The 109,995-nt window shown below is 51.9% G+C and overlaps 34 protein-coding genes across 34 annotated transcripts; 11 read left to right on the forward strand and 23 right to left on the reverse strand.

Moving 5' to 3' along the window:
* Positions 1 to 846: 846 nt before the first annotated feature.
* Positions 847 to 1,026, reverse strand: MYCGRDRAFT_19700 (uncharacterized protein; the record flags this gene model as incomplete). The annotated part of the gene is made up of 1 exon (XM_003855553.2): positions 847 to 1,026. A coding segment is annotated over one exon (180 nt), but the record flags the coding sequence as incomplete, so codon positions are not given.
* A 560-nt stretch (positions 1,027 to 1,586) lies between these two features.
* On the reverse strand, positions 1,587 to 5,129 carry MYCGRDRAFT_90681 (uncharacterized protein; the record flags this gene model as incomplete). The annotated part of the gene is made up of 6 exons (XM_003855552.1): positions 1,587 to 1,737; positions 2,026 to 2,783; positions 2,853 to 3,677; positions 3,906 to 4,296; positions 4,357 to 4,525; positions 4,691 to 5,129. 6 exons carry the CDS (start codon positions 5,127 to 5,129, stop codon positions 1,587 to 1,589), a joined length of 2,733 nt encoding a protein of 910 aa, XP_003855600.1.
* Positions 5,130 to 6,541: 1,412 nt separating this feature from the next.
* On the reverse strand, positions 6,542 to 7,747 carry MYCGRDRAFT_90682 (uncharacterized protein; the record flags this gene model as incomplete). Its single annotated transcript, XM_003855551.1, has 3 exons — positions 6,542 to 6,846; positions 6,913 to 7,046; positions 7,317 to 7,747. 3 exons carry the CDS (start codon positions 7,745 to 7,747, stop codon positions 6,542 to 6,544), a joined length of 870 nt encoding a protein of 289 aa, XP_003855599.1.
* Positions 7,748 to 12,383: 4,636 nt separating this feature from the next.
* MYCGRDRAFT_103208 (uncharacterized protein) lies at positions 12,384 to 12,801 on the reverse strand (the record flags this gene model as incomplete). Its single annotated transcript, XM_003855550.1, has 1 exon — positions 12,384 to 12,801. One exon carries the CDS (start codon positions 12,718 to 12,720, stop codon positions 12,502 to 12,504), a length of 219 nt encoding a protein of 72 aa, XP_003855598.1.
* A 9,832-nt stretch (positions 12,802 to 22,633) lies between these two features.
* On the forward strand, positions 22,634 to 24,646 carry MYCGRDRAFT_68240 (uncharacterized protein; the record flags this gene model as incomplete). Its single annotated transcript, XM_003854857.1, has 6 exons — positions 22,634 to 22,924; positions 22,995 to 23,102; positions 23,161 to 23,377; positions 23,419 to 23,429; positions 23,497 to 24,288; positions 24,338 to 24,646. 6 exons carry the CDS (start codon positions 22,634 to 22,636, stop codon positions 24,644 to 24,646), a joined length of 1,728 nt encoding a protein of 575 aa, XP_003854905.1.
* A 128-nt stretch (positions 24,647 to 24,774) lies between these two features.
* MYCGRDRAFT_68243 (uncharacterized protein) lies at positions 24,775 to 26,893 on the reverse strand (the record flags this gene model as incomplete). Its single annotated transcript, XM_003855549.1, has 3 exons — positions 24,775 to 24,960; positions 25,014 to 26,748; positions 26,806 to 26,893. 3 exons carry the CDS (start codon positions 26,811 to 26,813, stop codon positions 24,775 to 24,777), a joined length of 1,929 nt encoding a protein of 642 aa, XP_003855597.1.
* Positions 26,894 to 27,286: 393 nt separating this feature from the next.
* Positions 27,287 to 28,515, reverse strand: MYCGRDRAFT_68247 (uncharacterized protein; the record flags this gene model as incomplete). Its single annotated transcript, XM_003855548.1, has 2 exons — positions 27,287 to 27,754; positions 27,815 to 28,515. The coding sequence occupies 2 exons, from the start codon at positions 28,445 to 28,447 to the stop codon at positions 27,287 to 27,289; spliced, it is 1,101 nt and encodes a 366-aa protein (XP_003855596.1).
* A 330-nt stretch (positions 28,516 to 28,845) lies between these two features.
* MYCGRDRAFT_37396 (uncharacterized protein) lies at positions 28,846 to 30,157 on the reverse strand (the record flags this gene model as incomplete). The annotated part of the gene is made up of 2 exons (XM_003855547.1): positions 28,846 to 29,989; positions 30,051 to 30,157. 2 exons carry the CDS (start codon positions 30,155 to 30,157, stop codon positions 28,846 to 28,848), a joined length of 1,251 nt encoding a protein of 416 aa, XP_003855595.1.
* Positions 30,158 to 30,670: 513 nt separating this feature from the next.
* On the reverse strand, positions 30,671 to 32,411 carry MYCGRDRAFT_68253 (uncharacterized protein; the record flags this gene model as incomplete). Its single annotated transcript, XM_003855546.1, has 2 exons — positions 30,671 to 31,778; positions 31,842 to 32,411. The coding sequence occupies 2 exons, from the start codon at positions 32,409 to 32,411 to the stop codon at positions 31,182 to 31,184; spliced, it is 1,167 nt and encodes a 388-aa protein (XP_003855594.1).
* A 2,050-nt stretch (positions 32,412 to 34,461) lies between these two features.
* On the forward strand, positions 34,462 to 36,139 carry MYCGRDRAFT_99090 (uncharacterized protein; the record flags this gene model as incomplete). The annotated part of the gene is made up of 4 exons (XM_003854858.1): positions 34,462 to 34,709; positions 34,763 to 35,515; positions 35,565 to 35,875; positions 35,931 to 36,139. The coding sequence occupies 4 exons, from the start codon at positions 34,462 to 34,464 to the stop codon at positions 36,137 to 36,139; spliced, it is 1,521 nt and encodes a 506-aa protein (XP_003854906.1).
* A 354-nt stretch (positions 36,140 to 36,493) lies between these two features.
* On the reverse strand, positions 36,494 to 37,668 carry MYCGRDRAFT_55177 (uncharacterized protein; the record flags this gene model as incomplete). Its single annotated transcript, XM_003855545.1, has 3 exons — positions 36,494 to 37,062; positions 37,122 to 37,390; positions 37,499 to 37,668. The coding sequence occupies 3 exons, from the start codon at positions 37,666 to 37,668 to the stop codon at positions 36,734 to 36,736; spliced, it is 768 nt and encodes a 255-aa protein (XP_003855593.1).
* A 431-nt stretch (positions 37,669 to 38,099) lies between these two features.
* On the reverse strand, positions 38,100 to 40,237 carry LKH1 (serine/threonine protein kinase; the record flags this gene model as incomplete). Its single annotated transcript, XM_003855544.1, has 5 exons — positions 38,100 to 38,593; positions 38,645 to 38,757; positions 38,818 to 39,319; positions 39,373 to 39,561; positions 39,623 to 40,237. The coding sequence occupies 5 exons, from the start codon at positions 40,235 to 40,237 to the stop codon at positions 38,195 to 38,197; spliced, it is 1,818 nt and encodes a 605-aa protein (XP_003855592.1).
* Positions 40,238 to 42,206: 1,969 nt separating this feature from the next.
* Positions 42,207 to 43,742, reverse strand: MYCGRDRAFT_55182 (uncharacterized protein; the record flags this gene model as incomplete). The annotated part of the gene is made up of 1 exon (XM_003855543.1): positions 42,207 to 43,742. A coding segment is annotated over one exon (1,536 nt), but the record flags the coding sequence as incomplete, so codon positions are not given.
* Positions 43,743 to 45,520: 1,778 nt separating this feature from the next.
* MYCGRDRAFT_37506 (uncharacterized protein) lies at positions 45,521 to 47,008 on the forward strand (the record flags this gene model as incomplete). Its single annotated transcript, XM_003854859.1, has 2 exons — positions 45,521 to 46,453; positions 46,493 to 47,008. Coding segments are annotated over 2 exons (1,449 nt in total), but the record flags the coding sequence as incomplete, so codon positions are not given.
* A 591-nt stretch (positions 47,009 to 47,599) lies between these two features.
* MYCGRDRAFT_103215 (uncharacterized protein) lies at positions 47,600 to 49,634 on the forward strand (the record flags this gene model as incomplete). Its single annotated transcript, XM_003854860.1, has 1 exon — positions 47,600 to 49,634. A coding segment is annotated over one exon (1,926 nt), but the record flags the coding sequence as incomplete, so codon positions are not given.
* A 247-nt stretch (positions 49,635 to 49,881) lies between these two features.
* Positions 49,882 to 50,593, forward strand: MYCGRDRAFT_103218 (uncharacterized protein; the record flags this gene model as incomplete). Its single annotated transcript, XM_003854861.1, has 1 exon — positions 49,882 to 50,593. The coding sequence occupies one exon, from the start codon at positions 49,894 to 49,896 to the stop codon at positions 50,506 to 50,508; it is 615 nt and encodes a 204-aa protein (XP_003854909.1).
* A 722-nt stretch (positions 50,594 to 51,315) lies between these two features.
* MYCGRDRAFT_90692 (uncharacterized protein) lies at positions 51,316 to 52,720 on the forward strand (the record flags this gene model as incomplete). Its single annotated transcript, XM_003854862.1, has 3 exons — positions 51,316 to 51,742; positions 51,800 to 52,091; positions 52,141 to 52,720. 3 exons carry the CDS (start codon positions 51,316 to 51,318, stop codon positions 52,718 to 52,720), a joined length of 1,299 nt encoding a protein of 432 aa, XP_003854910.1.
* A 3,542-nt stretch (positions 52,721 to 56,262) lies between these two features.
* Positions 56,263 to 57,970, reverse strand: MYCGRDRAFT_68275 (uncharacterized protein; the record flags this gene model as incomplete). The annotated part of the gene is made up of 2 exons (XM_003855542.1): positions 56,263 to 57,834; positions 57,899 to 57,970. 2 exons carry the CDS (start codon positions 57,899 to 57,901, stop codon positions 56,263 to 56,265), a joined length of 1,575 nt encoding a protein of 524 aa, XP_003855590.1.
* A 139-nt stretch (positions 57,971 to 58,109) lies between these two features.
* Positions 58,110 to 61,041, forward strand: MYCGRDRAFT_108024 (uncharacterized protein; the record flags this gene model as incomplete). Its single annotated transcript, XM_003854863.1, has 1 exon — positions 58,110 to 61,041. The coding sequence occupies one exon, from the start codon at positions 58,418 to 58,420 to the stop codon at positions 60,881 to 60,883; it is 2,466 nt and encodes an 821-aa protein (XP_003854911.1).
* Positions 61,042 to 61,571: 530 nt separating this feature from the next.
* On the reverse strand, positions 61,572 to 64,139 carry MYCGRDRAFT_36240 (uncharacterized protein; the record flags this gene model as incomplete). The annotated part of the gene is made up of 4 exons (XM_003855541.1): positions 61,572 to 62,122; positions 62,447 to 63,190; positions 63,374 to 63,764; positions 63,882 to 64,139. 4 exons carry the CDS (start codon positions 64,137 to 64,139, stop codon positions 61,572 to 61,574), a joined length of 1,944 nt encoding a protein of 647 aa, XP_003855589.1.
* Positions 64,140 to 67,103: 2,964 nt separating this feature from the next.
* Positions 67,104 to 67,835, reverse strand: MYCGRDRAFT_90696 (uncharacterized protein; the record flags this gene model as incomplete). The annotated part of the gene is made up of 1 exon (XM_003855540.1): positions 67,104 to 67,835. One exon carries the CDS (start codon positions 67,833 to 67,835, stop codon positions 67,104 to 67,106), a length of 732 nt encoding a protein of 243 aa, XP_003855588.1.
* A 2,615-nt stretch (positions 67,836 to 70,450) lies between these two features.
* Positions 70,451 to 71,572, reverse strand: MYCGRDRAFT_37456 (uncharacterized protein; the record flags this gene model as incomplete). Its single annotated transcript, XM_003855539.1, has 1 exon — positions 70,451 to 71,572. A coding segment is annotated over one exon (1,122 nt), but the record flags the coding sequence as incomplete, so codon positions are not given.
* Positions 71,573 to 76,627: 5,055 nt separating this feature from the next.
* On the reverse strand, positions 76,628 to 77,448 carry MYCGRDRAFT_84586 (uncharacterized protein; the record flags this gene model as incomplete). Its single annotated transcript, XM_003855538.1, has 6 exons — positions 76,628 to 76,759; positions 76,825 to 76,905; positions 76,958 to 77,103; positions 77,154 to 77,170; positions 77,224 to 77,334; positions 77,390 to 77,448. 6 exons carry the CDS (start codon positions 77,446 to 77,448, stop codon positions 76,628 to 76,630), a joined length of 546 nt encoding a protein of 181 aa, XP_003855586.1.
* A 240-nt stretch (positions 77,449 to 77,688) lies between these two features.
* On the forward strand, positions 77,689 to 80,099 carry MYCGRDRAFT_108025 (uncharacterized protein; the record flags this gene model as incomplete). The annotated part of the gene is made up of 2 exons (XM_003854864.1): positions 77,689 to 79,952; positions 80,006 to 80,099. 2 exons carry the CDS (start codon positions 77,689 to 77,691, stop codon positions 80,097 to 80,099), a joined length of 2,358 nt encoding a protein of 785 aa, XP_003854912.1.
* Positions 80,100 to 80,523: 424 nt separating this feature from the next.
* On the reverse strand, positions 80,524 to 81,105 carry MYCGRDRAFT_90699 (uncharacterized protein; the record flags this gene model as incomplete). Its single annotated transcript, XM_003855537.1, has 3 exons — positions 80,524 to 80,716; positions 80,781 to 80,837; positions 80,894 to 81,105. 3 exons carry the CDS (start codon positions 81,103 to 81,105, stop codon positions 80,524 to 80,526), a joined length of 462 nt encoding a protein of 153 aa, XP_003855585.1.
* A 527-nt stretch (positions 81,106 to 81,632) lies between these two features.
* On the reverse strand, positions 81,633 to 83,495 carry MYCGRDRAFT_108026 (uncharacterized protein; the record flags this gene model as incomplete). The annotated part of the gene is made up of 1 exon (XM_003855536.1): positions 81,633 to 83,495. One exon carries the CDS (start codon positions 83,493 to 83,495, stop codon positions 81,633 to 81,635), a length of 1,863 nt encoding a protein of 620 aa, XP_003855584.1.
* Positions 83,496 to 84,054: 559 nt separating this feature from the next.
* Positions 84,055 to 86,897, forward strand: MYCGRDRAFT_55193 (uncharacterized protein; the record flags this gene model as incomplete). The annotated part of the gene is made up of 2 exons (XM_003854865.1): positions 84,055 to 84,308; positions 84,587 to 86,897. Coding segments are annotated over 2 exons (2,565 nt in total), but the record flags the coding sequence as incomplete, so codon positions are not given.
* Positions 86,898 to 87,055: 158 nt separating this feature from the next.
* On the reverse strand, positions 87,056 to 88,557 carry MYCGRDRAFT_103221 (uncharacterized protein; the record flags this gene model as incomplete). The annotated part of the gene is made up of 6 exons (XM_003855535.1): positions 87,056 to 87,410; positions 87,463 to 88,186; positions 88,238 to 88,306; positions 88,363 to 88,383; positions 88,440 to 88,459; positions 88,510 to 88,557. The coding sequence occupies 6 exons, from the start codon at positions 88,538 to 88,540 to the stop codon at positions 87,178 to 87,180; spliced, it is 1,098 nt and encodes a 365-aa protein (XP_003855583.1).
* Positions 88,558 to 90,021: 1,464 nt separating this feature from the next.
* Positions 90,022 to 91,446, reverse strand: MYCGRDRAFT_68282 (uncharacterized protein; the record flags this gene model as incomplete). The annotated part of the gene is made up of 3 exons (XM_003855534.1): positions 90,022 to 90,425; positions 90,478 to 90,574; positions 90,623 to 91,446. The coding sequence occupies 3 exons, from the start codon at positions 91,436 to 91,438 to the stop codon at positions 90,295 to 90,297; spliced, it is 1,044 nt and encodes a 347-aa protein (XP_003855582.1).
* Positions 91,447 to 91,937: 491 nt separating this feature from the next.
* On the reverse strand, positions 91,938 to 92,828 carry MYCGRDRAFT_36430 (uncharacterized protein; the record flags this gene model as incomplete). Its single annotated transcript, XM_003855533.1, has 1 exon — positions 91,938 to 92,828. One exon carries the CDS (start codon positions 92,826 to 92,828, stop codon positions 91,938 to 91,940), a length of 891 nt encoding a protein of 296 aa, XP_003855581.1.
* A 4,844-nt stretch (positions 92,829 to 97,672) lies between these two features.
* MYCGRDRAFT_68285 (uncharacterized protein) lies at positions 97,673 to 99,642 on the forward strand (the record flags this gene model as incomplete). The annotated part of the gene is made up of 4 exons (XM_003854866.1): positions 97,673 to 97,956; positions 98,019 to 98,303; positions 98,366 to 98,743; positions 98,795 to 99,642. The coding sequence occupies 4 exons, from the start codon at positions 97,863 to 97,865 to the stop codon at positions 99,640 to 99,642; spliced, it is 1,605 nt and encodes a 534-aa protein (XP_003854914.1).
* A 65-nt stretch (positions 99,643 to 99,707) lies between these two features.
* Positions 99,708 to 101,501, reverse strand: MYCGRDRAFT_68287 (uncharacterized protein; the record flags this gene model as incomplete). Its single annotated transcript, XM_003855532.1, has 4 exons — positions 99,708 to 99,841; positions 99,892 to 100,715; positions 100,763 to 101,024; positions 101,078 to 101,501. 4 exons carry the CDS (start codon positions 101,499 to 101,501, stop codon positions 99,708 to 99,710), a joined length of 1,644 nt encoding a protein of 547 aa, XP_003855580.1.
* A 1,507-nt stretch (positions 101,502 to 103,008) lies between these two features.
* Positions 103,009 to 105,405, reverse strand: MYCGRDRAFT_36564 (uncharacterized protein; the record flags this gene model as incomplete). Its single annotated transcript, XM_003855531.1, has 4 exons — positions 103,009 to 103,255; positions 103,328 to 104,702; positions 104,814 to 105,256; positions 105,311 to 105,405. Coding segments are annotated over 4 exons (2,160 nt in total), but the record flags the coding sequence as incomplete, so codon positions are not given.
* A 1,080-nt stretch (positions 105,406 to 106,485) lies between these two features.
* On the forward strand, positions 106,486 to 107,592 carry MYCGRDRAFT_99098 (uncharacterized protein; the record flags this gene model as incomplete). The annotated part of the gene is made up of 1 exon (XM_003854867.1): positions 106,486 to 107,592. The coding sequence occupies one exon, from the start codon at positions 106,486 to 106,488 to the stop codon at positions 107,590 to 107,592; it is 1,107 nt and encodes a 368-aa protein (XP_003854915.1).
* Positions 107,593 to 109,995: the final 2,403 nt, after the last annotated feature.

Below are 109,995 nucleotides of genomic sequence, written 5' to 3' on the forward strand. Positions count from 1 at the left end.
AAAAATCTAACTACGGAGAGGTAATTGCTTTATATATAATATATATACCGTAGGTATTTAAATATATAGCTATATAATAGTATTTACTATAGTAATCGTCTAGAATTAATTTAACTATATCTAAATTATTACTTTAATCTACTATACGCTATATATATAAGGACTTATTTATATATATATAGACCGAGTAGACTTATAAAATTAGTATATATATTTAGTACAATTTTTATATATATAGTTACTTCTAATAAAGAAACGTTTTACTACTCTTTATATTAAAGTACTACTATAGATAAAAGTAAGGGTTAAATATATATCTAATATATTTTAAATATAATAGATAAAGAATTATAAGCGTAGTATATATAATAAAAGCTAATATATAGTTAAGATATCTATAGACTATCTTCTTGCTCTAAAGTTAACTAAATACGTAATATTTTTATATACCTATTAGTATTAATAGGTAGTCTATTTAAGTAATACTATAGTCTTTAATATATAGCTATATACTTATTATATATCGTCTTCTTCTGTTAGATCTTTATTATCGTAGTCTTCTTCGCTAGAGTTACTAGTAGAATTCTCTTCGGCTTCGAGAGCTTCTTTAGCTAATTCGTCTAAAGTAGAGTTTATATTATCGTTATTAGGGTCGTTTAAGTAGGCCCAAGCATTATTAAACATATCCTCGGGTTCTAATAGACTTATATCGCCGTCTAGATCGATAGCCCGCTCTTTTCCTTTAGTAGTAGTATTTATAATAGTAGTATTACTAGTATCTAGTATAGGGTCGTTTATATCTTCTATATTATCGTTTATAATATCTTCCTCGTCTCTAATCTTGCCCTAACTCTTAAGTAATATCGTTTGCTTAATAGTCCCCGGTAATAATCTATTACGTTTCTTAGTAACAATATCGGCTCCTTTAGAAAATTCTGTTTCGGATGCGGCCGAACCGGGAGGTAGCCCTAGATAGTCTCGGGCAATTAGAAATAGTATAGGAAACCTATCTTTATTTCCTTTATAATAATCTATAATACTTGTTTTTTTACTAGCTCGTTGTTCTTTAAGATAGACTTCTACTTCGTCTATAGCTACTTTATTATTTCCGAGTCCGTCGTCGGAAGTATAGATGATGGATGAGTACATTGTTGTTCTGTCTAAGCTGGTGGAGGCCAGACTGCTAAGGTAAGGTCGGAGGCATGACGTAGCCACTGCCGTATCAAAATCCCCCCCAGCAAAAGCGTTCACGACCTCGTGAAGTCAACAAAACAAACGCCTTTCCATCGATCCCTCGGCGCCCTCGTGAAGCAAACAAAAGTCAGGCCTTCCCCAAGCACTATATCCATCGCGCTGGCTCCAACTATAGACGTAGCCTTGAATCTTCCGTCGCTCCGCTGCCTCCAATGTCATCGATCTCGCCTTTCACCATGGGCCGTAGACCCAGCCTCGTTTGATCCATCAAAACAAGCATGAAAAGTCAATTGCAAGAACGCGCCCTTGGTCAACCGCGATTCCTCCCTTCGTGGCATAGACCTAGCCTCATCGGTGTCGTCTTTCCGAAGGACTCGGTGTCGTCTTTCGCCTCAAGTCGGTCTCAGCGGCTCCTTGTAGGCTTGGAAGTTGTCGTCAACGTACAGGTGCCACTGCAGGATGGTGTTCACGTTGTGTTTGCGCAATGTGAGGTGCTCAGCTAGTAGAATGGCGGCTTCTGCGATGTTGCGTGCCTGCGCTGGGCTGCAGAGTTTTGTTTTCTAGTGATCGAGGATGATGGACAAGATGTGCCTTATCTGGTTCTTCAGCTCCTCGGGATCGGTACCGATAAGGTAGACTTGGCTGCTTTGTTGTCTCGTGCGAGATTCCAAATCGGAGTGGTTTGGCACGGCGTTTCGCTAGAGTTGTCCGCTTGCACTCTTCCTTGATTTGCTGCTGGAGTGCGTAGACCTAGGGCCTAAAAGTCGCTGGGATGCAGGGTCCGTAGGATCCCACATGTCTTTCTCCGGTGGCCTTAAATACGAGGCAGACCAAGAAGTTGCCAGCATCGGCCATCCATTGTCGACGTCTCGAACCTGGTCGGCCGTGGCTGTAGTAATGCCGAGCTTGCGCAGCAGGCCGACGGCTTCGATTGCGCGCGCCGCCCTGTTCGCACTATGCAAGTCGTGCTGCATTTCGCTCAGAATGTGGTAAGCTTCTTTCCGAGCTGGCTTCCACAGTTCGGAGTAGGTACCCAGGATGTCGGCGATAGACGTAGGGCTAATATCGGAAGTTTCCCAGCTCCAAGTCGTAGGGCCTGATCGGTGTACCCACTCATTCATGTAGAATGTTAACCAGGGATCCGAAGATGGAGTGTAGACGACGATCGGGTCTTTCTTACTGCCTCCCTTCTGGACGAGGTAACAGAGGATCTCAATCTTCTTCTTTGGGGCAACCCTGGACCACAAGCATCGATAGACCTGGGGTCCAATTTCGGTCAACACGAAGGGCTTCGAGTCAGGCTCCTGTGAGAGTTGGTAGAGTCCCTCGAATTTCTTATCTTCCTCAAATGGTCCCACTGGCATCTCTGGTTTCTGCATGCCCTCGTTCGCGGGTGCCAGTGGTTCTGTATGCATGCCGAAAAGTTTGTCCCAGGTGGCGAGTGCGAATCTGTCAATCTTGTATTTGCTGGCCATGAGCTGCGCGTTTTTCCGAATGACGTTTCGGTCCGTTTGTGTCTTACACAGCCAGCGCGCTGGGCAGACGTTGGACTTGCGCGCTGTAGTGGTGATCGATGCGATCATGTCTTTCTGTTGCTGCGGAGCTTCACCTTTGCCGTGCGTGAAGGTCGTCGACTATTTTGGTGCTGGTGTGCTCACTGCGCCGAAGGTGAAGGGTAGTGGCTGAGGCTGCTCTCCTGGGCGGAACATGTCGTCGCCGAATTTGGCATCGCTCGTATCCTTAGCCAGCGGGTGCCTGTCAGCAAGCTTGGGTTGGCGCATCTTCCTCTTTTGCTTGTCCGGAGCGGGTGGGTTTGCTGCCGTAGGCTCCTCGTCGGTATCAGACTGCATGAACTTGCTGGCGATTTTTGGTTGGCGCGCAGTCGTTGGCTTCTTTCCTGCAGCCTTCGACGTTGCGGCGATAGACGTAGGGTGGTCCTTAGTAGCTGCCTTCTTCCCATTGTTTGCTTTCGGCGCCGCTGTCTTCTTTGCAGCCGGTGCCTTCTTTGCTGGTGCTTTCTTCGTCTCGGCGAGCTTCTGCTTCTTCTTCGCCGGAGCTATAGACTTAGGGTCGTCTGAGTCGTTCGTGCTGCCAGCGGCTTTTGGCTGATCAGGCTGGCGTGGTATTTGCTGCACGCTTATGGCGGCGAGTTTCTTATCGTAGAAAGTTTCATCGATGTCCCACTGCAGGAGCCCGGGTCTATCGGGTGCTAAGGTTAGAAGCAGGTCTATCATAGGGTACTTCAATTCGGTTGGAAACTGTCCCAGCTGCATCAGGGCTGCGGAGTAGAAGGGGTAAATCTCTTCGAGGATTTCGCCCTTGTCGTCTTGCCACAGGTTGGTCATAGATGCTGCTATAACAAGCTGAGCGACTGTTGTCCCGGCTTGATTGCGGAGTTCGAAGGATGTCTTTGGCATAGTTCCTCGTCCTGCCTTGTCGAACTGCTGTCGTAGCTCGTCCAGACGTTCCGCGATATCGATGTCCTTCTTCGTGAGGTCTATGAGGTTGCCGAACGTGTCCATAAACCAGGTGGCGGGGATCTAGCGCATCACGACCGCTCCCTCGGACAGGTAGTACGCCAGAATACATTCAGCCAGAAGTGCTTGGTCGCCCTTGTTCCATTTCTCCTTGTGAAGAAAGTAGACGTTCTAGCAGGTGGTGACGCCCTGGGTTCGAAAGTACTCGGTGTTTTCCGTTGGCATAGACTTGACCTTAGAATCGTTAAGGTCCAAGAGTGCGGATTTGGAAGAATTGAAGCACTGGTTCTGAAACTCTGGTAGCAACAGCTGCGCGGTGCCGTCCTTAGCCTTGCGTTTGCGCGAGAAGGCCTTCGGAGGCATAGACGTAGCCTCTCTAATTCCAAGCATTTTGGGTGTTGGGTAGATCTCGCCTGTGGGGATGTAGTAAGTAGTCGGTGGCTGAACTGTTGGACGGCCTCGAAGCCCTCCATAGATTTTGGAGCGGTCTGCGTATTCCTTGCCGAAGTTGAAGAGGTACGGGTAGTCTGCGATGAGCTTGTCGCGGTCGCCTGGCTTCGCAATCTTGTTCAGTAGGTCCCGAGCGTGGAGGTTACTACGCATCTGCATAACGAAGTCCTTGCGACTCTAAGGGTCGTTAGCGGTGAAGGCCTTCACGGCTTTCTTGTCAGTATCTTTGGGATACTGCGTAGCTTTGTTGGCTGCTGTAATAGTCTCCTCCTTGTCTTTCCAAGCCGTGAGAGCTGCCCCCTTCAGATCGGACTTGGCTGGAGGGATGGCCTTGCCGTCGATGTCGTAGATCTCAAACCACTCCTTGATCAGCTCTGGGTTGTTACTGCGAGCCTTCTTCCAGTCTGTAATAAGATTGACTTGCAGTGGAATTATCAAGTCTGCGGCCAACTTTCCGCATTTGAAGCAGGGGTTTGGCGTGCCGATGATAGTGTATTCCTGGCCCTTCTTGGTAGGCCTAGGGATCAAGGGCGCTAGCGGGTAGTCTTGGTTTAATGCGATAGACGTACGGATCTCGACCTCGCGTGCCATAATGTCGTTGAACTGCCGGCGTAGCGCCTGGCGGAGGTTATTGATCGCATTGCTCTTGTAGCTTCGATCGTCAATGTTATCGTAGTCATCGGTTGCGAGCTGTGCGTTAAGTTCGTCCGGGTGGGGGACTCGTTCGATTTCACCGTGCTTCAGCGGTGGAAGGGCGTCCTTGGGGAACTCAATCTTCACTTTGATTTTGTTCAGTTTCGCGATGGCTTTGCTGCCTGACGCTGCAGCTTCATGTCTCTCGCGGTCAGCAGCTTCTCCGGCTGCCTTCTTTGCGCGCTTCCTCTTAGGCTTTAGAGAGACTCCACTGCGCTGGCCGGCTGATGCCTTCGATTTCTTGGGAGCGGCGACTTCAGATCCAGCGGAAGATCCAGCAGCTGATCGTCGATCCTCGGAGTCGTCGGAGGCCATGCTTGCGATAGACTTGGGGTATGGCGTGGCTCACGGTGGAAACTGCCGTGACGCTGTGATGTTGTTGGAAGTTGTGTGGTGCGCAATTCGAGGTCGATGATGTTATTGATAAGAAGAAGATCGAAGAAGGTAAAAGAATAAGTAATGTGATCGCATGCCAATGCGCACGGTCGTGCGCGTGAATATGGCGCTGTCACATGCGCTGAAAATCAACTTCTGATAATTTGAAATAAGGGGTCCTAGACACGACTCTGGAAACCCGAAGGGGTGGCCAGGTCTGTGACTCGGTATTGAGGATTGCGAGGTATCGGAATTCTTGTAACTCCGGTTGCGGTGATAAGGAAGTTTGCGGAATTTGGCGATGGCTCGAGAGTGGAAGGAGCAGCAGTAGAGAAAAAGGTTCCAGGCTGAATGTCTCGATCAGGCAGCGCTTGAGTATCAATTCGAGCGATGCGCGCACTTCTCCGCGGAAGCTGAACCTGTGGGTGCTAAAGACGTAGCTTGGAAGCCACTTCTGCAGGAGGGTGAGAAAGTTGGGACATGTCCTCCATAGCGTTCAGCGATAGACCTAGCCCTGTCAAATGGTCTGGCTGCTGGCGCTGGTATGCGGGAAGCTGAACGTATGCTTTCCGAGCGTTTTGGGGGAGCGTCTCCTATGTGCGGAACCATAGACCTGGGGTCTGATTTTGGGTTTCCGGTGCAGCTGCTGGTTGGGATTCATGACAGTCGCTTTCTCTGGTCTCTAGCCATTCTTCGCCCGAATTCAGAGGCATAGACCTAGGGTCAGCCTGACGGCCGTTCGCCTCAGGAAGCGGGTCCTTTTGCCTTGTTGGATTTCGTCGTGGCGCCCGGCTGTCTGCCGGATTGAATTCCGGATCTGCCATAGACTCAGGCTCAAAATCACCATCGCTGGAGTCGTCATCTTCGGCTGATTCATTTGCCACCTCGCGCGCGCGTGGAGTGTGGGACTTCGGATCATGGACTGTCATAGTCGGCCGCAGCTGATCCTCGTTGTCTTGTACATTCACGGCTTCCTCGTACTGACGAATCTGCTCCGCGCAGTGAAGGAGGTTTTCTTCGTTGAGCCACTCGTTGTAGATCGGGCCGAGATCCTTCCACTTCACGCAATACTGAATCTTCCTGCCGGACTTGCGCTTGGCAATGATGTGCTCGACGTATTCGGTGGGGCGTAGGCCGTTAACCACGTCTATGTCTTCCGGGTGATTCGTGTTCGGTCTCTGGTATGGATCTGGTCCGTGAGGAGCTGGCTCGAGTTGAGCGACGGACACCACAGGGTGGAACTTCAGTCCGGCTCCGTGAGGTAGATGAAGTTCATATGCGAGTTTGCCCACTTTCTTCTTGATCTTGAATAGGCCGGAGCGTTGCTGGCTGTATTTCCGAGAGTTTTCTCCCTAGATGCGGTAGCTATGGTGGAGTCTAAGGTAGACGTAGTCTCCAGCGTCGAAGGATATACGCTTGTGAGTCTTGTCGTATCGGTATTTCATGTCCACTGCTGCGAATGCGAGGGCCTCATCAGCTGCGTCGCGATATTGCTGGCGGAGTTTAGTATAGTCTGCAGGTGGGAGTTCGCGCAGGCCGATGAAGGCGTCAGTGTTGAGGTTGAAGCCGAACAGCATCTGATCGGGTAAGACTCCGGTGCTCGCGTTCTTCGAGCTGCCGATGTAGGAAGTTAAGGATGGCAAGACGTCTGTCCAAGCTGCTTGAGGGTTAGCAGTTACGAAGTATCGAATTGCGATCTCAACGGTCTGGTTGGTTCTCTCACTCTGGCCGTCTGTCTGAGGGTGGTAAGCTGTTAATGCGAGCAGTCGTGCTCCTAACGCCTTTAGCAATCCGGTGAAGAAGTCCGAAAGCCATTTCGGATTACGATCTGAGATCAGCGCTCGCATAACCGACCAGCTGCGTTCTTAAATTGCTGTCAAGTAAGCATTCGCCCAGTCTCGAGCTGACCAGGTGCCCTTGCCGGGGATAAGCAGCACGCGCTTGGATTTCTTGCATGTAATAGTTAAGAGTAAGTCAAAGCCTTCATTTGTTGGGGGAAGCTTGACAATCCAGTCCGCGCATTAAACGTCTATAGGCAAGGTAGGTACGTCTATCGGGTGGAGAAAGCCGTGTGGGAGATGCCTCAAGGTTTGATTTGGTTTGCACGCGGTGCAATGGTCGATGTACTCTTGAAGGTTCTTCTTGCAGTGGCGGATGTAAAAGGTGGCGCCAATGCGGTCTAGGCACCTCTCAATGCCGGCATGGTGACGATGATCGTGTACGGCTTCGAAGATCTCGTGCTGGAGTGAGGGTGGTATGCACAAGCGAGGCGCGCGATTGACCGGATCGACGTAGTAAATAAGGCCATCCTCGGTGAAGAAGCGCAAACCCTCTCTCAGCCCTGAGTCTACGGCTGGGTCGGTGCCGTCGTCCAACATTCGCCATAGCTGCCGAGTGCTGACGGTGTCCGACTTCCTGCTTGTAGTGTGCGGTAAGATGAGGATCGGCGGCTTGCCTTCTCGGGTGTAAGGACCGTGAACAAGCGGTGGTGGTTCGTTTGCGGCCTGTGTGATCGCGATGTCTGCTTCAGCGGCTACGGTTTCCAAGACACTCAGCATGCGACGCCATGGTTGGCTTTGGGAGTATCCGGATTTCACTTAAGCGATGAAGTCTGGTGAGAGGCTCAATATGGTATTGACATAGTTGCTCGAGCTGCGGACCGCGGAAAAGAGAGCAGGTATGTCGTCCATCCATCCGAAACGGATGTCGTCCTCAGAACAGAAGGCTTGCTGGTAAAGTGCAGGAATCTCATCGAGGCCACTTGCATTCAGGTCTCTCGCTCGCTTTTCATCTCGCAGCCCTTGCAAACGCGACAGAGCATCCGGCGCCACATGATTGCGTCCAGGTCTGTACAAGATTTCAAGCTCAGGATACTGCGAAAGAAACACCGCTGCGCTGATTAATCTGCGGTTGAGTCTATCCGTGCTAACGGTAGTCGCGATCTGCGACTTCTTCGCAATCGCGGTAACGGCTGAGTGGTCAGTAAAGATCACCGTCTTCCTGGCTGAGTCTATGAGCTGTCGAGCCCGTCTCACAGCCCAAACGACTCCAAACAGCTCCAGCTCGGTTGGCCAGTATCTTGATTCTGCACCTGTAAGGGCGTGACTCGCGAAGCCAATAATCCGAATTTTGTGGAATGGAAAGTTCTTCGCGCGGCGTAGCCAGCTTGTCGAGTCCACGAAGTCCACGAGCGTGTCATCTTTGCGAGGCAGAGCTTCAGCCTCTTCCCATTCTGGTTTCATATCTCCTTCCACTTGGTAGTACATCACTCCCACCCCGAACTCCGCTGAGCTGTCCACGTCTATGTACAGCGTCCAATCCGGGTCGAGGTGGTGCAGAAAGGTCGGCTTTTCCCAGAGTCGCTGCATTTCTTGCCATGCAATGTCCATTGCCGGTGTCCACAGCAGCTTCTGCGATGCTATGTAGGATTTGCGTTTGTGCCCTTTTGGAGGCGCTCGCGCCTAAGCGTCGACTTTTGCAGCGTGAAGGGGCTCGGTAATTGTGCCGTAGTATAGGATCTTGGACCTGAGGTAACTAGTGAGGCCGAGATACCGTTCGAGACCGGCTGCGTCTGTGGGCTTCTTAATATTCTTCAAGGCTGCAATGCGCTCGGCGTCGGTAGTGAATCCTACGCCGTCGACCATCTGTCCCAACAGACGGACGCATGGGAAGCCCACAAACGCCTTGTCTGGGGCGAGACTCACGCGCTTCTTATCCAGGCGCTTGAACATCGCTCGCAGATGGGTCTCATGTTCCTCGAGCGTGCGAGATCCGACCACCATGTTATCGATGTAGGCGTGTGCGAAATCCATGTCGCGCAGGAATTCGTCCATAATGCGCTAAGCGTGCTAAACGCTGTTGCAAAAGCCCATAGGCGCGACCTTCAAGAATTCTTGCCTGCGGTGAGAGTTGACAGTCAGTTTCCAGCGATCCTCCTTCTTAACCAGAAACTGGTAGAACATTGCCCTCGCGTCTATAACACTTATGTATTTGCATCCTCGAAGCTTCGCAATTAGCGATTCCTGGAGTGGAAGCGGGTAGGTGTCTTTCAGAACGAGCTTGTTCAATCCTCGAATGTCGACCACAACGCGAGGTTTCTGTTCGGAGTCGCCTTCCTTGTTATAAATCGTGCGCCAGACGACGAACACTAGTGACGTGAGAGGTGTTGGGTCCTCAGTCCAGCCCATCTTGGTTTGATCGTGCAGCTTGTCGAACTGTTTGTTAACTTGTGTCTCATCTCGCTTTGAGAGCGGGTAGACTTTGCTGCTTAGCTTTTCTTTCTCCCAGCCTTCGATCAGGGTGATTGGCATATAACGGTGCTCTGGCACATCGATTGTGCTGTCTTCCCGCTCAGTCCAAAGATTCGGAAACTCCTTTACGACCTTAGCAAGGCGACGAGCTGCCTCGAGGTCAGCGTTGGTAGTGCAGATGCGCACACCCTCGGTCGTGACAAGGTTGTCGTCATCATCGAGCTCGCCTGAGATCGGGGAGGTCAGGTCTGCGACTTGAGCTGCGAGACTGTAAGGAACGCAGCCGTCGATGTCGAGTTCTTGCACGGTTCCTAAGCGTTGCTTTCCCGGCAGTAAGATCGCCTAAGCGGTCAGGTTGGAGACTTCGACGCAATAGAACCCTGAGTCTACGATGTGCCCGGAAACTTTCGCACCCTGGCGAAGAAAGGCGATGTCGGCTGAAGGTAGGGTTAGTACGAACTCGTAGTCTCGAGATAATTCGAGTGGCTGCTTAACTAATATTGGCACATAGCTCTTTAAGAAAGGTGGGAGCCAGACCGGATGCATAGACCTGACTATCTGAATGGTCTTGTTCTTCGCACGAGGCGTGACTAAGATGGGCATGCGAGTATTGCTGTTCTCTCTTATCAAGACTTCGCGCTTCTTCAGGTCGATGCAGAAACCGGCCGGTGTCATAACATCCATGCCAAGCAGGATGTTGTGCGGACAGTCTTCCACGATTTGAACCGGCCACTCAATCAGGCTAAGGACGGGCTCGTTGTCGCGGTAGGAGGGGAAATACATCGGCAAGTATCTCCATGTGTCGTTAAGTTTCTCGCCGCCCAAGGTTGTAAAGATGAGAGGTTTCTTCAGCCGGTGGAAGTCGTCTTCGCCGAGAGCGTCAAGCAACTAGGACTTGTTGACCATGGAAACCATGTTTCCTGTGTCGAGACAGATGCGACGCATTTCACCATGCAGGGACAGTTTGCAGACAGCCTTAACGACATTGTATTTCCTGAAATTGTATAGAGCCTCATCCCCCACAGGGATATCGGCGCTGTATGGTATGATATCTAGACCTAAGTCTATCCCCTGGCTCTTGCTGAGTTCCTCCGATGGCGTGGACGAAAAGATCGCATCCCTGACCCGAGCTGCTAGTACCCGTATCGGTTCGTGTCCATCCGCAAGGAAGCTCTCTGCAGAGTCGCGAAAAGGGACCTGAGTCTTAAGGCTGGGGATAAATAGCTTCTTTAGCGTAGATGAAATCTTCGGCGTGAAAGCTGTTAAGGTATTAGGGTGCTCAGGTAACGGCTCATCTGGATCTGTAGTAGGTAGAATAGTAGGTACGAAGGCTGGTTTGGTATTCGTATGCTGAGCTGATAAAGTGCGCTGTATCGCTGGTGAAGTGCGACGTGTCGCTAATGCCTTCGCAGGCTGAAGCGGAACGCTCAAAATATCCGAATGCTAGATAGGTAAACTGTCGATGATACTTTAATGCTGAAGTGAAGCTCGGTTTTTAGCGTAGTTGGCGATTAAAGGCTTCAATCGCTTGTCCTTTGTGTCGTGCCCGTGCTCTTGCGAGTTAGTGGAGACCGAGTCCTCCGCCAACTCTATGCTTTTCCCGGTTTGTCACCCCCGTTCAGCGTGCGGTTGATGCGACGGCCGTCCTCATCCTTCGGGTGAACATCCTCGATGTGTGTAAACATCTGGTTCTTGGATGCGAAGAGTCCTCCACACATGTTGCACTTGGCTAACGGTGCGCCTGGCTTCACAGGCTTAGAAGCTTGTCCCTGATTTCTACGCTCTTGCTAGGCGTTCGCGACGTAGTAGGTAACTGGCTCTTCGGGGTAGGAGCCGGGCATAGAGGGATTGTGAGTATCGTGGTCAGCGGACCCCAGGTCTATGAGTGGGTTCTGCTCCGTTTGATCTTGGTAGTAAGCTGGCGATTCAGCACCGCTGGCAGGCCCAAGACCTATTATGCTTGCCCACTCGGTTTCGGCGGTTACTGCATTCACTTCTGCGAAGTTGACGGGGAGTCTTGAAGGGCCTGTGATCGTCAACTGCGGTGGCTGAGCTGGCAGCGCTTGAGGGTGAGCGTTTGCGTTTCCGTATCGGTTCTGCGGGAAAGGGTTATTATTGCGATAGTTGTTGGAGTTGTTGCCGTAGCCTCCTCGGCCCCCTCGTCCTCGCGCAAAACCTCCTCCTCTCGAATATCCATTCGTGAATGAGGTTGGGTCTGGCATGCGGTTCTAAGTGAAGCCAGAAGTGTCGGTATTCTGGAGTTTACCTGCGAACTGCTGTCGGAAGATTCCCTCCCAAGAGACAAACAGTGATTCCATCTTGTCGGTAAAAGACGTCTGATCGGTGATGTGCTGGATAGGTTTAGGGACCAGCAAACGGAGGGTGTTATCGAGGTGGTTCCAAGCTATCATCAGAATCAGGTAGGGATCGGTGTGGCCGGCTTGGTGGGCCTTGCGGAAGAGTTCAAGCACGAACTCGCTTGGTCGCTTGCCGCGACCGATGTCGAAGATAGTGTATTTGGTGTGCTCGAGGTTAGACATTGCTCGCGAGATTGGCATCTTGAAAGTGGATTGCAGCTTCGCTTTCCAATGCTCAACTCCGGGACCCTTACGCAGCATAGCACGAGCTAGTGCAGTAAGGCTGTAATTGAACCAGTCCTGCGCTCTTCCCATAAGGCACTGATTGATCGATAGACGTAGGGTGTCTGCGGAGTATTGCTGAGTCTTAAGAGCGATGTCAAGACGATTGGTGAACGTGAAAATGTCTCGGAAGTACGCAGCGCCCTTGTAATAAACCGTAGCGCCGCTGCTATAGGTTCTGACATCAAGGTTGGGATCGAAGTACCCGATCGATTCAGGTTTGAAGGTGATAGAGCGGCTACCGCCATAGTAGTCACGAGTGACCATGGCATTTTCGTACCCTGGGTCTATGCCTCTGCCATAGCCTTGGTCGTGGGCGCCGGCTCCGGGATCAGCAACACTATTCGGCTGGCAGGGCTGGTGCTGGGTCTGTGAGGAATTGAGGCCAGGTCTACCGTCATTCTGACCAGCTGGCTTCGGCGGCTACAGTTGGGCAGCTCGCTCCTCGGCTGTGAGGCCAGGTCTGTCCAAATTAGTAGGATTTTGCTGGTTGGGCTGATTGACGGTGGCGGACGCGGCACTCTGTACGGTGTTCGTGCGGTGATGAGGGCCAGGTCTTGAGGAAGCCGGGGCTGCTGGTGCGTTCTGCGGTGCTGCGTTCTGGGCCATCATGTTCAGCATAGCTTGTTGCGTTCTTACCATCTTGTGAATTGCTTCGGTCAGGTCTAGCCCGAGGGCACCAGATCCTTCAGGTTGTGGTTCCTCGCGTGGAACCTTGGCCTTGCCGCTGCGGAGTTCAGCTAAAAGTGCAGCTCTGTGACGATCGGACTCTTCCTTCTCATCGAGGTATTTGTTCTTCCAGTACGTGGCTTCTGGGTCGACATCGTCCTCGCGAGGGCTGTCAATCTGATCTTCCTCTTCTTCTTCATAAAGGCGAGCTGACTGCTGACGGCGGTGGGTCGATTGCTGCCGGTGGGAGGATTGCTCGGTGCGGCGAGCACGGCCGCTGCGGCTGGGGTCGCGGGAAGAGCTATAGACCTGGCTATCGTTTCGGTGCATGTTACCGGCTTGGTTGCTCATGGTTGCTCCGCGGTGTTGAGGAGGCTAACGAAGGTGCGCAGGGACAATTCTCCGTGGAAGTCTAGACGCTGGCTGCGAAGCCGATGGAGTGGGTGTGTGGAAGTCCGATTGAAGCTCTCGATGGAAGTCTTGAAGAGCGTTCCTCGCGTAAGCGTTCGAGATTCGATTCAGGCTCTGAGTGCGAAGGGGCGGTGAAGTGGCAGCAGCGGCAGGTGAAGTAGCAGCAGCTAGTGTCTCGTTTGAGAGTGCGTTCACGAGTGACTGGTCACCAGCGGGCACAGATGAGAGGCTCGAAGAAAGAGGGCTCGGAGAGAACTCAATCGAGGTTGCTGGCGAGCTCTGTTCAGTGAGCAGGTTGACAGCGGCTTGGTAGTCTGGATGTCCAATCCAAGCTGCTGTGCGATCGAGGAGCTGATCGAGGGCCTCACGCGGCAACTCTGGCAAAGCTGACCACACTGACGGGAAACCGAGGGTGGTATCCGGCGCAACTGATTAGGAACGACCGCGGCGGTTCTGTTGTGGCGAGAGCTCAGGATTGTACCAGAGACGGATCGCTCGAATGCGGAAGAGATTCTTAATCGGAAAGTTGAGGACGCGAGCTTGATTCTGCGGGAATCTCTTCTGATGCTTAATGAAGTTCTCAAGGTATACGGCGTTCTTGCAGACTGTATGTTTGACTTCCTTGGATCCTTTAATCTTGCAAGCACGCATGAGTGCCTCTTTTCGGATGCAGCAGCGGGCTTGCAATTGCGAAGGCTTGAGAATCGTGGCTCGAATTCTGCGATAGACCTGGGTCCTTCGATTGGTGTGACAGCGATGCCGGCAGATTTGATCGTGCGGGCGATTGAGGCTGTGCAGCGTGTACGGTCGAAGGTGGATGTCGCAGGGGAGAATGAGGAAGCCAGAAAGGTAGGTGGTGCTCGCTCTTTCCTCAAAAGTGCGGAAGGTGCGAAAGTCGAGACGGAAGTTGTGACGTAGCTGTTTACCTCTACTAATGGTAGGAGGCAGTGAAGCCGGTAGTGATGGTAGTGATTCCAGCTGTGGAGGTGTGCGGAAAACGGCCGAGACGTCGATAGACCTGGGTCTGAACGGCGCTGTCGTGGTGAATTCAGAGGTGCTGGATGCCGCCGAGTTCTGGTGACCGGTGGTTTGCGAATCGGCGTGGAGGGCGGACGTCGATTTGCTAGTGTAAGTGGATGCGCCGTGGAGAGTCAGGTCCAGGCTGTGAGTGCTCCCGTGGATCGCGATGGAACCGTCGTATTCAGGAGGTGGTGCCGAAGTGATTCAGCGATCGAACAGCATTCTCAGCTACCATTTTGATGGATGAGTACATTGTTGTTCTGTCTAAGCTGGTGGAGGCCAGACTGCTAAGGTAAGGTCGGAGGCATGACGTAGCCACTGCCGTATCAATAGAACTCTTCGTCGCTATCTTTCTCGTATGTAGTATTTTGAAAGCTAGTAGTAACAGTAATTTGCGACTCGTTAGCTATAATAGGATTACTCTTCTCCTTATACCTTTTATAAAGCTCCTTAAAATATATAGTTACTTCGTCTAATAGTCGAGTACTAAATCCTATCTTATTTAAGATCTCTAGTTTATATTTAGGGTTTAGAATAGTCGTTATAAGTAAGTCTTTTAGTCTATTAAACGTTATAGTATTATGTCTTAAGTAGGTATTATTATTATCTTTATCTAATATTAATGTATCTTTAACGGGATAGTAGTCTAATAGTTTAATAATACCCTGTTCTATAGCAAATAGAAAGAACGGATTTGCTTTAATATACTCGTCGTTCTTAAAAGCTTCGAGTTGCTTATAGATTCGTTCTATATATAATATAGTTTTAGATATAGTCTCGTAATCCGTAGCTTAAAATGTAAGCGTAGGTTTCTTAAATATAGCTAGAACTTCTATAATCTTTCTAATATAAACAAAATTCTCTTTAGTTAAAGTAAACGTCGAAAGATTCTTATTAGCCTTCTTATTATTAGGTAGATTAGCAACTTGTTCGGCAAGTACTTCTAATTCGGGCTCGAAATACTCGATACGAGTAAGCATTTTATCGGTAGAAAGCCACCTCGTAGCGTTATCTCCTAATAATACCTCGGGTTTAGGTTTATTATTAGGAATACTTTTATTTTTATTAATTACTAGCTTAGTAAAATTGTTCTTAAGGAAGTAGTTATTTCTAACACTATTAATAAGCTCTCTTAGACTACCCGGAAAGTCTTTAAGTATACGGTAAAGAGCCTCGGTTTGTTCGCCGTAAGTAGATATAATATCCTTAATATGCTTCTTAAATTTATCGGTAGACTTCCCCTCTTTAACAAAGAATAGATAGCGTAATATTACGTTAGTTATAATATTAATAATATGATCTACGCATCTTATATCTATTATATCCAAGCCAAAATTAAGCTTATAATTCTTTTTAAGCTCGGCTACTAAATTAGTACAAGGACTAGCATTATCTCTAGCTACTCCTAGAATTCTATTACGTATACGGAAGTTTGCTAATAGTTTATCGAGTGCTTTATATAATACGGGTCCCGTATAAGATACCTCGTTATTTAGAGGTTCGAATCCTATTAAATAGTGCTCTATATTAAAGTTACTATTAATAAAATGAATAGTAATAGCTAGAAAGTCTTTATTATTACCCGACTTCCACTCGTCAAAAGTAAGCGAAAACATACTAGAGTTCTTATTAAGTCTAATAGTTAAAGCTTCTAAAGCTTCTAAATATATAGTATTGAACTTACGTTTAATAATCTGCCGACTAGGGTGCGGGAGATCGTCTCGTAAGTAGTCTAAAAGAGCTCGAAACGAACTACTATTTACTATACTAAACGGTAGATTATTAGCTATTATTAGATTTAGAATAAGATCGTTAAATCTATCTTTATTAAAAAAACCGCGTATATTCTCCGAGCTTTTACGTTTCTTAATACTAGTATCGGCAGTAACATTTAGATAACTTTGTATAGTATTAGAGCTACTAGTAGCTAAGTTATTATTAGGCTCGCTAGAGTTATCGAGTAGTAATTCCCGGTGTTTACTAAGAAGATGATTTCTTAAGTTTCCGCTATTAATAGGCCAAGTTACGTTAGTACTATATTTACATTTAGGCTGCTCGCAATCTAGTTTAATAATATGCTCGCCTTTATCCTTATTAAACGGCAATAAAGACCAGCTAAAAAAACGGTCTTTAATAAGACCCGGGGCATTTTCCCGAGTAGGTAAAAGAGCTTTAGGGTTTGTTTTATCAAACTTTATAAATCTAGGCGTGTTAGACATATTAATAGTCTAATATATTTATAATACGAACTAGGTATTAATAGATATATACTATTAAGATATTTTATTAGATTTTAGATATATAGATTTTATGTACTAGTAATAGTAGCTATAAGAGTAGTAGAGTAGTAGAGTAGTAGTAGTAGTAGTAGTAGTAGTAGTAGTAGTAGTAGTAGTAGTAGTAGTAGTAGTAGTAGTAGTAGTAGTTGTTGTTGTTATTATAAAAAAAAAGATAGTAAAGAGGAGAAAGAGCCGTCTATATATCTCTAAGATAATTAAGGTTTAGATAGTAATCTATTAATATATTAATATACTAATACATTAATATACTAATATACTAATATACTATATACTAATATATTAATATATTAGTATCTAAACCTTAATTATTTACTAAATATATAGATAGTCCTTTTCTCTCTTAAGAAAAATCTTTTTACTTTAATTATTTACTACTTCCTTATATTCTATACTAACTATACGCTTAGTAAGTACGTGTCTATTACGAATACTACTAATACTATTATAGGTTAGTCTAATAAAAGCTCTAATACTTTAATTATATTCTTCTAAGAAGTTAAGAATTCGACGATTAGTCTAGTACATTTTTTATATATTAATATATTAATATCTTAATATATTAGTATATAGTATATATATATATAAGCATATTAGTATATATATATATTAATATATTAATATATATTAGGTTAAACCTTAACTATAACGTCTTTAATAATAGAGGAAATTCCCCCTCTTTAGAAATTTTAATAATTACTACTACTTCCTCTTACGTACTATCTATACTTTACTCTTACTACTACCTACTAGTACGGACGTTATTACTATATCTATATAGTACTTACTCTAGTAAGTAACTCTACTATTTAAATATAGTAGTATTTTACTAATAAAATTTTAGTTTACTATGTCTTCTACTCTTTCTAAGAGTTCTACTACGGACCTACCTCTTATTAAAGAGAAGACAATTGTTCTTTCGGACGGGAGTAAGTATATCTATATACTAGTAATATACCTTACTAATATATATTAACTAGAAGAGATAAAAAGGCTCGGTTTCGGATGCCGCGATCTTCCGTCTTATAAAGGCGCCTCGACCTTTTTTAAGAAGCGCAAACGCGAGGTTTCGATCTTTATACCTCGGAAGAAGATAGTAAAGCGCTATTTTACTACTCCTACTATAAAGAAACCGGTCTGGAAGGAATCGACTTTTAAGTAAGTTATTATTAGTAAACTTTAATTTTATACTAATTAGAATCTAGGCTTCCGTCTTCCGGGTCTTTTATAGACTATACGACAAAGGATACGTTCCGGATAACTCGTAAATAAAAGGATACTATTATATAGCTATCCGGTCTATAGCTATATATAAATCTTTTCGGACTCTTCTTAGTAAAATCTTCTTATCTGTTTTTATTATTATTTAAGGTTTGTATACTAATATATTAATATATTAATATATAGTATATTAGTATATTAGTATATTAGTATATTAATGTATTAGTATATTAATATATTAATAGATTACTATCTAAACCTTAATTATCTTAGAGATATATAGACGGCTCTTTCTCCTCTTTACTATCTTTTTTTTTATAATAACAACAACAACTACTACTATTACTACTACTATTACTACTACTACTACTACCACTACTACTACTACTACTACTACTACTACTACTACTACTACTACTACTACTATTCTTTTAAGAGTAAGTACTAGCTCTATAAGAAAAAAGCTAAACTAACTTTTATTTACTAGAGAATGTCTACTACTACAACGACCCTTAGCTCTATTACTTTTATTAATAAGTTTATTAATAATAGTTCTTTTGTTAAGTCTACTAAAATAGACAAAACAATTAAGGCTATTATTAATACTTATAGAAGTAATAGAGCTAACGATACTACTCCGATTATAGTAGAGTATCTTACTAAAGTACGAATTATCTACTTTATTAAGAGACTTAAGTACTATAATTTCGGGAAATATAAGGAATATATTAGTATATTATTAAACTAAACTAATAAGGATATTACTAATATATTATAGAGCTTCTTTATTCCGGAGAGAATACTACCTATCGGAATACTATCGACCTCGATATAAAGAGCTATATTACCTTTTATACCGGACGTAATACGACAAGAGATCGGCTATTTAGGAGTATTAACTCCTACTTAGTAAGATACTCTTTATACTTCCGAGACCTAAGTAAGTTTTACTATACTTAAATATTAAAGTACTACTAATAATAGTATAGCTCTTATTAAGACGTTCCTAAATAAGGAGATCCTTACGAATACGGACTATAAGACCTATAAGGCTTATCTCTTCCGAGATAAGTTTACTTATTACTTCCGGGATATTACGGACGACCTCTTCTACTTAAGGAAGCTTAATATGTTTAACCGGGCTTATAACGAGGACGATAAAAGGATCCTTAATCGGTATATTAGTTCGGCAACGATAGCCGAGCTATCTTCTATTACTACTAGTATAGTAGAGGATATTCTATCCTCTCCTTATACTAGTAGTATAAGAGAGATTAAGGACTCTACGAGAGGATTAGAGCTAGACCGAGATCTAGATCTTAATCGAGACGAAGACCTAGACCGGGACCGGAACCGGGATCTAGATCTAGATCTAGATCTAGATCGGGACTTAGATTTAGATTTAGATCGGAATAGGGATATAGATCTAGATAGAGAGGTTCCGCTCGACTATCGTAGCTTAAGCTACCTAGATCTAGCTAGTACTTAGTACTATCTAGTAGTCTATTAGTTAAGAGAATTAACCTAGATATAGGATCTAGGTTAATTAATAATATCTATTATAAACTATTATTAGTCTAATAAGGAATAATTATATAAGGGCTTTAATACTATAAAGCTACTTTAGTATAGTAGCTTAGTATAATTTACGAGCCTTAGTAAAGTCTCTATTTGTTTAATTTAAAAATATCTACTTTAAAAGGCTTCTTATATAAACCTTAGGAGCGGAATAGTATACGCTAATAGGACCGCTTTATTAAGATCTAAATATTATATCTTATAAGCTTTACCTCTAGAATTAATTCGCGTTCTTAGAATTAGTATAGCTTACCTTATTAGCTTAGAATTTAAAGGTATTTACCTAGATAGGCTATCTAGCTAAGCAAGCGTAGATATTAAATCGAGTACGACTAATAGAGATATATAGGATATAGTTTTAACTAGATTTTACCCGTAGAATCGATTCCCGCGCTCGAAATTAGCGTAGCTTGCCTCGTTAGCCCGGGATTCGAAGGCGTTCGCCGGATAAGCTATCTAGCCGAGTAAGCGTAGATATTAAATCGAGTACGACTAATAGAGATATATAGGATATAGTTTAACTAGATTTTACCCGTAGAATCGATTCCCGCGCTCGAAATTAGCGCAGCTTACCTCGTTAGCCCGGGATTCGAAGGCGTTCGCCGGATAAGCTATCTAGCCGAGTAAGCGTAGATATTAAATCGAGTACGACTAATAGAGATATATAGGATATAGTTTTAACTAGATTTTACCCGTAGAATCGATTCCCGCGCTCGAAATTAGCGTAGCTTGCCTTATAAGCCCTAGGTAAGAGGCCGATTACTAAATTCTAAACTATAAAAATATAAATAGACTAATAGAAGTAAAACCTACTATATCTCTTTAGTAAGACGTTCTACTATAAATCTAAGGCTAAGAATCGATTCTAAGTATAAACTTATTATTAAAAAGATGTTAGATAGGCCTTATTAGTAATAGACTTACTAGGCCGGTATTACTATAATACTAGATATATAACCTAGTATATCTCTTTTATAAGATAATTTAAAGAAAAACTAAGACCGGGGATCGATTCTACGGATAAATTAGACCTAGAAATATATATAGAATAGTATCCTAGAGTCCGGTATAGATTAATATAAAAGTATTTTATAAAAGTAAAAAGGAAAAAAGTCGGAAATTAGATTTTTTAGAAGGTTTTAGCTAACCTACAACTAACGAGAGTATTTATAATATATCTAGGCTATATATAGCCTAAATTGTACTTGTTGAAAGTACATATAGTACTTAAATAAGTACTAGTTACTCGTTAAGAGACAGGTTACAAACTATATATACGTTAGTTTTTCGAGCTTTTTAGTATTATTAAAGGTACTTATAGTCCTACCCCGCAACATCGAAGGTTCCGAAATCGAAGGTCTCGATATCGATATTCTGCTCGGGAGCGGGCGGAGCCGGGGCAGGCTGTACGGGAAACAAGACTCGAAAAGAAGTTAGAAAAGGCCGGGCAAAAAAAGGATTTCCTCGGACATACTCGCGTTTAGGACCTCGACCTCGGCACGTAGCTCCGCAATCGTCGCCTCGAGGCGCGCAATTGTCTCGCGGAGGTCTTATACAACGGCAATATGCTCGACAAGGGCATCGAAGTCGCGACGGTGCGTTGTCCTACGGAAGGGTAAGGGACAAAATTTCGGAATTCTTCTTTCTTCTTACTTGTTCTTCGGCGGGGTACGCGAGTGCATCGGCTTGCGGAGGAGGTGGCGGCGGTCGTTATGCCTCGGATTAATAGGGTTTGCGCCCCCGTCGGGCATCCAAATAATATCCGGGTCGAGATCGAATTGTACCGGCATTTTTTCGATTTTTTAAATTCGAGATTTTTGATTTTTCGAGCTATAGAAGTATACGGGTATAGTAAAAGGACAATAGGGACGTCGGGGCATAGGTAAATACTTATATCTAAGCTGCGCAAGAATTTAAGTTATAGTCCTTACCTAAAAAAATAGTAAAAAGAGCTCTAAAAGAAGCTATACTATACTCTATACTTTAAACAGCTATAATATTATTCTTTATAAGCTATAAGCTATAAAACATTTCTATATAGAAAGATAAGTCTATAGTCTATTAGATTTTAAATTTATAGCTTTATATAGCTAGAAATAAGAAAGTTATAAGTAAAAGTACTTTATGCGGGTTAAACGCGCCTTTAAACTTAGACGATAGTAAAACCGTACGTTTAGCTATAGTATTTTTTTTTTAATATAATATACTATAAGGGCTCTATATTACGTATATAAAATTTTAGCCTATAAGTATAAGTAGTTATTCTATAATAAAGGTAAACGCTTTTTAAAGGTACCTATATCTAAATATTATAATATTTAGACTTTATACCTATTATTTATATATATAATTTATATATTATATACCCTATATAAAGAGCTTATTAATAACTAGATAAACTACTTTAGTAAGCTATATATGTACTATAGATTAAATATTTGTTATATATTAAAATCTTAAATTATAGAAGTAATATATTAGATCTAGAGAGGAAATTCTAGTTATACTTAGATTTAAGTCTATACATTCTATATATAAGAGATCTAATAGGTATAGTTACTCTAGTAGTAACTAATAGCCTTACTATTACTAGTAGTATTACTATTACTTAAGGTTTATTACTATTACTATTACTATTACTACCGTATATCTAGGAGACTAACTATTACTATACATAATCACTTTGCCGTTTTTAGACTAACTAGCTTACTATTACTATTACTATTACTATCGTTTAGAGTTTGAACAACACTGGTATGAGGCTTGCTGATCTTGCGGGTGTAATCTATCGAGCTGCGGCATGATGCGAGCAAGCAAGGAAAAAGTAAGCTTTCCGCTACGGACGGAGCGCCCGATGACTTGATTGACTTCAAAGGCAAACAAGGAGTAATTGCCAGACCTCTTGCCAGACGACACTATTGCGCATGGAATCACCCTGCCCAGAAACGGTCTTCTCCGCGGCGCCGTCTCCGAATTTCGAAAGTATGAAGAAAAGGATGGAACCCTGCGCAAGCATTTGAGTTCTTGTGCAACTCCGGCCAGGTCTACTTGCTGGCAGTTGCGGCTCGAGTCTCGGTGCAGGGACATCGGAGCAAGGACATCGGACTGGTGCAGCAGCGCTTGAACGCGAGCACAGGAGCGCGAAAATTCCAGCTGGAAGAGGTTCCCTCTCGATCGTCATGCCTCAGGCACGATTACGAGGATAGGAACAGCCCCGTCCAGCCGCCGTCAAGTGGGGGAGGGCGCTTGAGCTCTCGGCTCGGCTACAGACCCAGCACATGGTACAGTAGCCGTGCAGAAGACCGACCGTCGTTGAAACAACGACTCCATCCGAACTTCGATCGGAACTCCTTGAAACCATGTCAGAAACGTGGCGCTCCATCGCGGCACGCAAACAAGAAGAACGAAGCGGAAAAATCCCATCTGCATGGCGACTGAAGGCGTCTGATGTGGACCCGAATGCTTCCGCTGTTCTCGACACCGTTCGTCGTAGCGGCATTCTGAGCGAAAGAGAATTGGAATTGACCGAGATATATGATGCTCGGACACTACGAGATCAGCTCGCTCGCGGTAGCATCAAGAGTGAAGAGGTCGTCTTGGCGTTTTGCAAGAGAGCTGCTATTGCCCAGCAGGTGACGAATTGTTTGACTGTAAGCCGAAGCCGCGTCCTCTTCCTCTCGTCAAAGTTGGATCTGACGCTGTGATGCTCCCTCTCGCTAGGAGATCTTCTCCGACGATGCGCTTGCGCGTGCTCGCGAGCTCGATGCACATCTGGCAAAGACTGGAAAGCCTCTCGGTCCGCTGCATGGCCTGCCAATCTCTCTCAAGGTCAGGAGATTGACAAGAACCTTCATGATGGGACACTTTGTTGATGCCTGCCGTTCAGGACACCTTCAAGGTCAAGGGATACGATGCCTCGATAGGCATTGCAAGTCTATGCTTTCAACCAGCTACCTCCAACTCCGCTCTTGTGGACATCTTGCTCAAGCTCGGCGCCGTGTTATACGTCAAGACCACTGTCCCTCAAACCATGATGAGCCTGGACACATACAGCAACGTCTTTGGCCGGACATTGAATCCAGCCAATAAGCGCCTGACTGCAGGTACGCCACGACGATCACTGACTAGTGTTGGCTATTATTAGGAGGTAGCTCCGCAAGCTCTCCCGACAGCTTTTGACGCCATCTGTGATCCCCATGCTAATCACCACCATCACCGTTAGGGTGGAGAAGGTGCTCTCGTAGCCATGCGAGGAAGTATTCTAGGTATCGGGACGGACGTCGGAGGCTCAGTCCGCGTGCCAGCAGCCTGCAACGGTCTCTATGGCGTGAAACCATCCCATGGTCGGGTGCCCTACGCCAACCAGCAAGGAGGAAGCGCAGAGGGTAGTAGCAAGCTCGCCATCGAGTCGACAGCTGGTCCCATCGCGACAACTCTAGGCGACTGCGAAATGCTCCTGCAAGCAATTGCCGATGCTGCCCCTGAGATGATCGACCCGGACTGTGTGGCCCAGCCCTGGGCTTTACAGCCACCGCTGAATACGAAGCCGGGCAAGCCGCTTCGTGTCGGGTTAGTCGCTAGTGATGGTCATGTCCTACCCCTACCTCCTGTGCAGAATCTCATGCGAGAGGTCTCCAAGACTCTCGGTACGAGCCAGCGTATCGAAGTCGTCCAACTTGACCTCACACTGTTGTTATCGCGGACCGTCAAGGTGTTCAATGGACTGATCTCGATCGATGGCGCCAATAACTGGTTCGACCTGTTCGAACCCACCGGTGAACCGCTTCAACCGTGGCTGCAGGGCCGTCTCAAGAAGCGCCCGCGGAAGGAGCTTCTTGCAGTGAAGTCGCTGCAGTGCCAAAAGCTCGAGCTTCAGACCGCATTCTTGGACGTCTGGAAAGAGAGCGGTGGCCACTGGGTGTCGGATGGGGGCAACACCAGCGACGAGGATCACGTGTTGGATGTGCTGATCTGTCCTGTAGCGCCGCATCCTATTGCGCCGATTGATCAATGGGTTTGTCTAGCATCATTGCTTATCATGGACCATGCTGACGGACATTCAGAACACGGTCAACTACACCGCCGCGTTCAACCTCCTTGATTTACCGGCAGGCGTGCTACCAGTTCGGAGCGTCGCAGAAAAAGATCTGAGCGGCGAGCTCCCGGCTTCCAAGCCGCTGAACGGCTGGGACGACACAAACAGAAAGTTATGGACGGACGTTGATCGCAAGGTCTACCTCGGATCTCCTCTCAGCGTGCAAGTCGTATCGCCTCGTTTGACTGAGAGGAGACTGGTGGAGGCTATGATGGTGATTGATGAAGCGTTGAAGCCGCTGAAAGAGAAGGCGAGTGGAGTCAACAGCAGGCTCTGAGAAAACAACGGACTGGCAGGGTCTGTCAAATGGTAATAATTGTATTCTTGATATCTGTGGAACACTTTTGGGAACGCCGTGGACAAACCTACCATAACAATCGCCTCTGATCACGATCACCTCAACACTTAATGACCATTGGTCTGCGCGTCACCATTGACCTTCGTCTCCAGGTTAGCAGCAATGCTGCTTTCCGAATCAGGAACCGACTTGTGTGTATGACTCAGGGCCTCCTTTTCACGACTGAGATCCGGCGCAATACTCTGCGACTGTGGCCGGTATGGGTTTGGTGTGGATGGTCTTGAAGACAGGAACTGTATTGACAATCAGTCTGCCGCTCATATAATTGATGTCGCAATATACATACCGAAGAAGCAGCGCCAAGCAGAGCAAACAACGAGGACTGGACGACATCCTCGTGGATACCGACACCCCAGACCTTCTGCTGCGAGCCGGCAGCCGTACATTCTATGTACGTTGCGGCTTGCGTGTCACGGCCTTTGCCTGCCTGGCGAGCGATCGAGTGCTCCTTGTAGTCCACAACATCGAGATCGATGCCCAAGCTCTTCAGCGCATTTGCGAGGGCGGACAAAGCTCCGTTACCGGCACCCTCCACATGATGCTCTTTGCCATCGATTTCGATCACTCCTTTGAATTTACGACCCAGATTCCTATTCGAGCTCGTCTTACCGCCAGCTACCGGTGGTGCCTCAACCGTCCGGTCGGTGCTGATCTCGTAGTCGACCAGAGAGAAGCGCGGGTTTCTGTTGAGATGGTATGCGTCCACGAAGAGCTCCTTGATCTCGTTCGATTGAAGTTCGCGTCCAAGCATATCAGTCTCGCGCTGGACAATTTTAGAGAAAGCGACTTGCAGACCACGAGGTAGGTCGAGTTCGAGAGTGCGCTGAATGATCCAGGCAACACCGCCCTTGCCGGACTGGCTGTTGACACGAATGACTGCTTCGTATGTTCGGCCGATATCTTGTGGGTCGAGCGGGAGATATGGCACCGACCAGGGCTCGTCTGGGCCCGCATTATTTTGATCCCTGACCTTGAAGCCTTTCTTGATGGCATCTTGATGGGATCCTGAGAAGGCACACACAACCAGCTGGCCACCGTAAGGAGCACGAGGATGGACGGGAATCTTGTTGCTCTTCTCCACAATGTCTATCACGCTGTTGATATCCGAGAAGTCGACTCCTGGATGGATCCCTTGGGTGTACAGATTCAGAGCAAGAGTGACCAGATCGACGTTTCCTGTCCGTTCGCCATTGCCGAAAAGAGTGCCTTCCACTCGATCTGCGCCAGCCATCTGCGCCAGCTCTGCCGCTGCAACGGCACATCCTCTATCGTTGTGTGGATGAAGGGAGACTGAGATCTTTTCTCGCTCCGTGATATTCCTGCAAAAGTACTCGATCTGGTCGGCGTAGACATTCGGTGTGCTCATCTCGACTGTAGCGGGCAGATTGAAGATGATCGGGTTCTCAACACTCGGTTCCCATGCAGCCTTGACGGCCTCGCAGACTTCGATCACAAACTCTGGGTCTGAGTCCGAGAAGGTCTCCGGCGAGAACTCGTATGCCCACTCTTCCACGCCTGAGTTCGGATCATCCTTGGTGATAGATCGTGCGAATTTTGTGCACTCAACCGCCAAAGCCTTGCTCTGCTCGTTGTTCATACCAAAGACAATTCGTTGGAAGCAAGGACTCGTTGCGAGGTAGAGATGTAGAATCGCCTTCTTTGCTCCCTTCAAGCTTTCCACCGTCCGTTTTATCAACTCTTTTCTGCATGGCGACAAAACTTGCAGCCACACATCGTCAGGCACGAGGCCGGGTGTAGTAACCAGATTCCGGACGAAGTCGAAGTCGGTGGCCCCAGAGGAAGGGAATGCGACCTCAATCTCTTTGTAGCCCAGCTTGACCAGCATTTGGAAGAACCTCAACTTCTGGTCGCCGTCCATCGGGTCGACGAGGGACTGGTTGCCGTCTCGCAAGTCGGTCGCCAGCCATCTCGGGACTTTATCGATGGTCTTCGTAGGCCATTGTCGGTTTGGAAGGTCCAAAGGCTTGAACTTCCTGTACTTTTTCGAGGGATCCGCGAGCCTGGATGGAAAGCTGGGTCAGTTCGGTGTCGAGGGAGCAATGCCTGGTCCCACTCACATAGGCATGATGGCGAAGTCCTCGGCTGTAGTTCTGCTCCGAGGTCGTGTGCTGTCGTGCGAGTGCGAGGTCAACAGTAGAGACTGGCGAGTTCAACACAGCTGTCGTCGGTGTAGAAAGTAGAAAGCGGCCTGAGCCAATGCTCGAGGATGACTCCGCAAAACTTTCATGAGCGATCACATGCATGCGGGGAAAAACATGATCCGAATCGAATGGTGGGGCAGTCGTCGGCAGCTCGCTGAAATGATCGTCGTTGGGATTATTGATGCGAGTTTCCTTGCAGGGAAAAAAATGCTCCCTGAAGCTCGCACATTGAGAGGGATCGGTAGAAACAGCGACGCCGGAATAATGGCATGATTTCTGAGCTCTGACTGATACAACAGGATCGCTAATACAAAAGTCACAAAGCCAGACCACGTCTCTATATCTCCAAACAGCTGTGAACAGATGCACATTCCCTTTATGCCTTGCCTGGGTCTTCTCAAAGCTTCGAGTCCTGCTTCAGCCTCACGACACCCTCCTGCACGCAGGACGCGACCAGTTTGCCCTCCTTCGTGAAGATTCTCTGCTGGACAAACCCTCGACCGTCGCCAGCCCACGGCGTCTCAGCTTCGGCTAATAACCACTGGTCCGCTCGAAAATCTCGCGGGCTGTGGAAGTAGATTGAGTGGTCCAACGACACCATCATACCAATCTCCGGCCTTCTATCCTTGATGCCTACAATCTTGCCGTCCTTGATCTCAAGGCTCTTGATCTGGTTGATGATATCGTCGTCCAGTCCTTCTTTGCGCTTCAACTCCTCGACGTCCATCGTCTTGAGCTTCTGCAATCGATGCAGAACGTCGTTGGTGATAGGTGTGTTGCCGCTGCCGTCCTTCTTGTTCTTGGGTGTTGTGCTATACCGCCAGAGTTTGTGCGTGCGGGCGACTGTTCCGATAAAGTATGAGTCCTGCAATTACTGTGTCAGCAGCTTGTCTACGGAAGTCCCCTTGCAACTGCGTATACTCACACTCATGTATGCCAACGCAGAGAGATGCGCCTGATGTCCACCCTCATCACTGATCGTACCCCTCGACTTGATCCACTGTCTCGTTCGCTTCTCATGCGGATTCGGACTGTCATTGTTCTCAATATTGACCGGCAGCGTCACAAATGGCGAGTTTGGACCTCGCAGAGCGTCGTCCGGATCCTCCTCCTGCGGCACCGGTAAGACCGGCATCTTCGCCTGGTGTTCCACCTTCTGTTTTCCTCCCGAGCCCTCACGCGTGAAACTCAATGTCGTGGTGAAGATCGGCTGACCACGTTGTCGCGCTTGCACCGTTCTCGTTGCGAACGATCGGCCTTCTCGTACGTGCTCTACGCTGTAAAGAATGGGGATATCCGCGTTGCCGTTCAGCACGAAGTAGCAGTGCATGCTATGCACGTTGAAGTCGGCTGGAACGGTCTTTTGCGCCGCTGCGAGACACTGGGCGATGACTGCTCCGCCGTAGATTCCACGCGCGCCCGGAGGATGCCATAGTGGTCGTGTATTTGTGAAGAGATTCGGGTCGATGGCGTTCAGATGTGTGAGCTCGAGCACGTCTTCTATCGGCGCGCGATTCTCGGACGCTGGAGGAGGCTTGATCAAAGTCGGTCGGCTCATGGTGGGCGAGGGAAGATGCTATCGCGTCGGCGAATTCTTTGGTAATGGACTGGGTCACCGTGTCTTAAGCATGAAGAATAGATCATGTGGGAATCGACACGCGATGTCGCGATCTTTGAACTCCTGACGTCCTATCGGTGTTGTCCCGAAGCCGAGGCATGCGATACGGCCGCAGACCGGCATATTCTTTTTATGCGACCCCGATCAAGTACGAAACGACCATTATCTATTGACATATGGCACGACGTGTCAATCTTTGACATTACGTTCTACTGTGTGGTTACAGTAAAAGTTGCAGCAAAGTGTGAAGCGACAGGACGTACTACAGAGATGTGCAGATAGCTCAGCAAGATACGCGAGCCTTCGTCCGCTCTCTACACGAAGAGGCGGAGAAGCTTTCACTTTCTCCTCGCAACCCAGAACACGGGCCGATATACATTCTGGAGCATGCTCTCCGGGTCTTGTATGTATCCCGTTGGTTGAGCCAGTCTGTGTTCCACAATCTCGAACCCAAGACTCTCAACCAGGGCAATGACTTCCTCGTTGGACAGCTCGAACGATCCTGGCTCTCCAATGCCAACATTTTCGTCAGCATGAGAGTGCGTGTGTTGATTCGACGTTCGACCACGTTGCTTGTCACGGTCTGCTGGTGTTGGGGCTGATTCAAAGTGCCACAATAACGGTCCAAGGTTGATCCATAAGCCGCCGGGTTTGAGACATGACCTGATCGTCTCCATGTAGCTGATAACGTTCGGTGCGGTGTCAATGAAGAAGCAAGTCGCGACAGCATTGAAGGCTTCTGTATACCCTATCTGTCGGTAGAGCACACAGAAGTCGCCGGCTGTCATTGACATTCTTTCACTGTAAGGGACCTTTGTCTTTATTTCCTCGGCTGCTGCTTCGAGTGTTGCCGCTGGATGGATGTCGGGGACAACCACCGATTGAAGCTGATCAGAACTCGTATGGTGGTTGCTGAAGTTGAGGGCCCATGGGTATAGTCTATGCTGACCGGGCTCGCTTACGCAGTTGAGTATGTAATTAGACGCGAGCAGTTGATGGTATGAGATTTCGTTGCCTTCGACGGAGTAGCCTGCCGCACAAATGTCAAAGACTAGCCTGCCTAAGCCAGCGCCAGGAACGAGCACGCGGTGCTTGTGTCTCTCGGAAGGGATTGTCTCAGGCAGATGCTGTTGCAAGGCTGACAAGATGGGCGAGAATGCAGCATGTCTCTCGGGTAAGCCTTGAGCAGACCAGTCCCGGTACAGCTGTCGAATCGTGGAACGAGCTTTGTCGAGGTCACCGGGTGTCGCGTGTCCTTTCCAAGATTCATCTTGAGGTCCAAAGCCGAACGAAGGTAAACCGATGGCAAGTATCGCTTCAGCTATATCGGCATTGGAGTCAATAGCCTCATCCACAGCATCGAATTTCTTCGGCAATGATAACGCGGGCGAAGATAACAGCTCGACTTGCGCAGATGGCAGAGCATAGAAAGATTGACGACGGAGATGTGTAATGTTGTAATGTGCCGCACGGCGATACTGTCTGAACAACGGAAAGAGTAAGAATATGAGGGCAGACAAATACAAATCCGTGGAGCTCATACCGGAATGAGTCCAGAGCGGCTGATAGAACACGTTTCTCTTCTTTGTCGTCCGATGGGTCAGGCAGCTCCGAGCGCGTAGTGCGATCAGCATTATCCTCACTATCCATGATCATGTCGATGCTCCAGTCGTAAATGCTACCGGATGACTGCCATGCAGAAATGCCAAATGGCGATGTCGTGTGGCCAAAGACATTGAACATCGTCTTAGAGTAGATCTTGACCGGACCCGACTCCGACGTCCCCGATGTTTTGCCGGCCTCCACCTCTTCCATCACTTCAGCAAACAAATCAACCTTCAAGAACACGATCCATTCTCAGAAGATGTCCAGCAACACTCAAACGCCAGCCGTGAACGGTATCGATGCCCCCAGCAAGACAGTCGAGCTTGCCATCGACCTTCCACACAGTCCAGGCTCAAAGGTCAACCTCCACCTCACCATCTTAGCCAACTCGATTCTACTCTTTCTATCTAGCAGCACGCCAGAGTCGAGTCAAGGCGCTGCGAGCATGGGTAGTCTAGTATATGCCATCCCAGACGTAGGCGGCTGACCTCCCATTATGTCTATGTATGTTCGTCTAACGGCTCTACAGAGGTACAATCCCACACAACCAATGAGCACAGCTCTATACAACACCCCATCGACTCTGGACTTCACGACACGGATGGCGAAACTTCTCGCGCGGAAACTGTCGAAGCCGTGCTACGTGGGGAGTAGCGTCAACTTGACTGGCGGAGCGGGGGGCGGCAGTGTGGAAGAGGAAATGGAGGCGTTCCGTGGTGTGGTCGATGCAGTTGTCGGTCAAGTCCAGCGCTGAGCTGTGTCAAAGCTGGAAGGGAGAAGTGAGAACCGTCGCGGTCTGTATCATGGAGAGTCGATGCCGACTTGAACAGCCGAAGGACGCATGCCTGCAACAGCTCGATGCGTTTGGCTGCGGACTTTTCGATGTGGTCATGATCGAACAAGCCTGACGCTGCAACGCAGGTGCCGGAGATGCGTGACTTCGCCAGAAACGCAGACATGGGTGCAAGCGCAAAGCTTCGCTCACGGCGGCATTTGTGGCATGGCACTGTCTGGAATGGTCTAAGAACGGTGCTCTGGCAAAAAAGGGCACAAAATGAAGACCGTGTCTCTAGCCGCTTCCATTCGATGAGAGATCCTGAGTGACAGTTCGTACACCGCCATCGCTCGACTGCGAAGGAAACTGTAGCGCACAATAGAGAGGAACATGGTCGCTCGTCCCACGGTCGGCAACCGTCTCATGCATGCCGGCTGATACGAGATTGTCTCGCAAATCATGTGAAAGCAAAATCATGTCGACGCGATCACAGCTTGCTCCGAACGTCGCAGCGCCTTGTGAACGTGGGTAGTACGTGTAGCCCTTCCGATCAGGATGAAGGTGCCGGAAGGAATCAATCATTCTCAAGTCGGTGCAGGCGTCTTGATCTTCGGCAGAGGGTTCTATGGTCGGCCTTTGTCCGAAGAACTTTGTCTCAAAGTCTGCTCTGTTCTTGCAGTGCTGAATCGGAGACTCTCGCAGCCGCGGAAAGCCATCAATCCGTGCTCGAGCAATGTTGATGTCCCCGGCCAGCACAACCGCGAAGCCTCGGGTCTCGAGATCGCGACACTCGGCTTGGAGCAGGCGATGGACTTGCAGTTTTCTATCGTGTCTCGTGCCGACTACCTCGCCTGTGTCCGAATCTTTGTATGCAGCGTCGGTGCCATTGACCTATTCAGACGTAGCATCAGTGCTGACATTTCCTCAGGTGCAGTTCATGACGCTACAACGAACCGCATATATGTTGATGAACGCCAACTTGGGCTGCAGGCCAGCTGCTCTCGTCTCGCAGACCAAAAAGCGGCCCTCAGCATCCCAGTCGACGTGACGCACTCTCTCCACATACGTGGAGTAGAAATCCTCGCGAATGATAGTACACACTCCGTAAACCTTGCGGCCGAAGCCACGCGCATTGTGCTTATCGGAAGGTAGGCAGAACTCGACAACATATGATGCATCCTCTGCAGAGGACCCGTTGCTCGGTTGCACGGCTTTCTTCACGGCAGCTTGCGTAGATCTATCTTCTGGATTGATCATGACCTCTTGGAGGAGCAGCATTGTTGGCCATGAGTATTTGCGGAGGACATCGCGAAGACCTGTAGATTGAGCTTGGCCTAATGGCTTCTCTCCGGCTGGTCTGAAGAAAGAAGTGATTGGCCGCCGAATCAAAGGCTCGATGCCATTGACGTTCCAGGAGTAGACGGCGATTTCATCCGTGGACGCAGGAGTACAGGGATCTGAGACCTTCCTCCTCTTTAGCGGCGGAGGAGATACAGAAGAGGCTGTCCTCCGTGACGGGGTCATTCTATCCCGGATCAGGAGTCAGGACCAGATTGGATGTCTCGATACAGCATGCCCTGGTCGTATGCGCGCCAACTTGCTCGAGAGGAGCTTCATTCCTTGTTTTTCTGTCGTTGTGCCCTGAGGATCCTGGCGTGGTTGTTTCAATGGAAATTGATGATTTCATGCCGAATGCTCGGGCAGAAGACCATGCTCGGCACGGAGTGTTCCGGCCCGGGCAAAACTCCGAAGCCGACTTGGCGCAGATCGGCAGATCTGACCACTTTCCTCCCCTGGACGTCGCCTTCGTTCACTTGATATGACCATCCACTTTCACCATCCGCGGAGATGCGCCAGCCTTTGCTCCTTCATGGGTGCACAGATCGATCTTGGGAAGATTGAGATGACGAACAACTGCACGTGGAGTATCAGCGGTACAACCATCCTATACTCTCATCGCGGAGATCACTCCTTGGCTGCATTGTCACCAATTTGCCGACCGCATTCAGCCTGTGGCCTTCGCGCCGGTCAATGCCACTGGCGATCTGCTAACATGAGATAGTCCTGCTTGTATCAGGACCTCTATATGTCAAGGACGGCCAGCAGCCAGTTTCCGGATTGTGGCCAAGACAGCATGGATAGACTAGCCTGAAGTCGCAGCGTTACCCACGAAGCGGCGATACCAACTCTTCCACTGGGCGGTGCTCCCAGGCTGATATTACGTTTCAGTCTGCGGAATATGCCGCTACCTTGCCAGAGCCATTGCTGGGGTACTATCGTGGATTTCACTCCACCAAGCCTCGAAGTAGCCGCATGCATTGGCAGGGCGGCAAATACTCGCTCGGCCTATGCAATACGTCGGATCGACATGCATTAATACGATGTTCGAACGATTCCAAATAGTCCTTCGTGGCAGGAACATCAAGTGTCTGCTCCGGTATTCCGAGCAGTCAAGAGAGGCTTTCAAGGCTTTCCGCTGTCTGTGCTATCTTGTGGGCAGCCAATCGTCTTAGCCAGCAGACCACGCGCAAGGCAGCGTTTCGGTAATGCAGGCTGCGTACGGTATGGATGGCCACAACTCCGACGCCAGTGACACTGCCACGCTGGCTGAGCTCGGGGATCAGGCAGTGGTGGAGTCAGCTCCGCTTTACCAGCGCCCTGTGGCAATCAGGGTCAGGTCTCTACTGCGGAAGTCTGGACTCGATCTACATCATTGTCAAGCCAATGTGCGACCAGTCGATGAGCCGATGGCGGTACTGCCACCTCTAATCTCACCTCCCCGCGACGCCTTGTCTGTGCGACCAGGCGACATGCACCACAATGTGAACGCTCAAGCACTGGGCGATGACACCTTCAAGGTCCGGCTACCAATGCTTTCTTGAAGGTGATATCCGAAACAAGGTCCCGGCATGCTTGGCCGGCTACGTTGCCATATTGCTTCCACAATCCCAAATCGCTCGTCGTTGTAGCACAACTCCAACCACGCTGTCCGTTGTGCCGCATTTCCCGAACAATATGGGACGAGTCCTTCAGAACTCCAGCGTCGAACACGCAACCGCAAATGCGAAATGCCCAACAACAGCAATGATCGAAGTTCGTTGACACATCTACAGACCCTTGGCTGGTCTGCCGTAGAGTCGGCATGCCGAAGCCGACAGACTTTACACTAGTGATCCTAGCTCAGTTCCAACATCTCCTCGAGCCATCGTTTGAGCCACGCCTACGATGGACCAATACCTTGCCGACCGCTTGGACGGAGGGATTTTTCGATGAACGCTCGACGGTAATGCCTAACGGCAAGCAGGCTGCTCGCCATGCCATGTCGCCTGACCGACTTGATCATGCCATCGTAGCGTGATCCGAGGTCAAGCCTTTAGAACTCTTCATTGCCAAGCTCAACCCGACTACGATCCACACAATACAGCCTACAGGTAGGTATATAGCTATCGAGAAGCCTACCTTGATCTTGCACACTCGCGGATACTTCTTCTTTCTCCAACACCCTTCTTGCTTGGACTTGCTGCCTTACATATCTTGTCTTGCACAGATGACCATTGACATCAACTCCTCCCTCATGGCTCCTTCCTCGACAATACTTGTCAACAACAGCAACAGTCTCGAAATCTTCGACCAGACTCCTCAAGCACAGAGCTTCAACCCTTCCAAGACCAGCGAATCTCGGGTTTTCCACCGGTGCCTCCATTCAGACCCACTGCACGTTGTTGGAGCGAAAGGCCACTACCTGACACTCAGCAATGGGCAGGAAATCTTCGATGCCAGTGGCGGAGCTGCTGTCGCATGCTTAGGGCATGGAGACGTTCGGTAAGATCATACATGCAAAGCGTTGATGGTGAAGTGTAACTGAACCGTGGCAGCATTCAGGATGCCCTGATGGAGCAGATGAACCAAGTGTCGTACTGTCACTCGTTGTTCTATGCAACTCACGCCGCCGAGGACCTTGCAAAGCTCCTCATCGACAGCACTGATGGCGAGATGGCTCGAGCGTTCTTGATCAGCAGCGGCAGCGAAGCAATGGAAGCAGCGCTCAAGCTAGCAAGACAGTACCACCTTGAGAAAGCCTCGCCAGAACCTTCTCGCGTACATTTCATCTCACGACATCAAAGCTATCATGGTACAACCCTCGGTGCTCTCGCTGCAGGAGGTCATGTTGCCCGCCGAGCGATTTTCGAACCCATCTTGAGCATCAACACCAGCCGAGTCAGTCCATGCTACGCTTATCGAGCTGTGCACGACCTGACGGAAGCCAACGAGACCATGTATATCCGCAAGCTGGAAGCTGAGCTTGACTTGGAGTTCAAGCGGGTCGGATCGGAGAATGTTGCGGCATTCATCGCTGAGCCAGTGGTTGGTGCTGCGCTGGGTTGTGTACCGCCGTCTCCTGGGTACTTCAAAGCCGTTCGCAAAGTATGCGACAAGCATGGTGCGCTGCTCATTTTTGACGAAGTCATGTCAGGCACTGGACGAGTGGGACCGGAATCGTCGGAGAAATATCGCAAACCTCTTCATGCGTGGCAAGATCCTCTCATTGGGGTGGTGCCAGACATCATGACCATGGGCAAAGGTCTCGGTGGAGGTTACATGCCGATCGCAGCGATGCTCGCCAACAGGTCAGTCCACTCTCTCAGCATATTCGACCTCTGCTAACATTCTAACAAGGCGTGTCGTCAATGCTCTCTGCAACGGTACCGGCGCTTTTAGTCACGGCCAAACCTACCAAGGCCATCCACTTGCCTGCCGCGCAGCATTGCAAGTCCAACGCATCATCCGCGACAGCGACTTGGTGGCCAATGTCCGTGAGCAAGGGGCTGTCATGAGTCGACTTCTACACAAGAGACTTGACGACCACCCTTTCGTGGGCAACATCCGCGGCCGAGGCCTGTTCTGGGGCATCGAATTTGTCAAGTCAAAGGATACCAAAGAGCCATTTGCGCAGTCAGTTGGCATCGCTATGGGTATTCATGAGCTTGGTCCGTCCGCATCTTCCTCAAGACTTGCTTTCCAGTGCTGACTTGTCCCCTTCAGGCATGCAACGCCCTTACAACATCAGCCTCTACCCAGGTACTGGCTGCGCAGACGGCAAGAGTGGTGATCACATCATCCTCGCACCTGCGTACAATATCACGGCGGATGAGATAAGCCAGGTTGTGGACACGACGGTGACTGTCATTGAGCGGTTTTTCTCTGAAATGGAGGTCGAGCGGGACGCGGATGACAGCAACGGACACAAATAGATGGAAAAGGAGAATCGTGGCAGCAGGTGGAAATATGTGGACTGATACACGATGCATTCGAATCGATGGTGCTGGTAGTGAACATCTTGCGTGTTTACCGCGAGCGTCTTGTCTTCCAATTCCGCTGTGCCATCGCAGACGGATAGTGCGAAGCTTTATATGTACACCGCAATTTGGCCCCAGGCCAGCATACCTGGGAGCCTCCAGCATCGGTGCAGGTATGCTTGTAGCACCCGCGACCTTAATAGAGACTTTTGCCGAGAGGCGATTGGACATCGTTGATGACAGTCTCGCTTCGCATGTGCCGAATGCCCTCCAAGTCGAAATTACCGTTGCCGACCCGATGGTACGTACGACATCAGCGCCAGCTCTTGCATACGCGGTGTGCCTTGATGCCCAAAAGTTGAACGTAAGGTCTCATACCTTCACGTTAGCTCCGCCGGCGCGGTAATGCTGCCAGCTGGTGTCGAGCATTTGACCGAGCGTCTGCGGGGTGATAAGTAGCCTCTACACGGCGCTCACGTGCGGCAGCAGAGGGCCCAGCAATAGCTCAGGAGCGGAGTCTCGATAGTGAAACGGCGGTCTGCACTTCATCTACCGTTTCTTCGGAGCCTTGACCTTCTTCTGCGGCTGCGACCCACTAGCACCAGCGTCACCACCCATCATCCCCGCCATACCTGGCGGCAGCTGCCCGCCCAAGTCTGACATCATGTCTTTAAACATGTTGTCCGAGACTCCGCCGCCGGACAGCGCTGGGGAGTGCAAAGGTAGGATCGTGCCAATCTTGAAGCCTCGCGGGACGACGGGCGCTGGAATGGCTTCCTTAGGTGTGGGCAGGCCTTGTATTTGAAGACGTTTAGGAGTTTCGGCGGTGGTCGGATGTGCTTTGAGGTATTTTGCGATCATCTTGTAGAGATGGTGCTCTGTCGTGGGGGTCAGTCTGAGCTTTTGGGTTCATGATATCGCGAGCAAAGCCACTTACTGTTCTGTATCTTCCCGCTTATGGGCTTGCCGTCCTTCTTGATCAGCACCTTCACCCGTCCCGGATTCGCCCAGTCTTTCGGATGTGTCTTCGTCGGCTCAAATACAATCTGCAGCGCAACGCCGTTCTGAGCTCCAATCTGTGACAGCGCATCCACAATCTCTCTTGCCAGTGGATTCGGCACCGCGTCCTCCTTGCTCACTCGTCGACCTTGGTCCCGGCTGCGTGTGCTGTCGAAGTATACAGGATAGAGACATTGGTAAGGCTTGCTCTTCTCGATCTGTTCCGCGTGGTATCGCTCGCGTTCCTTGTCATTCATCCGTGGCATTTGTGGGACTTGTGTTGAGCCTGTGTTTCCTGGCTGCAGAGACTTTGACATTATCTCCTGCATCATATCATCTTCGTCGTCTGAGCTGGCAGTAGCTCCCCTCTTCGGCTGTAGTCCTCCTTTCTGTGGTTTTGCGAAGTCGAACTCCTCCAGGTCCATCTCTTCTGGGTCGCCGATGCTCTCGTCATCCGAGACTTCTTCTATGCGTGGGTTTGACATGTTGGCGATTGACCGGTGATCGATTGGAGGATCCAAATGCTGCTTGACAGGTTGGCGAAAGTGTTGTGTATGAGGATTGGAAGATCCACTTTGGACGAAGTGAACTGTCTCGATGTGGGGTCCCTTCAAGACGGACTTGAGTCCGATGTCCGGCGCCAAGGCTCACTTATGGACCACGAGCGGACGAGTAATACTGATTGTGAGGATGCAAGCGCATGTTGGTCGTGAACTTTTCACATTTGGCTGCCGACGCTATGCAAAGTCGTCATCACGAACGCCTCTAAGACACTCGACAATAGAGACGCACATCATGAACGCCCCCCTTCTCATGTCAGAGCTAGCTATTCCCGCCCAGGCATTGATTCGTACCAACCGCTCTATGGCGGTTCCTCGCTTTGAAAGCAGCTTCATGAAACGTCGTCGCTTCCAAACGCCCTGGTTCCATGCATGATTCCCCTCCCTGCAGCAATGTTTGAACTTCATTGAATTCAAAGAACAAATGTCGAGGTCATCTTCCTCCTATCTTCTACCGGGCACGTCCTCGGTCGCCGCGTTCCGCCTGCTCCGCAAGACGCTCTCGTTCCACTCGAATGCGTGTCGCCTCGGTTCCGTCATCTTCAACCAGCTCGTCGAACCATGGGTGCTTGAGAGCTTCGCGGGCCGTAATGCGCTTTTTAGGATCGTACACGAAGATACGGCGCAGCAGATCCAAGAAAAGTCGGTTGAAGTTGTTCGTCTGTGGGATGATGTCCTCCAATCGTTTCATGCCCCTCACGAATTTTCTAGACTGGCGAGGAGTGTCTGGCATTGGATACTGCAGATGTCCGTTCTTGAAGAACCGGGCTGCAGAGTTTCGGTCTCCGCGTTTCGACGATTTCTGGACTTCTCGGATGATGGACTTGTCGATGGCGTTTCCAGTAACGGCCTGTGCTAGTGTCAGTCAATGTTGGCAACAGTGGGCGGATGAGAGACTGACCTCCATCATGCCTAGATGCTCGCAGCAGTCGTGCGTCTGGAAGAGTGCGTCACCTGTCCAGCACTCAACGAGAATACAGCCAAGTGACCACAAGTCAATCGGATGTGACCATCCTGGGAGTGATATTGTCAGTTGAACGTTCATTTCATCGAAGTAGTGATCTGGTGGCTTACCAATTCCCAGAATGATTTCCGGCGCGCGGTAGTGTCGAGTGCTGACCACGGAGCTATGGTATTCGTCGTCGAAAGTTGCGCTTCCGAAATCGATCAGATTTATCTGTGGGCTAAGGAGCACCCTCCTGAACTTCGCTGATCGTGTCGTCAAAGTGCTTGAAGATGGGATGTTGCGGTTGTATGTGAAGGTCTGATATGTGTGGTTGATGAGGAGGATGTTTTCCGGTTTGAGGTCAGTGTGGATGAGGTTGAGGTCGTGCAGGAACGCAATGGATCCAAGCAGTTGTCGGGCGAATGCTTGAATATGTGAACCTGGGAATGGGACAAAGCCGCCACCCTTCAGAAAGTCGAAGACCGAGAGGCCGAGAAGAGGTGTGACGATGCAGATGTGGCCTCGCCAATCAAAGCAGTCGCGCAACTGGATGCAGCGGTTGCGGTTGTGTTCATCGGCCTCGCGCAATGTCTTGAGTACTCGTAGTTCAATGCGACTAGCATCGCGGTACTGGATTGATGTGTCAGTTGGGCTCGACTTGGCCGCAATATTGGGTGAATTACCTTTGGCACTGCGCGAATGATCTTGACAGCCACTTCCTTCCGACTGCGGATGTCGATGGCTCGAACGACCTTGCCAAATGTGCCTTGCCCGAGCAGGTTCAGGAGGTTGTACTTCTCGCCGAGGCGACTGTTCTCATGAACGATGTAGTGGCCGTCCTCATCGTCAATCTTCTCCTTTGGCGCATGGCGCTACGGGGACGAGTCAGTCATGAAGCTATTTCAGTACAGATCCAGATAGGAGGATTCTCACATCGTGGATGGCCGGCACCGCAACATCCTTCTGCTTCTTGCTCAACTTCACCGGAGGAAGATACTCGCCATACTCGGCAAGGTAACCCTTCGGGCCTGCGCGCTCAATTTCCTGCTTCTTTTGTGCAGCATCAGACGTTCTTGTCGTGCGCTTCCTCTTCTGACCAGTCTGGAGGGAGGTGTCGAGCTCCGCCCTGTAGTCGTTGCTGACCTGTGAGCCGAGTGACGTTGAAGCCGTGGTGGGCGCTTGCAGGCTTTCTGTGGATTGTCCATTGGCGTACGAGTACGGTGTGTTGGTGGTACTGTATCCTGCAGCTTCGCCACTGCCTCCGTCGACTCTTCTCTTCTTGCCGACATGCTGTGTGCGTGACATATCGTTGTTCGTGGGTGGAGGAAGTCGTTGTACAGTCGCAGGTGGTGCCGGACTGTCGTCGTCGTGAATTTCAATTATCTCAGTCGGCGGCTTTCCGCCGAAGAACGCTACCCAGTCGACAGGTGACTTCGGCCTACGCTTTCGCCCTCGTTCTGAACTTCGGCTTCTCTTATGATCATCGTACTGCGCCTTGGGCAGGTCCACAGGAGCAGGCGGCGCACGTGATGACGATGAAGCTTGCATCGGTTGCTGCAAATGTGGATGCGGTAATTGACGACTGTGATGCTGGCTTGATCGACTCTCGGTGCGTCTCAGCTCTTCATGAGCCAGATTGTGTGCGTATTGGTATTCGCTCGCACCGTACGAATGATTCTGAGCGTGCGAGTACGCCCCGTTGCTCATCCCACTCTCCGGCCGAGGTGGAGGCGGTAGGTGACGAGTTGAGAGGTTGCTCGATGGTCGTGGAGGTATGTTTGGGAGATTGTTCTGATTGTAGCCGTTGCTCAAGTTGCTCGACGGGCGGGGCGGAGGCAAGTAGCGGTCTCTGTGGCGGTGATCAAGGTGCTGGTGTGGCGGTACCAACGTCTGGGTCAGGGTGTCAATTGTTGACATGACTTTGCTGACGGGTCAATCAGTCATGGACCGATCCACTGAGGTTGGTCTGAGGTGAATGGTGGGCAGACAGCGTGTGGGAGCGGCTGCGGTCGGTGTCGAAGTTCGCAGGTGGAGCTCCAATCCAATTCACTCCGCGGGACGGGTGCTCCCACTGAGCGGCGCTGAGGTGGTGAAGGGCGGTCAGCTGCTTTGCGGGTGATGGTTTGAAGGCGCGGATGGCGGTTGTTGGTGTATTCTGCCGGCGTAAAATGGGGAGTGAGGATTCGTAACAGCTGCTATGAGTGAGGTGGTGAAGAACGCTTGCCGAGACTCGAACGGCGTTTATCTCGCCTATCACCCTGTCGTGGGAACCCAAGCCACGATGCTTTCGAAATTGGCTGGTGGAAGTGATGTGTAATGTTTGACGTGCGAGTAGTGCTCGAATGTTCACGACCAGCAAAGGCAGTCACGGCACTGTCGAGAGGATCATTCATGGATGGTGTCTCTCGGTCTCGGCTGATGGACAAATCCCAAACTCAGTTCTAGCACATGCCCTGGCTGGGGTGGAGACACTTCCACTCGTCTTCTTCCCATCTTGTCGACACGACTAACCCGCCCGAATAATGATCGATTCTTACCCAAGACCAATATTCAGTGCTACTATCGATTGAAGACATGGTCCGTCTACGAAAGGACTCGTGATCCAGATCACAGCGCTCATTCATTGAAATTCCTTCTTGTCTTTCGAAGCTCCATCACAGGGTTACCCTGAACCTTCGCCTTCCCTCGTCCACCATTCACAGGCAGGGACCCAAAATCGTCTCAGCACAGTGAGCATTCTAGAAAAGCATCCCTTTCAAAAAGCACTCTCATACGCCATTGTCTTGGACCAAAACAGAGCAGAGCCATACTGCCATTCAGTCTGCCTTGAAACTCCTGGAGGAGCTGTCAGAGGCGTCCATGCTAACGCGCACCATCGAACACGTTCAACGATATTAGAAACACCACAAACAAAGATGATGGCACACCTCACGCAGAATAGCAACGTGACATTTCAATGCACGTGAGCGACGAGGAAGAGGCCTGCACAGCTCCAGTCTCGATCGACCACATCTGCTGGCCCGTCAACCACGGTCCACAGGCCTTGACCATGCAACTTTTAGACATCCTCATAGCTTGGCGGAACAGAAAAATGGCCGGCAAGATAGCATGACAGCTTGTATGCGATACTCGTACTGAAGCAAGACAGGTATGAATAACTGAGCAGGATGGGTAAAACCAAGTTAGAAGGAAATGCTGGTAGCTGTACATGTAAGACAGCAGGCCACGCCAGTAGGCGTACAGATAACATAGCGGGACATGCTAAGCGTAAAGATGACTTGGCAGAACATGCTATTCAGCGTACAGGTATTTTAGCAGAACATGCCTTTACGCGTATAGCGAACTTAGCAGGACATGCTAATAGCACACGCAGCCACCTGAGCTGGAAGGCGAGATAGCACGCAGCGGCAAATTACCAGCACAAGGACAAGAAGTGAAGGCCATTGCTTGAAAGGGGTCTCGGGGAGTCATTCCAAAAGGTCGCTATGCAATACTCATCGTACATTCGCAGCTACGATTCCTCCTCCTCTTCCGAATCATCGTCCCTTACAATCTTCTCCACTATCAAATTACCACTCCTGCCAATTCTGTTCCGAATGCTACCTTGCTTGTCCAGATCGTACACCTCTCGTGGCATGGGCGACACCAGCCGGAACTTGTAGGCATGATCGTAGTTGACCGGCTCCGACACCTCCTTCTCATGTGTCTCCTCCAGAACATCGTAGCACTCCACAAAGGCATACAATTCCTCCAAGTCTGCGTCCGCTCGGAACTTCCGTATCACTCGTTCGCCAGATGGCATTCGCAGACTCATCCGCACAGCATCCTTTGCGTCCGCACCTGGTTCCGGTGGTATGCTCTGTGCCCTCCATCTTCGCCATTGAGCAAGTTGTCGCGCGTCGTTCGCCTTACGCTCTGATCTCTCACGTTCCGCCCTCTCCGATTTCTCCTTGGCTGCCTCTTCCTCCTTTCTCCGTCGGGCCTTTTCTCTGTCCTGAGCGAGTGACCGCTCGTATGCACTTTCTTGCTCCTGCCGCAAGTTCCGTGTAGCTTCTTGCTCTTGTCGTTGCCTTCGCACTCTGTCCAGCTCCTGACTCTGCTTCTGCATCGCAGCTTGTAGCTTGGATATGAGATCCTGCGGCGTGATGGGTCCGGTCGATGTCTCCACCTTCGACATGGCTGTTGAGGATACTGATGGTGTGTGGACGATCAGAGCAACGTATGGGAAGCGTGTAACGTTCAGTGCTGTGCTGACTTGGTATGCTTCCGCGTCTTGCACTGTGCCCGCCCACAGCAGGATACTATTGCTGTCGCTCTTGACGAAAGTGGTGAACTCTGGCGAAAGAAGAGTCTCTCTGCAGAAACCTGCTGTATCGTCGTGTTCAGGCGAGAGGAGGATCACAACCAGCCACTTCAAGTCGCGCTTAGCGACATCGAATGCTTGGGCGTAGCCGCCCTCGAAGAATGGTAGTGTTCCATTTGTCACGCCATATTGCTCCTCGAACTCGCGAATGAAACGGGCCGCCGTGTCCCTCGGAGCCAGAGGCCTTCGTCTACTGTCGCGAGACGGTTGTGAAGCTCGTCCAGACCAGAATCGCGCAAGCAGCCGTGGTATTATGGGAAAGACGTAGCCAACAGCTCCAAATAGCTTCGAGAAGATGATATAGCTGATGTTGACAGGGAGGAAAAGTACTGAGAATGGGAAAGGCATCGACTGTGTCATCTGATTCTCTGGCGTGGGCACGACTCTCGGAGCAGGTTCGAGTCCTGCTCTTCGAGCTCCGGACCTTGTTGGTATGCCATCGATAAGAGCCTCCGTTCTTCGTACATTCCGTGGAGGCGGTGGAGCTGCGCGCGCGGCTTCTGCGACCGGGTCGATGGTTTCGGAGTCGCCGTCGAAGAAGCGGGTGATGGCAATCTGTGCATTCCACTGACAGCGCTGGAGGAGTGGAATGGCCGATTCGAGGTTCTGGTCTGTCACCGATGTAAACTGTTGCAAGGCGATCTGCTGCTCCTCGGTGAGCGCAGAGATGTCCATAGGGACCGCAGCCATCTTCGGGGGGATTCGCAATGGAATGCAATTGAGACAACTTGGCCAGGACGCGAAACGCGAAAGATGGTGCTTTTGAGACAGATGGCTCGGACAAGTCGGAGTTAGTGACGTTGAATTGAAGCTCCCGTCGGGCGTCGAACAGCCCTGTGGCTGAAGAAAGCGGGACAATCCCGTCGCCAGTGACCTCTGATGCTGGGACCCGCGTTCGCAACCATTGCTCTACCATATCTTACCTCCTTCCATTCGCTGCATCCTCTCGGCTTCTTGCATATACATCTGCATGATTTGCCAGCTCCAGAATGGATGAGCCAGCCGGATCGCAATATCTGGATCTCTTGTCGGGCTAGCCCTGGACTGCATTGAGGAAGACGGCAACTGCTTCTCGCCGGCTACGAAGTATTGAGTGACTGCCTCCCTGGTTGATACCCTCGTCTCTCTCAAAGGTACGGAACGATGCAGTGCACGAACACCCATATCACACCTCCTCGATGGGATAATGGGGTTGCGGGCAAAGACATGGACGTGCTTCGACGTTTCAGAAGACATGGGCCATGGATATGGGCTGACCAAACCAGACAGTACGCCTGCGCGGCACACCAGTGATCTTCCGCTTTCTTCTCGACAATCTCTTCATCCGGACCGTGGATCGGAGACTTCAGGCTGCTCGCTGTACTCCAATATACCACTGGAAGCGGCAGATTTTCGACCAGACCACGAGGCGTCATACTGCGACTATCCAAATTTGGAAGTCCACGAACTGCTTGAAACAGCCTCCGCGATCTGGCCGCTGGACTTTGAGGAATTGAGTCTCGCGGACGACGGTCTTCCGCTTAACCCATGCCGCCATATTGCTACATTGTCGTTGCATGATATCGAGACAGGAACTGACTTACCCACCGCTGGTTCTCGTCGTCACAGATCGCAATCAGCTGGGGCCAAATTGTGCTCGAGTCTTATACAGTGGGACTTGCCAGCAGACCCCTTCGACCAGAGATTGTCCGTAAGTCCTTCGCATGCGAGGAATGATATGGCAAGTGTGCCATTCCGTAGTCCGGCTGGAGATGCTAGAAGACCCGTTCGTATCGAAAACCGGCCTCCAATGGGCACTGTCTTATGCCGCAACGGACCGCAATGCAGGAAGTTCCAAGAAGGTCAGCCATTTTGATCGCAATTTGGTCGTGAGCGATGCTGATGTATGTGTAGGTACTTGCCATTACAACCACGACTTCACATCAATGCCTCCAAACGGTCTGAGCGCGTGAGTCTCTGTGCTCTTCCGTTGATGTCGACATAACTCAAGCTAAATTGCTAGGCTCAAAAAATCTTTAAACGTCGAATCTCCGGCGTTCACTCCAAAATCTCCGAATGTACAGCCGGCAAAGACTGTTCTTATGTCCCCTAAAGCGGCAATCGCGGCAACGTTCACACCGCGCGGCTCAGGTGAGGACATCAGTACCAAAAGAAGCACGTCAATGCTGATGACCTGCAAGGTACCGTAACTCCGGCACCATATTCACACTCCAAAGAGCCCTCCAATGAGTTTGTGCCCTCGCAAGGACTCCAACCAGCGGCACAGTTTCAAGAATTCGTGCCTGGGCAATCCTTCCTGGCGTCTCCGCAGGTAGGTCAGCCAGCGTGTGTAGATCCGTTCAGTCTCTAAACTCCAGTCACAGCTCGAGCCTGAATCTGTGGCGATTCAACAACAGATCAATCCCTACAGCGATCCATTTCTAGCTCAGCAAGGCCTTTCTGGCCTGGACGGTACGCAGGCACATATCAATCCATATTCTCAACAGGGAGGTGCAGTGGGCGGCCAGGCTTTCTTTCAGGACGCCTCAAGCTTCAAGCATCCCTTGAACTATCATCTATATGCCTCTGTCGGCCCCCGGCGAGAGAACCTCGCGACATACCAGCGGAGTACAGCGGATTTCTTCATCCCCGACAATCTCAGGGAAGAGCTCCAACGAGCATCGGAGGCGACACTGCAGACGTTTGCGAACAGCACTTTGCCTCATACGATCGAGCACTTTCACTCTCTCGTTGCACTTGACACAAACAGCGCGAAAGGGCCAACTACCTTTGGCTATCCGAGCTGGATATACAAAGCTACATCCAGCAAAGACGGGCACACCTACGCACTCAGACGCATCGAGGGTTTCAGACTGTCGAGCGAAGCTTCCATTCGAACCGTCAATTCTTGGAAGCGCATCCACAACGCAAGTCTCGTGCAGATTCATGATGCCTTCACAGGGAGATGGTTTGGGGACAGCTCGCTGATAATTGTGACGGACTATCATCCTCGATCGCAGACGCTGGCGGAGAAGCATCTCGCAGCTGGCCGACATCCGCACCGACCTGGTGGCCAGATCACGCCGGAGAATGAACTGTGGGGCTACATTGTGCAGCTTTCGAGCGCTCTGAAGACCATCCACGAAGGAGGTCTCGCAGCACAGACGGTTGTGGCCAGCAAAGTGCTCGTCACATCCAAAAATCGTCTGCGCATCAACGGCTGTGGTATTTTGGACATCCTCCAGCATGAACAAAAGCGACCACTGCACGAGCTGCAACGAGCAGATCTACGGGATCTGGGTCGTCTGATACTGGGCATCGCCACACGGAACATGAGTGCGCATCAAAATCTGCCAAAGGCACTAGAGCTCGTCAGCCGTTCCTACAGCGAAAGACTCCGGTCATGTATCGCGTGGCTTCTGGTCCCACCTCCGATATCGCAAGAAGGCAAGCCAGCCGAGAAAACGACTGCACATTCCACAGAGTACAACATCAACTCTCTTCTCACTAGCATCGCAGACAAAGTGGTCTCCACATTGGACAGCGCTCTCCACCAAGAAGACGACATCACGTCAAATCTGATGCAGGAGCTTGAGAACGGCCGCCTCGTGCGACTCCTCACGAAGCTGAATGTGATCCTGGAAAGACCGGACACTACAAGCACACCAACAGCGTCGTCAAACCCAGCACTTCTGAACCAGCCATCAGCAGCATGGTCAGAGACTGGGGAGCGCTACTATTTGAAGCTCTTCCGAGATTATGTGTTCCATCAGGTCGACCACGAAGGTCGTCCGGTCCTCGACTTGGGCCATATCATCACCTGCCTGAACAAACTCGACGCTGGGATCGACGAGAAGTTCCAGCTTGTAAGTCGCGACGAGCAGAGTATCTTTATTACGAGCTACAAGGAAGTCAAGAGGGGGTTTGAGGCGGCTTGGAGTGAGATAAGTAAGGCGTCTAATCCGGCGAGACGTTGACATGATCTGGTTTTGGGTGGGAGACTTGGGAAGGGAACGAGCGAGGGGTGGCAATCTACAATGGAGCGATATTCTCTGGTGGTGAACAGGCGCTAGAGGAGGCACCGTTGGACAGCACTCGTGACGCTTGTACACAAAACGGTGTGGCCTCAATATTGAGTAGCGAAGAAGACATTCTACATGCATGGCGCCTCACAGCTTGATGCAGGCCTACCAGAGTGCCAACTCGGCCCTGCATGAACGCTTCGTGGAACATGCCGCTTAGTCGTATCAGGGAGTCAACGAGATACATTGACAGCTGTGTAGGACTGAGTAGGACGTACTGACCCATCGAGCTCCTGCTGTAGTTTGTGTTCACTCACATCGTTCTATTGAGCTAGTCTGGAGATACCTTAGCATGGTCTGATGACCTTACAGCCTAAGGCATCAAGACTTCCCCGCCGGAGCGGTCCGAGACAGGGATGAACCGTCATTCCGCCGCATCTCTCGAAGCTTCGTTCGAGGCGATGCTAGACGCTGCGCGCATGTTCCAGGTTTTGGACTCTGCAACTATATTAACAGGCCAGGAAAACGGGGCAATCTCTGCTTGGCTCTCACTCTCACAGACGACGCAGCATACGACGACGACGACACGAACGTGCATTGCTCTCTAACGACTTGCCGAAGCGCTCACACGAGCTCACCACAACACCGCGACCATGGCCGGCAACATGAGCTTCACAGACAAGGCGACGCAAGCGTTGTCCGACGCACAGGATATCGCAACACAACATGCACACTCACAGATGCTGCCAATCCACCTGGCAGTAGCACTCATCGACCCTCTACCCGATCAGTCCAAGGACCAACAAAACAACTCCGCACACGCATCACATGCTGGTAGCTCGGCATCACTATTCCGACAAGTAGTGGAGCGAGCACACGGCGATCCGCAAACATTGGAGAGAGCACTCAATCGAGTGCTCGTCCGAACGCCGTCGCAAGACCCACCACCCGAAAATGTCAGCGTCTCACCAGCATTCACCAAGATTCTCCGAGCCGCGAACGACCTGTCCAAAACACAAAAGGATAGCTACATCGCCGTCGACCATCTCATCCAATGTATGGTGCAAGACAGCACGATTCAAAAATGCCTCGCAGAAGCCAATGTGCCCAATGCGAAAGTGATCGACTCTGCTGTGCAAGCCATTCGAGGAACGAAGAGGGTGGACAGTAAGACGGCGGACGCGGAGCAGGAGAACGAGAATCTGAAGAAGTTCACAATCGATATGACGGCGATGGCAAGAGAAGGCAAAATTGACCCGGTCATCGGTCGAGAAGAAGAGATCAGACGTGTCGTTCGAATCTTGTCGAGACGCACGAAGAACAATCCCGTCTTGATCGGTGAGCCTGGTGTTGGAAAGACCACAGTTGTGGAAGGTTTGGCACGACGAATTGTCGACGCCGATGTGCCGCAGTCTCTTGCTGCATGCAAGCTGCTGTCACTCGACGTGGGCTCACTGGTCGCTGGTTCGAAATACCGTGGAGAATTTGAAGAGCGGATGAAGGGCGTCTTGAAGGAGATCGAAGACAGCAAGGAGATGATTGTACTCTTTGTGGATGAGATTCATCTTCTGATGGGTGCTGGTAGTTCCGGCGAGGGCGGCATGGACGCAGCCAACTTGCTGAAGCCAATGCTCGCTCGAGGCCAGCTCCACTGTATTGGTGCCACAACACTTGCTGAATACAGAAAGTACATCGAGAAGGACCAGGCATTCGAGCGACGTTTCCAACAGGTCTTGGTCAAGGAGCCTTCCATCGCGGAAACCATTTCCATTCTGCGAGGACTGAAAGAGAAGTACGAAGTCCATCACGGAGTGACCATTCTCGACGGTGCGATTATTGCTGCGGCAACACTCGCTGCGCGATATCTCACCCAGAGACGCCTGCCTGATTCGGCTGTCGATCTTGTCGACGAAGCAGCTGCAGCTGTCCGTGTGGAGCGCGAGTCACAGCCCGAAATTCTCGACAACATGGAGCGTAAACTGCGCCAGCTTGAAATTGAGATCCACGCTCTGGACCGCGAAAAGGACGATGCATCTCAGGCTCGTCTGCGAGAAGCCCGTGCCGAGAAGGCAAACATCGAGGAAGAGTTGAAACCTCTACGCGAGAGCTACGAGAGTGAAAAGGCTCGATCCAAGGAGATCCAAGACCAGAAGATCAAGCTCGATCAGTTGCGCAACAAGCAGGAAGAGGCCGAACGTACTAGAGATCTGCAGACAGCTTCAGATCTCAAGTACTACGCCATTCCCGATGTTGAGGTCCGCATCAAGGAGCTGGAGGAGGAAAAGATCAGAAATGAGCGAGAGGCAGCTCTTCGCGCTGGGAACAACGACGACCAGACCCTCGTGACAGATGCCGTCGGACCCGACCAGATTAATGAGATTGTCGCACGTTGGACTGGCATTCCAGTTACTCGACTCAAGACCACGGAGAAGGACAAGCTTCTGCAGATGGAGAAAGTTCTCGGCGCGCAGGTCGTTGGTCAGAAGGAGGCTGTCACCTCAGTCGCCAACGCCATTCGATTGCAGCGATCCGGACTCGCGAACCCAGGACAGCCACCATCATTCCTATTCTGCGGTCCATCTGGAACTGGTAAGACGCTCCTCACCAAAGCGCTTGCCGAATTCCTCTTCGACGATCCCAAGTCGTTGATCCGATTCGATATGTCGGAATACCAGGAGCGCCACTCACTCTCGCGGATGATTGGTGCACCACCCGGCTATGTCGGCCACGACGCTGGAGGGCAACTGACCGAAGCACTTCGTCGCAGACCCTTCAGCATCCTCCTGTTCGACGAGGTCGAGAAAGCGGCCAAAGAAGTTCTCACCGTCCTTCTTCAACTCATGGATGATGGACGCATCACCGACGGTCAAGGTCGCATCATCGACGCCAAGAACTGCATCGTGGTGATGACCTCCAATTTGGGCGCCGAGTATCTCTCCCGACCCAATGCCCAGGATGGCCGTATCGATCCGACGACACGCGAGCTGGTCATGACCGCGCTGCGCAACTACTTCCTCCCCGAGTTCCTCAACCGCATTTCCAGCACTGTCATCTTCAACCGCCTCAGCCGGAAAGAGATTCGCAAGATCGTCGAAGTCCGCCTGGATGAGATCCAGAAGCGTCTCAGTGGCAATGGACGCAACGTCAGGATCGAGCTCACAGAGGAAGTCAAAGACTACCTTGGCGCAGCGGGCTACTCTCCAGCCTACGGTGCTCGGCCACTCGCTCGACTCATCGAGAAGGAAGTGCTCAATCGGCTGGCTGTGCTCATCCTTCGCGGTTCTGTCCGAGACGGCGAGACGGCCCAGGTTGTGCTGGAAGATGGACACATTGTTGTGCTTCCCAACCATGGCGAGAGCGATATGGAGGATGATGAGGACGAGATGTGGGACGAGGAGGACGCGGTGGAGGAGCTGAATGGTGATGGCGCAGAGATGGACCTTTACGATGATTAAATGAATTGGAGGGAGTTTTGGGGCTTATCAATGAGCGTTCGAGCGTGAAATGGACTTCATGGAATGAATTACGATGCATGACAATGGGCCGCGCGTAGATAGAACTCGTACAATGAGAAATGAGGCTATCGACGAGTTGTTCCCGCTCCAATGTTCCATGCAGTGAATGTTCAAAGTCGGATTGACTGCTCCGCGACCGTTCTCCTCGCTGACAGCACTAGTGGCGCAATCCATCGGAATCTGATTCCAGTAGGGCGCGCGGCTCTTTATTAGTCAGGCGTGGAGAAACCACTTGCAAAGTTCTAGGGCGGACAAGGGCATACGAATCAATGGAGTCGTGAGGAATCCCCAAGTAGACATCACCAGCACCACCCTTTGATTGCCGTCCCCAGAGGCATTACTGCGACGCTCCTCAAAGGACGCGTCGATACCTCGTACCTTACAGGAACACGGCGCGCGGCTCGCCGGAAGGGGAGATCTATTCCCCTCGGGTCCTCGTATCGAGTCTCACGTCCAGCCAGAGGACCCTTCAGACGGAAGACGGAGAGGACACATCCCTGGCGGCTTGCTTCAAAGACGGTACCTGACAGTCCACTTCGCTTTATTCTTTTCCTCTCACTACATACACCAATACATCACGAGCGCGACTCAGACCACCGTCTTAGCTCGCCGATCTCCAACATCGTATACACCGCCGCGATTCACATCCATTCCAACTCGAACTCGAACGAAATCACCCTCGGAGGGGCCGTCCGCACCACCTCTCCCCGCGCGCGGCGCACACACCCTCCCCTGGTCCTTGACAGCATGGTAGAAGACAAATACATCGGCCTTTCCCTGGCCGTTTGCAGCACATTGGGAATCGGCGCATCCTTTGTGATCACGAAAAAAGGCCTCAACCTCGCAGCGGAAAGACATGGCTTCGAAGGAGATGGATTCGCATACCTCCGAAATCCGATCTGGTGGGCAGGAATCGTCACCATGGTCATTGGCGAGGTGTGCAATTTCTCGGCGTACGCATTCGCGCCGGCGATTCTGGTCACACCTTTGGGCGCGTTGAGTGTGTTGATTGGAGCCGTGCTGGGGAGTTACTTTTTGGGGGAGAAGCTGGGAGTATTGGGAAGAGTCGGCTGTGCGATATGCTTGATTGGGAGTGTGGTCATTGTGTTGCATGCGCCGCCGGACGAGGAATTGAAGAATATCGATGAGCTGTTGGACCATGCGCTCAAGCCGGGTAAGGACACTATGCGATGGAGGGAGGGATGAACAGCAGGACTGACAAGTGGCATAGGGTTTCTCACATATGTGGCCCTGGTCACGATTTTCGCTCTGGTCATGATCTACAAAATCGCGCCGATATACGGGAAGAAGAATCCGATGATCTATATCAGCATTTGCTCGACTGTGGGATCCATTTCGATCATGGCGATCAAGGGATTCGGCATTGCGCTGAAGCTCACTCTGGGAGGCAACAACCAATTCTCGCATCCATCGACCTATGTCTTTGCCGTTGTGGTCGTGGTCTGCATCCTCACACAGATGAACTACTTCAACAAAGCGCTGAGTCAATTCAACACCAACATGTAAGCCGTTGTCACCCTGATCACATCCACATCCTAACATTCCTCGCAGCGTCAACCCTCTTTACTACGTAACCTTCACGACCTTCACACTCGTCGCCTCGTTCATCCTCTTCCGCGGCTTCAATACAACCGACCCGATTAACACCATCTCCCTCCTTTGCGGCTTCCTCACGATTTTCACTGGCGTCTACCTGCTCAATCTCTCCCGCGAAGACCCAGATGGCAACAATACGGGAATCAATTCGACCGACCACCGCGGTGCATACCACGAAGTTGACGGAATTCCCACGGATGGGCTGGCGGGATTGCAGACGCGATTTTCGATGCAGTCACGGCGGAGTGGTGAGCACAGGCGAAGTCAAAGTTGGAGCTTGAGAAGTCCGGTCGGCGATCGATCACAAGGGCTGAATGGGAACGATGAGACGATGTATGATCTGGAAGCACACAATCTGAAAGAGCTGGCAGACGATAGCGATGAGGACACGAGCGGGTCTGGGTACAAGCGAACGTCATTTGGAGACACGAATGGACATGCGAATGGCGAGGGAAGCTCGATAAATCGTCCCGGGAGGATACAAAAAGAGAGTTTCAAGGCGGGAGGCAAGGCTTTTGATCAATCAAGGCGGTGATCCGTTTACCTGGATTTGATGGTCACGACACGGAATGATCGGCCAAAAGATCGGCTACACAGCAGCCGACGATGACGAGCGAGGTTCAAGATGAGCTGTCGTAAACGCCGAATCGACGACAATGGTCTGAGGATCCGCTCGGATAGAGCAGACGGCTTTCTTCAGGAAACGGAGACCGGACACACTCTATCCGGCCTGTCTTGAGGATAGACATGGCCTCGTCGGAGCAGGCTGAAAAGCGAGGCAAAGGCCGAAGAGGGAAGCCAAGAAATTACAGAAACATCAGACCAACGGGATGGGCACAGAATCTGTACAGGGCGTTTTTAGCGTTTCGATCACGAGGAAGGGAGCATAGGAGCGGGGCGGCAGAAAATCTCCTGCGTTGCGGATTGAGGATCTGGGCGGAACGTGGAAGGCGAGGTTCTTCTGAGTCGCGGGAACGAGCGGATGGAAGAAAAGTGGATGAGCACGAAGCAATGCATTATACGAGCGGCGTTTTGGTTGAATTGAGGACCACCTGGGTGGATACTCACGCATGGTTTCTTGGGTCCTACGGCGACTACGGGCATGGCCTGGAGAGGGCTGGGATGGGAGCACCAGAGGAAGGAAAGGCACAGTATCAGGCTGGAAGGTAGAGCGAATGAAGCGAAGATGGCAAAAGACTCATAAAAGGGCGACTCACGCCGCTTACGTCCTGTATCAATCCACGCATCATTCGACTCACTTGATTTCCTCAACAGCCCATTCACTCCACCATCCTCCACTCATCATCCTCATCCACAGCTTTCCCAAATCTAGCGTGCTGTCCACCCGCCAGATCCAATACCCTCCACTCCCTGCCGCCCTTTCCAAACACCACACAAACCTCCTTACCCTTCCTCCCACCGACAAGCATCCTCTCTGGTCTGAACTTTGACTCTTCCGGCGGTGCAAAGACGTGAATCGTTTCTGATAGCAGCTGCGTTTCACCGCCAGTCTTCTCGGACAGAGTGAATTGGTGGCGCACGAGGTGCACGTGGTCTTTCGGGTCGCGGGTCTTGAAAAGGGTAATGAAGATGTTTGCAGGATTCGGTTGAGGAAGAAAGGTGGCGGAGAGGATTGTGCCGGATGGGAAGGGATGTTGGGTCTTGATGATGGCAGGGTTTGCCGGGTGGCCGCTGTGGCGGGAGGGAGAAGGTGAGCTGGTTGATGTATTAGGTTGGCGGGTCAGGGTGAGCACGTCGAGTATGCTTGGTGATTTTGGGTCAGTAGATAGGACGAGGGTCGTCGTCGATGGATCGTGTTGTGCGTCGTAGTCGCCTGATGGTGATTGCGGTGTCGGGAAGTGGGTCATGTCTGCAATGACTGAGCCCGATGGGAGCTCAAGAGGTATGGTAGTGGGCTTCACAAGCATCCTGCTCTGCCAGTCCGTGATGCGATCGAGTGCCGCGCGCACATTGCCGACCAGTGCTGCTGCTAGAGTCGGGATGTTGAGAAGAGCGAGTGGATCGTGCACGTCTTTCATGGCAAGCGACTCTCCGTCTCGCAATGCTTGCAACTTGCCCATGGCCTCTTTGGTCCGCTCGTAGCCCATGTCTCGATATACAGGATTGCTCTTGAACTTCTCCATGTTGAAGATGGGATCCAGCTCCGGTCGGTCGAGAATGTGCATCGCCAGCTTGCTCTCCACAAACGTCTCTTTAATGTACGCCAGGATCAAGGAGTAATCCAGCCCTGCCATTTCGCGCTGTTCTGTTTCGAGTGCACTTTGACTGAATGGTCCCGAGCTGGCGACTTCGTACTGCAGCTTGAACCACTTGAACCAAGCCCGGAATTGTCGATGCTCGGTCGTAGCAATGAGCAGCATCCTCTGTGCGACTAGACGTAGGCTGTCAATGTTCTCCAGGATAATGTCAAAGACCAGAGGCGAGACGTCGAACTTGCTCGAGCCATCATGAAGTCGTGCATAGCCGCGCAATGTTGTCACGGCAATGCTGAAGCGATCCAGTGCAGGGAGAAGGTTCACGAAGAGGTGGTCTGTCAAGTTTGTGTACATGGTGGATATTGACGGTTCCCAGCGTTTCATGTTCTGATCTCGTACGATCTCCTTCATCCATTCCAGGAGACCAGCACTAAACACACCGGTGAGTGCGAGGTGATAGAAGTTGAAGACCACGTCTGTGTTGTCTTTGCTGGTCGCAAGCTCTTCTGGAAGGAGCGCGATGACCTTGGCGAGTGTACTGGTGCCTGTGGTATAGTCATTCTCGATGCACCGCAGCGTGAAAACAACGTAATCGATGTAGCTCTGTATGCGTTTTGTGTTGCTTGCGATGACATGAAGGGTCGCGGAATCGAATGTCGACAGAGGCAGATCAACGAAGCTTAGCTGTAGTCCCATGTCCTCAGTCTCGGTTACGTAAATGTGACTTGGACTTTGAGGATGTGCAGCGTGCATCACAGGCCGACCGCCGATGAAGAGGGATCCAATCTTGACAGTGTCATCCAATAGGACCTGCACGGTACCGTCTTCTTGCGCAACGGTCAGACTTTCGACCAGGTTTGTCGTCGCTTCCTTCTGAGTGTCAAATGCTGAGTCTGTCGCCGCTTGTGTGACAAACTTTGGTCCTTCAGGCGCAATCTTCCACGAATCGATGCCAGCAGATGGTATTGCACTAAGCCGTGGCAAGACTTTGGTGACATCGAGACCTGCAATGGCTCTTGGAAGTGCTGTCAGTGCTGTGCTTTCGTTTTCCCTGGAAGTCCCGTATGCCTCCAGTCCATCCAGATCGAATCCTCCTTCCCAGTCGTCAGTCAGCACATCGTTTGTCTTCTTGCTTCCGACTTGGTGAGCCATCCAACCAAAGCTTTCAACCTTTCCATGCACCTTCCGAGTGACCTTCGGCGGCAGAACAGCTCTCCCAAACCGATCCTTCGGCGGCGCTTCAGCGTACAACCTCCAATCCTCCAGTGCATCTCCATTCGGATCCGCAACGGCCGTCATCTGCACGCTCCTTCCCGTACCGCCATCGTAGATCTCATAAGTGCCATCACTCCAGCCAACGCCAAGACGTTCTCCGTCGCCTCTCCATGCCACCGCTGTCACTTCCGCGGCATTATCCGCTCCTCGTTTGACGTTGAATGCAATTTGGCCGCTGATGATGCGGAAGACCTGAACTTCTGATGCATTTGTGACCACGGCTAGGAGGTCGTGGACGTGGGAATATGCAGTGAATGGGAATTTGATGGGTTCGGATAGACGTTTCGTGGCGAGCACATGCAGAGACGGGGCATCATCGTCGGCGCCCTGATTTGAGGTTGTCATGATGCTCCCATTGACGAGATGTTGATTTTGAGATGTTTCTATCACAAAGCTGGACATTGAGGTGAAGTCCCTTTGACGTGGGCGTGGACTAGCGCGATTTTAGAAAACGCCAAAACACGTGGTGAACTTTTGAGCGAGCAAGGCACTATCGTTCATATTCTCACCATGATCGATGCTCTTTTGCTTGAAGCACGTGCTTCAGCATCTATGCAGCTCCTTCATACAGCAATGCTCCTGTCTATCAAACAATCTGGTAGTTCTCCGCCACAGAACGAATATCCTTGCTGAAACCAACATCCTGGTTCATGTTCAACAAGCTCACACTGCCAACATCAATATCCACCCATGGCCGGCTCTTTGAGAAGCGGACTTGCATCGGGAAGAAGTCGCCCTCGCCCGATGCCTGCGCCTCGAATTCAAAGCTGCCGCTTGGATTGCTCTCGTCAACATCACCAATCGTCCAGTCTATGCTGTCGCCGCTGACTTCGTAGACTGCATCGAAGCTGGACACTGAAGGCTCTGAAGTCGAGTATGGTATGACAACAGTTACGTCCTTCAATGGATCATCGCCAGTGAGTTCGTATTCAACAGTAACGCTGTACGTGTCGGTCGAGCTCTCGGATAGCCACACGGTAAACTTGATCGGTGGATCTTGAACATCGTCGGGCTTCGCATTGAGACGCCATCGCATGACTTGAATGCTGTTGTTGGCAGGGAAGCCTTTGCTGGTATCCGTGAGTTGGATTGTGTTGTTGTTTTTGAATTCTGCCTTGTCGACCTTGGGGTGAGCGTTGAGCTGTGCTCCTTTTGTGTCGCCGACTGCGAGGTCAAGCTTGACCTGTGTGAGACTTGCATCGGTGATGCGTAGTTGCAGATCTCCCTTGACCTCGAACGCCTCGATGGTACCTTCGCGAGAAAAACGGGCCGTGATGGACTCTGCGACTGTGACGTGAATTCCTTCTCGATCAAGGCTGCCACGCGTTGCTGGGATGGATGGCTGCACGGGTGCCGCAGGTGTAGGCACGCCAGCGAGAGGTGCGCTCGCTTCTGCCTCTGGTCCCAAATCGCCGCGAACTTGATCGAACATGGAGGTGCCAGGCTTTTTCTTGCCCAGCTGCATTCCCTTTCCTCTCGAGGCCAGGGGCTTGTTGAATGAGGGGTTCTTCGCAGCGTTGTAGGAGTCGTATGAGTCGGTCATACTAGGCGCAGCGGGAGTCGGAGCAGTGTACGTCGGGTATGATGGCTGTCTGCTGCCCATGCCGCCCGCACCGCTACCACCAGCCCTGGCATTTCGCGAGATCTCTTTGCGCTGCATCTCTAGCTGCTTGGCCTTGCGTTTTCGCTCCTCGGAAGCCTCCAATTCCTTGTTGCGCGAGATGATTTCCTGTATTCTCTCTTCGTGCGATTCCATGTCGAGGAAAGTCTTGATCTGGCTCATTGTCAAGTTCTCCCGGTATCCCTGAGTGACCACCTCGTCGAAAGCCGAAAGTAATTCGAACGCATTTCTGGAAATCTCCCGCTCGTCCATGCTCTTGCAAATCGAGGCTACGACCTGGGCGAAGAGGTGCAGGGTGGAGATGTCCTGGAGAATGTTGGACTGGCGGTTCGTGATGAGGACCATGTACAGCTCGTCCAATGGCTGGTATACGAATCGCACATTGTCCTGCTCGACTGTTGTGTGCTGAGAGGCGGTGTCTGCGAGTTTCGGGAACGATGCGAGTAGTGCTTCGACACGGGACCTTTGCATCTGGCGGAACTGGCGAGCGAGGATGGGCTTCCCTGAGCGGGTGGTAATGGCTGCTGTGAGGACGACCTAGAGATATATGTGAGCCATTGCAAATGGGTGTAAGGGTTGTGTGTCAAGCAATCAAACATACCATCTTGAACAATTGTCTGCGCGTACACCAGGAATTGTGGTCGATATGTAGCGCGGTATAGGCTGAAGTGGTATACAGTTGCATTCAAGAGACACGCCAGCTGGACAGTCGCAAGGGGTCTGCCAAGGCGGGATGGCCCGCCGCCATTATTCCTCGTCGCTGTTCTCGTCCTCGATCATGTTCATCTCCCTCTTCACCAAACAACGCAATCTACCGCTTCAACCACACACTCCTTTGCCATCGACATTTCATCCCCAGCTCGAGCTTGCTGTCAATATCACACCTCCGACCGCGACCGCCGCGCCTTCTGCGCACTTCTCGCCGCCACCATCAGGCAGAACCTGTCACCAGACAAAGCCAGTGACACGTGAACGCGCCGCGCCGACGTTTCCAGCGGCGCCCACCCTGCTGTACAGTGATTGATCGACCGCAAGTACCCTATAGCTGTGTCCGTCAAGGCATTAAAGACGCGTTCCCGAGCTCTGGCTGCTCAACAACACCCATCACACTCGGCCCACCATGGCCACAAGTACTGCTTTCGCTCCGCTTCCCGTTCCCGTACTCGACGACAGCATGGAGTTGACCTCATCACCTGGGGTCAGTCATGCAGACAATGACATCGACCTCGATCTCGACGACTATCGCGGAGTGCAGCTTACAGACGATGAACACATGATGGAAGATTCCCAGCCCACACGTCCAGGAACAGCCAACGACGACATGATGGAGGATGCTGAGCAGATGGCTGGCACCCCCATCGTCGAAGAAGTTATGCATGATGATCCTGTGAATGTCACAACGTACGACCACGATGAAGAGCTCATCGACTATAGTGATGACGAATACCAAGAAGACATCCCAATCGCGGACGAAGCCGACGCCACTCAACACACCGACAACAGCTTCGTCGCACCTACGGAGGCTGTGACCGAGCTGGAGGCCGAGTCGGTTGACGAGGAGATCGCGCGCAATCCCGAAGACGATGTCCATGAGGAGCAAGACGCCGTGCCATCTCTGCTTTCGGACACCGTGCCGGCGGCCGGTGGAATCGAAGCGCCGCAGCAGCAAGGACTTCAGTCAGATGGCACACTTGGAGTCAATGATGTGCCTGCTGACGAAGTTCCCGCTCCTGACACCGCAAGGCTAGAGCAAGCTACTACACTCGTTTCAGATCCCGCAGATCTCTCTGGTACCACGGCAACTGCAGAACCTGATCACGAAGAGGAGGCACCGTCCGCAGATGAGCAGCAGCACGATGGTAGTCACGCAGACGAGACCACTTCGAAGTTGCCTGGTGCACTTGACACCTCTGCTCACTTCACTCCGGACGGTCCTCCGACTCCCTCTGACACTGGCATGCACCCAATGACTGTCACGTACAAGGGCTTCGAGATGCCTCTGTTCAAGTCCCGTTCGCAGCCCACTGGCCTTCTGAAAGACGACAATCTCGCAAGCCTCAGCCTGAGCAATCTCATGGCTAATTGCAGGCAACGTCTTGAGTACAAGATCGGTGAGAGTATTTCGGCTGATCAGGACCTCGTTCTGAGCGTTCAGAACATGGGTTTGATTGTCGGCGAGAATTCGCCCTACGCGTTCCAAACCAGTCTGAGCGAGATTCTCGAAGTTTACATCCAGCTTCACCAGAATGATGGCACCTCGACTATTCCACCTCTCGCCCTCTCGTTGTCTTTACAATTGAAATTCTCCAGCAGCTTCAATCTCTTCAAGGTCGCAGCTCAACAAGGGCAAGGCATGTCTAGCTTCTCTTTTCTGCAGCAGAACGAGGATGATATCGAGTCTTACTACGAGGAACAAGCGGAAGACTATGGCGAAGAAGAGGAAGATCAATACGCCGTCACTGGCGAGAACGATCAATACGAAGGCGAGACGGCTCCCGAAGACTTTGGTCAAGAAGAAGCGTCGCAGGATCACGAAGGTCAAGAGTACGAGGAGGAGCACGAAGCACAGTACAAGGATGACAATGACCACGAAGGTCAAGCTTGGGATGAGCAACAAGTAGAGGCGCAGCCAGCAACTCTCAACGAGGAGCCAAATGCCGATGAAGATGATGATCACGAGGAGGCCTCATATGAGTCGTATGAAGAGCACGACCAACAGGATTTTGCCGACACTAACAACAACTTCTCCGGCACCGAGTCAACAACGCACGATCAAGGCGCAGAACCTCCCGCGGACCTCAACGTCCAGACCGCAGGCATCGCAGCGAACGCCGACGCTACAGACACACAGATCGAGCAAGAGGCAGTCGAGTTCAATGAACCCGAGTCTGCTGCAAGCTCAGCGACCATTCGTGATGGAGCTACGAATGATGCGACTGGTGAGTCCAACAACAATGAAGAAGATCTTATTGATTACGAAGACGATGATCTGACAACCTGGCCTGAAGAGCAACATGCAGACGACGGAGAGGACGAGGCCGAAGCCCACACTGGCGGTCTCGAAGAAGCAGAAGAAGCCGCCGCCGCCGCCATTGTCTCCACGAACTACGATCAGCAAACGGACGATACCGTTGGAGCACCTGCAGGTGATGAGTACACGTTCGACTTCGGTGCCCAGCAGGAGGAACTCATAGACTATCCGGAAGACGATGAGGACGATCACCCTCATGCTACCGACCATTTTGCGGAATATGACGATGCCGCCGCCGATAACACCGACCAACCTCGTGAAGACGTCGCAGATGAGCAGGGCCAGCCAGCCGGTGTAACCGAAGTGGCCGCAGGCCACGATCCCGAACGTGGGCCAGCAAATGGAGCGAACACGAACCAGACTGTCGCGGACACCATCGACTTTGACGAAGACCGCATCGACTTCGACGAGGACGATGAAGATGTGGTTCAGCCGCAAGCCGTCGCCTCGGCCAGCACTTCCAACTCTCCGCTTGGCAAGCGGTCGTTCGATGAGCACGACAATGGCAGTGGGTCAAGCGTACAGCCGGATCCAAAGAAAGCCCGCGCAGGATGAAAGCCATGCCATGACTTGACGGGATTCCGGAAGCACTGCCGTCATGGCAGTAAACCTACGGCGCAGCACCTGCTCGACCGATCAACTTCCCCACACCCACACATCCATCCACCCATTTCATACTCACCTGTAATACTAACTAGCAGACACCGATCCAGCATCTCCATCGCCATTCATGCGAACAAATTCGCATTGACTCCACGCATCGAAGGTACGAGACTGCCAGACTGCAGATGGAAAACGGTAAGTGATCCCAGCGATATCCGCAATTACGAAGGGGACCGTGGCATCAGCGAGAAAGAGGGGCGTTTGAACGGGGTTTGCTTTTCTGAGCGCGATGGAGCAAATGGCGTTTTTGACGGATGGGAAAGATGATACCCTTGGATTCTAGCGGCTGCGGCCCATCGTGCGGACGATGAATCCCTGTTGTGCACGCGCTGCGCAGTGGTTTAGCATAGTTAGCATCAGCAGAGTTTACTTACAGTGCGAAAGCGATTGAAGTTTGGTTTCGGTGGCCGCAATATTTCATGAATGTTCGTCATTGTTGAAGACAATGGCGTCCACCGTGGTATCGGCCGTGAAAGTCTCCTCGATGCCATAACTCAGTTCTTCAAGTGCCATCGACTGGCGCCTTGTGTATCAACACAGATCAGGCCTTGTTCGTTACCCTTCCACATTACAGCAATCCTTAAACGCTCTCCGCTCCAACCCTCTCCCCAACCAACTCCATTCCTCTCCACACCTTTCCACTAATCCTGCCCGAGCCACCCTTCAGCAAGCCATCATACTCCACCTCCTCAGCAGCACCTTCATCCTCCCAGCCTTCTCTCAGGCCCCATGCGAATTGTAACGTGATCAACTCCCGCCTCGCGATACCCTGAACGATCTTACCCAGGAACCGATCATTGCAGCTCAACATCGCGCGCGAGAGAGCGGACTGGCGGGCACGGAACCAAAGTGACAGTTGGTATTCGCCGCCGGCGCCGGTTTCGATGACAAGTTGGTCGAAGGCGGTGGAGGCATGCGGCAATTTGACGTAGCCGCATGAGATGAGCGTGATGGACTGAAGAGGTGTGGTAGGGCGAGCGGCCGGCTGCTCTTCCCAAGGTGGTGGGTTGGGAAGGTATGAGGAAACAGTTGGTCCTGGGGAAATGGTGTCGAGGATCTGCGCCCAAGAACCCTCACGATGGGGAGCGGTCCAATGAGTGGTGTTTGTAGCTTGGACGTTGGGCTGTGCGACTGGAGGAATCGGGTTAGGCATGCCGAAGTTGGGATTGATCTGGCCAAAAGCAGGGAGTGGCAGTCCGAGCATATGATTCATGTGCTGAGCCTGTAGTGCGTTTTGCTGGTGCACCATCTGCTGCTGTAGCAGCTGTAGTCCAAATGGCTGATTCTGTAAGTTGCCTGGCCCTGGCGGCAGGCCAGGAACCAGCTGAGCGATCGGTGGTAGCATGGGAGGAGCTTGCACTTGGCCTAGACCCTGCTGAGGAGGGTTCTGAGCTTGTGCCGCGCCTTGCAATGCCGCCGCCATGGCTTGGGCAATCTGCTGTTGCTGCAAGTTACCATTCGCGAAGCGAGGATGCGCCGTCAGTGAGACAGAGTCCAGAGTGAGACTCTTCAACGCCTTCTCGGCGTGGTTGCTCACAAGCTCTTGAAGAACTGGAGGGGAGATCCAGCAGTTGGTCAATGTGAGATGCTCAATGAACGGGAACACCAGACAGACAGGGTTGATCGCAAGCGCATGCCCAGTCTTGGTAAGTGGTGCTGGTAGAATGTGATTGTTGCGCGCGAAGATGCCGTCAGCATGCTCACCTCCGCTTGCCCAGCCAACATTGAGTGATGTCACACTTTGGCGGAGGCAAATGCGATCTTGAAGAATGTCGTAGAAAGTGAAGACGGCTGCTGAGGGATGCTGAGGGCAGGTCTCTGCGATACCAGCATCATCCTTCTCAACAGATCGCCAGTCAGGCTTGACCAGGAGTGTAACGTCTGTCAAGTTTGGCAGAGCATCCCAGAAGGAATCCCTCGCGAGAAGTGGTAGGAAGCCACTGGACATCTTGGAGATTTTCAGCGTCTTTACCATGCAGAACTTGTCGGCGTTATCGATGACAGCCAGCATGTAGCATTCCAAGAAGGCGCGCTGTGCCCATTCCGTTTCGAGCAGCCACTCTTTCTGCTCCTTCCTCAGGTCTGCTGGAACCAAAGCCGACTTGTCGTAGTAGTTGGCAGAGTCCAGCTGACTGAAAGTGGTGTACAAGACACCGAACTGAGGGTCCTCGGTAGCGCCGTGTGCGTAGATGGTTGGAGCTGCTTTGCTAGCGGAGATAGAGGACCATAGCCTCGTGTCTGCATAGCGGGTACCTTTGATTCCGGGAAGGTCACTTGGATGGATTCCTTGAGGAAGAGGTCGACGGGCAAGCGAGACCTCCTTGCGATCGCCGGGAAGACCGAGACTGCGATGACAATTTTGTATCGCCTCCCAGAGAGCACTTGCCTCTTGAGACTGGCGATCTTCGACAGCTCGGGAGGTGCCAAATATCGATGCCTGGCGCTGAAAGATGCGGGCGTAGATCGACTTGTCCGGACCGTTCAGCCAGCCAAGACCACTGTCGACCGACAGTGCAAGCTCGTGAACTTTGTGAAGATTGGTGAACGCGGCCTTCATGCGCAAGGTTTCGTCCGCCGTCTGTTCAAGTCCTGCCAGTCCGGCGAAACGTGTGTACTGCTCGAGGGGCCAGTCGTAGGAGCCAAAGTACGAATGCACATGATCCAGCTCTCGCTTGATGGGCGGACGAGAGAGTTGATCCTCCAGGACATCGAAACTCATGCCGAAGCGCTTGATATGTGGCCCGAAGCCTTGAAAGACGCGAAGACCGTGTCCCTTATACACCTTGCCTTCTGCATCATCCTTGGCGTTCTGCCAATGCAGTCCGGCGGATTCTTCCGTGGCTCTGCCTTTGCCTTTCGGTCGCTGGAATGGCCTCGAGTTCCGATTGACTGTCTTGGTGTCTTCTTCGATCATGTCGTACAGCTCAGTGTTGAATGGTACGACTGAGGTATGGAACAAATTGCGAGAGACTTTCTTTTCAAACTCCTTGTTGACCAGCCTCATCGACTTCACTGCGTCTCTCGCGAGATGATCTGTGATGAGATCAAATAATTCGACTGGAAGTTGGTCTGCTGGCCAAGTGGCTGTGGTAGGATAGATCGTGGAACCAGCAACGGCAGTATCGATGCGCTCTTTGTGGTCAGTCATGATAGTCAGGTTAGAGTCTTGACCAATTCCCATTCCCGTTGCGACAGAATCGCCACCACCCCAACCCCATCGAGAACCAGCAGTGATAGGGTACAACGGTAGGAAACTGATCCTCGCAGAATCATCTGGCATCTCACCGACGTTCGAGCTTCCACTGTACAGAATGGCGGAATGGCTGTCAGAGGGTTCAACGATGGCAGTCTTTTTCTTTTCTCTCGAGCTGTTGAAGAGCCAATTCATGGACCTCTGCAACAATGATGCAGGTTCACCGGGATCGGTTTGAGCGGCTTGCTGCTGCTGTCGTTGCTGGTGCGAACGGGCGTGGTAGTTAGCCAGCTCCATTTCCATCGCGAACAGTCTGTCTTCGTCGTCGGTCTCGTCATCGTCGGGTATCAACAGGGTCGTGGGGTCCGAAGGCTTCGCAGCGGTTGGGGCGCTCGGAGTGCTTGTAGATCTAGTGCCAAACACATCCGAAGCTTTAATGATTGGCGCTTCGGAACTGCCAGAGCGTGGCGCGCCATCTCGGGGAGCTGAGAGCGAGAATTTTCCCGACCGAGCTGACGAGGAAGCCTTCCTCTTAGGAGGCATTCTGGCGGCTGGTGCGAAGTCGTCTGCTTCAGGGTTCAGGATGGCGGTATGAGGAGTGCTGCGCCCACGGACTTCGGAAGGGCGTGGAGGTGGAGGCCGGCGAAGGCTTCGGCGTAGGCGTGGTGGAGTGGCGGGTCCAGACTCGGAGGCATTAGACGCGGAGGAAATGAGTGTGGAAGATTGCGTTGATTGCGCTGCGTTGCTGATGTTTGCGTTTTCGCTTGCGCTTGCGGTCGGCGACGCAGGAATCCCGTACCGAGACAAGGAACGGCCATTGGAAGACATGGTGTTGCGGATTGATGATTTGAGAGCAGTGTGCTGTGCGGTCGTGAATGTTGTTGCAAAGTGCAGAAGGTTTGATGGCGTGGAAGTGAAGGCGGCGCAGAGATCTCTCCCCTCAGCTGAGAATTAGAAAAGGTCACGGGATGTGCTCAGCGATAGAAATCATGGCGTGCTGCGGTGAATATTGCGGTGCGTCCCCGAGTGAATTGCGCCCTTGGTCGAAGAGAATACAGTTGCGTGGTCGTCGCTGACAATCGCAAGTTCTCTGGTTCGTAGCTTGGAATTGGGAAGGTGGACGCTGACAGATGGAGCTAGTGAGCGGGTGGGGCCGTTAGGGGCCGTTAGGGGCCGTTAGACTGGGACCATCAATTCACTTCACTCTTCACGTGAAAGCTGTCACACATCTTCAGACATAGTACTCAAGCCCGCCGATCAACGTATGAGCGGAATTCGAACTACGATTTCTACTCTAGAATGGAACACAAGAGTAAGCAACGCCTAGGTGGCCTTGTTCAGACTCCTCCGCGAGCGCCCGTCGCTTCGCCGCCGTCGGGATGAGTAGACCTCGTCCTCCTCTTCGCTCTCATCGACTGCATCTGGTCCGTCGTCGTCTACTTCACCTCCAGTATCGCGTCCTTCCGCCCTGTCGTCCACGATCTGCGGTTCCTCCCTTTCAAGATACGCCCGCAATTCTGCGCAGAGGACACGATTTGCCTCCTTTAGAGCCTCGAACTCACGGTTCTGCTCCGGTCCCTGCTTTTGTTCCTTGGAAAGCGACTTCTTGTATTGCTTGCATCGCTCAGAGTATTCGTCTCTCTGTTGATGCGCCAATCTTATACTCTCCCTCATTCTGCCGAGCCGTTCGTGCAACTCTCGCTTCTCCTGCGTAAGGGAACGCACCTTGTCCTCCTCCGCTTGCAAGCTGTGTTCGAGTTGAGAGACCTCGGCTGTAATTGTGGCGAGGATACGAGCAGAGGCTCTTCGGCCTGGGCTTGCATTCGGCTGCCGTGGAGCCGGAGCCGGTGAGGTGGAGAACCCGACAAGAGACTTTGCCAGCTTCGCTTGAGGTGATGGCGCGGTGGCTAATTGTGGGAGAGTTGCCTGTTGCGAAACGGGTTGTACGCTAGGTTGGACTGAAGAGCTTGAATCTTGCGCAGAGACGATCAGATGTCTTGGTTCCTGCACTCGAACTACCATTCGACTCTCGCCCGACACATCTCCCACCTCCGATAGGTTGGTCAGAGCTGTGGTAGGTATGCGCAGCCTGACCATGGGTCTCTTTTGTCCCGTCATGTCGTCCGCTTCGCTCGGTGAATCTGCGCGTTCGCGTTTGCCGCGAGAATCTTCTGGAAGGGGCGGTGGTGCGGTATCGCTGTCGGACGCAGAAGTGGTCAGATCAACCACGGATACCCGCCTTTGCGCCATATTTGAGATCATTGATAGTATCTTGTTGGGATGGGTATGGGAACGAATCGAGGCTGCTTGAGAAAGTCGTGGAAGTCGCGCTAGGGGTATAGCGTAAACCTTAAATCACCGCAGCCTGTTTGTGGTGATCTTTGGTTGGATTGATACCTGCAAGTTACTACGCGATGCATGGAGATCGATCACGATAGAGTTACTTTCGATCTGTGTCTCGATATTATGGCCATGTTTGCCAGTCAATCCTGAGACGCGATCAGTAGAAAACGGCGATATCACTACCGCAGCAAGGCTTGACATGCAGTTCACCAGACATTTCATCATTGCGCGTCGAACAATAATGTCGCGCTATTTTCCAGCGGCACGAGACGAGTCGAACAGTAGGGCGTAGAGCTTGAGGCGTTACTCCAGCGAGTCGGCGAACAAGAGCATCCGACATAGTCTTTGGACTATATTTAAGACGACAGTGCGGCATGTTCTCGTAAGAGGACTAATCTTCGTTGCAAAAACAAATCCCTCCATCGCGCACTAGACTTGCCGTGCCACTGATGCTTGCCCTGCCTTTCGAGCTACACGACCATCACGCCAGCCTTTAGTTTGTCGGAAGTCCAGCCATTCCCCGTCTGTCGTACCGTATAAGGACCTCGAAACTTTGCCCGATCTTGCTGGACTCATCTAGGCCAACATCTTTGTGATCCGCTCGATTGCCTCTGCGGTGCTCCCAGCGAACCAACCTACGAAAGACTTCAGCGTCACACGTATGGCAGCGAGATCACTCTGAGCCTTCTTCATCTCCTCCATGGTATCCTCGTAGTCGCTCTTCATCTTTCCCATGGCCTCGTCGTGGTCGTCTTTCATCTTCGCCTTTGCCTTGTGAATCTCCTCGTTGTCGCTCTCGAGCTTCGCAAGGGCCTCGTCCCTCTCGTTGACAGCTTGCTGGAGGTCGGCGATGTTGATCATAGTCTTCTCCGTATCCTTTGCCCCGCGCTCCAAGGCCTCAACCTTATCCTCCAGCTCCTTGTTCTCGCGCTTGAGGTTCCGAACCAGAATGATAGCTTCCTGCTGCTCGGTCTGGACCGTCTGGTACGCGGCATTCAACTGTGCCATAAGACCTCCAAGGCGACCTTCACGCGGTATGTCTTGATCTTCAGAGTCATGGCTGCTCGCAGTCATTGGGGCGACAGGAGCAGTTGTTGGTGGCGCGTTCATGGACTCTGCAACTTTGCGCGACGGAGTGCGCTTGCGCTTCTTGATGGGGCTGGACGTTTGGTCGTCCTGTTCGCGCTGAGCTGCGCCTGGCTGGTGTTGCTCGTTGTTGAAGGCAATGGAAGAAGCTCTCTTCGCAGCGCCTTTCTTCTTCTCCGCCGCGAGCTTCTCTTGACCGTATGGTAGGGATGAGTCAACCATGGTCGGAGATTGAGATGGGAGAGATTGTGTTTGTGTCGGGTTGCGACGAAGCCGGTGATCGAAATTTGCCTCAAGGTTTGTCTCGCGTTTGTGTTTTGTCTCGTTGCTTGGCTTGAGAGAGGCGCGTTAACATCGTTGCTACGTAACCGGTGTAGCTGGACGATCACCTCATGAGAATGTGTAACTTGTGAGGGAGCCTCCCCAGGACACATTTCGGAGCATAGCAGATTTTTCCAGTCATTCGCGTCTCCGTCCATTGTGCATCTTGCCACCAGGCGTCCTAGAGTGTGGTTGCTGAGCGTTGTATCGAAAGCTCTAACTTCCAGACTGACAAGGCAGCCCACTTCAAGCGACCTAGCAGGCGTCGTCTCATTCACTCGGTGGGCATCCCGATTTCGAAGACAGCCTAGATTACGAAAAAGAAACTCGATCGAAGCAGCGATTTTTGCGCTAGCAACAGACATGCGCTGACCCTGGGATAGGAGCTGTCCTTAAGATACGCCTGGTCTCTTGACGTGCTCCAATCCCACGTAAGCACAACGCGAGCGGTTCGACGGACCTGTAGTCGCCAGCAAGGTCCGGAGCAATGGTTCGAAGTCACACCGGAGTCTCGTCACCATGTCTCGTGGGAAGTGGCTGCTTTCATGACGGCCTCTGAGCACACCCGGGACAGCTTCATGGATCAATTCGGATCGTACGGTTCGGTCGTCGGATGCTGCGCTCGTCATATCCCTCCTTGACTTATGATGTCTGTGGGCTCTGTTCTGCTCAGCACTGCTTCGCCATGTTCAACCAAGTGGAAGGAGCTCACCAGCCTCATTGCTTGAAGCTGTCCACTACATACTATCTATCATCTCTTCAACTTCAACGTAGAGTGCTGGCCAACTCCGCCTCCGCGAGTCATTGCGGGAGATCTCGAAGCATACGGTCATCCAGGATCCGGGCATCCAGAAGTAAGATGATCTGCGGAGTCAGGACGGGATGGTCAGTGAGAAACGTGCCGCTAGATGGTGCAAAATGGGGACGATGTGCCCAGTAGTATTTGCTGCAGCGGAGAGCGAAATGCAAAGTGTCTTGGGTAGCGTTGTGATGGCAAAGCCGCAAAGCGCGATGTCAAACGACCCGCCTCCATGCGACGCAGATTGACCGGCCGAAGTGAGGTCCTGATCCACGAGCCGGGAGAGCATGGACGTCAATATCACCTGCACAGTCAGCCGCGAACAGATAGTCGCCAGGACCGAGCACATGGATTCTTGAATGCGTGCATAGAGTTGTCACCGGATGAACGGGTCACACCACTGCGCTGACTTGAGTTGCTCCACTACCACAACCTCGAGGTAGCAGTGTCGGCGAATGGTCCACTTTTCGTACTTGCCATGCTAAACAAGCGTAGGGACAACTTGCAAGGCCAGCGACGTTTCCCGTGCCGATCCCATTTTTCGCTCGCAAAACAAGCGTATGAATAACTTGCAACGCCGATGACATGTCTCTCGCCGGTATCCGCCAAGGCTCGCAAAGCATCCTGAGGTAGTCTCTCACTCTTCGGAGGCCTTAACGGCGTCGGCCAGTTCAGCCAGCCGACGGCCATGTTCGTTCCAGTCCCTGCCCGAATTGTTGATGGCCACCGACTTCGCAGCTTTGGCAATCCTGCGCAGCTTAGGTAACAACTCATTGGTGCTCTCCATATTTTCCTTGAGCTTGACATGCTCCGCTGTCAGCACCGAGAGGTCGTCATCACACTCTGTGAGCATTGTCTTCAAGGCAGCCTCCTTCTTCTCCCCTTCGTTGCGCAGCGTTTCGACGTTCTCCTTGTACTGTGTGAAATCCGAGCGCTACCGATGTCAGCGCTACTTGAATCCGCGGCGTGGCAGGTACGTACTATTTGGCACTGGAGATCGAGACACTTGCGATCTCGCTCCGCGAGCTTAGCAGTGCTAGTCTCGGTTTGCAGCTTATATTCCTCAGCAGCAGTGGCACTCTTCTTCTTTTCATCAGCAAGCTGAGCACTCAAGTCCTCAACCAAGATCTGAAAGCCGCTTGCCATGGAAGCGGCTTGTTCGCGGGGTGACATCTCGGCCATCTTCGCAGACTCTTTGTGCATCAACTCTTCTCTTCGGGTCAGCATGACTTCAAATTCACTCTTGCGACAAGTGATTACTCACCAAATGAGGTTTCTTCTTTCTTGGTCGTGTTAGGCGCGCCTGAGGATGTCTTGGACATCTTGGTGACAGAAGCCATTGCAGAAATCTCAGAGCGGTGGTGGGCGTGGTGAATGTAAAAGTGACGGAAGAAATGAACGAGCGGAAGACTGTTGTATGCGGCCCACACCACCAGGCGCATTCTGCTTCTGACTGTCGTATTGACTTGATGAAACTTGGCAGACGTCCAATGCGGCCTCGAATCCCGGACATAGCAGCTTCTGATCGTCGAATCGTGCTGGGAAGGAATGGAGCTGACATGAGCTAGACAGTGAAGAAGTCTGAACGTATCATTCCACATGTCACCATTCGTAAGATCCATGTGTTCAGCTCACAGTAGCCCCTCTGTATCATCCGGGTCCAGCTATGCATATGCTCGAACGCTGCACAATGACCAAACCAATGACCACCTTTCCCTCAGTCCCTGCAAAGCTCTGCCAATGCATCTTCAAGTGCCACCACCCCCACCAACCCTTCCTCGCCCGTTCGACTCCCAGCCATCAACCCAGCTGTCCCCCACAAGCCTCTCCCCTTATCCCAATGCCTGAACAGCATCTTCAGGTCCTCAGGCACGCCTCTGACTACCACTTGACACCTGGGGACCGCAGTCCGACTCTCCACTTCTGCCGCCACCTTTGCATACTCCTCGGCGAACAATACGGTCTGCGCAAACAGCGTGCTGCGAACTTTCTCCGCTTGCGAAGGGACCAGCACGCCGATGAGGATGTACAGCGCGCCCTGGGCATCGAGCAGGTAGATACCCTCGGCTTCGAGCGAGGACTGTGTGAAAGGCGAGATCTCTTTGGCTTCGACTTTGACTTCGTCCGGAACAGGAGAGCCGGTGCGGGCAGGAGATAGTCGATTCCAAGATGGACGCCGGTTCCAGATCGAGGTGAGAAGACTGGGTCTCGATTCGGGTTGTTGTATTCTGAAGAGACGAGTCTTGAATTTGTCCGGCGCTGGGGCCTTGAGCTGCCAGAGAGGAGAAGGCTTGGCGATGTGTGCTTTCGTCGTAGTCGGGCTGAAGATCTTGAGGAAGCTTGCGAATTCCACGCCACCATCGACTTCGATGATCTCGCCCGTTTCGCTGAGGTCCATGGCGGCGAGGCGGGCGCCGCTGAGTTCTTCCGTGGAGCAGCCGCTGCCTTTCCATAAGTAGAGTCTTGTCTCCTGGAGCGTGACTGGGTACGAGATCAGGTATACGAATCCGTGACATAGTGAAGCGACATTAAAGTCGACCTCATCGAAGACAATATGGCCCAGATGTTTTCGTCCACATAGTATGTACTGCTTGGTCGCTGTCTCACGGGATCCTCGCCGAGTGATGAAGATGCCGCCAAAAGCTTGTAGCAAGGCGGGCGACTCATGTCCCTGTCTGACCATGTATATCGCGGTCGTGCTGTTCTCCCTCGCGATACGCTTCGCATGGACATTTGCAGCGTCAATTGTCGTTCCAAAAGCGGTCTCACCGGCCCATATGTACACTTCGGCGACTTTGGCAGGTTTCGGATTCGTGTAGAAGTGTGTGCAAAGGAAAACAGACTCGTCGAAAACGGTGTACTCTTCCTGTGGTGGGAGGACCTTCGATGACCCGTCTGGGTACACGACGGACACTGTTTTGCGAGGATTCCGCACGTCATGTGCCTCACTGGCCTGACTCGATATGATGGACGCAGTGTTTAGCGCCAATTGTCCGCGAAATTTCGGCACGCATCCAAGAGCGCTCTGGAGCAGCCGCCCAGCTTCAGTCTCCGGTCTCTCATCGACAGGACTCGAAGAAGTGGAAGAACCTTGGCGGGTGGTTAGTGCATGGACACCAAAAGGAGGCTCTACGACGTGACTGCACGGCTATCTGTCAGATTGAAGGTTGAAAAATCAGGGGAGGTGGTGTAACGCAAGGAAATTGTCTATCACTCACCTTTGTTGGGCGAGGATTCCGCAAGCTGCCCGCTGACCATTCGGGAAGGCTTGACCGGTCTCGGAGGCAGACCAGCAGAGCCCGGTGATGTGCCCATTCTGTCGCCAGTCCTGTTGGGGGACACGGACGCCAACAATCCAGCCGATCTCATAGCCGCTTCCTCGTCTCTCTTGGTGCTAAGGTAACTTGGCGATGTTGCCTCACTCTTGGATGACCCCGGCCTGCGTCCCCAAATCGCCGCAGATGGTTTGCCGGTGGGAGAACCCTCGTCGTTGTTCTCCTTATTTGCCTCGGCCGATTTAGTCTGCGATGCCCTTGATCCTCTCATCGAGCCGAAGCCTTTGAACTCAGGCACCGACGTTGATTCCGTCGAAGCAGCTGCTGGCTGATTGAAACCCATGCTGCGCTTGGACGACAGCGCTGGGCTCGCGGGTTTGTCGAATCCCATACTAGGCTTGGCAGCCAACGCAGGACTCGCTGGAGCCGCGACTCTGTTAGAAGCGAGGCCTGCGGCGGCAGATCGAATCGGTGTGGTCGGCTTACTCGACTCGTCTGCATCCCAGCCAAGCGTCGGCGTCTTCCTCAGCGATGCCGTAAGAACAGACGCCGCAGAACCAGGCAGAGCTTGTGGCTTCGACTTCTTGATCTGATCCGGGTTTTCGAGCGAGCCATCTAAAGGTCCGATGGGCGTAGAGTTCGATGCATGCGAGCTCGCAGCTGTGGGAGTTGCTGGTCTGGGCCTCGAGAAATTCGGGCTGCTAGGCGTGGGCGGTGACCGTAGTCCAGCGATTGTAGCCTGGGGCGACTGAAGTTCGGGAAGGTCTGTGGCCTGTTCCGGCTCGACAGAAGTTGTCGCTACTGCAAGCTCAGTTTTGGTGCTGCCCTTCTTCCGCTTGGGACCCCTTGCACGATCTTTGCGCACGTCCTGGAGCTGACTAGCATCGCCAGACTGTTCGCTGGGTGGGCCATGACTACTCGATGTGGAAATGGCAGGCGATCCGGTCCTTGAAGGTGTGCTCGATGGCGGACCTCGAGCAAGAATTCCGGCAAGTCCTGGATTGAAGCGAGCAGCCAACTTCGATGTTGGCTGTTGGACTTCCACTGCGCTAGGTGCGCTCGCCGTCTTTACGAGAGGCTTGTCGTCTTCCGGTCTGGCGGAAATTGTGCTCGAACGGTCCTTGGTCTGCACATCCACAGCCGGAGTCTGCTTCATGCTCTTGTGCCTAGCCAAAGCCTCTGGTGTTGCCTCGCGTTCTCTTCCCAGTGAAGCAGAACCCCGCGCACTTTCAGTCCGTCCTAACAGCTCCCTCTTCGCCAGAGCCTCTGGCTTCGCGGGAGGTGGAGGCACCTCGCTGCTGATCTTCCGCTCGTGAGCCTGACCGGGCAGATCTCGGCCCTCTTCTTTCGCCTTCTTGATGTCCTCCTTTTTCGATAGCAGACTTTCCTTCAGCTCGTCCTTCCTCTCGGTCTTCACCGGCCCATCAGTCACTGCCAATCCTGACTTTCCACGAAGAATGTTATCCTTCAAAGTGTCAGGCGCAACATACTTCTCGGGCTGGGTTTTGCGCAAATTTCCAAATTTGGAAAGGAATTCAGGCTGCGCACCTGTCTTGACTTCCGGCGCAGGTCGGGACTTGAGTTGGCTGCGAAAATCGACGGGTGCTTTCGATGTAGTATTTGGCGACGATTCGGGTTTGCTCGGGGATGGGGCTTTGATGGACTTTGCCCGCGACCTGGAAATTGCCTGTGTTGGTGTTGAAGGAGTCTCTTTAGTCGTAGACACGGTTGGCGTATCCATGCCGTTGGTGGAGATGTCCTGGGTCTTCTCGCTAGCTACTGACGGCACATCAAGAGGTCTTGATGTGTTGTTCTGAGGCTCTTTGACAGGGTCTGCTATTTCCTGCGTGGGCTCCTCGCGTTTCTCCAAGACTGGCGCTGGCTGCATCTCGAATGCGGACTGCAATGCCGCGGGTTGCCGTCCTTCTCTTGCGGCTGACAACGAGGAAGCCGTTGGAGGGCCGCTGAATTTGTCTGTCGTCCAGGTGGATTTGGACTTCAACCTCGGCGAGCCAATCGGCGAACTGTTCACAGCATCCCTGGAATCCGACCGCCGGAGCAAGCTAGGCCCAAACGGCGATTGTGATGTCTTCAATGGCGATCCAGGCCGAGACAAGGGCTTCGTCAGATCGATCTCACTTGGAAGAGAGTTTCCGGCTAGAGGCGTGGGGTCTGCATTGGCGCGCTGCGCCTTCCGACTTGCCAGATCTGCCATCCAGCTCGGCTGGTTGTTCTTCGCCGGTGCAAGCTGTTTTGGCGACTCCGGCTTGGTCAACGAGCTCTCCAGCCAGCTGGATTTGGCAGGGCTGAAACGCTTGGTCGGACTACCAGGAGACGCTAGAAGTGCGCCATCGTCGTTCGCGGTGCTGTGGAAGGATGCTACAGATTTGCTTCGGCTGTGGCGTGCGAGGGTGGGCTTCATGGACCCAAGTCCATCGTCGAGTTTCGTGTTCGGTAGATTGCTGTTGCTGGAGCTGGTGGGCCGTGATCGTGCCTCGGGCGTTGTTTCTTTGCTTGCCGGAGCAGGCTCAAAATGCGGCATGCTGGAAGATCCCTGAAGTCCACTGTGACCACTTGCGGCAGAGTTGTTTCGACTAAGACCAATACCCGGCTGAGCGCTCCATCTCTTGACCTGCGAGTCCGATCGCTTCATCATCGCACTCTGCACGAACCCGCCCATGCCTTTCGTCGGCGATATAGGTCGTTCCATTGCACTGCCAAATCGTGCTTGTGGGTCCGAGATGGCAGAAGTGCGCGCCATGCTTGAGCGCTCGGGACTTGTTGCTGATTCGTGGGAGGATCTGTACGAAGGAGACACTCGTCGCTGACCCTCGTCCTCAGCGATGAGCGACTTCAGATCTGGCTTGCCACTTGTAGTTGACGAAGCCGTCGAGAAACGACTTCCCGACGAGAGCGCACTCTCTCGCTGCGACTTTCTCGACGTCACGTCAGAAGCTCGACTCTCAGACGTAGGTGATCCGCTCCGCTGGGTATGGTCTACCGAAGAGTCTCGCGAGAGGCCTGGAAGACCGCGCCGACTTGTGTAGGAGGAAGTATCACCCACTGTAGATTCGTCCTTGCTTTTCCTGTACGCTGCATTGCCAATGCCTCGATCCGCTGTCTGCTTGAACCATGAAGGATCTCTTGAACCCAAAGACGCTGCGATGGAATCTCTGCTCTGTTCCGGCTCGTCCACCGATGCGCCTCTTGGATTGGAAGCACTGCTGTCCACAGCAGCCACCGAAATCGGTCGACTTGAAGCCAATTTCGATGTTGGTCTCCGTTGCTGCCACGAGAGCGTGCCAGAGCGCGCCAAATTCGTCGCACTGGGCCCTACGTTTGCACTGGAGTGTGATGAAGTCGCAGTCGATGCTGAGCTTCGTTGCGATGTTGTACTCGATCTCTTGATGGATCCAAATCCTTGGAATTCGGGCACATCATCCATCTTCGGCGAGGGCTTCTCGGGCTCCATGGCGGGCGATGTCAACCGTTTGAGACTGTCGCTGCGGGCATCGGCTGTTTCGCGTGTGGTTGAGGCGGACGGCGGAGTCATGAGCACCGGCGGAGATGTGACCAGACTGGCATTGGTCGTGACTCTCGACAGCGGGCGAGTGTTCGGCGTAGATACTGGATTGCTCTGTTTTTCCGGAGAAATGGATCGCGCACGATCTGTGGTAAACAACACTTTGATCAGCCCTTGCGCGTCGGTGGAGATATTTGTTGGTTTTCGGCTTTGTGTAGCAGCGCTGTCCCACATGAAGACCAAACCCCCACTATGGTCTCATCTTTTGGCGCGCATTGAATTATGCCGTGTTTCCTGATTTTCTCTCAATGTTGTATACATACCTGCTCGTCTGGCCGCTCGCTCTTCCCGTCCCCGCTGCACTTCCTCCTCAAGTTTTCTGAAACGCTCGGCGTCTTCCCGTTCTCGCTTCTCCGACAACTCTCTCACGGACTTGAGAAACGCCGCAGGATCGAGATCGCTTTCGTTGGCCGCGTCTTGTTGGCGTTGTGTGGGACCGGGCTGATGTTGTGTGCCAGACGCGTCCGTGGTCGAGGATGGAGTGAGCGCCATGATTATTATTATTATTCTTGGACCGTGTCAACTCGCGGCATGGGTAAACCGTCCTCAGAGCTACAGGGATCCTGCTCCACGAAACTTGAGATGGACACGACAAGGGAGTGGACGGCTCTGTGCCAGGGTGCAATAGAGAGAGATGAAAACACTTCACGCGTAAAAGAACGATGTCTATGTAACGCGCGGTCGGAATACACTTCGATCTAGCCGTTACCTCCCCAAAAATCTCACCAGCCGAGCGTGGAATGCTACTCGCGATCGGGCCTTGTCCCTTTGGCCCATTGTGAAAACAATGGAGAGCTCAACGCAACATGCAGGCCACTCCGATCTGGCCTGCGTCGCATCTCACATTTGAAACACTCACGCGTCCTTCCCAGCTCACAACCAGGTCGTCCATGCGTGATGGCGTGCGCTTGGAGGTCTGACCGTCGGTCCGGCTAGACCACTTGCGATGTACCGCGAAAGTCAATTTTCGCGTGCAAGCGTGACTGCTTGAATGGTGGAGGAGAGAAGAGTCTTTCGCATCGTGTTGACTCTGTGATCAGTAGAGAAACAGTCTGTCCTTGGCGTCCTGCACAACCCATTGTAAGCCTTCCTGCAAGTTGAGCCCCGTCATGGCCGAACACGGCAGGATGTGCCATTTGTGTGTGAGAATGCTGTCGAGTTGCAGGCCCTGCAGACGATCGCTTAGGTAAGATTGTGTCTGCCGAGGATCGGATGGCTTGAGTTGGTGCTCACCTTGCGAATATCGTCCTCGCTCATACAGCCAGGAACATCGCTCTTGTTCTTGAAGACGAGGAGAGAAGCACCCATCAGACGCTGCGTGTCATTAGCTCTGAAGTGTCGGAAGAGATGGCGAAGATGGCGATACCTCCTGGACCAGCAGGCCTTTCAACTCTTGACGGCAGTCATCTACTCGCTCCCTATCGGTGGCATCGACAACCCAGATAAGTGTGTCCGTCTTCTCAAAGTAGTTCTTCCAGTATGTTCGGAGTGTCTTCTGGCCTCCGACGTCCCCTTCACGCACGTCAGTGGCAATAGACGTGATGTGATGCTGTCTCACTCACAGATATTCAGTTTGTATCTTCTCACTTCATCAGCATATGCACAAAGTCCCACTCACATGACAGAGCTCACCCTTCGTAGTCGATCGTCTTGATGATGAAGCCGAGCGTCGGACTCACGCTGTTCACATCCTCGTTCATGATCTTCTTCACAATCGTCGTCTTGCCGGCATTGTCCAACCCTCTGCAATATTGGTCAGTGTAACTCCTTTGACGTCGGCTTCATACCATGCACTGACAGCATCAGAATCCTCATCTCCTTGTCCTTGAGCCGAGCCTTTCTCAATATCGACAACATTCTCGGATACTTGTTCACTCTTGACAGAACACAAGAGAAGAAGGAGAGACACCAAAGGTTCACTCGCTGCATCGATCACGTGGCCCGACCTTCAGGAGACAAGCCAAACACCATCACTCAAACCTGCCTTCCAGTCAGCACTACTGATATAGGTTCCTCATCGTTGCTCTCTCTGATTGCAACATCGACTTTCACGACTCGACCTCATCCATCAATTGGAAACAACATACCGAGATCGACATGGCGACCTTCTTGACTCAATCACCGCCACAACCTGGCGACGGCACCTTCCTCACACAGACGATCAACGAGAAGTTGCGCCGCGCTCGTAGGCGACAACGCGGCAAGAAGCCAATGAAGCTGTCGTTTCTGCCGCAGGATGCTCACTCGATCGCTGATGAAGAGGAAGCATCCGAGTTGCAACATTTTAGCAAGACCATTCCGAGTTTCCTCGACAGGGAAGGAGACATCGACAATAGGCGAACAATCTCGGACAATACGTTCTTAGCGCCTCGGGCCGAAGCCGTTCTCGACGCATATGACACACCAGAGCACTTCACTTTCCTTCACCACCCACAACCACTTCGGCAAATACCAAACTTCGTGACCATGCCTGCACGTTATGACTATGGCTCCAATGCCTCGACGACGGTCAAGGCGAGCATTCCGCCACACCTCAGAGCGAAACATGCTGCCGAAGCCCAATGTCGCAGTAAGACTGATAACGCTGCGCTTCTGGAGAAGCTCCAAGCACTTGGTGCCAAGGTCGGCAGCCCGAAGGCGGTGACCAAGTCAGCAGGCGAGCAGTTTGACGCCTTGGTCTCACCGCGGAATGCAGAGTCAGCGCCCGTTTCCCAGGGCTCGGACCTGTCTGGCCGTGGTCGCGGACACGGTGGGGGGCGAGGTGGTACGCAAGGTAAAGCTTGGGATCGTCGAGACTCCAAGCATATCAGTGAGAGCTTCGTGAAGGCCAAAGATCACACGGGCACTGGACCCAGTACTACTTGGGAGCCACGAAGAGGCGCCGACGCAGCCGCCAGGAACTCGCAGTGGCCCAGTCGCAAGGACTTCCCCGATCCACCCCCAGACCGTTGGAAGACCGATTGGGCGGGCACCAATCGCAACAGCTGGGACAGCACCACCATTGAATCCGGACGTGCTTCGAGTGGTTGGGGCACCAAGCAGAAGAAACGTGATGCTCGCCAAGCAGGTGTGCCCCTGACCGGCTTCGATGGCAACTTCGCACCACCACCAGTGGACTGGGACTGCAGACCTGCCTTCCGCGACGGACAGACATACGATCAGATCATGCAGTGGATGGCAGGCATCGAAACCTTGCTTTGTGGGATCACTCGCCGCGTGCCCATCGAAGAAGTCACTGCTGGAGATGGCATCACCTACGTCTTCAGCGTGCCAGGAGCGAATCAAAGTTCAACTCAGAACGACACAAGGAAGCAGATGGGAGAAATTGCGCCTCAACACTGGGTGCCAGTGACTCTCGGTAGGAAGGCTCCTGGCTCGTTTTGGGACGAGGTCATGCCTGAGGAACCGCGACCCTGCGATCCCGAGGATCTGGTCGGAGCCCGCCCTTGGTGGGAGAAGCATGTCAAGGCTGTCGACCCTGAGAACAATAAGCTGCATTTCCTCAAAGATGTCGAGGCTCCTGCTGAGCTTGGCGTGGACCCAAACGAAGAGGACGCCGATCAGAAGCTCAAGCGAAAACACGATCTTGGCAGTCTCACGCACGCCGAGAATCGCATTCGTTTGGAGATCGCGCGCAAAGATGCCAAACTCGCAAAGCAAAGGAAAGCCGCCGCGAAGCAAGAGCGATTGACAGCCGTGATCGACAACATGGACCACCACCGCATCAAAACTGGCGTCAGTCTCTTCGTCCGAGCCGCGAGAAAAGAAGACATGGCTGCTATCACAGAGATATACAATTACTACATCACCAGTACCTGCTCGACCCCGGAACTCGACCGCCGTACCAAAGAGAATATGCACCAACGCTGGCAGGATGTGCGTCTAAATCGCATGCCGTACCTCGTCGCTTGTGAGCGTGGCGGTGTCATCAAAGCCAGGAACAACAAGAAGAAGAAGTCCGTCCGCACCATGCGTGGTGACGATGAGGACGTGATTCTTCCTGACAAAATCATTGGCTTCGCCTTCGCCGACGACTTCAACGACTTGAAAGGCATGTACCGCTTCACCGCCGAGATGGAAGTCTACGTCCACAACGACTACTACATGAAAGGTGTGGGCAAGTGTTTGCTCGATAAGCTCATGGGACTGTTGGACGGACACTACCTCGAGCGGGGAGGGTATGATGCTGTGGGCGAGGACATCGATGGTACGGGACAGCAGAGAGTGGTGAAGAACATTGTGGTGCATCTGTCGTATGACAAGCCGGAGAAGTTGGAGTGGGTTGGGAAGTGGTTGGAGGGATGGTTGCAGTTCCGCAAGGTGGGACAGTTGGAAGGTATTGGAACGAAGAATGGCAAGGCGTAAGTTGAGGATCATGAGGGTATGTTTGAGGATGAGCTAACATCATTTACAGTGTGAGCATGGCCATCTTCCAGCGCGAGACAGGCGAGCCGCTCAATCACGCCAACCCACCGATCATGATGGAGTATCCGACGACCGTTGGATGAACGGCGAGCTCTCCTTGGTGCAGGGAGACCATGAACCTGCGGATTGCGTAGGGACATTGTTTCCTTACCTTTGCTTTTAGCTGGACTTTTTGCTTACTTGCGAGACTCTCACGATGGCTCGTGGCGGTAGTTGCATCAGAGAGCAGTCTCTACGATTGAGACGAATTCGGGGCTCGAGACAATTACGAACAAAAGCGAGCATCATTATTTGTCGAGAAGCAACTTCGTTTGCATTTCGAGCACTCAAGGTAGACCTTACGCAAGAACACTTCACTCCATCTTGCTCAGATGTTTCGAAGCGTCTTTGTGCCTCCTCGTTCATAACCTCGACCGCGAAAGTCTCCTGGTCGTCTCATCGTACACCATGACCTCGCATTCATCACGTCTCATCGCTCTCTCATCTCCACCGTCAAATAGTCCCAGCTCAATCCGCACGAACCATTCCACCCGAAGCTTTGAGTCTCGAGATGCGAATGAATCGCTTGGCGGCCATGACCTCCGAGAAGCAAATGTAGCTCGTCGCGTTGCCGATCCACTTGAGGCCAGAGAGGTCGCGGGCGATTTCGGTCTCATCCGAGGAGATGTCGGCGAAGGGGACGGAGGCGTCACATTTATTCCTGTTGGTGATGAATGTGGTCAGAAGGCGACATTGCAAAGAGGTGGAAATGGAAGGTCACTCACTGCATCAACAAACAGTCGAATCCAGTGTCGGGAAGGAAGGTTTGCGTCACGCCGGCACTGTGACTATCTTTAGCATGGTTTCCTGTCAGTCTGGTAGGAGGTAGAAGACGTACTATCCTCTCAAATCGATGCAGGTGTTCTTCGGCCACGAGGAATGGTAGCACTCGCCCCCGAAGTCGGGCTCGGTGCAGATATTCACGCCGGCATTGAGGTCGGTGATGTTGGTGGGTGCGCGTGGCGTGAACAGGTGGGGAGATGGGAGGGCGGTGGTGAAAGTGATGGCGGTGGCGGCGAGGAGGGTGAGGATGGTGGTGAAGGAGGGCATTGTGTTGTTGTGTTTTGATGGTATTGTTGTTGTTCTTGTTAGGTCTCGATAGGGTGTGATGATTCTGATGATGTTCTGTGTCGTTTGTAGGGAGAAGATGAAGTGCAGTGGTCGTTGTCACAGGGAGGAAGAAAAGACACGGAGCAACCGGCGTGAAACCAGGAATGCGCACAATTTCGAGGAATTTGCCGGTCCAAGGAGAAACTCTCAATGCTCAACGTGTGCCACATGCGTTACCAAGCAAACGGGACAGAATCTTGGTGCGACAGAAGTGAACATCGAGATGGGGAGGCAATGCGTGATATGTGAAAACTGTTCCTTTTTCTTCGTCTTGGATGAATAAATATCGCACTTACTACGTTGGGTATCGTGGACACACTCAAGCCTTTACTCCCAAAATACACTGTGAAGCTGCCTCGGATGGATTCAACACCCGAGGGTGAAAGAAGAGAGCGAATCGATACTCGAAGCCATCCTCTATCGATGACCCTTCAGAGTCCAATCCATTCAGTCTGGGCTCGCTCGTATTACGACAACTTGTTCAGGGCCTTCTGCAGCGCTTTCTTCTCCCGGCCATCTCGATCCAGAACACAGATCCAATCGCGTAGATGGATGGCCTTGCCGGTGACCTCATCCTCCCTCCAGTCGCCCCAGGTCGGCACTTTCTCAACCTTGGGCGCGGGAGTCGCAGCAGCTGAAGCTCCACTCGGAGCACTCTCGACCTTGGGCGTCGCCGTACCGCTCGCTGCAGGAGTTTGCTTGGCGAATCGATTGGTAGGCATGTTGCTGACGCCACCAGTCATCCATGAGAACTTCTTCGTCTTGCTACCCAGAGCCATCATCGCAGCGGTCTGGTTGGAATTCTGCAATGTCTGCGCTCCAGTTCCTGTGGCCTCTTTCGCTTTCTTGGCAAGCTCCTTCTTCGTGATCTTCTCAGTGGCAGCCGCCGCTGCGAGCATTTCCTGCGACGGTTCCGCGGCCATAGTGCCATCGGCAGGCTCGGCCGCAGCGGCTTCTTTCCGCCGGGCTTCGCGCTTCTTCGTCCGCTCCGTTTCGGCGCGCTTGTCCTTCTCGGCAAGCTCGCGCAGTCGAGCGTTCAGTGAGCCTTGGAAAGACACGGTTTGAACTGGCACTGAAGCTTCCTTGCCGCCGTTCGCCACCACCTCGCCATTTTCAACCGGTGGCTGGCCATTCGTCTTCTCCCACTGCGAACCTGTAACATTCTCAGAAACGACTGTCTCCTGGGTCGCCTCGCCTTCACCCATAGCGATGTCTGCAAACTCTGGCGGAACCACCCGGCCGTGATCGCCATATCGTCGGGCACGTGCAAGACCATAAGCGTCATCAATCAAGCCTCTCAACCTCTCACCTGCGGCAAGACTGATAAGCGAAAGAATGGAATCATATGCCACTCCCGCGTCTATCATGCTCTCGGGTTTGACCTCCGCGACTCCTTCCGTCGATGCACCATTCATCATCACCTGAGTCTGCATCGGTCCTGGATTCCGGACGTATACTCCACTTGTGTCCAACTTCACTGCGTTCTCCGATGCGCGCAGATGCATGCGATTCCTGACGCAGTTGCCGAGGAGAAACTGGTTGTTCAAGTGATGTTGCTCCCGAGTGGCTTTCGCCCGCGCAGCCTCGCCTCGCTTGCGAATGGTCTCTTCTTCAATCTGCTCTTGAGACTGTGCTTGGCCCAGCGTGCCAGCCATCGCTCCGTTCTGTCCTTGACTGCCAAATGAAGTGCCCTGTGTGAGCATGTTGAAGCTGTTGTTCCCGCTGAGAGTACTTGAACCGAATGATGTAGACTGTGCCGTGGCAAAGCTATCGTTCGCACCATGTCTGTTATTCCATGTGTTGTGCAAATAATTCTCCTCGTCCTTGAGATTGATGCCGCTTCCAAAAAGGCTGTCTCCGATATCCTCCACTCCCACTTTCTCGTCCTTTTCCTCTTTGTTCGGTCTCGGTGGAGGAGGCATCATGGAAGATCCGGTCGAGGGACCTGGACTGGTCTGTATTGGTCGCTGCTGACTCTGAGGCTGCTGCCATTGCATCTGCTGTTGTGGAGGGTGATACGCTTGAGGAGTGTTGAACGAGTTCTGTGGAGAACCGGCATACGACGCTGGACTGTACGGTGATTGCACTGCCTGACTCGCGTATGGATTACCATATGATCCAGCGCCCGGCAGTCCGTTTGGACTATTCGCATATGCCGGAGAACCATTTTGAGGCGACATGGGCCCAGGAGATAATCTCTGTCGCTTTGCTGGAGGCGGCGCGTACGGCGACTGATTTGTGGGTGATCCGGCATGATTCGGGTTGTATGGCGGGTATGGGCTCGGTGGCTTCTGCGCTGGAATCGGCGGCGCCATGTGTGAGTAAGACATCGTGCGAGTGCGCGCCGACACAGCGTCTCCTGATGGAGATGCTTCTCGACGGCGTGATGTGTATCAGGATGGGCGGCGCGATGGGCACGCGAGGTGCGCCGTCCTCAATCCGTTGGTGCCTCAATCTCCTCCTTCATCAGATGCCTTGTTCCGGTATAATGTGGTGTATCGCGTAATTCGGTAGAATATGTCGTGTCGGTCGCAGTCCTCGAAAGTCCTGCGCAGTCGTGTTCGGTTCGTCCTGGAGGGTTTGTCGAGGTCAGCGAGGCAGCGATGATGGTGTTCGGTAGATTGGCTGTCGCAGTCGCAGTGGACGCTCTCAAAAGTGCGGCCTAGCGGCAGTCAAAGCGGCTTGCGGCCCGAGAGCGCCCGTGATGCATCGCGCGCTTCACTTCTTGACGGTTCATCTTCCAGTCCTCGACTTTCATCTTCATAATTCTCACATCCATCTTCGACGCGCTGATGCACATGACGACCCGTCTGCCTGCTGCTCCCCTTTCTACCACGGACTGACTGGACTCGAACCTCACGACAGCGCCCCGTGCGCCCCAATTCCAACATGGCCGCGAAACGTCCTTTCAGCGCGATGAACGCAAAGCCCGCCGATGATGATCCTGTAGACCCGTCCGACGAGCTCATGTTTCTGGCTTTGGGAGGAGGCAATGAAGTGGGAAGATCATGTCATATCATACAATACAAGGGCAAGACGGTCATGCTAGACGCTGGCATCCATCCCTCGTATGAAGGACTCGGTGCTTTGCCTTTCTACGACGAGTTCGACTTGAGCACCGTTGATCTACTTCTCATCACGCAGTAAGTATATTCCCTCTGTATTTCTGGCATGGATACAAGCGACCACCACGGCATGGCAGCAGCACCACTACTAGTTTGACAAGAGGCGGAACTGTAATGGCTATCATCTCATGCCCAATGCAACGATAGTAGTCTTCATAGCAACTGTATGCCATTTGTTACACATACGGTTTCCTTTCCCTTTCCCTTTGCCAGCAGCACATGCCGTGGTGACGGCGTCAGCTGTTCAGAGTCCTCCCACTCGAGTGTCCAATGCTAATATCTTACCTTACTTGAAGTTTCCACCAAGACCACTCCGCATCACTACCATACGTCCTCGCAAAAACCAATTTCGCCGGCCGTGTCTACATGACCCATCCGACAAAAGCCATCTACAAATGGACGACTCAAGACGCCGTCCGTGTGCACAACACACACACCCCTGCATCCTCCACATCAGGGACAGATGGCTACGTTAGCCAGCTGTACACCGAACAGGATATTCTCTCTACATTGCCCATGATTCAGACCATCAGCTTTCACACAACTCACTCCCACAACGGCATCCGCTTCACCCCATATCCGGCAGGCCATGTATTAGGAGCTTGCATGTATTTGATTGAGATTGCCGGTCTCAACATTCTCTTCACTGGCGATTACAGTCGTGAGACAGATCGCCATCTCATTCCAGCCGCAGTGCCACGGAATGTGAAAATTGACTGCCTCATCACGGAATCGACCTTCGGCATCAGCACTAGGACGCCTCGACAAGAGCGTGAAAATGCTCTCATCAAGTCCATCACCGGCATCCTAAATCGTGGAGGTCGTGTCCTCATGCCTACCACGGCTGTCGGCAATACGCAGGAGCTCATGTTGATCTTGGAAGACTACTGGCAAAGACACGAAGAGTACCGTCGCTTCCCAATGTACTACGCCTCAGGCCTCGCAAAGAAGGTCATGATCGTGTATCAGACATACGTGGAGACAATGAACGACACTATCAAAGCTAAATTCCAAGCCTCCGCGGCCGCTGCATCAGACTCATCAGGAGCCGGTGGACCTTGGGACTTCAACTTCATCCGCCAGCTGAAGAGCATGGATCGGTACGAAGATGTCGGGCCAAGTGTCGTACTTGCAAGTCCTGGTATGCTGCAAAATGGTCCAAGTCGAACTCTACTCGAACGGTGGGCTCCCGATGCGAAAAATGGAGTGATCATCACCGGCTACAGCGTGGAGGGCACCATGGCCAAGACGATCATGACCGAGCCAGACTCCATCCCTGCAGTCACCGGCAAGAAGAACACAGGCATGAACATCGGCAAACGACCTGGAGCTCTAGCCGACGGCGAGAGGCAGATGATCCCCAGAAGATGTACCGTTCAGGAATTCAACTTCGCCGTCCACGTTGATGGGCAGGAGAATCGAGAATTCATTGAAGAGGTTGGAGCGCCCGTCGTGATTCTCGTTCATGGCGAGAAACACAACATGAACCGTCTCAAAAGTCGATTGCTCGGTCTCGGAAAGATGAAGGTCTATTCTCCAGCAAACTGTGAAGAAGTCCGCATACCTTTCCGACAGGACAAACTCGCCAGAGTCGTGGGTCGTCTTGCAAGTCAAATTTCTCCGCCGACTCTCCTTCCCAGCCCGCCCGCCTCCAGCGAAGACGACGAAGAAGACACGGCAGACGGAGAGTCCAAGAAGATCAAGTCAGAACAGACGCAATCTACCGGCGGCCAACTCGTCACCGGCGTCCTCGTCCAGAACGACTTCAAACTCAGTTTAATGGCGCCCGAAGACCTTAAAGAGTACGCCGGCCTCACGACCACCACCATCGTATGCCGGCAACGCATCACCCTCGGCGCCGCAGGCATCGATCTCATCAAATGGGCTCTGGAGGGCACCTTCGGCACAGTCGCGACCGTCACACCCGAAGAGAAGGTGGAGACAAATGGCTCGTCGGGTAAGAAAGAGGACGCGGACGAAGAAGTGCCAAGGCACAAGGACACAACATTCGAAGTCATGGGCGGCTGCGTCCTCGTCACCTGCCGCGAACGCGGAGAACTGGAGCTAGAGTGGGAAGGCAACGCCACGAACGACAGCGTAGCAGACGCCGTGATGGCAGTGTTGATGACGGTGGAGAGCTCGCCGGCGGCGGTGAAGCAGAGCAGCCGACAACATGCGCACGATCACTTTGGAGATGACCCAGTCGAGGAAGATGGTGTCAATGGGGATGGAGGGAAGAAGGGCAAGAATCCGCATGCGAATGTGAGTCCTGAGGAAAAGTTGGGGAGGTTGTGTATGTTTCTTGAAGCGCAGTTTGGGGAGGATTGTGTGGGTCCAATCGCGAGGCCGAAGATGCCTGCTGTGGAGAATGGTGCAGACGGAGAGGAGGAAGAAGTCGACGAGGTGGAGAGGGAGAAGGCTGAGGCGGCGGAGTTGACGAGGCTGCATGCGCTGGGCATTCCAGTGCCCGGGCTGGAGATCAAGGTGGACAAGGCAGTGGCGAAGGTGTGGTTGGAGAGGTTGGAGGTGGAGTGTGGGAACCGGACGTTGGGAGATCGGGTGAGAGCAGTGGTGGAGAGGGCGGTGGATACCGTTGCGCCACTGTGGCAGTAAGGATGACAAACGAGCGAGGACCTGTCCTGAACTGTCTCTGTGATAGCATCAAGGACCGGCACCGGCACCGGCGAAGGCAATCTCTAGGTCGATGGTGACCTTCGTGATCATTACGACCCAGGGTTTGTTCCATTTGCGTGCATCAAGTTCCTCTATAGAGAGTTATGTTCCACCCAGGAAAAGCTTTCATCTACAACTTTTGTTTTGACCTTGCGCCATCCTCTTGTCCGATCACTCCGCGAACGCGAGTGTACCCAGTACCCAGTTGCACCGTTTACTTCAGCAGGGCCTCGAGCTCCTTCGCAATAGCATCACCCACCTCGGCAGTCTTGGCCGAACCACCAATATCGGCAGTGTTGATACCCTTCTCAATCACGTTCCTCACGGCCTCGTCGATCTTCTTGGCCAGCTCGGGCTGCTGGAGAGAGTACTTGCACATCATGCCCAAAGACAAGATCATGGCGACGGGGTTGACGATACCCTTGCCGCTGATGTCTGGTGCAGAGCCTGATGGTTGTCAGCAACAATGCACCTCGCATCAAGACAACATTGTACATACCGTGAATCGGCTCGTAAATGCCATTGCACTTGCTCTTGCCATCCGGCGAGGCAGTCAAACTCGCACTGGGCAACAAACCCAGCGATCCTGGAATGACGCTCGCCTCGTCACTAATGATATCGCCGAACAAATTGCTAGTGACGATGACTCCGTTCAACGCTCTCGGGTTCTTGACCATCAACATCGCCGCGGAATCAATGAGGTGATGCCCGATCTTCAACTGCGGGAACTCGTTGGCAAACACATCCGTCACGGTCTTGCGCCACAGTCTGCTTGTAGCCATGACGTTCGCCTTGTCGAGCGACCAGACCGGACACGGCGGGTCTTCAGCCAAAGCCAAGAAACCCGCCAGTCGTGCCACACGCTCGATCTCAGCGCGCGAGTAGGGTTCCGTGTCCACTGCGTAGCCGGAGCCGTCGTCCTCGGTGCGCTCACCGAAGTAGATGCCACCTGTCAGCTCACGGACGATGTTGAAGTTGACGCCGCGGCAGACTTCCTCCTTCAATGGAGAAGTCTTGACGAGGCTCTCAGACGCGAAGAAGCATGGGCGCAGGTTTCCATATGTGCCCATTTCTTTGCGGAGGCGCAGGATGCCTTGCTCTGGACGGACTTTGCCCGTGCCCCATTTGGGACCGCCGATGGCTCCGAGGATCACGGCGTCGGCTGCTTTGGCAGCGGCGAGTGCTTCGTCTGTTAGAGGCTCGCCGTGGGCATCGATCGAGGCCTGCTTCGGTTAGCCCTGGGCTTTTCCGAAAGGTGGTCGGAGCAAACGTACGCCACCGAGCAGGTGTGGTTGAATGTTGAAGTGAACGTCGGCATTGCTGTTGTCGATCACGTCGAGCACCTGTATGCTTTGTCAGTGTTGCTTGTTTATTGAGCAGAGATACTTGTATGGCATACCTTCAGCGCCTCGGCGGTGACCTGTAATCGTTAGCTTGGAGTCGCTACGAAGTGAGTACGGTAAAGGAGCTGCTTACTTCAGGACCGCAGTGATCACCTGAATCGACATCAGCATGATTCAAATTGGCAAGGGCATAGCGCACTCACCTCCAAAGACGACGATGTTGTAAGTGGGCATTTTTCGACGATTCAGTTGTTGTATGGTTGATGTTCTGGCCAAAGAATTTGTTACGTGGATTGGAGAGCGGTCGAGATTCGTTCTCCGACTTCGCTGCCCCTCCGGACACATCCGGGGAGCAAGGTTCCACCATCCACGTCGTCTTCTTTCTCCCCAGAACTCCCTCATCTCTTACTCAACATCGCATGGATATCTAGCTCTTCCGCCTCCCGCAGGTCTCGGGATGGCAGTGCAATGCTTCAACCGCTTCGTGGGAAGCAACAGTGCGAGTCACTATGGCGACAGGCCGACTGCATCTTCCTTTACTGGACTTCGCGGCTGCACAACACCGCGACCATCAGCAGGAAATCGAGCCTCCAGCAATGGCAGCACTGGCGCTCACCTTGACACTCAACCGCAGTCAATCGATTGAAGACCAGATCGCCTCGAAACTGAATCAGCCGCTTGCATTCAGCGCCGAAGAATTGCGCCAACAAGCCCGGTGGATTCGCGACATATTGGATCCGCAGGTCGCCCGTGAAGGCCACGACGCACTCCACTCTGACGAGATCTTGACCCTGGACGAGCTACTTCGCAAACTCGCCAGCTCCGACATCAGCCTGGAAGACATTCGCTACAGTCGCATACATCTGGCGATCCGAGATATCGCAGGAAGAGCAACGCGTTGGCCGAAGAAATTGGTCGACAGGAGCGATGTTCTCAAGTATGCCTGGATTGCTCGCTATGGACCATTGAAAGCTACCGGACTCCCCCTGTACGAATCTGGAGGACGCCTTAATGGCATTTGCAGACCGGAGGACTTGAGCAAGGAGAAGCTTCTGGTCAAATGGTTGAAATCTCCTGCTGCGAAACTGAGTCCAGCTGTGGCGAGACGTGTTGGTGATTTGGGCTTCACACCTGGCGAGTAAGCATCAATGCCACTCGTCGACAAGATGATGGGACACTGACGAGCATCCCAGCTGGTGGATCAACCCACTCTTCGCCCACCGTGCCGGAATCATCGACAGCGGGAACTCCGAAGGCGGTATCGTATCCGACAACTCTGGGGCATACGCAGTTGTGATGACAGGCAGCGACGAAGTCTCCGGCCCAACCCCCGAGATCTTCCAATATCGTGCTAGAGATCGTGACCCGGGCCGATACCGCTTGACAGCTGGGACACCAGAATCTCGCCATCCGGTTCGCATATTGCGAAGCCACACCTTGCGCAGCTTCTGGAAACCCCGGGCCGGACTGAGATATGATGGACTGTGCGTAGCCGACGAAGTTGCACACGACAATTCTGCTTGTTCCACCCCATTTTGTCGACTTTGTTTGCTGAATTGTTTCCAGGCACAAAGTCACAGGCTGGTCATTGGTCAAAGAGGCTAAAAGTAACGAGACAGTCATTGTCATCACCTTCCAGCGACTTGCTTCCGAAGGTAGCATGGACTCGGTGCTCTGCCGCCCTTGGTCGGACGAAGTCGAAGACTACACCGAGTATAAGCGCCTGAGACGCCAATGCCGTGAAAAGCAGAACGAGACTCTTAAGCCTTCGTTCCGGATGACTGGCGATGGCACTATCGACATGCGGGAGGACGAAGCAGTCTTCCTTCCAAAGCCTTCTCTTGCGAATGTTGCCGGGGAGTTGTGAGTTCGACGACAGCAGTAGCACTTCACACGCGGAATAAATGGCATCAAAACCATAAAGACTGGAGAGAACATTCTATTGCGGGCATGGTTTACTTGAGGATGTTGGGTCGATGGCCGCTCTTCTATGTTGGGCTCACGAGGATCTTGATGTGGCTGTCCTTGTTGGCAATCAGCTCCTTGAACCCCTTATCAACAATATCATCGATCCCAATGTGACTGGTCACCATCTTCTCATACCCTGTCAATTTTCCTGCTGCTGATCAGTTTGGCTCACACTCCAGGACTTTTGATTCTTCACTTACCACTGGCCATCATGTCCAGGACTTCGCCCATCGAGTCATCATCAAAGATGTAGGCGCCTTTCATTGTTATATGCTTGGCCAAGAACTTCATGCACGGTATCTCGAGCTGATCTCATCAGCATCGTCACACACTGTGATCAAGTGACACACTTACCGGCTTCTCCCAGACTGCAATCATCACATACAATCCGTTGAACCGAATCGCATCAAAAGCAGACTCCAGCCCAGCTGGAACGCCTGCGCAATCAAAGACAACTTCCGCGCCTCGGCCGTCAGTCAACTCCAGACACTTCTTCTCAACGCTCTCTTCGATCGGGTTGATCACACCCTTCGATAAGCTCTTCACCTGCTCTCTCCTCACCGCCGCCGGCTCCGAGACAATCACCCGATCCGCTCCCGCCGCTTTCAAAACCAGCAACAACGCAAAGCCAATTGGCCCGCCTCCCAGCACAAGCACATCCCTCCCCTTCCACTCCTTCACGCCCGAGACCTTGATCGCATGCTGTACTACCGCCAACGGCTCGATGATCGCTGCATACTCCAACGGAATGTTCTCGGGTAAGAGGTACAACTCACTCTCCTTGACCACCACCCTTTCTCCGAACCCTCCATATTCGGTCGTCCCACCCAAATACCCCAGATCCGAACACGCTGCCGAAGTACCATCTTTACAAGCCTGGCAGCCTCGACAGCAAATCCTCGGGTCGACCATCACCTTATCTCCATGCTTGAACTTCGACCATACTGGTGGATCGCGGACGGTGCCGCACAGCTCGTGGCCGAGTGTGGAGGGCAGCCCCAACGTGCGGTCGGGTGAAGGACCAATGGTCCAAAAGTGAAGATCGCTGCCGCAAATGCCACTCCAGGCGACGTCGACTAGAAGTTGCCTCGGGCCCGGGATGGGTTCAGGAGCATCGTGGTCAATGCGGATATCGGTTGCGCCGTAGTAGCGGGCGGCCTTCATTTTGATTTGTCGATGAGGAATTGGAGGTGTTCGAAACGATATTACTTGAAGATTGCTTTCGAAAGTGAATGACTTATTTTGTTTCTTTTGTAGTTGATATACTGGGCTGCATGCCGCGAAGGAACGCCGACTGCCCCGCTCGAGCTGTGAGCTATTCATTAACCGTATCCGAGCTGGAAAGAGGAGACCGGGCACAACTCTGAATCCACTCACCGTATGGCGAAAGGTTTAGAGCTTTGTTCAGACAACGCATGGCGGAGTCGGTGTTCGGGATTTGGGGACGACTCCTTCACTTGCGTGGTCTAGGTGCGGCTTAGCGTGGGCTGGTCCAGCACCCAATCCCGGCGCCAAAGTCGTTTGTATGACCGAACGCAGAATCGGGTGGAGGCTGTTCAGGTACGCTGACGGTATTCTGACGGCGGATAGGATTGAACACATAGCGTAGTTCCGATCCCACCTTCGCATCGAATCCGCATCAACAGCTTGCTGGTGGAAGTCGTCAGACTTGCTTCTCTCCAAGCGGCACCTTCATCCCATGCCTCCCCTCATAACAAGGTCTCTCAGGCTCCCTCCATCCCTTCAATACACTCTCGTCCTCCAGCCTGAAGACCTCCACCTTCAGCGGCCGACAACAGTCGATCATACTCTTCTTCTCTCCTTCCTCCCCAGCTCCACCCTCACCCCAACCCCACGTACTCAAATCTCCACCCGGACACGTACTCAACGCCATCAAAACCCTCTGCTCCGCAAAGAACTCAATAAAATCACCCTTCTTGGCCGGTGACGCTTCCATAAAGTACTTCCCATCGGGATCCAATCCTGTCACCTGAAACACATTCAATACATCGTGTACATCGAACTCCGTAAGGCCGTATGGTAACACCGCCCGCGTGAGATTCGAATGACAGTGGAAGTCGTACGAGTCGCCGGAGAGCATCTTGTTGACGTACGGATCGCACCTCGTGCCGAGCAAGTCGTGGCATCGTCCACCCCACTTGTCAACGCCGTATTCACTTAGCGAGTCCGCGATGATAGTGACCATCGGTCGCAGGAAGGGAAGACAGCTCCATAGTCGATCGTGCGTGGTGAGGTGGCTGGCGTGCAGCTGCCGTGTGCGAGCGGCCCAGAATCGTTCGCGGGGATTGTCGAAGTTCCAGATATTCAGATCGCCCACTTGAGGTCCTTCCGGAGTGGAAATGCGGACTATAGAGCCGGCAGGCGCTTCCCAGGCGCGGCCGGAGCGGATGGGAAGGGTGAAGGAGTGGGTGAGCGTGCGGTTGGCCGAGGCGAGGTTGGTGTAGAAGGCTTTGTCCACGTTGAGGATTGAGCCTGGTGTGGCATGGTAGGCAGGCTGCGGCTGGGTTTTGGATGTCGAGGAAAAGGCGACCATTATGGTGAATGATAGCCTGCTAGCTTTCTTTGAAGTGAACTGACCACTCGCAGGGTGGAAGTAAGAGGCAGCTGAATCTGGTTGACAGGTCGGTAATCGACGGCAATCTACGGGTGTCTGACCTCTTACTATTCTCAAAAGGAAAAGGGTCGGGGGTGCCAAGGCTTCTAAACTCAAATTTCAATTCACTCGAATCTTAAGGTTCAGGACGGCTGAACTCTATATACAACTATACAACACTAACACACCATGAATAGTGATATAATATCGTTCCCGTCGTTACTACTATAATCGCCGCAACATTTTGAGCTACTAATCTTGTCGTTACCTTTAAGGGCGGGTGCACAGTCGCTGCTCGAACTTTCTGTTCACCTATAGGAAGAGACGCAGCCGAAATTCAACTATTAGCTATTAGACAGCTCTACAATACTGCCCTCCGACGACTACAGCGGTTAAGGACCTTCTTAAACATAAGAACAACCCTCTTAAGAGCCCTTTAAATTACAGGAACTATCTTAGTTCTATACATAACCGGATCCGAGCTCTGATACACTAGAGCTAGAGCTAGAGGTGCTAACGGATATACAGATTATTGCCCTCTGCAATAAGGACCCTACTAAGGACGCTGTATTCGGTAGAAGCGACAGTAACATAAACACAAGGCGTGTAACAAGATCCTTAATCGTTACTGCAGCTGCAGAGGTACTAGTGTTAGAGCTAACAACCGCTCTAACACCGGCACTAACGCAGAAGCTAGCTCTAGCGTTTGCACTAACGTATAAGCGTGTATCCTTTGCACCTACTCTAGAGCCTATACCTAAGGATACCCCTGTGCTAAAGAAAGGTAGAACTGCTGCCAAAATAGTAGGCAAGAAGGCTACTAAGGGCAAGGGCAGTACTACCGGTAATGCTAACAAGAGAAAGCAGCTAAGGAAGGCTCCTTAGCCGAAGAAGGCTCGCAAGCAGTCGTTAGGGCGTAAGGAGTCGTTAGCGCTAACAACGCCCAAACCGGCGATTTAGCCGCTAGCCCTCCCTGCTCTAACAGCACTACTACCCTTATCTGGCATTTATAGTAAGCTCCAGGATTTATCTACCGGTGTAGCTAACTAAGCTCGTTCAAAAATTAGATTAATCGGACAACTATAGCGATGTCTAGCCGCTTGTGAAGGATGTTAATAGTTAGCAGTTACAGGATTCGATAACATCAGCGACTCTAACGCCCTCGAAACGCCTTAAAACCTCCAAACCGGCCGACGAGCCCTTATTAGTCCTCGTACGCTATACGGTGGCCTTTAACAAGAGGCAGTTAGCAGACCCCTTTAACTGCATATACACTAGCGATTACTAGGCTGTCGACGACCTAATAGTCAAGGCTAGGAGACTGGCTAAGAAGTATGCACAAGAGCAAGGAATTTATTGCTACTTACTCTTACGCAAGGCCCTTATAACGGCTAAGAAGCATGCTCGGTTAGTATACACCCTACCTAAGGACATTACAAGTATAGACTTAGGGTAATAGGGCATGCAGATAGCGCCGCTTATTAAGCACTTTAAGGGCTACGAGATAATTATTGCTATTACGGAGGTGTAGAGCAATAAACGTAGTAGTAAGCCGGTTATTGCAGAGTTATCCGACGGCTTAATAGCACTCAAATCTAATTAAGAGCAAGCCCCTTCCTTACAACAGCGCAAGGGAAGGAAGTTAGCTAACGATAAGACGGTAGATACATTCGAGACGACTATCGCAACGTTTAAGAAGTACTTGCTGTCTATTAAGTGCGAAGACAAGCAGTGCAGCAATAGCAAGACGAAGCTTATAGTAGGGTGTTACGTTAACGGCTATAGCAAGCACTTTAGCGTTCTTGGAGCACACGTAAACGAGTGGAAGGCTATGGTGCTTACTAGCGCTACTGTCGTCCAGTCTATGCCGGATTATATTATTAAGAAGGTTGTAAAGCTGGATAAGGATACTTATCGTGGCAAGAAGCGTGCTGCGGTTGTGGAGCCTACACTAATACTAGCGCCGGCTCTAGCGATGCTAATGCTAATGTAGTATCCGCCATAGCATCAACTACCGGCTCTGCTAACGCCGCCTGTTAATACCGCACCGCGGAGCAGTCCTCTACCTGCTAGCTATTCTGCGGCTATAGAAGAGACGCACACGGTAGCTATGTACTGCCGCTAGCTTAGACGTAAGCACGAGGTTATGGCAGTAGCGTTAGCCGACGCTGCGATCGCACTCACCGCCGACTTCTGGAACATAGGCATGGTAAAGCGCGAGCCGGACGCCGAGCTAGCCAAGCATGTGCCTTAGACTGGCGTCCGGCGTGCCCTGCAGTCGAAGAAGCACATTAAGGCCTTCCTTAAGAGTATAGATAATAGCAGTAATAGCAGCGAGTAAGATGCAGCTCGTTAACGGCGGTGTTGTTGCTTATTGTTGCTTACGAATTCGAGCGTCCGAGCGTGCGGAATAGATACAGATAGATCGTTGCTTTAGCGCAACCCTCGGAGGCTAGATCTTAATATCCAGCCGGTCGATCTTATTAGTATTAAAGATAGTGTTTCCTTAGTAATATCCCTTGCGCCTCGTGAAGAAATGGTGTTAATATGCTATCTAGCTGTTATATTATCGTCGTGTGAAGGACTTATAGTTATTCTGAAGTTTTGGAATCTAGCCGGTGCGATAAGAAGCCCCCCTCGCAGATTCGGAATTCTACGCCGCACCTCGTTTCTTAACGACTACATGTCGCCGCGAGCTAGTTGTTTTTTTGTATTAAACCGCAGATCATACTGCACACACCTATGTATGCGTTTTAATAGTCTAGTGTCGTTGTTAATACGCGGTGTGGACGTAAACATTTGAAAATATCGCCGCCGCTAGTCGGAGTTAAATCCGACGCTAGCGCACAATCCCTGTCTCTCTATCTCGGCGTTATTTAGAAATGTTTCACACACGACACTGCGACGAACATACTATCGATTTCCACGATTTCAAGTCTTACGCGTAATTCGGCGCACGAGCTCTTATATAAAAAAAGAATAAGCATTGTGCGGGTAGTGGCTGTCGAGTAACAAATGTAGACGTCTTTTGCAAAGCGGCGACGCTAGAGTTCTAAGAATTCGAAGATCCTTAAACTTTTAGCAGCTTTAAGAATCTGCACTAAAATCACGCGCTTAATTGTTGCGCAACTACCACGCGGTCAAACAGAGTAGTTGTTTTTTTAAATAATAGCTTATTAGCTCTTCTAATAGATGCGCTATTTAATGCTGTTAATAACTGTGTGCTTTAGTGCGCGATTCGTATTAAAAGTAGTAATCGGGTGTATCCGGCGCTAGTGAATTTCTCCGCGGGGATAAGATTCCGGGGCTTCAGCCTTAAATTTATAACGATTCGCAAATTCTTAAAATTACTACTATCACTTTAACCGGCAATATCGCAACAACTAAGATACATGAAAAATAGGTAAGCATATAGGGCTCTAAGAGGGAGATGCGGGCTTTCGAATAAGCCTACGATAACAGGAATCGGTCGGTAGGTTAAAAAGTTGTAGCCTTATATAGCTGCTTAAGAACATAGCAAGCTTTAAAGAGCTTCATATAGTCGATATTTACACTCTATCGCTTACATGCTAGCCTTATAAACTCCTTAAACTCCGACTGCTAGTCCTTACCGAGGCTGTATTTAGGCATTATATCCTAGTGCCTGCGAATCTAGTGCTTAAGAAGGTAGAAGGTCTTCTTAATAAGGTTATAGTCCGGTAAATAGGGTAGAAGGAACATAAGCCTTACGCCTTGTTTATTGCAGAGCTGCTTAACAATCAGACGATCGTGTATTAAGCAGTTATCTATGATAATTACTAAACGAGGCCCTGGAAACAGTGTGCAACGAGGCAACACTTCTACTTGTATCTATAAGATAAAATCCTCGCTCTTAACACTGCCCTCCTTAATAAGCACGCTAGGTAGATATCTATTAATAGTGTAGGCTAGAAGAATGCTATATCTCTGTGCGTAGTAGAGGTGTTGTTTATCTCTTGCTAGAAACCCCTTTAGCGACTACCCCCTTCTTCTTAACGCCAGTTTATTACTCGCATATATCTTATTAACATAGACGAGCTAGTTAGCCCTTAGCTCTTGCACCTGTGCTTCGAATAGAGCCCTTGCCAAGTCGTCTCGTTATGCAGCAGTCCTTGCGACTAGCTTGTTAGTGAAATCCTTACTATAAAGGCAGACGGCGATAGTGTCGACACAGACGCTTAGTAAGAAACGCTCTAACAGCAGCTCTTGTAGTTCCTTACACTAGTAGGTAGGGCGTTTAGTAAGCGTCTGTAACAGGAAGTCTCGATAGTGTAGTTAAATTAATCGTAGTCGGCCTCTAGGGCGAGGGAAGACACTGCCGGTGGCCTTAAAACGCGTAATTCGAACCTATATAGCAGTCTTAGAGCCCCTGTTGTCGTTTAATAGCAGCTAAATAATGTCGTAACTAGTCCATCGGTCTTCCAAAAGGTGCTGTATTAACGCCTCGTCTTGTCTACTAAGCCGCATCGCAGAGAAAACGCTGGCGACGGTAGCGTAGGAACGAGTTAGCTAAAATCGATAAGTGGTAGCTCAAATAAGAGCTTACAATAAGGCGAACACAATAAACCACTTTTGGTGATGTTGCGACAAGTGTTAGTGATGTTATTGATTTATAAATTTATAAAGCTGGTGGTGGTGGTAATAGATTTGAGGGTTAGTAAAGCCTTGGCACCCCCGACCCTTTTCCTTTTGAGAATAAGCGATCGATGTTGCCCTCCAGGGCTGTCTCCTGTGTCACATCGAGTACTCCCAGAAATATGTTCTGCTAACCCCTATCTCTCTCCGCTCACATGGTACACTCTGTGCCACTGAGGTGAGATCCAAGTCGTGCGGCGGAGTCTGAGCGAGATTACGGAGATAGGCTACGTCCACACCATGTCAAGACGTCTTTACGCCTAGGCGATTGTACTTGCCGGACACATCAAAGCGGCTTGGCCATCGCCAAAGGCCTGAGGGATGCGAGCCTTGCGCCTTACACAGCTTGGAAATGTATATCTGAGGCTCTCTCACCAAGTCCGAAGTTTCGCGATGCGAAGTCGGTTTTGCCCGAGTACGTTTCATGACCCGCCGCCATTTGCGACTACCAGGTAGACATCGACTTATCAGATACAGCATTTGATCCGTACTCGTACTCGCGCGGTCGATGGCTGGATCAAAACGAACAGCGACAGAAAGCCAGAAGGATCGAGTTCAGTTTCGACGCTTTGCTTGATGTGGCAGTGAATTGCAGCAAGAGTGCTCGTGAGGTCGTGGCTTGTGAGAAAAGAGAAGGCGGATTCAACCGTGTGTTCATCGTCGAGCTTGACAATGGCGAAAAGGTTGTTGCAAAAGTGCCCATGCGATTTTCTGGCCCGCCTGCCTTGACCACAATGTCAGAAGTGGCGACCTTGAGATATGGTAATTGTCATTCTCAGCACTCCAAGCATGAGGATAGTAAGCTGACATTCTACAAAACGAAGTCAAGAGCAAGACAAGTGTGCCCGTTCCTCGGGTTCTTGCGTGGAGCTCAAAAGCCGAGAGCAACCACGTTGGGATCGAGTACATTATCATGGAACATATGTCTGGCATTGCTCTGACAGATGTATGGCCGCACATGACCGAGTTACAGCACATTGAGTTCATTGAATCCTTGGGTGCAATGGTGAAAGAGCTCTGCGCTCTCGATTTTGCAGCACTTGGCTCGCTTTACCTCAACACCCCAGATAAGCCTGCACCGACGCACCCCATTGATGAAGAGTATTGCATCGGTCCTCACTGTGGTCGACAGTTCTGGGGTTTCACCGATGACAAGACGACTTCAGCTGCGATTCCTCAGGGTTTCCAAGGTCCATGTAAGTGTAATCCAGCGATCCCTCACGTCCGCAATAGCTGACTTGGCGAAGGGCAAGGCATGTCTAGACTCTTCGCGGATCTCAACGAAATTAGCAAACTGACCGTGGAGCAACGCGGATCTTCACAAAAGGTTGTTGAAGATCATTTGCAGCTTCTGGATACAAATATGAAGACTTTGGAGGCGGTTGAGAATACCACGACGGTCCAGGATTCATGCAGCTCTTTGCTGTTCCACCCGGACTTACATGCACGCAACATCTTTGTCGACCCAAATGAGCCAAAGACAATCCTTGGTTTGATTGACTGGCAGTCCGCTGCGATTGAGCCGGCCTTTTCCCATGTTCTTGAAACGCCGGACTTCGCGGAAGAGCCATTGCTAGACAAGACACTCGACGCAGATGATGCACAGTATTCGAGCGAGGCACAAAACCATGCCCAACGCTGCAAGAAAACGTGGGCCATCATGACTTTCCTCTGTCCAAAGTTGGGGAAAGCCACAGCTCTAAATCCTGCTCTGTGCCGCTATCTCGCTGGCGTCGTCTCAGGATGTGCTGATGAGGCGACCTCACTTCGCTCTCTGCTGGCAGACGTGAGCAGCGAATGGAATGGGCTCGGCATACCAGGCGCCTGTCCCTATCAGCCGAGTTCAGTAGACGCCAACTTGCTTAATGTGGAGCAAGACCAGTTAGAGTCCACAAAAAGACTGCGGATGTATCTTTCAAGACTGCTGCGCTGCGAAACAGATGGCTGGGTCGAGGAAGGAAGATGGAATGAGGTCATTCCCGTCTACCGAGAGCAGTATGCTGAGTTTGTGAGTGCTTGCATCGCAAGTCGAGAAGAGGACGAGAATGAGGAAGACGCGAAGAGAAAGGCGGATGCGCTATGGCCGTTTGATCTGAGATGAACAACTGCCGTCAATCGTCAGCTCTTCTTATACCCGTCCAGGCGGCCTACAAGCCGCTCGAACGCTCAAATAGCACGTTCGATGAAAGTCGTCTCAACCTTGCTAGACACGCCCTCGACCTCGCCCTCAGCATGGTTCTGGTCGATCTGCTTCTCGACAGCCCTGGTCTGCTCATCAGCGAGCTCCTGATCCTCAAACACTGTCCCGACGTTAGCGAACCTCCTTGACAAAGCAGGTACCAAAACTCACAGAAAGCCAGCTCTTCAAGCGTACGATTGTACGTCTCAGGATACATGAAGTATATGAACATGAACTCGAACGTAATCCAACCGCAGTAGATTGCGAGATACTTCCAGTCGATGGCGGTGAGCGCAATGGGGTTGACATTGACGCTGAAGAACCCTGCAAGCTTGCCGAAAATCTGCTGAACGCCGATGCCCATGGTACGCTGGGCATATGGAAAGAGTTCCACGAGATAGGTGTAGGTGAGAGAGTTGTTGCCGATGTTGTAGCAGGGCGAATAGGCGAAGAAGAAGAACAGCGAAGCGATCTGGGCGGAGGGATTCTTGACGCCGTTCTCCTGCGCTACACGAAGGCGCTGAAAGCAGATAGTCATGGCCATGAAAACCAGGGTCATTGATGCGGCGGAGAGCATGAACATCCTCCGTCGACGAAACCGAGTGACGACTAGGGCGATGACAACGGCGTTGATCAGACTCCAGCAATTGTTGGCGATGTTGATCCTGGTCTTGGCGTATTGGGAGGTGTAGCCCATCAAGGTAAAGAGAAGGTTCTGGTAGTATGACAGCAGGGTGTTGCCGCTCATCTGCGTGAAGAGACCCAGAAAGACCGTGATGAGAACACGACGGCGCATGCCCTTGGTGCGGAGCATATCCGTCCATGACTGCTTGGAGTGCTCCAGCTCGATCTTGATGGTGGATCGGATCTGTGCCATCTCGGCCTGCACAAGCAACGAGCTGGCATCGCCCTCGGCGTGGTACTTCGTGAGGATCGCAAAAGCTTCATCATCGCGGTCCCTGGCAACGAGCCATCGAGGAGACTCTGGCAGGAAGCTGAAAGCAGTCAGTATCTCAGCTCAGGATTGGTAGTCGCTACGTACTATACGAAGACGATTTGCAGGGTCGATGGGCACATCTGCAAGAGAGATGGCACGCGCCAGCTCCAGTCGCCCGCAATACCGGTGGTGCGAATTGCAATGGCTGCCGCAAGGATGGATCCGATGAAGTACGAGGCATTGAAAAGTGAGGTGAGATACGGCCGCTCTTTGGGGTGACCGAGCTCACCGATGAGGGAAGAGCCGGAGATGATACAGAAGACGATGCCGACACCCAGAAGCATACGAGCGATGATGTACATCGCAACTAGAGGCTGTCAGAAACCACCACGGTATTCAACGTACGCGCTTCGGACATACGATGTTGGGCAAAACCTTGCAAGAGAGCTCCGACCACCATAATCAAAGAACCCGCCATAATTGACGCCCGCCTTCCGAACCTTTGATTGAACCAAGGCGCAACCGGTACAGCGAGAATCGAGCCAAGCTGATAGCAAGACGAGATGAATCCAAGGATCGCGGGCCTGATGTCAGGCTTGCCCGTCTTCGGGTTGTGATAGCCATTTCCGAAGTACTTATTGAACGGTCCGGAGAACTGTAGTGTGTTGATGAGTTGCGAATCGAAGCCAGAAGTGATCTCCACGCCCATGCAGCAGACAAAGAGGTAGAAGTACATGACTCTCAAATTCGGCTTCTTGTACCACGGCACCTTGTCTTGCTCCACCATGCGAGTGACGATGGGGTCGGAGCCATGGCCGGTGTTTGGTGCACTGAAGATACCCATGGTGGGAATGTTGATGCAGACCAGATGGTTGTCGGGACCCGAACGAGGCCGTGGGGTGCAGGCCTCAATTATACTGTACGCCCGCATGGTATCGCATCTTGGCCCCGGCTATTTACCCCAGACACCCCGCGTGCTCCCCCGGACAGGTCTATACGCTAAGGCGCAAGAATGTGACCGGGCTACCAGGGATGGCTTCCTTACGGTAGCCAAGCGCCTGGGCGCGGCCGCTGTGCACTGCTTGGAACCGGATAAATGGGGCTGGCTACTCCAATCCGCGGATCGATGTATCACGGAGAAGGTTGCGTGGAATGGTCGGGATCCAGCAATCTACAAAGCCATGTCAGATTATGTGTCTTCCTTTTGTCGCTTGTTTATTCCACCGGACAAAGTGCATATTGGTGGCTTGGTTGTGCACTGTATGGTCCGAGCGGGAGCACCTGGGTGATTTTCCCAGTGGAGGCCGAGGAGACGCCATGGTCGCCGTGCTTACAATCTTGCGAGGCTCACTTCACGCTGAATGAATGACTCTAAAATACAGCATCCAGTCAGAGCATACGTGTATCGCGAAACCGGTGGAGTCGGCAGCCGGTCAGAAAGAAGGCCCATATATCATATCAGTCGTATATCCTTTCCAGGTTCTGTCCTTACTCGTTGTCTCCGCTTCCTCTCTTCTCCAAAAGTACTATGGTGCCTGTCGTTCCGAAGAGCCGTTTCCTGGATGTTCCGCACCACCGTGCGTACTATTATCGGCCTCGTATCCAAATTCATTGCTCATCATATCATGCGTCGGGAAAGAGTCGAACCAAGGCATCATGTCCAGACCCAGCATACTCATATCCACGTCTTGCGACTCGATCATCATGTCACCCGGCAAGAAATTCATCGACACTCCACCTGACTGACCTCCGTTGTCCAAGAAGGTTCCAGGCGATGCATAAGACGGCTGCAAGGTCCCACTCATGCCGCCTGCAGTGCTCGGTGGCTGCATTGAAGGCTGCAAGTAATTGCTGACGGTGGGGTTACCCAGTGACTGCGAGTTGGACTGTCTATCAAAAGAAGAGTCGAATCCCATGCTTAGACCGTTCTGCACCGCTGCTTCGCTGGGTTTGAGGGCTTGCACAGCAGATTTTCCGAGCCTTTGTCGCTCTGACAGTTTCCGCGGGCTTGTTGGTTCCGTCCTCGTCTCCTTGGCATACTGCGCAGTCTTTGCGCCGGAAGCGCTTTCCTGCTGACTCGTACCAAGAACCCTCGGGTCTAGGTTTGGATCGTGACTGTTCCCGCTAGCGTAATGCCATGCGAGGTTTGTCGACGAGGAATCCATGGTACCTGTCAGAGTCCAGCCGATGGCTAGAAAATGTAATTTAGTCTCTCTGCCTGCGCTTGAAACGGTCACGTATGCATGCTTACCTTTGTTGGCATCGACACCCCCAGGGCTCTCGGGCACCCTTCCAAACCCTCTGGAGGACCAGAAAGGTGACGAAAAGGAAGCCTGTGCATTTGCTTCCGAGCTTGTACGCCTCCGCCAACCAGGCGATGTGAACGACGGTTGTGGCCGCGGCTGTTCCAGGGAGCTTTCACCTTCTTCGGTCGTGTATAAAAGCGGGTCCTCCACCCCTTCAAATTTCTGGTCGAGAATCGTGAGAATGTACTTTGTGCCAGCCCAGTACGTCTCCAAAGATTGCAATGCCTTGTAGCACAGCTGGTAATGCTGGCTCGCAGCAGTTGCAAGGAGCGTGTGCTTAGCCAATTGCGATCTCTGCTCGACGCCGACGCTTGTTGGAGGCCTGGATCTGGGAGAGTCGTTACTTGCGACCGCCGATATCAACATCTTCTTGCTTGCGTCAGATGGTGTTCCATTCGTCGACGGCGCGCTGTCAGAGGTGTTGTGGATGCTTCTACTCGGGCTAGTAGCGCGACTTACGCCATTACTAGTTGCCGTCTGCTCTGCAGTCTCCTTCAAAAACGCGCAGGCTGCGATGTAAATTGGTTGTGTTGTGAAAGGATTTCCAAGTGAGGCCTTCGCGTCCATCAGCTGAGAGTAGCTCAAGATATCTGCAATCGTTTTGGCGCTGCTCATGGACAACTGCTGCGAGTTTGGAAACAGCTGCAAGATGCGCGCGTCGAAGGTCTTGAACAGCGTGGGCCGATGCAAAAGCACGATAAGCATATGGAACCAGAAATGAAGCAAAACAAAGTTCGTGCCCTCACCAGCCTTCATATAGTATTGGAAATTGACAGCATCAAAGTGCAGCCGAGGTTTGAGTCCTTGGTAAAATGCAGTCACCTGGCTCTCCATGGCGGCTAGACGTTTCGGTGTGTCGGTGGTCACATCGGATGGCTTGGTTATGCTGTTTAGAAGATCCGCGACCCTCCCGTAGAGATGTACGATGCGAATCAGGGCTGGGAATGGGGACGGCCAATCCGGATCCTTAGTTGTCTCGTCCATTGATGGGAACGAGATCTCGATGTCCTTGTCGCGCAGAGTCCCTCGTCTGCCCGTACCGGAAGAGATTACCCGGTCCAAGAAGAAAATGGCCCAGAACGTGTCAACACGTTCTTGTTCCACCGCTCTGGTCTCGCTGATTGCAACTGTTTCTTCCGTGGTCTGCTCGTTGCCCTTAGCAGCGGACGTCGCAGGTATTGCCTCGGACGATGTTGTGCTCGGCGTTACTGTAGTGGGTTTGAATGCTTCGTGCTTCATCATTTTCGGGGTGGGTCCATCCCTGCCCACGTACTGGAGCCCCTCAAGCTTGTGCAGTCCCAGATCTTGCGCCAATCGGATAGAGATCCCAAGATACATCCATAATCCGCTGTCTCTCTGCTCCCCAAACTCGTTGTAAGCGAGAAGCAATGCTGCTTGCGCCGCCGCAACGCTCGGACATGCGAAAGTATCGATGAGTGCAACCTTCGCCCGCTGTGCGAAGGCATGCCCGTACTCTGCAGGACTTGCTGCAGTTCCGACATCACTTCCGGCTTGCGTCAAAAGTGAATGAGTAGAGAAACGTGCAGAAAGCGCACAGACCGCGTCGACGAGAATCGCATCGACTTGCTTCTCTTCCAGATCTCGCATGAAACGTTCCCGTTGAAGGAACGGATAATTGCAGCCGAGATGTGTGAAGAATGTCTTCGCTAGATGAGTGATCAGCTCACTCGGCGGCATCGGCGAAGTGTCGTAGAAGGGTAGGGCCAGAGATGTGCGTCCTTCCAGATCAGCTCCGGCTAGCGTATTTGAAGACACCGCCGTTTTCCTTTCCGAGTCTTGCATGGTACTCGGTGCAGGTGGCGAGCGTACACTGCCTCCATCCGTGGAACGACCTATTTCTGTGTCTGACCGCTTCACTTTTACAACCATCTGTTTAAACCCAGGCATGATGGCGGTGGGACCAAGCCAGCGGAAGTATGGCATTCGATTGCGAGGTCCAGAGAACAGCGAATCCTGTGATCGATCGACATCCGCCGTCTGTGTCCTGCCGTCGGCGGCAGCACGTGGTGTTCGAGCGGCAGCGCTCGTGCGATGAGCATGTGTGCTTGGCGAACGGGATCTCCTCTTCTCTGTTTGCTGTTCCACATCTTGTACAGGCTTCATAAGTCCAACATCCGAGTCGTTCCTCTTATGACCTGGTGTCCCTCCTGTTTCCGAGGCGTAGCCAGCACATTGAAGTTTGCCCTGTCGGCAAGTGTCGCAGCTCGGTCGCTCACCGCTGCACGCAGTCTTGCGTTTCCGACATGTCATACAAGCGGCACCTATACGTCGTCTGGTAAAGTCAGCATTGGCTCAACTCGCTCGTTTCGTCCATCTTGGTGCTGACCTTTTGGGATGCGGAGCTCCATAGTTGGTGACGAATCGCAGTGCCTTTGGCTGCTGCACTGAGGTGTGTGATGGATGTGGGATCTGATGCTCCATCGTGTGCCCATTGTCTTTGACAAGCTGCGTGATCACGTCTGTGAGCTCGCCGCGCTTGCGCTCCGAGGATCCTGGGCACGCATTCGACCACTACGCTGCTGCTTAGGTGATCCGCTGGTCTCCTCTCCAGGTATTGCCGCGGTTCCTGGATGCACAAAGCGGTTGTCAAGGCTGGAAGAAGAAAATGCGAGACGGTTCGGTTGCGAGGTATCGTGGCTGCAGCTCTGACGCTCGTGGTGTGGAGACGGGATTGCCCCAGCTTTGGGAACGTGCTGTGCGAACGGCGGAGAAGAATCCGGGGAGGAACCAGCGTTCGCCTGTGTATCTTGATTGAGAGCCTTCGTACTTGACAGCCTAGAGGAATTGCGTCCTTATAAGGAATACAATAAGATCAACAGCGAGACCCTGGTGTCTTACGCCATGCGACTGAAATAACCACGCTCGCGCATATCATCGTCGAAGTCTTTCATGAGGCCCTGGAAGCCCTACAGCATCGGCTCCCGGCTGCTCACATCGCAAGGTTCACGCTAGGATCTCGCTCCTCGCTCCAGCAGTTGGCATGGAACGCCTGAGCCTCAGGATCGTCCTGTCGTCGCTCCAATCTGACCTTCTGGATTCTCCGATAGCAAATGAACTCTCCACAGGATCGTACGTGCAGCTTAAGGATAATCGACGAATTCGCTGCGGACGTGACAGGCCAGTCTAGAGTCGGAATGGCGGCAACGGCAGTCAATGGAACCCATGGTACTGTGGCTCGTTCGCTAGATGAGGCCAGCGATGCTATGTACTGCATCAGATCATCGAGTCTGGCCGGTCGCAAACCAAATGTCCGTCATCACGATACATTTCTCAATGCCCGGATACTGTCCCGTACGGCACAAGGCAATGGTTTGGTCTGACATGTGAAGAGGTTGTTTCTTGCTAGCGGCCTTCCAATTGATTGACTCCTCATCAAAACTTGGACGCGCACATTGATCCACTGCGAAGCTTCGGTTCCAGGGCAGCTTAAGGTAACTTCATGCATCGACTAACTCGCTCTCTTCAAACAACCATCCAAGCACATCCACTATGGAAGTCAGCATGTTCCGCTCTTCCATCAAGGCAGCCTCTTCGCTGAGTGCTCGCCGCCAATGGCAACAGCTCGCCCATCCATCCATCTGCGCTCGATGCCTCCTCCACACGACTCCATCCAAAGGCGCCACACCCGTCGCTCATCCCACAGTACCTGGTCCGCCGCCAAAAGCACCGCAACCCGCCGCAACATCTCCCGACGAACGGATAGCGAGGAAGCGAGCGCTAGCAGATCATATCCGGCAAAGCGAACAGACCAAAGTCAACCCAGCAAAACCCGGATCCGCCTTGCAGAAGCGATTTTGGAAGAATGTACACGTGAAAGAGGATGGCGATGGTGGACTACAAGTACTCCTTGATACAAGGCCTGTGCGGACAGCGGATCGACGGATCTTGACACTCCCGTATCGCAAACGTGCGCTTGCGGCGGCCATTGCATTAGAGTGGGAGCAGCTAGTGTCCGCGCAACAGGCTCTTAAGCAACACTATGTCCCGATGACATCGCTCACATCACGGGCCATTGACATTCAAGAAGCGGACAAAACAGGCGAGACAAAGGTGCGAGAGCAAGTTGTCCAGATGGTTTTGCGATATCTCAGCACCGATACGCTGCTCTGCTGGGCGCCGGAGGTGAATATACACGAGAACTTCTCCATGCAATACGAAGGGCCCAAGAAGAACCTTCGACAAAGGCAAAAGGAGGCTGCTGAGCCTATCATTGCCTTCTTGACCACGCATGTCTTTCCCGGCGTCGACATCGTGCCCGTGCTGGGAGCAGACAGCATTATGCCGGTCCCTCAGCCACCCGAGACGCTGAATGTCATTCGCAGCTGGGTTTCTGATCTTGCGCCGTATGAGCTGGCAGCGTTGGAACGAGGTGTGCTGGCGACGAAAAGTTTGCTCGTGGCCGTGAGGTTATTAGTGGAATGGAGCCAGGAGTGGAATCATTTGCAATCAGTGAAGAAGGAGAAGTTCGGCATAGATGAAGCGATTCATGCGGCGACGATAGAGGTCAAGCACCAGACGGAGCAGTGGGGCGAGGTCGAAGATACCCATGATGTCGAAAAGGAGGATTTGAAGAGGCAGCTGGGAAGTGCCATTCTGCTTGTCAGCTAGAGATGTGTAGGCAATGTACAGTCAAATTTGTAGTCGCGGCCTGTGATCACACACTATGCGCACTGATCGCACTAGAAATGTACTGCATCCGGTCTTGTCTTGAAGATGTCATGTTGCTGGTGGATCTCAACAGCACCTTCCTAAGCTAGATTGAGTTCGGCCAAGGTGGAGAAGTGAAAGTCTACCACGACAACCTGGAAGCATCTCAAGCCAAACCTCAATCACTCCTTCACCTTTCATATTGAGCAACTTTTTGAACCGTCGTACGAAAAGGACCACAGGACTCAGGGATCTAGGACTTGCACACCGAGTTGCAGGAAAACCACTCTCACCAATCCCCAGCACAATGCCCAGCCAAGCATCCTCCGCTCTAGCAGACCTCTTCATCCGCCTCGGAGACGCCTTTCCCGCCGACGAAAACTCCTACATTGAACGCTGCGTCTACGATCAGATCCACACTGCCGCAGCCGAATGCCCAGACGTGAGCTACGATGAGACCATCATCGCCGACCGGCCTTGTCTTTGCGTAAAACCAGCCGGCGCCTCTCAGAAACATGTCATGCTCTTCTTCCACGGTGGCGGGTATAGTTTCGGATCACCGATGAGCCATCGCAAATTGACCGCGCATCTGGCGAAAGCGTGCAATGTTACTGCTATATCTGTGGACTACCGGCTTGCGCCTTACCCAGCACCGTTGGACGATTGCGTGGCTGTATACCAAGCCCTGATCCAAACCTTGGGCTATGCACCGACGAACATCGTTCTGGCCGGCGACTCGGCAGGAGGCTCTCTGACGGCAGCAGTGTGTCTCGCGGCCGCGAAGAAGGACCTGCCCATGCCGGGTGCCAGCGTCGCTCTGTCTCCTTGCTACGATCTGACGCACTCAGGGGAGACGATGAAGACGAATGCGGAGGTGGATGTGTTGCAAAGTATGGAGTTTTGCAAGAATCTTGCGCAGCGATATACGGCTGGGAAGGCGTCGGCGGACGATCCCTTGGTGAGTCCGATTTTCGCGGAGCTGAAGGGCTTGCCGCCGCAGTGGATTTCGTGTGGTGGGTACGATATGTTGTTGGACAATGGAACGAGGTTTGCGGAGAAGGCGAAGAAGGCGGGTGTGGAGGTTGTATTGGAGGTGCAGGAGGGGCAACAGCATGTTATGGAGTTCATGGCTGGCAAGGCGGAGGAGGCCGATGGCAGTATCCAGAGAATAGGGCAGTGGGTCAGGCAGAAGATCGGTTCATGAGTGATGTACGCCCAAGATATGGGTATTGGCTTGTCCATGAAACGAGACAGTGCACGGTACACACATGACTATCTAGCATGTCTTGCTTGCTTACCTGTACGGCTATTTGGCATGTTTTGCCGACTTGCCTGCACGACTCTACGACATGGCTGCTAACTTACCTTGACGTCTTCCAAGCATGTCTGCTAGCTTGTCCATACGACTACGTAGCAGGTCGCGCCGTCGTACTGGCACCTCAGCTGTACGCCTGATTAGCGTAGCATATACGCGTGATAGTACGGCTATCTGGTCGTCATATTACATCACCTGCTCGCTTGCCTGAACGCCTTGTTGGCACTGTTCAGCTAGCGCATGAGATCTGGACAAGGACTGGAATTTGACTGCCAGCTTCCGTATCCTCTTTGCACATCACTCCGCCCATTGACACCGCAAAATTCGTTCTCCTGCAGCAACAAGCGTTATACGCCCAACACCTCCGTCTTTCTCCCACTCGACGTACTCAACAGAGAAGCAGAAACACCACACAAACATATCTTCCCTTCATAAAAGCAACAGGAAAAAACACACTTAGCCGTTCATCTCCCACTCTCGATCATTATCGTTCGACCATTCAGAAAACCACAATGTACTCGAGAAGCAAAGCCCTCAACGCCAGCGGGATCAGTCCTCGCCGAAACTCAACCTCGAAGGCGATTATATCGCGGATGCGTCGCGAATTGGTCCCGTACGCGAAGATGCCGTCGCCGGGAAGATCAGGAAGCGCAAACAGTTCGGTCATTCGTTTGACCGAGGAGGTATGAGGCACAGACGAGAAAGCGACCGGCTTCCACGGCGTCAAGGCGTATTGTGGCACGCCTCTGAACTTCATTGCCTCGGTCGGACCGGCAACGTATGCAGTCTGGCGCAGATTGTGGGACGCCATGGTTTCTTCATAAATTTCATGTAGCAACTCTTCCTCGAATTCGGCTCCTGTTCGCCATATGGACTTGATGAAGCCAGCGACGTTGCGGACTGGTCGCACGTACGGCAGGTGCGTATATGAGTTGTGCTGGATGTGAAGGTCGAGAATGGCGAGAACTAGCACGTAGCACGCTGCGAAGTCGCCTTCCTCACCGAAGATATTCTCTTGTTTGGCAATCTCGTAGTCGCGGCCGACATAT

The sequence above is a fragment of the Zymoseptoria tritici genome, chromosome 2, assembly GCF_000219625.1.
Source record: "Zymoseptoria tritici IPO323 chromosome 2, whole genome shotgun sequence".
Taxonomy (NCBI): Eukaryota; Fungi; Ascomycota; class Dothideomycetes; order Mycosphaerellales; family Mycosphaerellaceae; genus Zymoseptoria; species Zymoseptoria tritici.